The 139,447-nt window shown below is 41.0% G+C and overlaps 2 protein-coding genes and 2 pseudogenes across 23 annotated transcripts; all 4 read right to left on the reverse strand.

Moving 5' to 3' along the window:
• Positions 1-1,889: 1,889 nt before the first annotated feature.
• LOC126085087 (zinc finger protein 235-like) lies at positions 1,890-35,825 on the reverse strand. Of its 11 annotated transcripts, XM_049900058.1 has the most exons (6): positions 29,944-30,038; positions 23,360-23,441; positions 16,731-16,778; positions 15,946-15,997; positions 13,888-14,014; positions 1,890-11,908 (listed from the first exon to the last, which is right to left on the reverse strand). In XM_049900058.1, exons 2-6 carry the CDS (start codon positions 23,395-23,397, stop codon positions 9,573-9,575), a joined length of 2,601 nt encoding a protein of 866 aa, XP_049756015.1. In that variant the 5' UTR covers positions 23,398-23,441; positions 29,944-30,038; the 3' UTR covers positions 1,890-9,572. The 11 variants fall into 11 exon arrangements, with proteins under 11 accessions (XP_049756015.1, XP_049756020.1, XP_049756026.1 ...); XM_049900064.1 differs by lacking the exon at positions 16,731-16,778 and having other exon boundaries at positions 1,891-11,908; XM_049900061.1 differs by lacking the exon at positions 23,360-23,441 and having other exon boundaries at positions 1,891-11,908; positions 16,731-16,842; positions 29,944-29,984.
• A 2,061-nt stretch (positions 35,826-37,886) lies between these two features.
• Positions 37,887-82,530, reverse strand: ZNF233 (zinc finger protein 233). 12 transcript variants are annotated; one of them, XM_049900072.1, is made up of 7 exons: positions 82,447-82,520; positions 77,909-77,973; positions 68,684-68,777; positions 68,061-68,147; positions 47,851-47,977; positions 47,237-47,332; positions 37,887-44,074 (listed from the first exon to the last, which is right to left on the reverse strand). In XM_049900072.1, exons 3-7 carry the CDS (start codon positions 68,762-68,764, stop codon positions 42,156-42,158), a joined length of 2,310 nt encoding a protein of 769 aa, XP_049756029.1. In that variant the 5' UTR covers positions 68,765-68,777; positions 77,909-77,973; positions 82,447-82,520; the 3' UTR covers positions 37,887-42,155. The 12 variants fall into 12 exon arrangements, with proteins under 12 accessions (XP_049756029.1, XP_049756028.1, XP_049756031.1 ...); XM_049900071.1 differs by lacking the exon at positions 77,909-77,973 and having other exon boundaries at positions 82,447-82,530; XM_049900074.1 differs by lacking the exons at positions 77,909-77,973; positions 82,447-82,520 and adding an exon at positions 71,415-71,435.
• Positions 69,853-100,176, reverse strand: LOC126086274 (zinc finger protein 227-like; annotated as a pseudogene).
• Positions 100,177-104,611: 4,435 nt separating this feature from the next.
• On the reverse strand, positions 104,612-105,277 carry LOC126085114 (monocyte to macrophage differentiation factor-like; annotated as a pseudogene).
• Between the last annotated feature and the right edge of the window lie 34,170 nt (positions 105,278-139,447).

Consider the following 139,447-nt stretch of genomic DNA (forward strand, 5'->3'; position numbering starts at 1 on the left):
CCTCAGCCAGGGCAAACTTGCTCCTTTTATAGGGAGTGACATACGTGTGCACGAACAGTGAGGGGGGGGGATCTTCAGTCTTGTGATACATGCACAGTCTGCATAATTGTAGTGAATGAGTTTTTGCGCATGGCTCTAAAAATATTGCGCACAGCCCTAAAAAAATGGTGATGGCTGGCTACTGCCACCCTAGGAAGGTCAAATGACAGGTAGATTCAGAGTCAGTACTCCTGTGCCTCTGCCTCCTGTCAGAAGAGAAGAAACCTGGGGATTGGACCAATCATGGTGAAGTGCTATAAAAGTTGTAACAAAAATGTAGCTAGATAGACTTTTTTGAAAAAACAACTATTATAGGATGGTTAATAACCTTTAACAACCCTTTCATGACTGTCTGCTTCATTCCAACAACAGCTGCCTCAAGAGTCCCTGTCCGCCTGGGTCCCTGCGTAGACTCCACAAGACGTATGCACAAAGCTATTAGCTGTATAACTGGCAGTGAACAGGGTAAATTATGAAATTCCCAATGGCAGAGGGGGCTGTCATTCATTATTTCTAAGAATATATATGGAAAAAATATTATGAGAGATAAAATTTCCTAACCCTAAGTTGCTCATAGCTTAGCATGGGAGAACAAACAACAGAGATTATCTTAGGCTAGGTTCTCTAGAGAAGCAAAACTAGTAAAGAGTATAAATATATATAGGGAGAGATTTACATCAAGGAAACAGCTCATGAAGTTGTAGAGGCTGGAACATCCCAAGTCTGTTGATCAAGATAGAGGCTTCTCCTGACTCACATAGCCGCAGGGGCTGGTGAACCCAAGATCAGCAGGTCAGAGAGCAGAGCTCTTGCTCACAGGCTGTGAAGATTGACGAATCCCAAGTTCGACAGGCAAAACCACAAGACGTCTCCTGATTCACACAGCTGCAGGGGCTGATGAACCCAAGATCGGAAGGTCAGGAAGCAGGGCTACCACTCACAGGCTGTGAAGATCCATGAATCCTAAAATCAGCAGATAAGCTAATAGCTCAAGTCCCAAGAACTGAGGTCAGATGAACAGGAGGCAGCCGCAGGATCCAGAATAGGCAAAAGCCGGAACATCCGCTTATATTCAGATGCACTCCACATGCCCAAGGAAATTACCTTTCAACTGATTGGCTACTCACAGCAGATCCCATCATGGGGCTGATCACATATAAACACTGAGAATCACGGCCCAGCCAAGTTGACACACAATCTTAACTGTCACAGAGTAATGACACGTGGAGTTTTATTTCTCAATTTTAGCATTATAAGAGATACAATGAGATAAAGTAATTGTTTTAAGGGTCCTTAAAAAAAAATTTTTTTTTTTTTTAACTATAAGAGATTTTCATTCACTAAGTGATTTTTTTCACATAGCTTATGTTGAGGCTTTTTTTTTTACTTCAGACACATCATCTGGAGGTACCAATCACTGCAGAAGAACATCTGCTTGGTAGAGGGTCATCGAAAAAAGGAGACCCTCAATAAGATGGATTGACACAGTGGCTGCAACACTGGGTTCATTAATAGCAGCAATAGTGAGGACGGCACAGGACCGGGCAATGTTTCATTCTGTTATACGTAGGTTGATATGAGTTGAAGCTGATTCAACAGCAACAACTGCTTTGGTAAATTGGCAGTGTTCATGGCAAAAAAAAATTAATAAAGAAAAAAGTCACCCAAAATGCTTCCTGCCAGAGAAAACCACTGTTAGCCTATCAGTGAATATCCCTTCACACACCATATGCCTATATTTACGTATCTATGCATAGATTTATATTTGATCACACAATTCTAAACCTACTTTTATTATAAATACTATGTGCATTCTTCTATCATTATAGATTTGTATTAATATTTAAAGGGCTTCATGTTAACACTGCATGTACATATCAATATTTATTCAAAAAATCTTCCACTAATGGACATCTGTTATTTAGCTTTTTGCAGGTGAGGGAGGTAGGTGGGAAACATAAAAACAATCTTTTGTAATAATCTTCTATGGATAACAACTTACACTAAAGTGTATTGGTACTGAATAAAAAATAGTGTAAAAATGGCAATCTTGTCCAAATTCATTAATAAATTTGATGAAATGCTAATAAAAGTCCCAACGAGGTTTCTGTTTGTTTTTCCTTTCTCAGGGTAGAAAACTTGACAAACTTAATGTCCTTCATACTTGCAACAGCCTCTCTAAAAAGTTTAGTTGCAGAATTGGTAAATAATCAGAAAAAAAGGCCTGGATGAAAATACAAATAAATCAATTATTGTCAATTAAAAGTTAGAAAATACTTCTTGTGATTTGTAACTATTCCTTACACTTCCAAAGAATTACAGTAAGACCTTGCCTTCACGCTGTTTAAGAGGGATCAAAAAAATTTAATCTCACATAGCCGCAGGGGCTGGTGAACCCCAGATCAGCAGGTCAATCTCTCCTGTCACAAAAAGCACAAAATTAAAAGATAGCTAAATTTTTTTCAAAATTACTTTATTGAAAAACAAAAATCCCAATACCAATACTGAAATGTTGAGCTGCTTAGTGTCTTGAAGATGTCATGCTGGTTCATGCCTCCGTGCTTTTGAATATACTGGTCTCTGTGGAGTGAATGCCCAACAGTCTACCCAACCTGTCTGCATGTCCACCTGCCTCACCTGTCTAGGTAGCACCTGCGTTACATTTTATCTAGTTTATATCCTCCTAAAGCATCCCAATTACCCTTACCCTTAGCCCAGTGCTTCTCAATAAAAGACAGCTATATTTTTGCTATAGGGAGTCCCTGCGTGGTGCAGTTAATACAGTCGGCTGGTAACTGAAAGGTTGTTGGTGTGAGTCCACCCAGAGGTGCCTCAGAAGAAAGGGCTGGTGATCTACATTCAAAAAATCAGCCATTGTAAACCCTATGGAGCACAGTTCTACTCTGACACACACGGAATTGCTATGAGCTGGAATCAACTTGACAGCAACTGGTTGGTTTGTTTTTGCTATACACAAAATGATAGTACACTGTACAGATAGTCCCAAACGATATGAAAACTTCAGCCTACCTGTTTGAGAATGGGATGCGTAAAGGATAGGATTCAAACCCAGTAGTGCTGTCATCTTAGTATTGTTGTCGTCTGTAGTATTGTGGGGATTTATTCCACTCAATGTTTTAATTAATGATATTAAATCAAATAAATTTTACTAAGGCTACTTGTTTTCTTTATGAGAACATTTCAGTGAGTTTTATTAGGGAGAACTGTCTAGAATTTTCAAATATATTTCTGTGAACTGGTAGTCATACCTTGCCTAACTTCAGGGGGAGAGATGAGAATCAAGATCAGCCCAAAGCTGATTCCTATGAGGTGGAGGTCAGACATACCTCCACTCTCCAACCTTTTTACCTATTCCGACACAGCTGTTCCTCCCACAACACTCTCTACTTCTCTTCTGGGTTTGATAATCCATTGGAATGGCCACACAGAACTCACAGACCGTACACACAGTTAAGTGATTTATTAAGGAAGTAACAGGTACAACTTGGGATAGGATCAACAAGCTACAACTTGGGATTAGGATCAGGAAGCATGTAGGCAAAGTCTGGAAGGCTTCCCCGAAGTGGAGAGCACATTCCTCCCTTCTTCAATGCAGGACAGGTGTCTCCGCTCCTCTCAGCCATACAAGCAAGCAGGCCCTTCTCTCTACCATGTATGCTCCCTCTTGGCTATCTCAGGACAGGCCTCCTCTCAGCCCTCTTAGGATAGGCCTCCTCTCAACCCAAGGACAGGCTTCTCCTCAGCCCCTTCAGGACAGGACTCCTCTTGGCCTCTTAGAAAAGGCTTCCTCTCAGTCCCCTCAGGACAGGCCTCTCTGCCTTCAGCCTCCCTGCCATCACCACTGGCTCTGCCATGGAGCCCCTTCTGGACCTATCACCACTGGCTCTGCGGCAGGGCCCCTTTCGGGCTTCTCACTGTCTTCAGTGTTACAGCCCTTGACTTGTGTTACAGCTCTTTTAGGTGTCTTGCCTCCTCTCTCTCTGCTGCTTCTCTCTTCCTTCTGCTTCTGTCTGCCTCCTGCCTCAAAAAACTCTGTGGGGTTGGCTGCATATACACACAAACTCCTTGTCAATTTCAAGGCATGGTCCTCCCACCAGGGCCGCAAATTGACCAATCTCCTCTCTGTAGGCTACGGACACTTCATTTGCATAGTAGGCTATAATAATTTCATTTGCATAGTCTATTGACCAATCCCTGCAAGGTGCATACCAACCAGAGCAGGCTGCAGCCCAAGGCCAGATAAAAAGTATCAGACTATAAGTTTTTTACAGTTTATCCAGGAAATGTCAATCAACCTGGACAAAAGCAACAAACCCTGTAGGGTAGAAAATGAGGGCAAAGGTAACTCCTCAGGGCTTAGGGGGAAAATATCTCAAGCTGTTCTTCCAAAGAACCAAGGCAAAAGGCCACTTTAAGGAGCTCATTTCACCACAGTCCACCCTCTAGCTTTTTCTCCATGGGTTCTTTGACATACATTTTACCAGTCCAAAGCAGTTATTAACAATTAGTACATCCATAAGGCAAAAACTCTCAGGGTGAGGTCATTTAGGTACCAACCACTCAGGTCTGCTGCAGGTGTCCATCTGATTTGGTCAGGGTCTCCGAAAGTCATCTTGGCTGCTCCCCTTCTAGCCGCTGATAAAATTTAACCGAGAATATCATTCCCTTGCTCTGAGCCTCTTGCGTTATCAGCACACTAAAACCTTTACAGGACGTTAGGTTTCACCACTGCACTCCAGTCTAGCAGTGCCTCCCCCTTAGTCCACTCTTTCAGTTACAACTTCTACAATTACAATTTTTACAATCACAATTAACTCTGTTAACAATCAACACTCACAACTGAATCATATAATCAGATAAGTGTCTTCCCCCACTCTCTCTTCCCCAGACCCATCAGGAAAAGAGGAATCTATTCAGTTGGGGATCCTCCCTCATCCCCCTCGTTTTGAGTATAAGCACACTCATGAAAGCGTGTAAGCCAGCCACTTCACACCTTTATCTCCCCCCATTTTAGACAGCCAATGTTTAAATTGCCCACCCCAATTAAATCAGTACTCTGAGGAGACAAGCATGTTCTTGGTCTGAAGAACCTTCTGGTCCGGTTGGAACTCTGACCATCAACGACCATAAGCCAAGTCCAGTCCAGGGCAAGCCATTAAACTGCAGTGAGCTACACCAACTCATGGTGTCAAACATCTCTCTCTCTCTTCCCCCATTACCTGGGGCCAGGTCATCTCGCATCCATTCAGTAGGGATCAGCTCATAGCTATCCAAGCTAGGTCAATGGGTACCAGCCATAGGCCTGGGAGTCCACACAATTTCCTACTTCAGACCAGCCGGTCCCTTTTCTCTCTCTCTCATCCCTAGCCAGCTGAGTTAGGTCAGCAGGTGTAAAGGAACATGTCCTAACTCAGCCCATGTCTTCAATGCTGCACTTTCCCCACTTCCACTCATCTTGTGGACCCAGGTAGTCACCTCAAGTGGGCATACCAAGCTATCTACTTGCCGGCTTCCATTTACTTCCAGTCCTGGAAGGGGGTTCTTCTGATGGGCACTGACATGTTCTATTAACACACCCTTCAGACTCCACAGGGCTGTGCCCCACACAAATATTATTTTACTATTCATTCACCAAGCAGCTCTTTGGTCAATCAAGCCATCAATCATCGCAGTACTCTCAATCAAAGTCTCTCAAATGCAAATCTCCTGATCTCACAGGCTTTTGGCATAAGCCCGATTTACTATTTCCCCTTTTGGCATATCCAATCAAGTATTGCCTGAAGGGCGGAGTTACACGCTCTCTGTTTTGTTTTGTTTTTTCACAATACCCAATATTCATTTCCATTCAGGTCTGTTTTATTTACAACCCCAGGTAAACTCGGGTCTGTTATATTTACAATACCAGGTAAAGAAAACATTCCTTCAGTCAGACAAATATAGTACATTCAGGTAAACACATAACCTTTTTAAAAATTCCAGTTTCCTCTTTTTTCCACCCTCTATTTTACCCATTTGCAAGCATTCAGGCTTAGGTCTCTGCATGCACTGAACCAGAAGACCCTGGCCCCCTATCAGTCATCTTGCTTAACCTGCTGGGCTTTCACCCAAACCCACTCCAGATAAAGCTTTCCTATTCACTGCTACAGCATAACATCTCTTATTTTTAGTCTTCACAGGTAGCAGCAACCAAAAAAAAAAACACTCAAGAATCAAGTTTCTCATCCCATGCCCATTCATCCCTTCTTCTCCAAAGCTCCATGTTTCCATGAGTCAAGAGCCATTGCAATGAATCCCACTTCTGACACCAATTGTGAAACTGTGGGAACAGTAATAGTAGCAACAGAATTTGTCTAATATCAAGGAAAATAATGACCAGGATCAGCCCAAAGCTGATACCTATGAGGTGGAGGTCAGACATACCCCCACTCTCCAACCTTTTTACCTATTCCAACACTGCCATTCCTCCCACATTACTTCTCTTCTGGGTTCAATAATCCATTGCAATGGCCACACAGAACTCACAGACCATACACACAGTTAAGTGATTTATTAAGGAAGTAATAGGTTACACCTCAGGATAGGATTAACAGGCTACAACTTGGGATTAGGATCAGAAAGCATGCAGGCAAAGTCTGGAAGGCTCCCCTGAAGTGAACATTCTTCCCTTCTTCAGTATAGGACAGGTCTCCCAGCTCCTCTCAGCCATGCAAACAAGCAGGCCCTTCTCTCTTCCGTGCATGCCCTCTCTCTGCCATGCACACCCCATCTCAGCCACCTCAGAACAGGCCTTCTCTCAGCACCCTGAGGACAGGCCTCCTCTCAGCCCTCTCAGGACAGGCACCCTCAGCCTCCTCAGGACAGGCCTCCTTTCAATCCCCTCAGGAAAAACCTCCTCTTGGTCCCCTGAGGACAGGTTCCTATTGGTCCCGAGGACAGGTTCCTCTCAGAGTAAGGATAGGCCTCTCTGCTTTCAGCCTCCCTGCCATCACCACCAACTCTGCTGCAGGGCCCCTTCCAGACCTGTCACCACTGGCTCTGCTGCTGGGCTCCTTCTGGGCATGTCACCCCCAGCTCTGCCACACAGCCCCTTCCAGGCCTCTCGCTGTTACCGCCCTTGACCTGTGTCACAGCTCTTGTAGTAGGTTCCCTGCTTCCTCTCTGCTTCTCTCTTCTCTCTCCTATCTTCCTTCTGCTTCTGCCTGCCTCCTGTCTCAAAAACCTCTGTGGGGTTGGCTGCATATATACACAGACTTGTCAATTTCAAGGCATGTCCCTCCCACCAGGGCCATGAACTGACCGATCTCCTCTCTGTAGGCCACAAATAATTCATTTGCATAGTAGGCTATAGTAACTTCGTTTGCATAGTCTATTGACCAACCTCGGCAAGGTGCACACCAATTACAGGGTAGGCTGCAGCCCAGGGCCAGACAAAAAGTATCAAACTACAAGTTGTTTATAGCTTATCCAGGGAATATCAATCAACCTGGACAAAAATAACAAACCCTTTGGGGTAGAAAACTAGGGCAAAGGTAACTCCTCAGGGCTTCAGGGAAATACCTCTTAAGCTGTTTTTCCAAAGAACCAAGGCAAAAGTCCACACAAACGAATTCACTTCACCACAATGTCCCATTTATGTGTGGCATAAAAGGATTAAGTGCTTGACTAACTGAAAGATTGGTGGTTCGAACTCACCTAGAGGTGTAGGCTTCCAAAAAATCACAGCCTTGGAAACCCTACGTGGCAGTTCTACCCTGCGCATATGAGAGTGCCATAAGTCGTAATCAACTCAACCACAGCTAACAACAACAGACACTGAAGAAAGTCTGGTCCTCATAGAGCTTACACTCTCACTGACGCTGATTTATTTCATGTCCATCTTCTTACTGTTGTTAAAATCCTGACCATTTTGTTATCACTTTTAAGTCCTCTCTGCTGTGTTTTTATTAAAGTCCTCACCATACCACTCTTAGAGAGTTCTCAGCCATGTAATTTCCTCGTGACTGTGATATACTGAGCTTTGGCTGAGATACTGACCACGTTAACAAAACAAGTTTTCTGTCCTCTTCGGACTCTGATTATCATTGAAGAATACAACACATCATTTTAGAACACATCATTTTAAAGAGTGTCTCTTCTTGGTGGATAACCTAACCCTAATAAAGATTCTGAGTTATTTTTTTAAAATGCCCTTACCACACACTCCTTATATTTGTACAGGTTCTCTCCATTGTGGACTCTCTGATAAGCTTGAAGATGGGAAAATATATAGGGTTTCTCTCCTAAATGAACACTGATGTGAGAAGATATGAGTTCCAACTAAATACCTCCCCATAGTTCTCACATTTGTAAGGTTTCTCTCCTGTGTGAACTCTCTGATAGGTATGGAGACTTGATTTATTATTAAAACTCTTAAAACCCTTATCATATTGATATGATAGGAGGGTTCTCCATATGAACTTGTTAACAGCTGTGAACTGTGAGTCTTCCACTAAAACTTTTTCCCCATCCTCACATTTTTAGGGTTTTTCTCCAGTATGGACTCTGTGACGAACTTCAAGATGCACACTCTGACTAAAGCCCTTCTCACACATCACACTTATAGGGTTGCTCTTCTATGGGGACTCCTTCATGTGTGTGGAGGTTAAGAGCTCTGACTAAAGTCCCTGTTATAAGTTTCATAATGATGATGGAGTCTCTGATGAAACTGAAGACATAAACTCTGACTACAACTGTTGTCACATGGATCACGTTTCTATGGTTTCTCCTGCGTGGACTCTGATGAACGTAAAGAGATAAACTACAACTGCAAGCATCATCGCACTTGTATGGTTTCTCACCAGTATAGACTCTCAGATGGGCTTGAAGATATGAGCTCCAACTGAAGCCCTTCTACACTTCTCACATTTGTAGGCTTTCCTGTGTGATCTCTCTGATGGGTACAGAGACTTGATCTATTATTAAAGCCCTTACCACATTTATCGCATCGATAGGGGCTTTTGTCCCTTATGGACTTGTTGACGATGGTGAAGTGTGGATCTTCTGCTGAAGTCTTTTCCACAATTCTCACATTTACATTTATACATATTTATATTGAATATATTTTGAGTTTTTTATAACATGGACAGCCAGAAGAATGAACAAATCTGTCTTGGAAGAGCCAGAATGCTCCTTAGAAGCAAGGATGGCAAGACTTCGTCTCACATGCTTTGGACATGTTATCAGGAGGGACCAGTCTCTGGAGAAGGACATCATGCTTGGTAGAAGGTTAAAAAAAAAAAAAAAACGTGAACTCTGACTGAAACTCTTATCACATGCATCACGTTTGTATGGTTTCTTTTTAGCATGGACTGTCTGATGAAGATATGAGCTTCGACTGAAGCCCCTATCACACGTAACATATTTGTATGGTTTCTCTCCTGTGTGGACTCTCTGGTGGACATGAAGAGATGAACTACGACTGAACACTTTGCTACATGCATCGCACTTGTATGGTTTCTCACTAGTATGGACTCTCAGATGAGCTTGAAGATGCGGTATTTGTAGGGTTTCTCTACCATGTGAACTCTCTGATGTGTGTGAAGATAGGGGCGCTGACTGAAGCCCTTACCACATGCCACACATTTAAACAGTTTCTCTCCAGTATGGACTTGCTGATGAATTCGAAGATATGAACTCCGGCTAAAGCCCTTAGCACAAATATTACATTTGAATGGTTTCTCTCCAGTATGGATTCTCCGATGGGCTTGAAGATGTGAAGTCTGACTGAAGCCCTTGCCACATTCCTTACATTTATAGGGTTTTTCTCCTGTGTGAATCCTCCTATGAACGTAAAGATGTGAGCTCCAATTAAAGGTCTTCCCACATTCCTCACACTTAAAAGGTTTCTCGACTGTGTGAACTCTCTGATGGATACGGAGTCTTGACTTACTACTGAAACCCTTAAGACAATTATCACATTGATAGGGGGTCTCTCCTGAGTGGATTTGTTGATGACTACGAAGTGCTGATCTCCCACTGAAGGCTTTTCCACAATCCTCACATTTAAATGGTTTCTCTTCTGTGTGGACTCTTAGATGAGCCTGAAGATGTGAGATCCAACTGAAGCGTTTCCCACACTTTTCACATTCAAAGGATTTCTTGCCAGTATGGACTCTACAATAAACACTATGATCTGAGCTATTACCAAAGCTCTTCCCATACCTCTCACAACTACAAGACATGTTCTCTGTGTGAATTAGCTGATGAGCATGAAGAGAAGAACTCTGACAAAAGCCTTTACCACAAACATGACATTTGTAGGGTTTCTCTACCATGTGAACTCTTTGATGTGTGTGAAGATAGGAGCGCTGCCTGAAGCCCTTACCACATGCCACACATTTAAATGGTTTCTCTCCAGTATGGATTCGTTGATGAACCCGAAGATATGAACTGCGACTGAAGCCCTTAGCACAAATATTACATTTGTATGGTTTCTCTCCAGTATGCATTCTCTGATGGGCTTGAAGATGTGAATTCTGACTGAAGCCCTTACCACATTCTTCACATTTATAGGGTTTTTCTCCTGTGTGGATCCTCTTATGAACGTGAAGATGTGAGCTCCAATTAAAGGTCTTCCCACATTCCTCACACTTATAAGGTCTCTCAACTGTGTCAACACTCTGATGGATATAGAGACTTGACTCACTATTAAAACTCTTAAGACACTTATCACATTGATGGGGGCTCTCTCCTGAGTGGATTTGTTGATGACTGCAAAGTGCTGATCTCTCACTGAAGCCTTTTCCATAATCCTCACATTTAAATGATCTCTCGTCTGTATGGACTCTTAGATGAGCTTGGTAATGTGAGCTCTGCCTGAAGTCTTTCCCACACTCCTTGCATTTATAGGGTTTCTCTCCACTGTGGATTCGACAATGGATGTTAAGATCTGAGCTATGACTGAAACTCTTCCCACAACTATCACACCTAAAAGGCTTTTCTTCTGTATGAATTAGCTGATGAGTGTGAAGAGAGGAGCTCTGATCAAAGCCCTTGCCATATTCACGACACGTGTAGGGTTTGTCCCCGGTGTGGACTCTCTGATATGAGTGAAGATACAAACTCTGACTGAGGCCCTTATCACACGCATCACACTTATAGTGTTTCTCTCCTGTATGAACACTCTGATGAATGTGAACAACTGAGCTATAACTGAAACCCTTTCCACACTCACTACATGTATGAGGCTTCTCCCCTATGTGTGATTTCTGATGGAGTTCAAGATTGGAGGCATCACAGAAGACTCTGCCACACTGATTGCACATGCAGGTTTTCTCTCCTTTGTCACCTGTATTATGCTGATGAAGTGATGATTTCTTTGTGAAGTCTTTTCTGCTGTGGCTAGAAGCTTTGTCTCTCTGGTATACTCCATGATTCTCATAGTGGCATGAGATCCAACTGGAGCTATCAACACACTGATCATATTCACATAGGTTTTTTTCCATAGGAATTTGCTCACATCTACTCTGATGATCCTGTGACTCACTCAGATATGTTCTCCTCCCCAAATCTTCGGCTCTCCAAGTTGGAAACTTCTGATTTTTAACATTGCAACTACTCCCTTGAAGATTCATTAGATAGCTCTCCTCTCCAGAAAACTCAATAGATACTCCTGCCCAGATCTGACAGGGGAGGTCATTTTGTTTTAGTAACCAAGGACTCTTCCCTTGAAGATTTATAGTAGAATCTTGACTCCTAGTTAATTCTTCTACAACCTGTTCCCAGATATGACTGCTGGAAAGCTCTTCATATAAATGGTACCTTAATCTTTGAAGAGTCTCGATCTCATTCTTATTTTGATGCTTGTCCTCTGTAAGGATAAAGAGAATTCAGAGGTGAGAATAAATGAATGTTTTGTGTGAAATTTCAAGATTTCACACTGTGGCCACAGCAGATGCCTCAATGGACCAGGGGGAAAGCTCACCCTGACTTTACCATCTTGTATACTGTTCTTCATTTTACTTGCCTACAGAAACAAAGAGATGGTCATTAGGCTCCTATTTACTAAGTGTTAGGACTCACTTAGAGCCCTGTTGTCATAGTGGTTAAGAGCTCGGCTGCTAACCGAAAAGTGGGCAGTTTGAATCTACCAGCTGCTCTCTGGAAACCCTACGGGGGCAGTTCTACTCTGTTCTATAGGGTTGCTATGAGTTAAAATTGACTCGACGGCAATGGGTTTGTTTTTCTGGCTTTTTTTTTTTTTTTTTTTGGAAGACCCACTTACGCCCACACCAAGTCTAACGTGTGAGATCCAAGTAAAAAATTAGGCAGATGCAGAGCAATGAAGATATCCTAGAAATATTTTACAGAAGAGTAAATTTACCTTCCTACTTCTAAGTATAGTCAATAAAAAGCGACCTTCTCTTTTGGCCAGCAGGTATAGAGATAAGTGGAAATGCCCTTGTCGTGCTTGTCTCTACACCTCAAAATCAAGACTGCATGGCACAATCTGTACACTGCATACATCATCCCTGCTCAAAATGTCCAGGCAAAAGTTTACAGATAGATTGTCAAGGGATGTCAAGAGCCCTTAAGGAGACAATTGGAAGGAAGTATATTTTTGGAACACTACCTATCAGTTTGTTGTACTATGGTAGCTTACATGTTGCTATGATATTATGTTACTGGTAGTTCAAATACCATTTGGGTCACCCAGGGTGGACAACTTCCAGCAGAGCTTCCAGACTAAGACAGACTAGGAATAAAGGCCTAGAAATCTACTTCTGAAAATTAGCCAATGAAAACCTTACAGATTACAACAGAAGACTTCTGGCTCACTTGCTCTGGACACATCACCAGGAGGGATCAAACACTGGATGAGTACATTATGTTTGTAAAGAAGAGGACCAATGAGGGTGAGGGAGACCCTCAGTGAGGACTGGCACAGTGGCCACAACAATGGAATCAAACATGCCAGTGATCATGATGATGGCACAGGACTGGGCAACATTTTGTTCTGTTGTACACAAGGTCACTATGATTTGGAGTTAACTCAATGGCAACTATCCATCAATTCTAAAATTAAATTCTTCTAAGTGTACAACTCAGCTATTTAAGGCTACAGAAAAGTCACTGGGTGAGAATGATCTTCAATTTGGTCAGAACTACAAAGTTAAAGCTGTTCAGATAACTATACTACAGGAAAACCTTACTGAAAATGTTGTTCCAATCACATAATCTTCAATCCTTTCACAGGAGTGTATTTTGAACTTTCAAACTATTTTTTAATATCAATGTGTCATAAGAAATGCATTTTATGTCATGAACCAGTATACATGTACATGTACATAAACTCAACTGTATTCACCATGAGTCGGATCGACTCAACGGCAACTAACAACAACAGTAACTGTCAAAGTGTATTTCTCCCGTCCCTTCCACTCGCGCTCATACAACTGAGTGTAATTGGCTTGTTCTTGCTTTAATGTGTGTACTCTTTGATAAAGAGCTCTGATATCTTCTATTCCATTCTATTTTATTCTTTTAAAAATAAATTCTGGTATGATTCATTGAATTGATTCACAATCCACTGATAAATCACAACACAGCTGAAAAAAGGAAAGTCAAGACACGAAAGTGACGCTGCCCATTTACAGTTCATTGACAACGACAAACTTCTGTCCTGGCAGAAAGACCAGAAGGGTCTTCTCTCTGTGGTCCTCAGGGACTAGGATATTCAGATCCTCAAGCTCAGGGAACCCTTTCGGGGGCCCCAAAGCCCTAAGCAATTGGGGATATTAAAAGACCCTAGAGCACTGATGCCAAGTCACAGAGTGCACCTGTCCTCACCCACTGACAATAGGTTCCTGAAGTTCTCCAGCATCACGTCTCGGTACAGTGTCCTCTGGGCAGAGTCCAGCAGCCCCAACTCCTCCTCAGTGAAGACCACAGCCACATCCTTAAACGTCACTGCTTCCTACAACATCAAACACACAACCTCAATCTTACAACAAAAGCCCACTGGAAGAGGGACAGCACTGAGAAGGCAGAGAGGATGGGTGGGAAGCTGTTCTGAGGGACTCAAGTAGGTTTTTAATAGAGTCCATGGGTGGTACACATGGTTTCCACCTGACAACTAACCTAACAGTTGGTAGTTTGAACCCACCCAGTGGCACCATGCAGGAAAGGCCTGGTGATCTGCCTCCATAAAGATCACAGCCAAGAAAACCCTATGGAGCACAATTCTACTCTGACACACATGGGGTCACCATGAGTTGGAATCAACTTGATGGCAACAGGTGTGTTTTATTTTTCCCCCTCCTCTTTGCCTTCCACATTGCCAATGCTATATATTGATTTACTGCAGTCACCCTGAAGTGCTGTACCTGAAAAAAAAAAAAAAAATCCCACACCTTTAACTCGATGCTCCTTGTGACTATTCTTATTGGTAAGTCCCAAGAATTTAATTCCTAAGTCAGAGGGTATACACATTTCACAATGTGATTGGTAACTTTGAACTCTCTGCCTAGCCCCATTTTTTTGTAACATTTGCCACACTCACCGGCCTTCAGGTAGCCTTCCTAGGTGGGTAATCAGTCTTCTGTGCTCTGGGGACACGTCACATCCATCTACTACAGCACTCACAGTACTAAAGTGAAGTGCACAGCTCTAGCGCCAGACTGTCTTGGTGCATACCCCAAGGCCCTGCCACTTGCTAGATGTGAGACCCTGGATAAATTACTCAATCTCTTAATCTCTGCTGTTTCCTCATCTGTAAAACTGGGATAATAATGGCAAAAACATCATGAGGTTGTTCTAAGTTTTACGTTAATGGATCCACGTAAAGCTTTTAGGACAATGCCTAGCGTCTCGTTAAGTTCTCAATAAATGTTAGCTATCATCATCATCATCGCCTACTTCACTCATGTAAAGGCTACAAAGTATTTCATGGAATTTATGATCTATAATATATTAAATCAAGGAACCCTGGTGGTGCAGTGGTTAAGTGCTCAGCTGCTAATGAAAAGGTTAGAGGTTGGAACCCACCAGCCCCTCCTCGGGAGATAGACCTGGCGATCTGCTAAGACTACAGCCTTGGAAACCCCATGGGGCAGTTCTACTCTGTCACATGGGGTCACTATGAGTCAGAATCTATTCGATGGCAGTAAATTTTGGGGTGTAATATATTTAACCAATCCAATTAATGGACATTTATTTTTAGATGTTGTCTTCAGCCGAAGAGTCAGATTACTTTCTTAAGAGAAATTCCAATGAACTGAAATTGCTATGTCAAAGAATATGCACTTTTAAAACTCTGTTAATAGGACAGATCATCCTCCCAGAATACCTTCCTTCAAGAAGGTAAAAGAATCACTGAATAACCTTACCTTGGCCAACACTAGACATTATTAGTTTTTAAATCTGATAGTTGAGTGCTTAAGCAATTGCCCCAAGCAGGGGCGCTTGATTTTTATACAGCCAGAATGTTCCTTAGAAGCGAGGATGGCGAGACTTCATCTCAGGTGCTCTGGAGAAGGACATCATGATTGGTAAAGTAGAGGGTCAGCAGAAAAGAGGAAGACCCGCAACAAGATGGATTGACACAGTGGCTGTAACAATGGGCTCAAGCATAACAACGATTGTGAGGATGGTGCAGGATCAGTCAGTGTTTCGTTCTGTTATGCATAGGGTCGCTATAACTCAGAACCAACTGGATGGCACCTAACAATAACAACAACAACTATGTGGTAAATAAATGGTGAGAATGTAAAACTAGGAAAAAAAACAAAACAGCAAGCCCCTACCACGCAACAGGCAGTCAAATGCCTGTTCTTCTCCTTTACAGAAGGAAGAGAGGAGGCATTCATCATCAAGCAGACATGTAAGAGACAAGCAAGCCCAACTCACCTGGAACTTGGTCATTCTCTCCTCTTCTTGGTAGAGTCCTGGGAAGGCAGAACTGGGGAAAAAGAAGTCATGAGACAAAGGCCTGGCTACCTGTACCATATGGCATCTTCAAGTGATTATAAACGTATTCCTTCCTCCAGGAAGATACTGTTACACAAAACCTGTTAGGCAGAGTGTGGTTTGGATTCTAGCTACCATTAGGCCCCCTTGGTCAAGTGCCTTTGTGTAGTGAATAAGCCTCACAGCTATACTCAGCAACTCTAACACAAGTGCTCCTTGTAGCTCAAAGCATAGGTATTTATTTCCAAGAGATGGTAGGGAATGAGAGGTAGCACAAGGTACTTATTAAAAGAGTGAGCTCCAAGGCAAAACTGCCAGGGTTCAAAGCCTGGCACTTCTACTTTCTAGCTGAGTAGTTCTTGGGCAAATTATCACCCTCCCGGTGCAGCAATTCTGTTTTTGGCAAAACAGGGATAAAAATAGCACCTACTTCATAGAACTGTTGAGAGAAATAAACGAGTAGATGGAAATCTTAGAACCATACCATGGTTCCCCATTTCCTTACAACCAAAGATCAAAACCAAAAAACCAAACCCAGTGCTGTCGAGTCAATTCCGACTCATAGTGACCCTATAGGACAGAGGAGAACTGCCCCATAGAGTTTCCAAGAACCACCTGGTGGATTCGAACTGCCGACCCTTTGGTTAGCAGCCGTAGCACTTAACCACTACGCCACCAGGGTTTCCAACCAAAGATAAGCAGATATTATTCTTCATTTCACTTACTTTGGACACGTTATCAGGAGGGACCAGGTCCCGGAGAAGAACATCATCCTTGGTAAAGCAGAAGGTCAGCGAAAGAGAGGAAGACCCTCAATGAGATGGACTGACACAGTGGCTGCAATAATGGGCTCAAACAGCAATGATTATAAGAATGGCGCCGGACTGGGCAGTATTTCATTCTGTTATACACGGGGTTGCTATGAGCTGGAACCAACTTGAGGGGACCTAGCAACAACATTCTGCATTATAAGATTGTCCTCGAACACGTGATTTCTAACAAATATATCTCCCAATGCACCTGAACTTCAGGCTGCTGTTCTGTCCTGTGAGTCACCTTTAAGCTCTAAAGAGGTTCATTCTATTTGTCTTGCTCAAAGATTTCTCGCCTCAGCAACAGTATAATGTCATGGGCAGCCCTTCCCTTCCCATCTGCCTTCCTTTTCTGCTCCAAGCGGAGAGATGTCAACAGCTGGGGACACAGGGCAGTGAGGGGATGCCATACACAGGTGTTGGCATGGACCCTGTGTCCAACAAAACAGCATGGCGAGGGGGGCAGGTGGCAGAAGTGGTTTGCTAACAGGCTGGAAGATGGGTAATATTTACCTAGTAAATTAATTTATTGAGCAAGTAAATAATATATTGAGGATAGTAGAACCCAGGTTTCGGTCTGAAGAGAGACTTGTAAATATGGAAAGGGGAAAGGCTTTCAAATATCTTCTGCCACTAAAAGGAACTAGATTCACTAGAGAAATGGCTGGTACAAGATGAGCCTAAAATATCTGGTTATGCCAAAAGTAAGGAAGTGCTTAAAGAATGACAACAACAAACCAGAAGAACTAGATGGTGCCCAGCTACCACTATCGAACCACTGGGCCACAACAGATGGATTCTGATAGAAAGGGAGAAAAATGTGGAAAAGAACTTCAGATTCTTAAAAATCCAGCTTCACTGGGCGTACTGAGGCTAAAGGAATTCCCGAGACTATTGCCCTGAGGTGCTCTTCTTTGAATTGAAACTACTTTGAATCAAAACGATCCCCTGAAGTCACCTTTAGGAGTTTAGCTCAAAAAGTAAAGATTATCACCCTTGAGTATTGCATTCTTTTAAAAAATTGTCTATATAAGACCAGACGGACAACTGCTATTTTAAAGGACAGACGAGAAAGCAGGGAGCAGGGAGTTTAAGAGTGAAACAACTACAACAGAAATAAGGATGTTGACACAATGTGAAGAATCCAATCAATGTCACTGATTAGTATGTCTAGAAATGGTTGAATGGGAGTGGGTTTTGCTGTATACATTTTTACCAAAAATAAAATATTAAAAAAAAAAGAATGATAGATACATGCCAAAAGGACACAGCTTGAAGCTCTCACTGACCAAGTTTAAGATAGTTTGAGCCTCATAAGAAATTATGAAAATATTGGATTACCTCCCACTTGTTGTGGGTTGAATTGTGTCACCAAAAACGTATGTTCAAGTCCTCACCCAGGCAGCTGTGAACATGACCTTCCTTGGAAATAGGGTCTCGTGGCTGTAATAAATTTAAGGTGAGGGATACTGGATTAGGGTAGCCCCTAAATCCAATAACTGGTGTCCTTATAAGGAGAGAGATATTTGGGGACAGACACAAACAGAATGAAGACGGCCATGTACAGAGGCAGCACTTGGAGTGATGCAGTTGGCAAGGCAAGGTATGCCAAGGATTGCTGACAACCATCAGAAGCTAGGAAGAAGCAAGGAAGGATTCTTCCCTAGAGCCTTCAGAGAAAGTATGGCTCTGTTGACCCCTTGATTTCAGACTTCTGGCCTCCGGAATTGTGAGAGAATAAATTTCTGTTGTTTTAAGCCACACAGGTTGTGGTACTTTGTCATGGCGGCCACAGGAAACCAAGGAACCATTGAATAAAAGAGGAATCCATGTATCCACACTGACATAAATAAACAGGTAAGTAAATATGTAAGAAGAGAAGTGTCTTCCTTACAGCAGCATGCCAACTAATAAATGGAGAAGGAATGATGGAAGTAACTTATCACCATTTGGTAACCATCCAAAAGGTCCCTGGGTGGCACAAATGGTTTGCTCTCAGCTACTAACGCAAAGGTTGGCAGTTTGAGCCTGCCCAGTGAAACCACGAAAGGAAGGGCTGGCAATCTGCTTCCATAAAAATCATAGCCAAGAATACCCCATGCAGCTCAGTTCTGTTCTGTACCACAGGGGGTTGCCGTGAGTTGGAGCTGATCCCACAGCAACAGGATTGGTGTTCGTCTGTTTGTGTGGTAACCATCATAATGGTAGCTGACAGAGGCAAGAGTGGTCAGCAGACAACTAGCTGGAGGTTTGATGCGGGACAGGCAATTAACATAATACTGGACTATCTTCAACAAAATCCCAGTCAAATGCAAGTCATTAGTGTGCCCTGGATTTTAGAAAACAGTCATTTACAAAATGGTGACTTTCCAGTGGAGAAACCTGGCAGAAACCTGTTTGACAAGGTGATCAGGGTTAACAACACAGGAGCAAGTGGGTGGCCACGTGGTGCCTCCTGGTGTGAGACAATGAGAAAAGCACAGCTTACTTTCTAGGTTACTCCTCCCAAGCCGGCCTGGCCAGAGTCTGGTCATGAGGAAATGCTGGTCAGACCCACACTGAGAGTCAACTTTCAGAATGGATGGCCTGTACTCTTTAAGGTTGTCAAGGACATGAGAGATGGGGAGAGGCCTGTCCCAGATTGAAAGAGACTGACGAGACCTGACAACTGTTCAGCAACACATATTCCTGAACAGGATTCTGTTCTGGAAAGGAGACCTCTTGGAATAGCAGGTGAAACGTGAATGGGGTCTGTAGATTGGATGGTAGTGTTGGAACAATGCTGATTTCCTGACTAGAGGTGTGTGTGTGTGAGTGAGAGAGAGAGAGAGAAAGATGGTGGTTACCTAACACTGTACTTATTTGGGAGAGGTGTTCACTGGAGTATACAGGAGTTATAGAGGATTATGTCAGGAAAGGTTATAAATACACATGCAGAGAGAAAGAGAAAAGAAAAAATATGATCAATTGGGGAATTTGGGGATGAAAGAGTTCTCTGACCTGTGCTTGCAACTTTTCAGTAGGTTTGAAACTACTTCGGAATAAAAGGTTACTGAACATTTTGACATGTTGTTGTTGTTAGGTGCCCTTGAGTTGTTTTTGACTCATAGCAACCCCACAGGACAGGGCATGGGCAGTTCTTGGCTGTCAGCTTTATAGAAGCATATCACCAGGCCTTTCTCCTGCAGAACCACTGGGTGGGTTCGAACCATCGACCTTTTGGTTAGCAGCTAAGCACTTAACCATTTGTGCCACCAGGTCGCCTTAAAATTTGTGGCATAGACATCTCTTTTCTAAAAGGTATGAAAGCATGTGCATTTTCTTTGGGAAGATGGAAGAAATTCAATGGAACAGTCCTTTCTCACACCTGCATGGAGGTGGTGAAAACTAAATATAAATCTATGATTGCAACAAATTGACATTCTGCTTCTCATTTACTTTAATTTAGTTTAGTATGAATAATAATAATTACTAAATACCAGAAAAACAGATCTATCTTGGAGGAAGTACAGCCAGAGTGCTTAGAAGTAAGGATAGTGAGACATGTTATCAGGAGCGACCAGTCTCTGGAGAAGGACATCATGCTTGCTAAAGTACAGGGTCAGCGAAAAAGAGGAAGACCCTCAATGAGACAGACTGACACAGTGGCTGCAACAATGGGCTGAAACAGCAATGACTGTGGGGATGGTGCAGGACCGGTCTGCGTTTTGTTCTGTTGGACATAGAGTCGCTATAAGTCGGAAGCAACTCGATGGCACCTAACAACAACAGCACAGGGTCGCTGAGTCGGAATGGACTCGACACCAACAGGTTTTATAAGCTGGAATCTACTTGACAGCATACAACACTAACAACAAGGTTATCCTTAGAGGGGAATGGAACTCACAAAAGAGCTAAGGATGCGCTGAAGATTAGGCTAAACCTCAGGGTTTATTTTGTTTTTAATGCCATCTGTGCTGTTGCAGCAGCTTCCCTGAGTCACTGGCACGTGGGTCCCTGCTGGATGATCCAAAACACAAATGCCTACAGCTACCAAGGACAGGAAGAATCAAATTGGCTGCACTGTGAGCTCTAAATGAGCTGAGTTATGAAATTTTAATTTTGGAAAAAATATAAGTTGCACACAGCTTAGTATATTAGAAAATCAGCAATTATACATCAGTAAGAGCTGGGCAAAGGGGTCCTCAGTGAGCACAAAAGTGGGTCCTAAACCCAGACTAAGGAGCCCTGGTGGTGCACTGGTTAAGCGCTTGGCTGCTAACCAAAAGGTCGGTAGTTCGAACCCACCAGTCACTCCACAGGAGAAATGATCTGGCAATCTGTTCCCGTAAAGATGACAGCATGGGAAACTCTGTGAGGCAGTTCTACTCTGTCACTTGGGGCTGCTATAAATTAGAATTGACTGGATGGCACACGGAAACCCTGGTGGCGCAGTGGTTAAGAGCTATGGCTGCTAACCAAAAGGTCCGCGGTTCAAATCCACCAGGCGCCCCTTGGAAACTCTACGGGGCAGTTCTACTCTGTCCTGTAGGGTCATTATGAGTTGGAATCAACTCGACGGCAGTGGGTTTGGTTTGGTTTGGGTTTCGATGGCACACAACAACAAACCCAGACTGGGTGAGAAGTGGGGAGAAGCCTAGGGGAGGGACTCCCAGAGAAAAGGGCCTGTTGTGGGCCCCAGGAGTCCCTGGGTGGTAGTGGTCTTACTGTGTGCCATCAAGTTGATCCCAACTCATAGTGACCCTATAGGACAGAGTAGAACTGCCTCATAGGGTTTCCTAGACTATAATCTTTATGGAAGCAGATCACCAGGTCTTTCTCCTGCAGAGCAGCTACTGGGTTCAAATCACCAACCTTTTGGTTTGCAGCTGATGCTCAACCATTGCACCACCAGGGCTCCTTCCTGGGTAGTACAAACGGCTAACGAGCTCAGCTGCTAACCAAAAGGTCGCCTCAGGAGACAGGCCTGGAGATCGACTTGCGAAAAATCAGCCACTGAAAACCCTATGGAGTGCAGTTCTACTCTGACACCCATGGAGTCGCCGTGAGTCAGAGTTCACTGAATGGCAACTGGTTTTCGGTTGCTTGTAGGTCCTTGAGGATGACTGAACAGTGTCAGCCAGTCAAAGATGGGGGAACTGCTTGAAGATGAAGGGGCCATATGGAAAGCGTGAGAAAGAAATATATTCTGCCAACAGTAAATGAGCTTGGAGGAGGACCCCAAAGTCCAGATGAGAGCTGCAGCTCTGGCTGATACCTTCATTTTAGCTCGATTCATCTGAGATTCTCAGCAAAGAACCCACCCAAACTGTGTCGGGCTTCTAACCTACGAAATGGTGAGATGATAAACGGGTGTCGTTTTAAGCCGCTAAATTAGTGGTAATTTGTTACGGCAGCAACAGAACACTAATACACTCTCCAACCCTCAAAAGCAGGATCAGAACCAAAGAAGGAGCACAAAGATCAAGCCAAAGCACCTCGTTTTACTCACAAAAAAATCCAGGCCTTAAAAAGAAAAAGTCTTGATAAGCGCTCTATATGTATCAGCTCATTTAATCTTTACAACAACGTGAGAGGTTGGGCAATTCTCATCCCCATTTTCCAGTTGAGAATATGGAGGCGCTGAGAGTAAGTGACCTGCTGGTTACCCCCTTAGCGGAATAGCCAGGAGTTTATCCTAGAGCCCATGATCTTAACTCCCAGGCCTGTCCCTTGCAACCTGACAGCACATTCGCATCACTCGGGAGCTTTTAAGACTTACCAACGCCAAGGCCCAGCCTACCAAAAGCCTAGGCTGATTAAATTGATCTGTGGCAACTGTAAGCCAACATCTCTATTTTTTAAAAGCCTCTCTTAAAAACTGATTGCAGTGCAGCTGAGGCTGAGAATCACTGTTGTTGTTTGCGGCCACCATTCATGGCAACCCCAAGCCCAACTTAACAGAATGCTGCCTGGTCCTGCACCATCCCTATGATCAGCTGAGGATCAGACCATTGTAATCAAGAGAGTTTCAACTGGTTGATTTTTGGAAGTACATTGCCAGGCCTTTTTCCCTAGTTCATCTTAGTCTGGAAGCTCTGCTGCAAGCTGTTCAGCATCATTGCAACACACAAGCTTCTACTGACAGACGGGTGGTGGCTGTGCACGAGGTACACTGGCTGGGAATCAAAGCCGATCCCCCACATGGAAGGTGCCCCCACTGAACCCCCACTGCCCTGGAGAACCACTGGACTAGGTGATAAAATAAGGCCACTTGCAACCTGAGTGTCTGCAGTTAACCACTCAGCTATTCAGCCTCTCAAGGAGAAATTCCCACAGACGCCCAGCAAGCCAGGAGCCAGGTTGGGCCTCCTGAGTCCCAGCTCCCTGCTTCTCTCCATTATAAGATGCCCCTGCCTCTACGAGGACTGAGCACCAGAATGGTCAGAGCAACAAGGCAGGCTTCAGTTTAGACCTGCCAGAGCAACTCTTTTAAAGGTCCCTGGATGGCACAAATGGTTTACGCTCAGCTACTAATTGAAGGGTTGCCAGTTCAAACTCACCCAGCGGTGCCACAGAAGAAAGGCCTGGCAATCTTCATCCATAAAGATTACAGCCAAGAAAACCCGACGGGGCAGTTCTACTCTGTAACATATGAGGTCATCATGAGTTGGAACAGACTCCACCACAACAGGTTTGTTTTTTCTTTTGTTTTGATCAACTTTCTAAGGCAACTGGGGCCATTCTAATCACCCTCCCAGACTTGGTCAATTCAAAAGATGAATACACTAGTGCTAATTCAATGTTTAAACAATAATCATCAAACATAATATTTACTTTTGTTCAAATGCATGACAGAATTGAAGTTTCAAGGAAAGCGGAAAGAAGGAAACAACTTATGAGATCCACACATATTCCCCACAATACAGGCTGTGTTTCTCCCACACTGCACGCCCACTCTCTTCCGTGAGGAACTTACACACAGCTCACATGTACTGAACGCTTAGTACCCACTGGGCACTCTTCCAAGCTCTTCTAATAAACACTTTTAATCCTCATAACAACCTTACGCAGTGCGAACTAATATCACCCCCATTTTACAAGCTAGGAAAAGGCACAGAGTTAAGTAACCTGCTGTATTAGTTTGCCCTTGCTGCTGTAACAAGTTAGCACAAACTTGGTAGCTTAAAACAACAAAGGTATTCTATTACAGGTCTGGAGGTCAGCAGTCTGACACGGTCTCACTGGGATAAAGCAAGGAGTAGGCAGGGCTGCATCCGTTCTGGAGACTCTAGGGGAGAATGTTTTCATGCCTTTTTCAGCTTCTAGAAAGTTGCTCTCCTTACTTGACCCTCCTCCATTTTCAAAGCCAGAAACGGCTAGTCAAGTCTTTCTCACAATGCATTACTCTGACACTCACTCTCCTGCCTCCCTCTCTCACTTATAAACTAGTTGCTGTCAAGTTAATAGGAGTCCCTGGGTGGTGCAAAAGGTTAAGCACTCAACTACTAGCTGAAAGATTGCCAGTTTAACCCATCCAAGGTACATCAGAAGATAGGCCTGGTGATCTGCTTCCAAAAGGTCACGGCCTTGAAAACCCTATGGAACAGCTCTGCTCTGCACATAGGGGGTCTCCAAGAGTCAGAATCGACACGAAGACAACTAACAAGTCGAGTGGATTCTGACTCGTGGTGGCCCCACGTGTCAGAGTAGAACTTTGCTCCACAAGGTTTTCAAGGACTGATTTTTGGGAAGCAGATCACCAGGCCTTTCTTCCAAGGTACCTCTGGGGGAACTTGAACCTCCAACCTTTCAGTTAGCAGCCAAGTGTGTTAACTGTTTGCACCACCCAGAGACACCATCACTTACTAGGACCCTTGTGATTACACTGGACCCACCTGGATAATCCAGGATAACCGATCTTAAAGTCAGCTGACCAAAACCTTAATTCCATCTGTAAGCACAGTTCCCTTTTGCCATGCAATATCTTCAGGGGCCATTACTCTGTCTGCTATACCTGCCTGCTATACCTGCCTGCTACACCTGCCCAAGATTATAAAGCCAGTCAATGTCAGAACCAAAAAAACCAAACCCACTGCCACTGAGTCTATTCCGACCCATAGTGACTCTACAGGACAGAGTAGAACTGCCCCACAGTGTTTCCAAGGCTGTAACCTCTATGGAAGCAGGCTGTCACATCTTCCTCCCTTGGAGTGGCTGGTGGCTTCAAACCACCAACCTTTGGGTTAGCGGATGGGTGCTTTAACTACTGCGCAACCAGGGCTCCTCTGTCAATGTCAGGGGCAGGTATAAAACGTGGGCTGTCTGGATCCAGAGCCTGGCTCTTAGTTACTACACTATCTTGTGGTATACACAACAATAATAGAAGATTTATCTTCCACAAATCTGAGTCGGAGTTGACTCGACAGCAACAGGTTTTTTTTTTTTTTTTTGCACAGACATGTATCTAGGATGGAAATAGATACATGTTCCCTCCTGCTTAACACACATCCATGGCTCCCCAGTGCCTTTGGGATAAAGTCTTAATTCTTGGGCAAGCAACACACAAGAACTTTCCAGGTCCTATACCTATTTTTCTCTCTCCACAGTAAATGTCCAGCCACAGTGAATCACTCTTTGTCTGTACTGTTCCTCCCTGGTCATGTCCTTCACAATTCCCCACTTACCCTTCATTTTCAACTAGAATACTTCCTCCTCCAAGATGCCTGCTCGTGGGTTTTTGTCGCACTAGCCTAATGAAAGCTGAGTCTTGTGCCCAAGAGCACAGGTGTGGAATCAGTTGCCAAGGTTTAAATCCTGACACTGCCGTTTAATAGCTGTGTGACTTTATATAGATAAATGAACTTCTCTGTGCCTGTTTCATCATCTGTAAAATCAGGCTAATATTAGAAGTGTTATGAAGAATAAATGACTTAATACATGTCAAACAATGGAAACTGTACTCAGCTCATGATATCATACATGCTGGTGGTTTCTACATCTCCCTGAAAGTAATAGAAATAAATACCCGGTGACACACTGGTTAAGAGTTCAGCTGCTATCCAAAAGGTCAGCAGTTCGAATCCACCAGCCACTCATTGGAAACACTATGGGACAGCTCTACTCAACAATAACAGGTTTGGTTTTTTGTTTTGTTTTTTTTTTAATCTACAGTGAAATCCGTGAGAGCCGGAACTCGTTGGCAGCTTGAACTCACCAGCTGCTTCTCAGGAGAAAGATGTGGCATTCTGCTTCCGTAAAGATTACAGCCTGGAAACCATATGGGGCAGTTCTACCCTATCCTACACGGTCACTGAGTCGGAATCTACTGGATGGCAATAAGACGACTCCCTAGAGCCATTTCCCCCAGAGGTTTCCAGACCTCATTTTTCCCTCTTCCTCCTGCAGTACCAGTATCACGCTCCTTTTTCCCTTTGTAATTCACCCACTCTGAGTATATATAAGTGTGAACAAAGGCCCCTGGGAACCCAATATTATAACCTAGGTAACTGTCAACGCTTCCCAGTGGCTTCACCGTAGGATCCAGCGCCTTCCTCTGTACCCAAGTTTCTCCTCTAGTCCTCTACTGCCTCTTTTTTCTGAATCCGAACCAAGCCTTCCCAAGGGCGTCTGGGGGCTGCTTTACTGGCCATGATGCTGGCCTTTGCCTTTGGTGCTGCCCCGACTATTGGTCAGGAGGCACACTACCAGCAGTCTATTGAGTGCCACGTTTTTTGTGTTTTTGAACCTTTTGTTCATGATTTTGCTGTTTAAAACGGCCCCAAGCACAATGCTGAAGTGCTGTCTGGTGTTCCTAAGTGCAACGGGGCTGTGAGGTACCTTATGGAGATATGCTTCATGCAGGCAATAATTCATAGTGCTGTTGGCTGTATGTTCAACGTTTGGTAAGCAAACATGTATTAAACAAGATGACTCTAAACAGACAAGGTTATGTACTGATCGGCTGACAGATATGTTGTGCAGCCAGAGGTTTGCAGGAACCCAACCCTGTATTTCCCCCTGGAAATGGGCCCCCAGAACCCAGTGCCGAGAAACAGGCCCAGGATTCGCTAATCCAGTGTTTGCAGCAACATTATAGAAAATACCGGTACCTGTTGCCTGCAAGTCGATTCTGACTCATGGCAACCCTATGTGTGTCAGAGTAAAACTGTGCTGCATTGGGTTTTCAATGGCTGATTTTTTGGAAGTAGATCACCAGGCTTTTCTTCCAAGGCACCTCTGGGTTACCAGCCGAGTGCGTTACCTGTTTGCACCACCCAGGGACTCCTTCAGAACACAACTACCGCAAATAATAAGAATCAACTGTTTATATATGTAAACCTGGGAGTCTACTGTAAAACTAATGCATGCACATACACACAATACATAGTTGCTTTGTTGTGTGCTGTCAAGTTGATTCCAACTCATAGTGACCCTATATGACAGAGCAGAATGGCCCCATAGGGTTTCTTAGGCTGTAATCTTTACAGGGGAGCTCTAGTGGCACAGTGGTTAAGAGCTCAGCTGCTAACCAAAAAGGTTGGTAGTTCAAATCCACCAGCCACTCCTTGGAAACCCTATGCGGCAGTTCTGTTCTGTCCCATAAGCTTACTACGAGTCAGAACCAACTCAACGGCAACAAGTTTGGTTTTTGGTTTTAATCTTACAGGAGCAGATCGCCAGGTCTTTTCTCCCGTGACTTCCAACCTCAGAGTGCTGGTGGGTTCCAAGCGGCCGAGTGCTTAACTAACCATTGTGCCACCAAGGCCTCTTATTTGTTGAATAAGGAGAATAAATGTGTTGGAGGATGACTAATAGTAATTGTTATTACCTTGAGTGCCAGGCACCATTCTAAGGGCTTTTTTTGTGTGTCAATTTGATTAACCTTTGCAGCACACAGCTCTGATTTACAAACAAGGACACTGAGGCCCAGGAAGGTGTTAGTTGTTTAAGATGAAACGACTGGTAAGAGGCCAAACTGGAATATGAACTTATGTAGTTTGGCTTCATAGCCTCCATTCTTAATTGCTGAGGCATACTTGTCTAGTAATCATGTGGAAGAAGGGTGCCAAATGGGATCATTTGGGAAGGTAGATTGGGACCTTGAAAACAAGAATGTTGAGATTTGTACTTAATTCTATAAGATTTGTTTTTTAATATATACAGGCAGTCCCTGGCTTACGACGAGGTTCCGCTCCATCATAGGTCAGTTCCGACGTAAACTGAATACCTCTTTTTTTTTTTTTACGTTTTCATTATTATTGCCTTTTATTATCAGAGTCTTTATAAATCTGATCTTTGTCTTTAGGGGTTGAAAACATGACATATAAACTTATAGAGAAAGATACCATCAGCAAATTATGCACTGTAACACTGTATGTGGTACATATTACTAAAAATAAGAGGTACCAAAAAAAAAAAGAAGACTTTCAGTATGGTTCAACGTAACTCCAATACGTCGTAAGTCGGGGACTACCTATCTGTATATATCTCACATATATATTTATCTTTTGTTTTTAAAAGATGCACCTGTTAATATATACAGCAAAACCTGTAAGAGCAGAACTTGACAGGGCTGCCTTATTTTGGGGGGGTCTTGAAAGCTTTCCACCCTAGACAGTGTATAGGCACTACCTTTCTATCACTCTCTGTTTAATAGAAAATATTTGAGTTTTCCTTCTTTGACAGGTTTCCACCTTACACAGGTTCCAGCTTTTGCAGGTTTTACTGTGTATCTTTTTAAAAAACAAATTTTACAAAATATAAGTACAAATCTTAGCATTCTTGTTTTCCCGGGCCTAATTTACCTTCCCAAATGATCCCCAACGCCCCCCTTCCTCCACATAATCACTAGACGAGCCATCAAGTCGATTCTGACCCATAGTGATTCTAAAGGACAGAGCAGAACTGTCCCATAGGGTTTTCAAGGCATGGCTGATGAATTCAAACTGCTGACCTTTTGGCTAGTAGCCAAGCTCTTAATCATAGGACACAGTAAAACTGCACCATAAGGTTTCCAAGGAGTGGCTGGTGGATTCCAATTGCTGACCTTTTGGTAGCAGCCAAGCTCTTAACCACTGCACCACCAGGGCTCCACTAGGCAAGTATGCCTCAGCAATTACGAACAGAGGCAATGAAACCAAACTGTATAGTTTCATATTCCAATTTGGCCTCTTGCCAGTTGTTTCATCTTAAACAACTAACACGTCACTGGGCCTCAGTTTCCTTGTAAAATATGGCTGTGTGCTCCAAAGATTAATCAAACTGACACAAAGAGGTTTTAGAATGGTGCCTGACACTCAAGATAATAACAAGTACTATTACTCATCCCCCAACACATTCATTCTCCTATTTATCCAACAAATATTTGAACATATTCCTAGCAGAAGAATTTGCTAAGGAATGAAGCAGTGACACACTGCAGAAAGGGAACGCTCAATCTTCTCCCATGGAATCTCGTGAGCGAAGGGATCCCTGCTTTCTTTTCCTTTTGAGAAGTCAAGGTTAGGGAGGAAAGGAGGCTGGGAAATATCACGCAAAGTCTGATCCCGAATAACCTACAGTAAAAATCTCCAGACAGCAGCAGCTGAGGGAGACACACTTCTTGCTTTTTTAAAAAAAGAGGCATTAGGAGACCAGGCACAGCCCCGCTTCCTGCAGGGATCAGAGAAAGGCCATGAACACTGCAGCCAAGCTCGACCCCATCCCGAGCTCACAGCAGTTTGCAGAACTGCACGTTTCTTTGGGAATTAAAAGACCATTAATAACAATAGGCAACCTTTTACCATGTGCCAGGGTCTGTTCTAGGCCTTTTCCCTTTATTATCTAATTCTCACATAACCTCTATTAGGTAGGGACTTCACGGAAACGAGAAGCGGTAAAGTAACTCGCCCAGTTATCCTACGAGGAAGTGGCAGGGCTGCCTCGTAGGCGGGGGAGGGGGTTTAGGGGAGCGGAGAGCCCAGGAGACCCTCAAACCCGGGCCCACCTCCCAGCCAGAAAGCCAGGAACCGCCCCAAGCGCAAGGAAGCTTAGCCGAAGGGAACCCAGGCCGCTGCCCCGGTGCCTGAACACCACCCTCCACCGCTGGCCCCAAGCCCCGGGCGAGATGGCTTGGAAGGGACGTGGGGGAGCAGAGTCGCCTCACCTGCAGGTAGGATTGATGGCTTCGGCCTCGCCCTTCAATCCGAAATGCTGAAGACTGCACTATACCCTTAGACTACAATTCCCAGAATCCCTTCCGGAAATAACGAAACAGCTCCGCCCAACTGGACCGGAAGTACTTGTGACCACACTACTGGTGGACTACATTTACCAGAAACCTCTGATGACTGTGCAAGCGCTCCCCACAAAGGCTTCATTATCAGAGGGTATCATGATTTTATCATGAGCGATTTTCTTGTGAATAAACTTGAAGGGTTAGAGAAAATGAATAAATTATTTGAAAATACAACCAACACTGACAGAAGAGAAACAAACTTTAAGTGTTTCTAGAACTATTTTTACATTGAATTTAAAACGCCACCTCAATCTCAAAACTTAAGATAGCTTCACCAGAGAATTCTATAAAACATTTAAAGAAAAAATAATGCCAATCTTAATAACTTTTTCCTGAAATAAGAAAAATATTCACTATATTCCAACTTGTCTTAATAAGCAAACCCAGACACTCCAGCATACCTTAAATCTGGCAAAAACTAGTGAAAAAAGAAAACGACAGGCCACTCTAACTCATGAACATAGATGCAAGAAACCTCAAAAGATAACGTTAACTTACCTATTCCTGCAATATATAAAAAGGACAATACCCCATATCTGAGTTTATTCCTGTCATGCAAAAGTGTATTAATATTAGAAAATAAATCAGTGCTCCTTTAACAGAATAAAATAAAATAAATCCTCCTTGAAGAAAATAAAAGAGAAAAATGATCATCTAAATAGATGCAGAAAGGGCATTTGACATCTAGTCATGGTAAAAACAAAAATACTTAGAAAACTCAGAAGAGATTTACAAAAAACCTTCAGTAAACATATTTAACAGTGAAATGATGAATGCTTTCCCTCTGAGATTGGGAACCAAAACCATTCACCATTAAGGAACATGATTAATAAATTAAAACATTAGTATTAAACACTCCTGAGCAGAAAAGATCTTTAAGAGCCCTTACCGTGCTTTTGATTCAGACAAAATGAAAATACTCAGAGGTGATCAGAAAATATGAAAATCAATGAGATATTTGACGATGTTAAACAATCAACATTAAAGCTCCTTAGGTGTGATAAAGGTATTGTAGTTATGTTATTGGAATTAGCTGACAAGGATTTTAAATCGGCAATCATAAAAATGCTACAATGAACATTTATAAACACTCTTGAAACAAATGAAAAAGTAAAAAATCTCAGCAAACAAGAATAAACAGAACTTAAAATAACTGGAATTTAAAAACTCACTGGATGGACTCAATAATAGACTGGAGACAAAAGAACAATCAGTGGACTTAAGGACAGAAAAATAGAAATTATTCAACATGAACAACACAGAAGAATAGACTGGAGAGGGAGAGAGAGAAATGAACAGATCCTCAGGGGCTTGTTAAACAATAAAATAGATCTAACATTCTTGTCATCAGAGTTCCTGAAGGAGAGGAAGGTTAGTGTGGGCTGAAAAAAAAAATGTTTTTAAATGACAAAAATTTCCCAAATTTGGTAAAAGGCATAAACCTACATGTTTAAGAAGCTGAGAAAACCCCAAACAGGATAAACCCAAAGAAATCCACACCAAGACACATCATAACTAAACCTCTGAAAACTAAAGAAGACAAAGAAAAAAGTCTTAAAATGAGCTAATGAGAATGAACACATTACTTATAGAGGACCAATGATTAGAATGACAGCAGATTTCTCATGAGAAATGAGAGAGGAGGCCAGAAGAAATTAGTATGACATTTTCTGGTGCTGAAAGAAAATAACTGCTAAACCAGGATTCTATGCCCAGTGAAAATATCCTTCAGGAATCAAGGGCAAATCAAGACATTCTCAGATGAAGGAAAACCATGAGAATTTGTTGCCAGCATGTCTACTTTTAAAAAATGGCTAAAAGAAGTTCTCTAAACAGAAAGGAAATGGTAACAGGAGGATGCTTGGGCCTTCAGGAAGTAAAAAAGAACACTGAAGTGAATAAAAATGGGATAAATATAATAGACTATCTTCCATATGAGTTTTTAAAGATTTGATGATTGAAGCAAAATTATAGCATCATCTGATGTGGTGTACAATGTATGTAGAAGAAATACTTAAGACAATGACATTAAAACACTGGGGACAATAAACCCACTGCCGTCGAGTCGATTCCGACTCATAGCGACCCTATAGGACAGAGTAGAACTGCCCCCACAGAGTTTCGAAGGAGCACCTGGAGGATTCGAACTGTCGACCTCTTGGTTAGCAGCCATAGCACTTAACCACTACGCCACAAGGGTTCCCACTGGGGACAATAAAAAACCCAACCCACTGCAGTCGAGTCGTTAAGTGGACCTAAATGGAGATAAGTTTTATACACTTCACTGAAAGCAGTAAAATGCTGATACTAGTAGACTGTAGAACAAAGAATACTGCATGGTTTAAAATCAGGAAAGGAGTGTGTTAGGGTAGTATCCTTTCACCATACTTATTCAATCTGTATGCTAAGCAAATAATCCAAGAAGCTGGACTATATGAAGAAGAACATGGCATCAGCGTTGGAGAAAAACTCATTAACAACCTGCCACATGTAGATGATACAACTTCGTTTGCTGAAAGTGAAGAGGACTTAAAACACTGAAGATAAGATCAAAGACTACAAAGGACATACTTAAGTGGAAAAACATACCTTGCTCATGGATAGGAAGACTTAACATAGTAAAAATGTCTATTCTACCAAAAGCCATCTATACATACAATGCACTTCCGATCCAAATTCCAATGTCATTTTTTACGGTGATAGAGAAACAAATCACCAACTTCACATGGAAGGGAAAGAAGCCTTGGATAAGCAAAGCATTACTGAAAAAGAAGAAGAAAGTGGGAGGCCTCACTCTACCTGATTTCAGAACCTATTATACAGCCACAGTAGTCAAAACAGCCTGGTACTGGTACAACAACAGACACATAGAACAGTGGAACAGAATTGAGAACCCAGATATAAATCCATCCACATATGAGCAGCTGATATTTGACAAAGGCCCAGTGTCAGTTAATTGGGGAAAAGATAGTCTTTTTAACAAATGGTGCTGGCATAACCGGATATCCATTTGCAAAAAAATGAAACAGGACCCATACCTCACACCAAGCACAAAAACTAACTCCAAGTGGATCAAAGACCTAAACATAAAGACTAAAACGATAAAGATCATGGAAGAAAAAATAGGGACAACCTTAGGAGCCCTAATACAAGGCATAAACAGAATACAAAACATTACCAAAAATGACGAAGAGAAACCAGATAACTGGGAGCTCCTAAAAATCAAACACCTATGCTCATCTAAAGACTTCACCAAAAGAGTAAAAAGACCACCTACAGACTGGGAAAGAATTTTCAGCTATGACATCTCTGACCAGCGCCTGATCTCTAAAATCTATATGATTCTGTCAAAACTCAACCACAAAAAGACAAAAAACCCAATCAAGAAGTGGGCAAAGGATATGAACACGCACTTCACTAAAGAAGATATTTCAGGCAGCTAACAGATAACATGAGAAAATGCTCTCGATCATTAGCCATTAGAGAAATGCAAATTAAAACTACGATGAGATTCCATCTCACTCCAACAAGGCTGGCATTAATCCAAAAAACACAAAATAATAAATGTTGGAGAGGCTGCGGAGAGATTGGAACTCTTATACACTGCTGGTGGGAATGTAAAATGGTAAACCACTTTGGAAATCTATCTGGCGTTATCTTAAACAGTTAGAAATAGAACTACCATACAACCCAGAAATCCCACTCCTCGGAATATACCCTAGAGAAATAAGAGCCTTCACACAAACAGATATATGCACACCCATGTTTATTGCAGCTCTGTTTACAATAGCAAAACCCTGGAAGCAACCAAGGTGTCCATCAATGGATGAATGGGTAAATAAATTGTGGTATATTCACACAATGGAATTCTACACATCGATAAAGAACAGTGACGAATCTGTGAAACATTTCATAACATGGAGGAACCTGGAAGGCATTATGCTGAGCGAAATTAGTCAGAGGCAAAAGGACAAATATTGTATAAGACCACTATTATAAGATCTTGAGAAATAGTATAAACTGAGAAGAACACATACTTTTGTGGTTACGAGGGGGAGAGGGAGGGAGGGAGGGAGGGCGGGAGAGGGTTTTTTTACTGATTAATTAGCAGCAAAAAAAAAATTTTTTTTTTTTTTTAAGAACTGCTTTAGGTGAAGGGAAGGACAATACTCAATACATGGAAGGTCAGCTCAACTGGACTGGACGAAAAGCAAAGAAGTTTCCGGGATAAACTGAATGCTTCAAAGGTCAGCGGAGCAAGGGCGGGGGTTTGGGGACCATGGTTTAAGGGGACTTCTAAGTCAATTGGCAAAATAATTCTATTATGAAATCATTCTGCATCCCACTTTGAAATGTGGCGTCTGGGGTCTTAAATGCTAACAAGCGGCCATCTAAGATGCAGCAATTGGTCTCAACCCACCTGGATCAAAGGAGAATGAAGAACACCAAGGTCACATGACAACTAAGAGCCCAAGAGACAGAAAGGGCCACATGAACCAGAGACCTACATCATCATGAGACCAGAATAACTAGTTGGTGCCCGGCCACAATCGATGACTGCCCTGACAGGGAGCACAACAGAGAACCCCTGAGGGAGCAGGAGATCAGTGGGATGCAGACCCCAAATTCTCACAAAAAGACCATACTTAATGGTCTGACTGAGACTAGAGGAATCCCGGCGGTCATGGTCCCCAAACCTTCTGCTGGCACAGGACAGGAACCATTCCCAAAGACAACTCATCAGACATGAAAGGGACTGGACAGTGGGTAGGAGAGAGATGCTGATGAAGAGTGAGCTATTTATATCAGGTGGACACTTGAGACTGTGTTGGCATCTCCTGTCTGGAGGGGGAATGGGAGGACAGAGAGAGTTGGAAGCTGGCAAAATTGTCACGAAAGGAGAGACTGGAAGGGCTGACTCATTAGGGGGAGAGCAAGTGGGAGTATGGAGTAAGGTGTATATAAACATATGTGACACTCTGACTTGATTTGTAAACGTTCACTTGAAGCTCAAAAAAGTTATTAAAAAAAAAGATCAAAGACTACAGATTTCAGTATGGATTATACCTCAGCATAACCAAACCCAAACCAAACCCATTGCTGTCGAGTCGATTCCAACTCATAGTGACCCTACAGGACAGAGTAGAACTGCCCTACAGAGTTTCCAAGGAGCGCCTGGTGTTTTCGAACTGCCAACCTTTTGGTTAGCAGCCGTAGCACTTCATCACTACGCCACCAGGGTTTCCCCTCAACATAAAGAAAGCAAAAATCTTCACAACTGGACCAAAAACCAACATCATGATAAATGGAGAAAAGAGTGAAGTTGTCAAAGATTTGATTTAACTTGAATCCACAATCAACGGCCATGGAAGCAGCAGTCAAGAAATCAGATGACATATCGCCTTGGTCAAATATGCTGCAAAAGACTTCTTTGAAGTGTTAAAAAGCAAAGATGCCACACTGAGGACTAAGGTGTGCCTGACCCAAGCCATGGTATTTTCAATCACCTCATGAGAAAGCTGGACAATGAATAAGGAAGACCAGAGAAGAATCGATGCCTTTGAATTATGGTGTTGGCAAAGAATATTGAATATCCCATGGACTGCCAGAAGAATGAACAAATCTGTCTTGGAAGAAGTACAGCCAGAGTGCTCATTAGAAGCCAGGATGACGAGACTTCTTCTCATGTACTTTGGACACGTTATCAGGAGGGACCAGTCCCTGGAGAAGGACATCATGCTTGGTAGAGGGTCCACAAAAAAGAGCAAGACCCTCAACAAGATGGACCGACACAGTGGCTGCAAAAACGGGCTCAAGCATAGCAATGATGGTGAGGATGGTGCAGGACAGGAAAATCTATGAACACTTGGAAATTAAACAACACACTTCTAAATAATTATGGGTCAAAGAGAATGTTTCCTGGAAAATTTTTTTAAAAAATACTTAGAACTGAATGAAAATGAAAATACAACATATCAAAATTTGTGGGCTACCACTAAAGCAGTACTGAGAGGAAAATTTATAGCACCAAATGCTTATATTAGTAAAAATAAAAGGTCTCAAATCTATCATCTAAGCTCCCATCTCAATGCTGGATGCACAAGTGTGCTTTAATTGCACCCTGTCTCCCTAACTGATGACTACTAATAGATATAAAGTATGTGCCTTAGTGGGAGATGATTGCTCTCTGAAGAAACCCAGAACTCTGTTATCTTAGTAGGGTAAAGGGGGAAGGGATATTCCTGGCACCAGTAAATCAATACATTATGTCCATTGCCTGCAAGTGGCCTTCCAATTTTATTACCCCTCCTTTACCTTTTATTGCCCCTTCCCCTATCTGTTCTCCATACATAGGCATGGCTGTCCAATTAGTATTTAATCCTGAGAGGAATTTAGATGTTCTCCTCCCAAGACACGAAGTGGGGCTGCTTGGGTGTGATCTAACACCTTGGGATGGGAGCCTAGGCTAATGATGATGTATGCTGTTCAACTCATCTCTGTCCTGTTTATTCTGTGAGTAATATATGCCTGCTGACCTTGCCATTAGAACACTGCCTGGTCTGTGCTTTGCTCCAAAGGGTCTTTACTAAGAACTTGTGAATATAGTGACACTGCACTCAAGAAACGAGAAAAAGAAGAGCAACACAAACTCAAAGCAAGGGGAACAGAAATAATACAAACAAGGGGAAAAAAAAACACTTAATTGAAAAGAGAAAAACAAGAGAGAAGATCAACAAAAAAGCTGGCTCTTTTAAAAAAATCAATAAAATTGATAAGCCTCTGGCAAGACTGACAAAGGTAAGACTACAGGTTTCCAGCATGGGGAACGCAACAGAGGATAAAACTACAGATCCTGCGACCAGTAAAAGCGTAATAAAGGAATGCTACAAACAACTCTACACATGTGAACTCAACAACTTAGATGAAATGGACTGTCATGGATTGAATTAGGTCCCCCCAAAAATGTGTGCATCATTTTGGCTGAGCCATCTCAGTATTGTATGGTTGTCCTCCATTTCGTGGTTGTAATTTTATGTTAATGAGAACTACAGTGGGATTGTAACACCCTTACCCAGGTCACATCCCCAGTCCAATATAAAGGGAGTTTCCCTGGGGTGTGGCCTGCACCACGTTTTCTCTCTCAAGAGCTAAAAAGGAAAGGGAAGCAAGCAGAGAGTTGGGGACCTCATACCACCAAGAAAGCGGTGCCGGGAACAGAGCGTGTCCTTTGGACCCAGGGGGAGAAGCTCCTAGTCCAGGAGAAGATTGATGAGAAGGGCAACAGAGAGAGATAGACTTCCCCTGGGGCTGACGCCTTGAGTTTGGACTTTTAGCCTACTTAACTGTGAAGAAATAAACTTTTCTTTGTTAAAGCCATCCATTTGCAGTATTTCTGTTACAGTAGCACTCGATGACTAAGACATGGACCAATTCCTCAAAAAACACAAACTGCCAAAACTCATTCAGTATGAAACAATCTGAATAGTCCTATAACTATTAAAGGAATTTAGTCCGTAATTTAAAACCTTAAAAAAAAAAAAAAAAAACTTATTCTCTCTGAACACTCATTTTGGCACTACTATCTCTCTGGTTATACAGGGAAAATCATTAACGCAAATTTGCAGGAAATCATTTTCTACTGAAAAAATCCAGGAGACTTATGAGAACGGTCTAAATTAATGTCTGATGATATACTGAGAGATAAAGTAAAAGTAGTTTTATGTAAATTAATTCATGATATTCATATGATTTGAAATGAGCCTCTTTAATTATCAGATAACTCAACAGAATATGATGTAAGAAGCCTCATCCTATAGTTTAACCAGGAACAATTTGAGATAGTATCCATTCCTTTTAATCTCTATCAAGAAAAATATGCTCCTTAGTGAAATTTATACTTTGGAAACCAAAATTATTATGGGCTTTTTATGGTTGTTTTCTTTTCAAAAGATCAGTTGTTAGTTCCCTTGAATAATAGGCATGATCAAATATTTGATGTACCAATATAGTTATGCTATAAAAATGAAATAAAATGAATTTATATATTTAAAAAAAAAAACTAGATTTCATTGGCAAATTCCATCAAATATTCAAAGAAAAATTAAGCACCAATTCTACACAATGTCTTCCAGAAAACAGAAGCAGCCAGTATTACCCTTGTAATAAAACTAAGCATAGATAATACAAAGGCAACTACAGACCATATAAACTGTACAGTGAAATTTGAAGCAATCACAGAAATTTGAATATTTTTGTTAGGTATGATAATGGCTTTCGGTTTTGTAAAAAATAATCCGTATTTAAGAGATACCTATTAAAGTAAGTAGGTGTGAAAAGAAATACAGTATTAGGGATTTGTTTAAGACTATTTCAGGAAAGATAAAAGGGATAGATTCAGCAAATGTGGTAAAATCTTGATGATGTTGAATCTGTGTGATGAGTACATGGGGTCCATCATTATCTTCTGCTTTTGAGTGTTTTTGAAATTTCTCATAATCAAACATTGTTTAAAATCATTGGTCCATTTGTTCAAATCCTGCTGCTGTGTGAACTAGGGCAATAGTCTTAACTTTCTATAGCCTGTTTGTTCATGTTGCAATAGATACCATTTACCTCACTGAGGCTTAAATACAATAAGAATAGTGACCTGGCTGTACTTCAACTGATGTTGAGCTTTTTTTCATTAGAGAGGTGTCCACTCTCTGAGAATGGACAAGTTATTTAGAAAGTTCCACTTCCCTAAAACTTGCCTTGTTTAAACTGTCCTCCTCTCGGAGCAGGGCAAGGTACTAAGAAAGCAAGTTAGAGGGAAGGAAAGAATCAGTAGTACCAGTCCTACCTAGACTAGTGTGGGTGAAACCTGGAAGCAAGTCTAACACTTAACCAGCTATGATGATGGGTTATTTTTCTCACCTAAACCATTTACTCACATACCTTTTTCCCTGAAGATCTTTTCCTCTTTTCTCACCCTCAACAGATTGCCCCCCAGCCAAGACCTTATGCAATTCTCACCTCTTTCCTCACACTTCTGAGTCAAAACTTTCAGGTTCTTTTCCTTTTCTAAGTGTCGCAAGTGCAGTAACACCAAAAACCAAACCCACTGCTGTCGAGTCGATTCTGACTCAGAGTGACCCTATAGGACAGAGTAGAACTGCCCCAGTTTCCAAGGTGCACCTGGTGGATTCGAACTGCCAACCTTTTGGTTGGCAGCCATAGCACTTAAACACTTCGCCACCAGGGTTTCCGCAGTAACACCACATAGGCCCTAATTATCAAGGACAGAAGGTCCCAGAATCTCTGATTTGAAATCTCAGGGAGGATTCTTGACAACAGGGGTACGTTATGTTGGTTCCATTCAAAAACAAGACTTATTCATGTCTGTCTAGGACCTGTCACTCAAAGAGGAAGTATGAATTAGCTGAGAGCTTAACTCTTGACTCCCAAAACTCTCTCTCCAACAAGGATCCTACCCTCTGGAGCTTTGTATCTATATTTACTGCACAGACATTACATATAAGACACGGTGTCCACCCTAGAGGAACTCACAGGCTACTAAACTCTGCAGGTTAGAGAATATACAGTTCTGGCTACATCTAATCTGCTTTTAAGCCTACCTATTAAATTCTTAATTTCAGTTTTATTTTTTTGTTGTTGTTTTGATCCAGGGCTATATGATTCTTAATAGATTTTGTTCTCTGGTGAAATTGTCCATATTTCCAAGAACATGTTATTTTTAAGTCCATGTCTAGTATTCTAGTATCTAAATCATGTGGGGGTCAGTTTCTATTGCTTTTCTCTTGGTTTTTGGTCATTAGGCCCTTTTTCCTAGAAACACTGAATAATTTTGTTTTTAACGACAGACATTGCTTGTAAAAAATTGTGGAGGCTCTGAATGGTGTCCTTATCCATTGAGGATTTATTTTCTTGTGACAGGAAAGTAAATTCCCAGCAGGTCATTTCTGTCCAAAGTCGGATATCCATTATTCATCTCAAGTGCCTCCTAGAAAGGTAGCTGCCCAGTAACACTGACCAGAGTTAAAAGTGATTATCCTTTGATTCAGCGTGAATTCTAAAAATTTCACTCAAGGAAGTAACAGTACAAGTGCATGAGGATGGATGTTACTGTCCTAAATTTTTCAACGAACAGTTGTTTAGAAGACACAGACTGAACAGTCGTCAGCAGGAAATTGGTTAATTAATATATAATCTGTATATACTGGAATACTGTGCAATTAAAATGCTGTAGATCTATATTGATAGAAAATGTTTCTTTACATATTGAGTGAGAAAATCAAGTTACAGAATAGTATGCATATTACCATCCTAGTTTTGTAAAAGTGAGTAAAATCTGTATCCATATACACAGAGAGATACCTAAAAAGTTCAACAGTCACAGTGCACGTGTCAGTGGTGTTTCCACCAACTTTCACTCTTAGAAGTGTTTTTTTCTGTATTATGTACATTTTTAGGGGAAAAAAATCTTTTTACTTTGGAAAAAAAGTACAAAGATTCTCCAGTAGGTTGATGCATGGTTACAATGGCAAATCATAACCCACAGCTAACACGTGTGTGTGTGTGTGTATGTGGCAGTCACAAAAGAACTGAACTAGAGCCCTGTTTCAACCAGGCCTGCCCTGTTATTTTTAATTAAGTGTATCAATAAATCCCTTTTGTTTCAGCTAGTTTGAGTTTTCTATTAATTACAACAGAAAGCATCATAGCTGACATAAAAACCATGAAGACTAGTAGCCCACTCTAGTATCTGGCAATGGTACAGCAGAATATTAAAGGCCCTAAATTTCTGATGGTAATGTGAAACTTGAAATATCACAGAATTTAAGTATTTAGTGTCCTGGAGAGTTGTTGTCATGTGCTGTCGAGTTGATTCCAACTGATAGTGACCCTGTAGGACAGAGCAGAACTGCCCATATAGAGTTTCCTAGGCTGTAATCTATATGGGAGCAGACTGCCTGGTCTTTTCTCCCACAGAGCTGCTGGTGGGTTCAAACTGCCAACCTTTCAGTTAGCAGCTGAGCACTTAACCGTTGCACCACCTGGGCTCCTTCTTTCACTATTAGGTCCAGAAGAAAAAAAACTGTGGAACACTGATCCCACCCACATTAAATATACACCTGGTTGAGTAAGCCCTTCAACCAAGCATACTTAAAAACCACTAAAGTGTCTGAGAAGTACAGGGTGGTGTTCAAAATTCTCTGTGCCCTTAAAAGCTTAGTTGAACATCCAAAGGGCCTCAGTTGGTGGTATGTTATCAAATGTTCCCTTATCTTTTACACACCCTTTTCTTGGGAAGCTTTATGGAATTAAAAAAGTTTTGTTTTGTTTTTTAATTCAGTCTGTTCTTATCACAAAAGACCCAAGAAAAGAAAGAAAGTGAGACTTATATACTACTGATGGTACACTGTTCAGAGAAACCCTTACACGGTAAGATAAAAACTTAAGTCCATTACTACTTGAGAAGAGAAGCTGAGCAGAGGACAAGCATCAACTGCAAAAAAGTCTTATACTCAAATTGCAGATTTTGTGTATTTTTATTAAATGATACTGTCCTTGAATTAATTTTTAAGGCCTTGTACAAGAAACCTTTTCCTAGTACAGTTTATTTTGAATATTTGGGGTTGAATTCACTAAAAACTTCTCAAATATCTGTCCTGTTTATAATAGGTTTACCCTCTCTGTAGAGGTCAACAGTGACATGGCACCTAAAATTTGTCAGGCACTGGGTTGAGGTCATGGTGATACAGCAGTAAACAAAGTTCCTGCTTTCATGGAGCTTACGTTCTAGGGGAAATGGATTTTGTCATGTACAATACTGCTAAAGTTCTGACCTTATTTGTCATTTTTAAGGCCTTGCTTTCATGTAAGCTCTGTTGAATGTGAAGGTTCTGACTGAAACCCTTACTGTAACATTTGTAGAGTTTCTCTGCTGTGTGTTCTCTTTGGAACTGTGACATTCTGAGCTCTGCCTGAAACACTGGCAATATTCATACAATAAGTTTTCTCCAATGGAACTTGAATGACTGTGAAAAACTCAGCTTATTCTTGAATTCCAAAAACACGTTTTATAAGTATCCTCTGCTGTGTGGATTTTCTGATGAGAATGAGAAGTCTATGTTCTGAAGAACACTTTTATCACACTCATCACATGTATTGGATTTATCGCCATTATGAACTCTCTGATGAACCTGAAGACATGAACTCTGACTAAAGCCCTTACCACATACAAAACATTTGTATGGTTTCTCTCCAGTGTGAACTCTTCGATGGGCTTGAAGATGTGAGGCCTGACTGAAACTCTTACCACACGTGCTACATTTATAGGGTTTCTCGCCTGTGTGGATCCTCTGATGAACATGAAGATACGAGTTCCAAATGAAGCCTTTCCCACATTCTTCACACTTATAGGGTTTCTCTCCTGTATGGACTCTCTGATGGGCCTGAAGATGTGAACTCCAACTAAAACCCTTACCACATGCCTCACATTTGTAGGGTTTCTCTCCAGTGTGGACTCTCTGATGGTCCTGAAGATGTGAACTCTGACTAAAGCCCTTACCACATGTCTCACATTTGTATGGCTTCTCTCCTGTGTGAACTCTCTGATGGGCCTGAAGATGTGAAATCTGACTGAAGTCCTTACCACAGGTTTCACATTTGTATGGTTTCTCTCCTGTGTGAACTCTCTGATGGGCTTGAAGATGGGAATTACGGTTGAAGTTCTTATCACACGTATCACATTTGTATGGTTTCTCTCCAGTGTGGATTCTCTGATGGGCTTGAAGATTTGAGGCCTTACTGAAGCTCTTCTGACACACCTCACATTTATGTGGTTTTTCTTCAGTGCTGACTCTCTGATGAAGGCCAGAATTCTGATTAAGTACCTTATCACACACTTCCCATTTGTATGTTTTGTCTCTAGTACAGGCTCTCTGATGGGCTTGAAGTTGTGATGTCTGACTGAAACCTTTATCATAAACATCACATTTATAAGATTTCTCTCCAGTGTTATCTACACAGTGAATGTTAAGATCAAAGGTATGACTGAAGCCCTTCTCACATCTGTCACACTTATATGGCTTCTCTCCTGTGTGAAAAATGTCATAATTAGGAAGAAAGGAGGTCTGATTAAAGCTCTTAGCACATACTCGACATCTGTAGGGTTTCTCTCCTGTGATGGCTCTCTGATGAGTTTGCATATGTGAGTTCTGACTGAAGTCCTCACCACACTCATCATTCCTACAGCACTTCTCTCCTATGTGAACACTCTGATGAATGGAACCCTTACCTGTTACTGCTGAGTCGATCTGATGAATGGAAAGCAATGAGCTATAACTGATAGCCTTTCCACATTCACTATTACATGTACGAGGCTTTTCTCTTAACTGTAATTGCTGATGAAGTTCAAGATTAGAGGCAACGCTGAAGCCTTTTCCATTCTCATCAGAGGAATGCTCTCCTGAGTGGATTATACTATGCTGGGATGGTTTCTTCATGAAGTCTTTTCCACAGTTATTGTGGCTAAAAGCTTTCTCTCTTTTGTGTACTTCATGGTCATCACAGTGATGACAGCTCTTTTTCATAACACACTGATCACATTTACACAATTTATTTTTTACGTCAACTTGCTGACACCTATTCTGGTAATTCTGTGTCTCTCTCAGATACAGCTTCCTCCAGAAATCCCAGTTAGTCCTAAATGGAAACTCTTGATTTTTGATACTAATGGAACTCTCCTCTTGAAGCTTCATCACATAGTTCCCATCTTCAGAAACCTGAATGGATTCTCCTGCCCACATCTGACAGGGGGAATCATTTTGAATTAGCAACTTGGACCTCTTGCCTTGAAGATTTGTTACAGAGTCTTGATTTCTAGTTAATTTACTTGCAAATTGCTCCCACACTTGCCAGCAGATAAGGACTTCATGTAAAAGGTATCTTAACCCTGCCTTTTGAAGAGCCTCTATCTCATTTTGACTCCTGTGTCCTGGAAAGATAAAGAGAATTGAGAGATGAACACAAGGACAAGTGAATGTGTGTTCACAGATAAGAAGACTGCACATGTAGATTATATTGGGAATCCTTCCTCAACCAGTGGAAAGTTCAGCTTGACTTTATCACTGTTTTTTCATGTCTATGGAAACAGAAAAGTGGTCATTAGGTCAGATTCATTTAGAACTAGACTAAGTCTTATGTAAAAAGTCACAGTTAGAAATATGGACGCTATAATGCAACAAAATGCTGTCCTAGAGAGATTTTTACAGAGGAGAAATTTTACCTCCTAAAGTATAAAAAAAAAAAAAAGTATAGTCACTTAAAAACCACCTCTTCTTTTGTGAAGCAGGTGTATACATAGGATCTACCTAATCCCAGCTATTTGTAAGTCTCAAAATCAAGGCTGCATTGCACATCTGTAAATCGCAAGCCAGCGTGAGTCAATCCTTCAGTGTTTACAGATGGATTATCCAGCAACGCTAAAAGTTATCAAGGAGGAAAAAAGGGAACATCTTAAGAAAAAGTGAAAAAAATGTATCTGTAAAGGGAAATATCTCCTCTGTCCTGATAATGAACCCATGAGATAGTGCCTTTATTTCCTTAAATTTAGCTATTAAACAAATATGTTAAACAATCTATACTTGAGAAAATTTCCCCTCCATTTCAATGAAGTCCTAGTACACAATATTCAATTAGTGAATCTTATCGCCTGAAAAGAAATTAGGAAACTCATTCCCGTAACTGACATATCCTATAGGAGTAAAGCACTGATAATTTTTGTTGCACAGTTTGGCTGAATGTTCTAGTAAACCTGCAACAGCTAATATTATTTTCTAGGTTCCACAGACCTGTATCTGTACATACCAAAAGGTGCTATGGTAGCTAGGATGCAAGGTGACTCCCAATGATCCCTGCCTCCTACTAGTCATACACTTTTAAAGTTCCGTCCCATATTGTACAGTGAAGTTTGTGAAAGCTGGAATTCAATGGGGCTGCCTTGTTTTTTCTGGGCCTCACAAGTTTTCTGCCTTTGATACGGGGCAGTCCTTACCATTTTTCTATCACTCTCTATTAGTAGAAAATATTTGTGTTCTCCTCCTCTGATAGTTTTCTGCCTTGCACAGATTCTAGGTTTCACAGGTTTTACTGTATTAGGATTGGGCTGTGAAACCAATATGGCAGAAGATGGTACAACACTTTCAAGGCCAGGTCATAAAAGACATTTGTGGCTTCTGACTCTGTTCTCTTGGATCAACTGCTCTGGGGGAAACAGGTTGCCATGTCTTAAAGACACTCAGGAAGTCCTAGGGAGAGGCCCACTTGACAAATCTGTGGCCTCCTGGTATCAGCCAGCAAGGAGCTGAGGCCTCCTGCCAACAATCACATAAATGAGCCCCTCTTGGAAGTAGATCCTCCAGCCCCAGTCAAGCCTTCAGATGACTGCAGATCAGTGGAATCCTTGACTGCAACCTTATGAGGTCCTCAGCCAGAATCACCCTGCTCAGTCACACCTGAATTCGTGACCCTCAGAATCTTCGAGATATATGTTTGTTGTTTTAAGCTGCTAAGTTTAAGAGTAACTTGTTATCCAATAAATAACTAATACAGGTGCCATAAAAATTATAATTAGCTTAGACATTTGTCAGAAGACTAACAATGTTCTGAAATAACCCTTTAATCACACTGGTTTATTCTATACCTGTGAGCTGTCTCCAGGAGGAGCGAAGACAGTGAGGTCCACTTAGCACCATTCTCTGTTTTTGTTTTTAAGGATCCTTAAAGGAGAAGAAACCCTTTAATTTGTGCTTCTGTGCACTAAAAATAGACCTCAAGGACATACTTTATAGATGGAACGGGGCAGCTAGATGGATAAATAAACTGCAAAATCCTGGGACATTCTGACGTTTGGCAAAAGAACTTTTAATAAAGGAAGTGGGGATCAAAAATGCAGTAAGATTTGTTCAGCCTTCTGAGCGATGTGAGTTATATGGGCGCATCCGCTTGTCAAAACTCATCAAGCTGCACACTTACGATCTGTAACTTTTACCTCAAAAAAAAAAAACTGTAAAACAAATGAAGAGCCATTTTACACTCTGAAAACTCCTGAAGCTGTATGTTTAGAATTTGTGCAGTTTTCTGTATAAAAGTTAAATTTCAATTTAAAAAAAAAAAAATTTTTTTTATTTCAATAGTCTACCCAAAATTTGAAAATAAAGATTTGTTCAAAGAGGCAATGCGGCTGGGAAGCTACTATTAAGAAAAAAATGAGCAATGGCAGTAACTGGGATCATAACTCCCAAGGTGGGTTTGTAAACAAAAATGAGTCAGTCAAGTGAACCTGGCGTCCGACATTCCTGACCTCATTAAACCTTAATGCAGGAAAAAGAAATGATAAAATGGCCAAAAAGATTTTATCCCCCTGTTACTCACAACACGCAGGGCCTAATCTATCAGGTTAGCAGATACATATTCCTGGGTTTTGTTGTTGTTGTTTGATTTGGTTTAGTTTTGTTGGTGCTCATATCCAGTAGGAATGACTGCAATTAGTATGTTTCAGGCTGGGTATATCTAAGGAGCTCTAGTGGCACACTGGTAAAGCACTCAGCTGCTAACCAAAAGCTTGGTGGTTCAAGCCTACTCGGCAGCTCCGCAGGAGAAAGAGCTGGTAATCTGCTCCTGTAAAGATTACTGCCAAGATGAGCCTATGGGTGGTTCTACTCTGCCACATGGGGTCATTAGGAGTTGAAAATCGATTCCACGGCACCTAACAACAACAACATACACATTTAAAGATAAATGAGGGAAGGAGGAAGTGAAGACAAGGGGGACATTAAGGAAGGAAGGGAAGGAATGCCGGAGAAAGGTGAAGGCAGTGCTAAGAGGGTGTTACTGAGTACATGGATAAGGCAGTTCTCACTAATGGTAAAGCAGATACACAGCTCAGGAAAAGCTCTGAGGGGAGCCTTTTCACAACTATTCAAACAAGACCCCCTACACATCCATTCATTCATTCATCCAGTCAACAAATATTTAACAAACAGGTAGTAGGTGCCAGCACAACGGTTAAGAGTGCAGCTGCGAACTGAAAGGTCAACGGTTCAAACCCACTAGCAGTGCTTCAGGGCTGTCAAATGCAAGTACTCAAGGTACTCACCCGAACATCCATCTCCTTGGGTTTCTGTCTCCATCATCCAAAGCCTCTCTTCTTGCCCCAGCTGTAGTATCGTATCTGGTTTAAAGGGTTGACACCCTGTGAAAAAGAAATGGCAAAGGTTTAAGGTGAATACATTAAAGGCAAAAAATTTAATTCCAATACTACAATCTTCATGCATTCTAAGTTGTATTTTTCAAAATTTTGATCATGCCCGACTATGATCCAGTATACAAACACATAAATGTAAATCAATGAATTCATCAAATGGCCTGATTCTAAATAGTATTTACCTTTATACATCTCTTTTCCTGTTTTCACTCACGATTTTCATTGCACTGTCTGCATTTCCTAACAAAGAGCTTTGATATTTCCATCCTATTTCATTAAACCCAATAATGACGCAACTCACCAACTAACTTTAAAACCCACCAATATGCTGCAGCTAGAATGTGGAAATAACACACAAGGTATAGACAAGGTGTCCCACAAGAATTAGAAAAGTCAACTCCACAAGGTCAGGGAACCATTTCAAGAGCCCCAAAGCCTTGAACACCTGAGGATACAAGGATACCCCAGGGGACTGAAATCCAGTGTCAGGGGGCACCTGTTCTCACCCACAGAGACCAGGTTCCTGAAGTTCTCCACCATCACATCTCGGTAGAGCTTCCTTTGAGCAGAGTCCAGCAACCCCAGCTCTTCCTCGGTGAAGACCACAGCCACGTCCCTGAATGTCACTGTCTCCTACAATAGCAAACACACAACCTCAATCTTATAACCAATGCCCACTTGGAGAGGGGCAGCACTGAGAAGGTGGAGAGGACGGGTGGGAAGCTATTCTGTATTCTGAGGGGCTTGAGTCAGTTTTAGGTAGGTTCCTCCTCTTCTCCATTTCACACTGACAATTCCAGGAACTAATTTTCTACAGTCACATCAAAAATATGTACAATTAAGAAACAACCCCTGTATATTTAACTTGGCACTACTTGTGAATATTCCTATAGCAGGGTCACCTGTGGCAGACAGGTATCAGCTGAGCTTCCAAACTAAGACAGACTAGTAAGAAAGGCTTGGTGATCCACTTTGAAAATCACCCAATGAAAACCCTACGGATCACAATAAATACTGTTTGATGTTGTTCTTGGGTGTTGTCAAGTTGGTTCCGACTCATAGCGACCCCACGAACAACAGAACACTGTCTGGGCCCGCATCGTCTTCATAATCATTGCTATGTTTGACCCCATTGTTGCAACCACTCTATCAATCCATTTCATCGAGGGTCTTCCTTTTTATTTTGGTGACCCCTCTACTTTACCAAGCATGTTGTCCTTCTCCAGGGACTGATTGCTCCTGATAACATGTCCAAAATGCGTGAGATGAAGTCTCGCCATTCTCGCTTCTAAGGAGCATTCTGGCTATACTGCTTCCAAGACAGATTTGTTCATTCTTCTGGCAGTCCATGCTATGTTCAGTATTCTCTGCCAACACCATAATTCAAAGACATCGATTCTTCTCTGATCTTCCTTATTCATTGTCCCGCTTTCACATGAACACAAGGCAACTGAACATATCATGGATTGGGTCAGGCACACCTTGGTCCTCAAGGTGACATCTTTGCTTTTTAACACTTTAAAGAAGTCTTTTGCAGCGGATTTGCCCAATGCTATATGGCGTTTGATTTCCTCACTGTTGCTTCCATGGGCATTACTTGCGGATCCAAGTGAAATGAAATCCTTGACAACTTCAAGATTTTCTCTGTTCATCGTGATGTTGCTTATGGATCCAGCTGCGAGGATTTCTGTTTTCATTATGTTGAGGTCTAATCCATACTGAAGGCTGTAGTCTTTGATCTTCATCAGTCTAACATAGTGATGGAAGATACACAGTGGCCACAACAATGGACTCAAGAATACCGGCCATGGCGAAGGTGGCTCAGGACTGGGCAATGTTTTATTCTGCTGTACACAGGTTCACCATGTAAAAAAAAAATTAGTGCCAATTCAATGGCAAAAACAACAAGCCAGCACAGGAGCTTTATACTAACAACCAAAAGCTACGAGCAATCCAAACGTCCTTCAAAAGGAGAATGCTGTTTATCTCTCATAAGAATTAACAAACTATGATATATTCATAAAATGGAATACAATTCAGCAATAAAAAGAATGCATACGACATAGATGAATCTCAGAAAGAAGTTAGATAAAACTACCACCGCCTCCATCAGACTGAGTCCAGTACAACTAGATGGTGCCCAACTACCACCACTGACTGCTCTGACGGGGATCACAATAAAGGGTCCCAGGCAGAGCTAAAGAAAAATGTAGAACAAAATTCTAACTCACAAAAATAGACGAGGCTTACTGGTCTGACAGAGGCTGGAAAAACCCTGAGATTATGGCCCCCAGACACCCTTTTAGCTCAGTAATGAAGTCACTCCTGAGATTCACCTTTCAGCCAAAGATTAGACAGGCCCATAAAACAAAACGAGACTAAAGAGGCACACCAGCCCAGGGGCAAGGACTAGAAGGCAGGAGGGGACAGGAAAGCTGGTAACAGGGAACCCAAGGTCGAGAAGGGAGAGTGTAGACATGTCGTGGGGTTGGTAACCAATGTCACAAAATAATATGTGTACTATTTAATGAGAAGCTAGTTTGTTCTATAAACCTTCATCTAAAGTACAATAAAAAAAAGTTAGACACAAAAGAATACATACTGTATGATTTCATTAATTGTATTAAATTTGAAAACAAGCAAATCTAATATATGATGGCAGAAATCAGAACAGTGGTTGCCTCTGGGAGTATGAGGAACTGACTCCAAAGGCATATGAGGGAACTTTTTGAGGTGATATAAATGTTCTATGTCTTGTTTTGGGGGGTGGTCTAATACAATTACACAACTGTTAAAATGGGGGATATATCTATCATTGAACTGGACGCTTAAGATCTGTGCATTTTTTCTAAGTAAATTATATTTCATTTAAAAAAAAAAAGTTTCCATCAAGTCAACTCCAACTCATGGAGACCCCGTGTGTGTTAGAGTAGAACTATGTTCGATAGGGCTTTCAATGGCTGATTTTTCAGAAGTCGATTGTTAGGCCTTTCTTCCAGGGTACCTCTGGGTAGACTTCAATTACCAACCTTCCAGTCAGCAGATGAGTGCTTAACTGTTCATGCCACCCCAAGACTCCTCATTTTTAAAAAGCCCCCTACAGACATCTAGGTCAATTGGCATAATAAAATCTATTTAAGAAAACATTCTGCATCCCATTTTGGAGAGTGGTGTCTGGGCTCTTAAATGCTAGCAAGCAGCATCTAAGATGCATCAATTGGTCACAACCTACCTGGAGCAAAGAAGAATGAAGAACACCAAAGACACAAGGTGATTATGAGCCCAAGAGACAGAAAGGGCCACATAAATCAGAAAACTACATCAGCCTGAGACCAGAAGAACTAGATGGTGCCCTGCTACAACTGATGACTGCTCTGACAGGGAACACAACAGAGAACCCCTGAGGGAGCAGGAGAGCAGTGGGATGCAGACCCCAAATTCTCATAAAAAGACCAGACTTCATGGTCTGACTGCGACTAGAAGGACCCCAGTGGTCATGGTCCCCAGACCTTCTGTTAGCCCAAGACAGGAACCAGTCCCAAAGCCAACTCTTCAGACAGGGATTAGACTGGACAATGGGATAAAAAATGATACTGGTAAAGAGTGAGCTTCTTGGCTCAAGTAGACACATGAGACTATGTGGGCAGCTCCTGTCTGGAGGGGAAATGAGAGGGCAGAGGGGGTCAGAAGCTGACTGAATGGACATAGAAATACAGGGTGGAGAGAAGGAATGTGCTGTCTCTTTAGAGGAAGAGCAACTAGGAGTATATAGCAAAGTGTATATAAATTTTTTGTATGAGAGACTAACTTGATTTGTAAACTTTCACTTAAAGCACAATAAAGATTTAAAAACAAAGTCCCCTACAAAAGTGTTATGAATCAATGACAAAATTTATTGGGAGGCACAGCAGTGTACGTGCTTGTTTATAGTTTCTGAAAATCTAAAAACAAAAAAATGTGAATCTTTCAAGATAAGTACATAAAAGAATGCTGTCATAAAAAAAGTTGAAAACTGTACATACGCTCTGACTATAATTATGTAAGATAAATAACATATATGTGCATAAATATATATGTACATAATATAAAAAATACGTAAGGGCATATGAAATAGTATGGGGAAAATAACTGATTTGCCAACAACATAGCAATGTGGGTTTGTTTTTTAATTTTTTTATATCTATGAATTTTTACACTATTATTTGTGACATAAAAAAGTTAAACCAAACCGCTGGCATTGAGTCGATTTTAACACATAGTAACCATAAAGATGGTAACAAAATAAGACAAACCAAAACTCCAAACAAAATAAAAGCTAAAAACAAAAAATAGAACCAAAAAAAAAAAAGAGCAAGTAATTGGCACATACTGTCCTTTTTCCTTCTCAAGGAAGAGAAATAACATGTGTCTAATCTTTGGAATCGACTCGACGGCAGTGTTTTTTTTTTTTTTTTTTAATCTTTGAGAGGGAGACCCTGGGTGGTGCAACAGTTAATGCACTTGGCTGTTAACCAAAAGACTGGCAGTTCGAGTCTACCCAGAAGTGCCTTGGCAGAAAGCCCTGTGATCTACTTCTGAAAAATCAGCCACTGAAAACCCTACTCTGACACACACAGGGCCGCCACGAGTTGGAATCGACTTCACGGCAATGACTTTCTGGCTTAATCTTTGAGGAAAGAGGTGTCATTTTAAGACATAAAAATCAAAATTCAACTCACCTGAAACTTGGTCATTTTCTCCTGCTCCTTCCAGGGATGGGTAGAGTCTTGGGAAAGTAGAACTGGGAAAGGAGAAAGAAGCCATCAGACATGGCCCAAGCCCACATGGCTACACTGGGTGAATTAGGAAAAGGTGACTCCACCTTCAGCACACACCACTGGCCCCTCAGCCAGGGGCCTCTGTGCAGTGAACAACCTGCCCAACTCAAAACAGCAAGGCTTTTATGGATTGAGTTGTGTCCCCTAAAAATGTGTTGTAAATCCTAACCCCATACTTATTATAATCCCACTGGGCATGGGTTTTCTTTGTTATGTAAATGAAATGGTATTAGCGTAGAGTGTGTCTTAAATCAACCTCTCTGAGATATAAAAAGATTAAACGGGCAAATGAACAAGCAGAGATGGGGGAAGATAGATGCCATGCCATATGAAGATCACCAAAGAGCCGAGGAATAGAAACTGAAGAGACACGAACCTTCCCCCAGAGCTGAAAGAGAAATCCTTCCCCTAGAGATGGTACCCTACATTTGGACTTCTAGCATCCTAAACTGTGAGCAAATAAATTTGTTTGTTAAAGCCACTCATTTGTGGTATTTCTGCTATAGCAACACTAGATAACTAAGACAAAGGCTAATGTAAGAGCCCTTGAGTTACCATTCTCATCCTGGGAAATCAAAGACAGTACAGTATACCAGTTACAACAGTGGACTGTGGGGCCCAAAAGGTACTGATAACTAACTAACCCTGGTTAAGTTAATTCACCTCTCTGTGCGTCAAGTATGTCACCTGCAAAATGAGAACAACAGAGCCTACCTCACAGGGTGGTTGTGAGGGTCAAAAGTGTGAGCAGATGGAAATGCTTGTAACTGATTTCCCTGTAGCTGCAGAAAAGCTGGTGGTATTACACAACAGAGGAGTCAGTATAATCATCCCAGGGTCTTTGTCAAGCAATGTTAAATAATGGTCATAATACAGATTATTCATCTTTGTTCATATGTATGTTAAAGCTGAAATTTCAAGTTGGGGTAAAAAGAGGGGAATACCTTAAAACATCTGTTTATCTCCTACATCCCTGGTTTCCTTCTTCGTTGCATATTATAGTGAAATGAGTTCCTTTATGTGGCCTTTTGCCTTGGTTCCTTGGCAGATTGCGGGATTTTCCCCCTAAATGCTGAGGAGTTGTTACCTTTACCTAGTTCTTTGGAGAAACTACTTGGGGAATTTCCCAGGTTGTTTTCTTTCAAGGGTTGTTACTTTTGTCCAGGGAAGAAGCTGGTCTCTGCCAGCTGAAACTGTTACTTTTATACAAGAACTGAATTGACTGACATCTCACAGGTTTGTGACTCCCCCAAAATGATTGGCTGTGCCAAAACCGTGCAAGGGATTGGTCAATTTACTATTCAAATAGTGGCTTGAAAATCCTCCCAGTAGGACTGAGTGACCTGTGGTTCACCAAAGGGATTGGTCAGTCTGTGGCTCTGCTGGGCGGGCCATGCCTTAAAACTGACAAGGAGCTTGCTTATTTAAGCAGCCAACCCCACAGAGGTTTTGGGAGAGGAAAGGAGAAGTGAGGCAAGGAAATAACCTTGAGACCACGAAGAGCCTGGAGCAGAGCAGTCTGGACCTGAGGTTCCTCCGAGGGGAACCTCCTAAAAAGGGCTGTAATATGGGTCAACGGCTGTAACACTGAAGACAGAAAGTGGACCACAACAGGACCTGGCACCAGAGAGCAAGCAGCAAGAGGCCTGGAAGGGGCTCGGCGGCAGAGCTGGCAGGGATGACACAAAGCTGTTGCTAGGAGAGCAGCTAAGAGAACTAAGCAAGCTGTGACACTGGCTATGAGCTGGAACAGTCAGCAGTAGAGAGGCTGATGACAGGGAGGCTGAAGGCAGGGAAGCTGTGCATGCCCAAGAGGGGGCATGCACAGCTGAGAGGAGTCCTGCTAGCACAGCCAAGAGCAGCTGGGAAAGCTGTCCTGTACTGAAGAAGGGAAGAATGTGCTCTCCACCTCAAGGGAGCCTTCTAAACCTCGCCTATCCTGACCCCAAGTTGTTTCTATTACTCCCAAGTTGATCCTGATCCCTGTTATTTCTCTAATAAACCACATAACTGTGAGTATGGTCTGTGAGTTTTGTGCAACCACTGCAACAAATTATTGAAGCCAGCAGAGAAGTAGAGAATGCACTGGGGGTAGGAGGGTGTCATGGATTGAATTATGTCCCCCCAAAAATGTATCAACTTGGTTAGGCCATGATTCCCAGTATTGTGTGGTTGTCCTCCATTTTGTGATTGTAATTTTATGTTGAGAGGATTAGGGTGGGATTGTAACACCACCCTTACTCAGGTCACCTCCCTGATCCAGTGTAAAAGGAGTTTCCCTGGAGTGTGGCCTCTACTACCTTTTCTCTCTCAAGAGATGAAGGGAAGCAAGCAGAGAGCTGGGGACCTCATACCACCAAGAAAGCAGCACCAGGAGCAGAGCGCATCCTTTGGACCCAGGGGTCCCTGCGCCTGAGAAGCTCCTCGACCAGGGGAAGATTGAGGACAAGGACCTTCCTTTAGAGCTGACAGAGAGAGAGAGAAAGCCTTCACTGGAGCAGACACCCTGAATTTGGACTTGTAACCTACCAGACTATGAGAAAATAAATTTCTCTCTGTTAAAGCCATCCACTTGCGGCATTTGTTACAGCAGCACTGGATGACTAAGACAGGGTGATGGTAGTGGAGTGGAAGACAGGTGGTGTCAGAAATAGTGAAGAAGTTGCACAGTAAAGGTATGTTTGACCTCCACCTCATAGGAACCAGCTTTGTGCCGATCCTGATTCTTATTCCTCAGAAATTTCAATGAGTCATTACGCTACAACATACACACACTTCGTACTCTGTTATATTTAGCTACTTAATGAACACTTAGTGCGTGTCAGATACTACTCTCCACACTTCAGATACATTCTCTTTTTTAATCCTCACAACTACCATATGAGGTAAGTAGTGAAATGATCTGTATACTACTAGTTAGGAAACTGAGGCACAGAGAGGTTAAGTCTTCTGCCAAAGGTTACCCAGAGTCAAGTTTCAAACCTGACCGACCGGATCCAGAGCCTCAATCTTTTTAAAAAACATTTTAGTTTGAGCTAATTTTAGACTAACAGAAAAGGTACAAAAATAGTACAGAGTTCTTGTCTACCCCTCACCCAGCTTCACCTGTTATTTTTCATAGGTAACGATAGTACAGTGTCCAAAACCAAATTAACACAGGCATAAAGTTAACTAAATTTCAGACACTATGTGATTTTTGTTAGCTTTTCTACTAATGTCCTTTTTCTGTTCCAGTTTTCTAACTGAATTTAGTCTCCTTAATCTTCCAATCTGTAACAGTTTCTATACTTGTCTTTCACGACCTTGACACTTGTGAAGAGTTGTCATTAGGTGCCGTCAAGTCGGTTCCGACTCTTATCAACTCTATATACAACAGAACAAAACACCATCCAGTCCTGCCCCATCTTTACAATCGTTATGCTTGAGCCCATTGTTGCAGCCACTGTGTCAATCCGTCTTGTCAAGGATCTTCCTCTTTTTCACTGACCCTCTACTTTACCAAGTATGATGTACTTCTCCAGGAACTGGTCCCTCCTGGTAACATGTCCTAAGTATGTGAGACAAAGTCTCGCCATTCTCGCTTCTAAGGAGCATTCTGGTTATACTTCTTCCAAGACAGATTTCTTCATTCTTCTGGCAGTCCATGGTGTATTTGATACTCTTTGCCAATACCATAATTCACAAGCATCAATTCTCCGGTCTTCCTTATTCATCATCCAGCTTTTGCATTCATATGAGGCGAATGAATGTACCATGGCTTGGGCCAGCTGCACCTTAATCCTCAAAGTGATATCTTTGCTTTTTAACACTTTAAAGAGGTCTTTCGCAGCAGATCTGCCCAGAGCAATGTATCGTGTGATTTTTTGACTGCTGCTCCCATGGGTGTGGATTGTGGACCCAAGTAAAATGAAATCCTTGACAACTTCAATCTTTTCTCCCTTTATCATGTTTATCATGTGAAGAGTACTGATTGGTTATTTTGTAGAATCAGTTGTTTTGTAGAACTGATCTCTCACTTTGGGTCTGTCTGATGCTTCTCATGGGTGAATGAGGTTATGTATTTTTTGCAAGAAACCACCAGAAGTGATGCTGTGTCCTTCTCAATGCATCATGTCACCGGGTTCATGACGTCAATGTGTCTTATTACTGCTGATGTTAACCTTGATCATTTGGTTAAGGCGGTGTCTGCTTAGTTAGCGTATGTGTGGCTGTAAAGTTAGCATCTTTCCCTTTGGAATTAACAAATATTTTAGGTAGAAACTTTAAGACTCTGCCAACGTCTTCAATAATTATTATGGTGGTATTCTGCCTAATAGTGATTTTCTATTTCTCTATTTCCTTTTACATTTATTAACTGGAAGTTCACTGAAGGAGAATTTTTTTAGGGAAGATGTATCCCTTCTTTCCCCGTGTATTTATTTATCTATATATACACACACATACTCATGAATATTTACCTTATCTTATAGAATAAAATTCAGTACTATCATCACTTATTTTGTTGCTTAAATCGATCCACCTTTGAACATTAAGAACTCCATCAGGTTGGCTCCTGTGTCCTTTTGACAAACCCCATACTTTCTTGGGCATTCCTTACCTTCTGGCATAAAATTTCCTAGGGAAAGCTGAAGTCTTAACTACTACATATGATGCTTCATGTATAATCAACTTGAACAGAGTATTTATCCCCAACCAATTACTGTTCCTTCCTGATATCGGTGAGAGAAATCCAAGATGGAAGTCCAATTACGTTCCCTTCCATTTGAAAACACCTCCATGGCTTCTCCAGTGCTTTTAGGATAAACTCCAAGCTCTGTGGCATCCCACACAGACAGAACTTTCCATGTCCAGCTGCTCTTCTCTCTAGTTCCTCCTTGCACTCTAAATCTCCAGCCTTACTCAATTACTAAAACCAGTGACTATCAAGTGGATTCTAACTCTTGGTGACCCTAGAACTGTGCTCCATAAGGTTTTTGATGGCTGATATTTTGGAAGTAGATTGCCAGGCCTTTCTTCCAAGGTACCTGAGTGGATAACCTTTTGGTTAGCAGCCAAGCGTGTTAACCATATGCATCACCCAAGGACTCTGACTCATAATAAACTCCCAATAATTGTTAGATGTTGTTATTATCATATCATTATTACGACCCAGTGATAAATGCAAAAGTGATGCATTGGTCCTGGTTCATACCCAAGTAAATTTGTTTTAGGACATGAAAGCATTATTGGTAATAGTATATCAGCTTTTGAACACTGAAAAAGTTGTGGCTTCTGTATCCAGTCAAAAGTGAGAGAGAAAGGACAAGAAATATCTATATGGATCATTTTTATCATTTAGTCACCTGAATTCCATTTTCAGGAGTTCAGAAAACAATCAGAACCACAGGACCCTGTATCCAGCTGCCAGGAGAACACCCGCACCAGCCACAAACAACTGAATAACTTCTCTCTGTAAACCCTATAAAAGTGCTGGGTGCAGGGGAAAGCCCCTGCAGCATAAGAATCTACAGTCTAGGAGGAGAGACCAACTGGAAACCAAGAGCAAGTTAAATTCCAAATCAGCAAACAGAACTCATCATCTTCTCTTCTTTAACTCCAACTCTTCCTAGTCCCTAGCTTTCTCATGTAACTACCATTTCTTATCATGTGAAGCTTTGGAATTGTTGTAAAAGTCCTCTCTCTCTTGGCCTCTACATATTTATGAGCATATTATAAGTTCTCTTAAATCAATGTCTGGAATTTGCATTAAAATACTCACGCAAAAAAAAAAAAAACAGGAAGATTAAATAACAAGGTTTGCAAAATGTTAATAACATTTGAAGACAGAGAAGGGTTGATGGCTACGTGAGAACGCATTATGTTATTCAATGCGTTTTAAACTTTCATAATCATAAGTTATCAAATACAAAAGTACTGTAAATATGATACAACTTTGGAAAAGCATTAAAATATATACATATACACACACACAAAGAAACAACCAAACATAAATACGTTAACACGTTTATAGTTGTTATCTCTACATCCTGGAATTATGGACACTTTTTATTTTTCTTCTTCATATATTTCTCAAATGCTCTATGATGAGCACACGTTATTTCTATAATCAGGATATAAACATAATATCATATAAACTAAAAAATTAATTAAATGAACATAGCCTTCAGGTCCTCTAAGTAAAGTCCTAAATTACCTTCTATCTTAGACTGGGTTCCCTAGAGGAGCAAAACCTATGAAGTATTTATACAGATTTATCTCTAGGAAATGGTTCATGTGATTGTGAAGTCCCAAATTCGTGGGTCAAGCATTGGGCTGGAAGCTTCACCTGACTCATGTGGTTGCAGAGGCTGACGAATCCCAAATCAGCAGGTGAGACGACAGGCTGCTGGCTCAAGTCCCAAGAATTGCAGGTCAAATTATGATGAGCCAGATGCAATATCCAGAGCAAGAGAGAACTTTGCAAGAGCATCCATATATACTGAATGGGAGCCACACCCTCAAGCAAATTCCCATTGTATCGGTTAAAGCAATGACTTGAGTAAGGCTGTGGCTCAAGATACACCCTAGGATAATCCTGCCTTATTAACATATAAAGGTTTAAGATTTACAACACATAAAATGGGAGATAATTACACAGCCAAAAAATGGAGGACAATTACATCAGATCACAAAAATGGAGAACAATTACACAATACTGGGAATCATGGCCTAGCCAAGTTGACACATAACATTAACCAGCACACCTTCCTAGTTTATTACAAATAAGCCTCCTCCTTTCAACCACAGGAATTACCATCTTTTAGTGCTGAAGGAGTGTATGGCATAAACATCAAGAGGCCAGGCTGTCTGGGTTCAAATCCCAGTTCCAATTCTTCCGTGTTGTTTGACTTTGGGCAAGAAACTTAAATTCTTTACAAAGCAGTGTTCTCATCTGTAAAACAAAAATAATAAAAATACCTACGGGGTGTGTTATGAGGATTAAACTAAGTAACCATAGAAAGCCCTTAGAAGAGTACCTGGCACTCTACATATTAATCAGTTAATTTTTTTTTTTTTATCATTCATCAACACATGTCCCATCCAATCTCGTTTATTCTAAATATTCTAACACTTTCCCAGCAGAAAAAATTGCCAATACGTAAAGTAAATCTGTTCTCCATCTAAGAACGTATTAAGTCCTTATTAGGACGTTACCAGGAGCCAGGGTGCACGCCCTCCTCTCTTGCAGCCCTCTTTGTGAAGTCAGGGCTGAGAAAGGAAAGCGGACTAGAAATAATCACAGTTCTGTCACTAGTTCAAGATAAATTACAATGGACGCGGCCAAACATCACCTGAGAGTGAGACCCACTCATCCTTTAAAAAAGCGGTGGGAACAGTCACTAGAAATCCAGGCACAGTCCCGCTTCCTGCAAGGATCAGAGAAGGGGCTGCACCGCAGCTCGGATCCCCTTGCGGGCTCACAGCTTTCAGGGAACTTAGCGTTTCTTGGGGAAGAAACAGTAGTTTGGGAACAGCTGGCCACCTTTCAGCATGCATTTTAAGCATTTTTACATCTAGTCACGTAATTCTCACAACATCACTGCGCTAGATAAAACTATTATTTAACCTATTTCACGAAGAAAAAAATTAAACAACTATTCCAAGATTACATCGCCAGGAGGCGGCAGGGAGTACAGATGAGGAACGTGAGGGATAGACACTGAGCGATCTGGAACCCTGGGAGCAGGACGCGACCCGTCTCCAACCCCGGGGGCGCGCGAACCGCCCAAACGTCCAGGGCACGTAAACCGTCGCCCCGCCCCCAGCCGCTGACCGCAGCTTCTCTCCCCCGAAGGCGAAGGCCGGCATCTGCGGGCCCCAAGCCCAGGCTCTAAAAGCTCCGAGGAGCCACGGGGGCGCAGCGTTGACTCACCTCCCAGAGCAGATTGAGGACCAAGGCCTCGCCCTCCGCCTGCAGAAACGCCTCAGTCCACACTCAACTCACGGACTACACTTCCCAGAATCCCCGGGCAGGATACCGGCAATAGACCCGCCCACCCAGGGCGGACGTGCCTCTGACTACCTGTTGGTTCTGGACTACACTTCCCAGAATCCTCGGCCAGGTAGCACTTGTACTAGGTTGCCGCTTTAACATTAAAAAATAGTAATAAAACCAAAGCCATTGTTATCAAGCGGATTCCGACTCACGGCGACCCTATAGGATAAAGTAGAGCTGCGCCATGGGTTTCCAAGGCTGTGATCTTGAGGGAAGCAAACTGGCACATCTTTCTCCCGTGTAGCAGTTGGTGGGTTCAACTGCCAACCTTTTGGTTAGCAGCTGAGCGCTTAATCACTGCGCCACCAGGGCTCCTTTTTAAACATCCAGCAAAAAAAAAAAAAAAAAAAAAAGCCCGTTTCCGTCAAGACGACTGAGACTCATAGCAATCTCTGCCTTTTGGAGCCCTGGTGGCACCGTGGTTAAGTGCTTGGCTGCTAACCAAAAGATGGGCAGTTAGAATCCAACAGCCGCTCTTTGGAAACCCTATGGAGCAGTTTACTCTGGCCTATAGGGTCGCTGTGATGATTTTAAACGTAAGCCAGTTCAATTCACAGCCACTTCTCAGGGGCTATAAGCACTTCAGCTTTTTTCTTTTCATTCTTTCTTCCCTCATTTTTGCTGTTTTTGAATTACAGTAGTAATATGTGTGACTGTAAATGACTGTACAGGAAAGAAAAGCGAAGCTTGAAATCAGAAAATAAAATCACATAATAGCAGGGAAACAATGTATAAAAAAATGGAAACCCTTAAAGGGACTGGGACTTTCACTGGACACCGAACTTTAAGGAACAGAGAGCCTGATACTTGATTTGATTCTGATTCTATTGATTTCTTTACTCGACCTGTGTCTGCATCCTTCCAGACCTCTAATAATGTTTGTTCCCGGGCACGATATTTTCATTAAAAGATCCGAAAGACTCACAAGAAGGAAAGTAACCTCTGATGAGGTCACAAACAAAAGTGTTACCGGACCTCCAGGTCTCACTCAGCCCGACATGAGGCACGAGTGGGGCAAAAGCAAAAGAACTTTGTTTGGCCAAGCACAGGAGCACACCAGGACATGAGTTGCCAAGATGACTCTCTAATCGGCAAGCACAGGAGTTTACATACAGGGAGGAAACAGAATAGGGGTGGGCTCTTCTTCTGGGTGTGTTCAGGGACATGGCCCATCAGGATTGGTGGACAGCTCCTGTAATGATGCCAATGTCAACAAGTGGGCTTAGTCGCTCTGGGGCCCTGACAGAGGGGAAATGGCAGCTGCCTGCCTCAAAAGGCTCCCACTTTTGTTAGTTTTTATTGTTTCTTTTGAAATGTGGTATTTTCTGGCAAATGAAAGGTGCTGCACTGTCAGGAAAGTGAAGGAAAAACTAATTCTTGGGGGCTGGGAAGCCTAGATTGTATCTCGAAAATATTTCTTCCTTGGATTCAACTTCAAACTCTCATTATCTACACATCCACCCTGCTCTCGACATTATAAACATGACAGACTGTCTTATTTTTCTACAAACCTGTTGAAGTCAATGAGCCAGGATTATTTAGAAAATGGGGGTGGAGGTGGTAGATCCTGTCCAGATAACTGTAACAAATGCAACTCTTAACAGCACACACTGCCTACTTTTCTACTGGTAAGCAACAACAACAAAAAAAACGGTGTTTGTGACTAGTATACAAAAGTAGAAAGAACAGAAAAATGAATGCCCTTATCACATTCCCCAAATGCAAGTTAGCAATATACTTCCACATTTGATTCATCTGTGACTTTCTTCACTGGTGTAGTACTTGTAAATCACCTCTTTTGCATCATGTCATTTCTCTCTAAATATGTCCACATGTATCTCTAAAAAGCCATGTATTTCTTAGCCCAAAATATCAATTACACCAAACAAAATTAAAAATAATTTTTAGTATAATAGTCTCTATGTACATTTCCAATGATTATCTCAAAAGTATCTTTTATAGTATTAATGTCCAAATCAACAACAGAACAGGTGCATTCATTACCTTGATTGTTACGTTTCTTGAGCATCTTTTAGTCTAGAACAGTTCATGTAATTGACCTGTTGAATAAACTAGGTCAGTTGTCATATAAGATCTTCCACGTACTAATATACACATTGCTGTCAAGTCGATTCCGACTCATAGCAACCCTAAAGGACAGAGTAGAACTGCCCCATAGGGTTTCCAAGGAGCGCCTGGTGGATTCGAGCTGCCGGCTTTTTGGTTGGCAGCCGTAGCTCTTAACCACTATGCCACCGGGTTTCTGTTCCATATACTGGATTTGTCTAATTGCTTCCTTGTGGTGGTGTTTAACTTTTTGGTATTGTTGGAAGACGCAATCTGCCATGAGCCCTGCTGATCCCTGCATAAAAATGCAAGGGCCTAACCATTCTAATTTCTCATGCTTTGTGTTTGTCGCATGCACCCTTGAAAGATGAGGTAACATCCCCAAGACAAAGAGCAAGCTTACTCTGCTTCCTACAAAAACTGAAATCTCCCAAGCTCAATGCTTCTCTTCTGTAAGATAGCCCGCTACATGTGCAGGCATACACGTCCTCTATTTCCTTACTGGTCTTCTGTCCAGTTGTTCTATCCATTATTATTGAAACTGGAGGTTAAAGTCTCAAACGATCATTGTACAACTGTCTAATTTGCCCTTCAATTCTGTCCATTTTTCCTTCATATATTTTGGGGTTTCGTTGTTAGGTGTGAACTGTTGTAACTGTTACATCTTCTCAATGTATGATCCTTTCATCAACATATAAGGGTCTTCTTTGTCTCTTATAAGAGTTTTAGACTTTAAGTTTATATTGTCTAACATTAGTATAACCACCTCAGCTTTTCTGGTCACTATTTATATGAAATATCTTTTCCCATCCTTTCACTTTTCAACATATTAGTGTCTTTGGATTTAAAGTAAGTCTCTTGAACAGCAGTTGAATCATGCTTTAAAATTCTGCCAATCTCTGCCTTTTAATTGGGGAGCTTAATCCATTTAAATTTAAATTAATTACTGATAAGGAAGGAGGACTTCTTTCCTTTTGCTGTTTGCTTTCTGTTATGTATCTTTTGTTCCTCAATTCCTCCATTAATGTCTCTTTTGTATTTGATTTTTTGTAGTGTACTGTTTTGATCCCCTTCTCAATTCCTTTGTTATTTTTAAAGTAATTTAAAAATATGGTGAGGATTACAGTTAACCTGCTAAAAGTCGGAATTAATACCAACCTAGTTGAACATACACAAAACTCTGCTCCTATTTTGCTCTGCGTTTCCTGCTTCACGATGTCGCCACTTCATACCCTGTGTGCTCATTGACACAGGTTTATAATTGATGTTTTAAGTATTTATCTTTTAAATCACATAGGAAAAAAATATAGGATTTACAAGCCAGAACACCTTGCTTTTGTTTTTACCTGTGTAGTTACCATTACCAGCTTCTTTCTTTATGGCTTCAGGTTACTGGCTAGTGTCTTTTCATTTCAGCCTGAGGGATTACCTTAAATATTTCTCGTAGGACAAATCTAGCGACATGCTCCCTTAGCACTTGCTTATCTGAGATTGTCTTCTCTTTCATTTTTGAAAAAGAGTTTTGCCAGACATAGAATTCTTCGTTAGCAGTTACTTCCCTTCAATACTTTAAATGTTATCCCATTGCCTCTGGACTCCACGCTGAGAAACTGTCAATTTTGTTGCGAATCCCCTGCACATGACAAGTTGCTGCTCTCTTGCTGCTTTAATATTCTCTCCTTGTCTTTGACTTTTGACAGTTTGATTGTAATGTTTCTCAGTATAGATATCTTTGCATTTATGTTTACTGGGGTTTACTGAGTGTCTCGGATATGCAGATTAACATCTTTTAACAAATTTTGAAGTTTTCAGCCATTACTTCTTCAACTCTTCTGCTGCTTTCTCTCCTCACCTTCTGAGGGTCACTTTTATGCAAATGTTGGTATTCTTGATGGTGTCCCACAGATCTCTTACTCTGTTCATTTTTCTTTCTGCTACTCAGACTGGATAATTCTAATTGACCTATCTTTTAGTTCGGTAATTCTTTTTACTGCTACTGAGATCCTCTAGTGAATTTTTCATTCCAGTTACTGTATTTTTCAGTTGCAGGATTTGTTTGATTCCTTTTTATAATTTCTATCTCTTTAATGATATTCCCAATTTGTTTAGACATCACTCTTCCTTTAACTCTTTGTCCTTGTTTTCCTTTAGCTCTTCAATGTTATTAGACAGTTAAAGTCTGTCTAGTAAGTCCAACGTCTGTATTTGTCAGGGGTGGTTCATTTCTCCTGTGAAAGGGCCATACTTTTTGGTTTCCTTGCATGCTCTGTAATTTTTTGGTTGAAAACTGGATAATTTGAATATTATAATGTGGTAATTCTAGAAATCAGAGTCTTCCCCCGGTCAGGGATTGTTTTGACTGCTTGCTGTGGGTTACAATTGTTTGTTTAGTGACTTTCCTAAACCTTTTTTTAAGAGACTCTATTCTTTGTCTTGTGTGGTCTCTGAAGTCTCTGTTCTTTAGCATATGATCAGCTAGGATGTTAATACAGATTTCTTTTAATGCCTGGAGTCCAAGGGGGGAGAAAAGAGAGAGGGAAGAAAAGAAAAGGAGAGGAAAGGAAAAATAATACTCTTGCTGTCTTTGTAGATTGCCTCTGTATTGGGGCACCCCAACTCTTAGCTAGGCAATTAACAACTCTGCCTTGGCCTTCATTTTCTGCTTGAGCTGAGCCTAACATCAGCCAGAGATGAAAGCCTGGGATCTTCGGAGGCCTGTTTTGACCATGTATCCTTCTCTGCCCGGAGAAAATGCATAGCTTTTTCAATTCCCCAGGATATGTGGGGAGCTTCTCAATTCCCACTTTTCCACAGAATCTCTCTCCCTAGTTTTTCCTCCCAGACTTTCATTTTATCTATTGTTACACTTGGTTGCTAACCAAAAGGCTAGAGGCTGGGGTCCACCCAGAGGCTCCTTGGAAGAAAGGCCTGGTGATCTATGTACGAAAACATCAGCCATTGAAAACCGTATGGAGCAAAGTTCTACTCTGACACACATGGGGCTGCCATAAGTCAGAACGACTGAACAGCAATTGGTTTTTATTATTTGTCTCAATTGTAATCTCTTGGCCCAGACAGCAGCAACAGATTGTTCAATAGCATTTCAATGATTTTGAGGAACGCTACTCAATTAGCCACTTTTCTACCCTGAGAGTGTTCCAAGTTAGGTAAACCCGACAGTGCAAAACAAACATGCCTTTGAGAAGGTCTGCTCAGCTCCCTCTGGAGTCAGGCACCAGGATCTCATACTGGGAATGCAGACTGCCCTCTTCAAGACTATTTCCAAGCTGGGAAGAAGGAACAGGCAAGGGTAAGTAAAAATGTCACAGGGATGGACTAGGAAGAAAGGCCTGGCAATCTACATCTGAAAATCAGCCAGTGAAAAACCTATGAATCACAACGCTTTGGGATGGTGCAGGATTAGGCAGTTGTGCATGGGGTCACCATGGGCCAGGGGCCAACATGATGGCAGTTAACAACAACAAATTGAGATAATACGTACCTGTGTTATCATGTATTATATATGTATTGCTGAAGCAGGAGCTTCTGAGAAATTGGAATAAACTTATACTAGGGGATGACAAACTTCTCATAAAAGGGCCAGACAGCGTTTTAGACTTTTTGGGCCATAGAGGTCTCTGTTGTGTATTCCTCTTTGCTTTTTACTTCCAACTCTTTAAAAACATTAAATCTTCGTTTTCCAGCTATACAAAAACAGCACAAAGGTTAGATTTGGCTGGCAGGTCATAGTTTGATGATCCCTGGCTTAGAAATTTATAATGATGTCTACATTGAAAATAAGCTGGACTATATGAAGAATACGGCATCAGGATTGGAGGAAAACTCATTAACAACCTGCATTATACTGATGACACAACCTTGCTTGCTGAAAAAGAAGAGGACTTGAAACACTTGAAGATCAAAGACTGCAACCTTCAGTATGGGTTACACCTCAACATAAAGAAAACAAAAATTCTCACAACTGAACCAATAAGCAATATCATGATAAATGGAGATAAGACTGAAGTTGTCAAGGATTTCACCCTACTCCAATCCACAATCACCACCCATGAAAGCAGCAGTCAAGAAATCAAAAGACATATTGCCCTGGGCAACTCTGCTTCAAAAGACCTCTTTAAGATGTTAAAAAGCAAAAATGTCACCTTGAGGACTAAGGTGCACCTGACCGAAGCCATGATGTTTTCAATCGCCTCATACGCATGCAAAAGCTGGACAATGAATAAGGAAGACAGAAGAATTAACGACTTTGAATTATGGTTTTGGCAAAGAACACTGAATATACCAGGGACTGCCAGATGAACAAACCTATCTTGGAAGAAGTACTGCCAGAATGCTCCTTAGAAGCAAGGATGGCGAGACTGTCTCAAGTACTGTGCACATGTTATCAGGAGGGACTAGTCTCTGAAGAAGGACATCATGCTTGGTCAAGTAGAGAGTCAGCAAAAAAATGAAGGCTGTCTATGAGATGGACTGACACAGTGGCTGCAACAATGGGCTAAAACATAGCAATGACTGGGAGCATGGCACAGGACCGGGCAGTGTTTCTTTCTTTTGTACCCAGGGTTGCTATGAGTCAGAGCCAACTGGACAGCTCCTAACTACAATAACATGTTGAAAATAAGGAGTCCTGGTAGTGCACTGGTTAAGTACTCGGCTGCTAACCAAAAGGTCAGTGGTTTGAACCCACCAGCCACTCCACAGGAGAAAGATGTGGCAATCTGCTTCCATAAAGATTCAGCCTTGGAAACCTCATGGAGCAATTCTACTTTGTCTTACAGAGTTGCTATCAGTACGAATCAACTCAATGGCAATGGGGTTATGCTGAAAATAATAACAGCTAACACTGTGCAACAATTTTCATATGCCAGGCATACAGTTTTAGACTTCATAAAAGAACTAAGAGATGTTATTATCCACATTGAGCATACAAGGAAACTGAGGCACTGAAGTTAGGCATCTTGCCTATACACTGTTTCCTCATTTATCAACTATCTCGTCTGACGCTTTCCATTTACAATAGTAAAAAATCTACTACATGACTATTTCGTAAATTACTGACAGACGTCTGGCAGTAATGAAAGCTGAGGTGCAAGATAAGCGTTAATACTGGCTTTGATGGTTAAGGTTGTGTGTCAACTTGGCTACGCCACGATTCTCAGTGCTTTGGCAGTTATATAATGATGTAACCTGGCCGTTATGTAATGATGTAGTCATCCTCCATTTTGTAATCTGATGTGGTCATCCTCTGATTTCACATAATGACCTGGTCTTTGGAACCTAACCACATCAGTAAGTGAGGAGACGGTATAGTCAGTCAGCTAGCAGATGGGTGAACTAAACAAGGAAGTCTGATTCCAGAATCTGCTTTTAACCATTGCAATATAGTGCTTGGAAACTAATATTCTGGTTTGGCCCCTTTAACACTAGTTTACCCTAAAATATCTTAGTTCTCTCAAGCAGCAATGGAGAGATGAGGTCCTTGGTCTGAGAACTTGGCCAGTCTCCCTCGGAAATGTGTTAAGAGAAGGACGAGCAGTAAATAGTAGATGAAGCAAAGCATTAGCTGTGCCCACAAGCCAGGAGCGCTCTCCCAAGTATACAAGAAACATACCTTAACATTAGCTGGACTACACATGCATTACACGTTTTTTGTCAACCATACAACGCCCCCTTGCTATTTTCATAAGCAAGCTATGCTGTGCATTATACGTGGGGACACATTATTTGCAAAAAATATGGTTTACCTGCAAGGACTCATAATCTGCAGGATTCTTACCTGAATATGCCCCTCTTTGGATTTTTCTACCAGGCACTTCTTTATGCTCCAATTGGGATACTTTATTTGCTTTGAAAGGTCCATGTCCTGAGAATGGGAAAAGATACAATGTTCAGAGACTATGTCATTCCAAAATCACCTTGTACTCTCCCTGCTCCAGCATTAGTTGTCCAATACTCCATCCTCTCCTCCCTTTAGCAACAGAACTCTCCAAGTTCTAGCTGGGTACATGTCCATATTATCCAGCAAATACACAGATGACATCGGGAGTCAAATTCCTGACAAGATGAGCCTGGAACGTCTTACTGTGCCAGAGAGTAAGGACGTACTCAAGTTTGTGAAAATAAATGATGGGCAAACAGGACTGAAGGGACAGCTCTTCCAGAGTACAACAACCATCTAACAAATATTGAGGGAGTGACTGAGGTAGAAAATCCTCCTTTTACAACCATCAGAGTAATAACCAATTTAAGCTAGACTTAGCATTAAATGCTAGAGCTAGTGGGTCCAAGTTTGTTGAGAAAACAAGCTACTTACAGAGCCAGAAAATATCTCCCCACAAATTATTGTCTACAAAGGAAAAAACAGTAACTTCATTGTGGAAAAACTCAGCACAAACCCACCTTAGCCAAGTGATGCGAGTTAACCCCACCTACAACGGGACAGACACATCGTTTCCTTACGTCATTCACCACAGACACCATTTATGGAGTACTCCTGCCAAAAAAAAGGTGTAGTTTAAATCCCATCATAAGTAAACCTCAGACAAATCCAAATAAAGAGACATTCTACAAAATAACTTCAAAAATATCAAGGTGATTAAAAACAAGGAACGAGGTAGTGATCCAGATTAAAGAAGCCTAAATACAATGTGTAATTCTTCATTGGCTCTGGACTAAGAAAAAAAAAAAACTGTAAAAAATATATTACTGGGAAAAGTGATAAGATTTGAATAAAGTCTATAGTGTTATGTACAGATATTAAATTTTCTAGAATTTTTTTGCTTACACTGTAGCTGTGTAAGTGAATATCCTTGTTCTCAGAACATGCACACTTAGGTATAAGGGGCAAGATGTCTGTAACATACTCTCAACAGGTTAAAAATACTTATGTGTGTTTATAAACCCACATTCATATACATGGAGAGAGTGGTAAAGTAAATGTGCTAATACAGTGAATCTAGGTAATGGGTATATGGAAGATTTTACATAATGTTTACAATTTTTCTGAAAGCTTTCCATTATTTCAAATAAAGACATTTAAAGAAATGTAAATATATATATATACATACAGCAAAATCTCATGCTTCAGTGATAATAAGAAATAAATACCAATTTCTAGGGTATTCTATACCTTTATTTTTGAGGAGAATCACACAAAACCCCCACATTTTGTGTTTAGCCAGGTTAACATGTTCTGCACATCTTGTAATATCCTTAACTACAAGTTTAGCTTCTCCCATTTGATGTCTGCAGTGTCCTGCTGGGCCAATAAATCATAAAATCCCTTGGCAGTCCAACTGATGGTTTCTGTGCTTGCTCTTATAAACAATGATTCAGTGAACACCCTTTTATGTACGTCTACGGCAGATATAAATTTACTTTTGAAGATCAAAGATTCATCTCTGGGGATCCATTGCTTAACTGTAACCCTGACCCTGTATACCATATGAGATAAAACAATCATATTTTGAGTCCTAAACTATAGGAAATTTTTAGTCAGAAATTTTATTCACTTTTCATAGTTTTACAGCTTTAGCAAAAGTAATGGTCACTTTAAGTAAGAATAAAAATGTAAGCTAAAAAAAAAGGAAAAATAATCTAAAACCCTGCCTTCCCCCAAAAAACTAGTTAGCATATTGGCAATGACCCCTTCACAATCTTTACACATATATTCAATAACAGAGAATAGTTTATATTAATTGGGTCCTACCAAGAAGGCTACAACCTAGTTTTCTCCTAAATATGAGTTCTATTCCTGTTATTATGGTTCTGTCATCATTTTAATGAATTTGTTATAAAGACTCTGAGTCTGAAGAAATCCCCTTTCACCTCAATACTTTTATAGGGCTTATCACCAGCATGGGCTGCTCTCCAAAAACTGGCAGATGTGAATTCCGACCAAAGCCAGCACGCACTTCACATTTTTAAAGATTCGTGCCATCGTGGACTTTCTGATGGTGTATAAGACGTAACAGTGACTGAAGTCCTTACTACCTGCATCACATTTGTATGGTTTTTCTCCAGTGTGAACTCTGACTGAAGCCCTTACCACATTCCTCACATCTAAATAGTTTCTCTCTAGTATGAACACTCAGATGGACTCGGAGGTTTGAGGGGAGACTAAAAGCCTTACCACACTCCTCACAATTATGGGGCTTCTCTCCTGTGTGGACCCTCTGATGATGGCGAAGATTAAGCTCCTACCCAACCCTTTTCCACACTCCTCACATTTATATGGTTCTTCTCCAGTGTGGCCTCTCTGATGGTATATGAACTGTTAACTGTATCTAAAGCCCTTTCCACAGATGTCGCACTTACATGGCTTCTCTCCAGTGTGTACTCTCTGATAGACTGGAGACCTGAGGACTGCAGCTTTTACCACATACACCACATTTCTAAGGTTTCTCTCCAGTATGAACTCTCTGACGTACCCGAAAATCTATGGCCTGACTGAAGCTCTTATCACACTCCTCACATTTATTGGGTTTCTCTCCTGAGTGGACTCTGCTGAGTGTGAAGATTTGATCTCCAACTAAAGCCTTTTCTGCACTCCTCACATTTATATGGTTTTTCTCCAGTGTGAATTACTTGATGCAGTTTAAGATTTGAACTATAACTGAAGTCCTTACCACATACATCATACTTGTATGGTTTCTCTCCGGTGTGGACTCTCTGATGTGTTTGGAGTTTTGAGGACTGACTGAAGCCGTTACCACATCTATCACAGTTGAATCGTTTCTCCCCAGTGTGGACATTCTGATGAGCTTGAAGGTTTGATGCCTGACTGAAGCCCTTACCACACTCCTTACATTTATAGGGTTTGTCTCCCATGTGAACTCTGTAATGAATGTGAAGATCTATGTTACGGGTAAAGCCTTTCCCACATGCCTCACATCTGTATGGCTTCTCTCCAGTGTGGACTCTCCGATGGTGAATTAACAGTGAATTGTGGCTGAAGCCCTTACCACAGACATCACATTTACACGGTTTCTCCCCAGTGCGGACCCTCTGATGTATGTGAAAATGGGCAGCCTGTGCGAAGCCCTTACCACACTCTTCACATTTATAGGGTTTCTCACTCCTGTGGACCCTCTGGTGAACATGAAGATTAACACTCCAACCAAGCCCTTACCACATTCTTCACATTTGTATGGTTTTTCTTCAGTGTGGACCCTCTGATGGCACTGGAAATTCGAACTCTGACTAAAACATTTGCCACACTCCTCACGTTTATAAGGTTTCTCTCCAGTGTGAGTTCTGTAATGAATGATAAGACCTGTGCTGCTACTGAATCCCTTGCCGCAACTGTCACATCTATAGGCTTTCTCTCCTGTGTGATTAAACTGCTGAGCATGAAGACAGCGCGGATGGAAGCGATCACCAGATTTGTGACATCTGCTGAGCTTTTCTCCTGGGTGAATTCTCTGATGAGTTTGCAGATATGAGCTCGGACTGAAACACTTCTTTCCTGTGTGAACACTTGGACGAATGGGAAGAACCAAGCTGTAACTGAAGCCTATTCCACACTGGCTACACATATGAGGCTTTCTTCCTAAAGGTAACTGCTGACTGCAGTCATCACTAAAGAGTTGACCACATTTGTAGGGTTGCAATTCTGCGCCAGTTTTAATATACTCCTTAAATGGTGATTTCTTCATAAAGTCTTCATGTTTTCACAGGCTACTTTTCATGTTAAATTCTTTACTTCTATTCTGATTCTGTGACTCACTCAGATATGTCTTCCTCCAAGAATCCTGGGTTCTCAAACTTGGAAATTCTTGATTTTCAGTACAACTGGAGCTATCTCCTTTATGCTTCATTACATAGTTCTCGTTTTCAGCAACGTGAATGGAATCACCTTGTAGTAGCTGGGAACTCTTCCCCTGAAGATTTATCGTGGAGTCTTGATGCTTGGTTAATTCACTTGTAACTTGTTCCCAGATATGCCAGCACAATAGCTCTTCACGGAAATGGTATTTTAATGCAACTTTTCAAGAAGTCTCCATCTCATTTTGATTCTTGCTGCCTATAAAAATGAGCAATATTCAGAGAGGAAGACAAGCAAATGCTTTGTTCAGAAATACCAGGATTTCGGTTAGCCCACAGGATAAGCCTTTAAGAAACCCAGGGGAAGGTTCATCTTGTCTTTATCATCATTTATCCTGTTCTTGTGTTTTTCATTCAGATGAAGCGTAGAGGGAGGCCAACAGGCTCCTATCCACCGAGTGTAAATGAGACCCATTTAGAACCACAAATGAAACAGCCTAACGTGAGGGCTACAAGTCTGAAATCACATGGCTACAGGGCAACATTCCAACCTACAATCACATAAATTAAACGCCTACTCACTTTGTCCTCAGTAGGCTTATGACAAGTGAAATTCTACCAAATTAGGTTAGAAAAGCTCAGCCTGAAGACATAAAATAGTATTTTAGGTCCTAGGGGAAATGATCTTCCAAGGGTAAATTTGCCAGCGGGGCTGGAATAATAGCACACATTGTTCTAAAACCTGGTAGTAATTCAGGTCTCTGTATTGTCCAGATTAAAAAAGCAGGGAAAGGGAAAGCTATTTTGGTACACAGAGGCTCTCTCATACCCTGGTTGTCTCTCTACTTCACCAAACAGATCTTCTCTAGCAACTGACCCCTCCTCATGACGTGTCCAAAGCAAGCGAGTGCGACAATATTCTCTTGTGATTCACAAGGTTTTCACTGCTTAATTTTCTAAAGTAGATTTTCAGGCCTTTCTTCCTTACCTGTCTTAGTCTGAAAGCTCTGCTGAAATGTGTACCCCTGGGCGACCCAACTGGTATTTGAAATATCGGTGGCACAGCTTCCAGCACCACAGCGACATGCAAGCCACCACAGTACAGCCAGGCAACAAACAGGTGGTTGTTTCTGACCAGAAGACTAGAGAGATGGATAACATTCTGCTTTGTGACTTTGATGACTCTCATCCTAAAACTTCCTTCTCGAGCACAGGAAAGGGAATTGGGCTGCGAGCTTTGAAAGATGTGGACAGACTACCGCAAAAAAAAAAAACAAACATCTTTCAAGGGATTGAACAGCTTGGAAGGCAGAAATTTCCTCTTTTAGGAAAAGGAGATTTTTCTTCTCTTGGGGACCTCCAACAAAACAGTAAGTTTTGGAAGCTTCATTTTAAATATTTTTTCCCTAAGTGAAAATATGCAAATATATATTACTGCTGGGAGGCTGAAACAAACACACTCAATGTGAGTTTGTGTGTATAACTTGTCTGTTACAGCCTTCTCTCTCAATCTTTCTCTCTACATATTTTTTTTTTTAAACAATTGCCAGGCTAATGCCTCAATAAACTAGGTTTGTTCTCTTTGAGACTGTCAATTCACCTGGGAATTTATCCCATAGATACAAAGCACCAGCACAGAGGACATAGATGTACAAGGGTTTGGTTTTGTTCCTTAATTGCAGTGCTCTCTATAGCACTAAGAAACGAGGAATGAAGTCAATACCTATCAGCAGGGAAACAAGTAAACAGTACATGGTGCATTCCCATGGAATATTATGCAGCTATCAAAAAGGAATAAACTAGCACTAAACTACAGAATTGAAGATCTCTCCTCGAGGTACTGCTGACTGTGAAAAGATAGTCTTATCTCATTTTTTTTTTTAAATAAAAATGAGGAAAACAAAAACCTCTGTAAGTAGAAGTTCACAAATGTACAAACATGGAAGGATAAAGAATAGGTAATAAGGCTAACCTTGGGGTGGGGTATAAAACAATTGACTGCTAAGTGAAAGGTTGGTGGTTCAAAACCACCAGTAGCTCTGCCAGAGAAAAATGTGGCAGCCTGCTTCTGTAGAGATTTACAGACTCGAAAACCCTACAGGGTCGCTATGAGTCAGAATTGATTCGATGGCAGTGGGTCTGGTTTTGGTTTTTGGGGTGGGGTAAGCAGGTCTGTGGGATCTGGAAACAAACAAACAAAGACTCATGGTGACAACATGTTACAGAGTAGAACTGCTCCATAGGGTTTTCTTGACTAATCTTTATGGAAACAGATCACCCGGCCTTTCTTCTGTGGTGCTGCTGGGTGGGTTCAAACTGTCAATCTTTAGGTTAGTAGTCAAATGCAAACTGAGGCACTCAGGGACCTCTAAACAAGAAAAAAAAAAAAAGACCATGTAAAAAAATGTGTAAGACCACATTTATGTATTAATATACATATGTGTATTTATGTAAAAAAAAAATTATAAGAAGGTTTGTAAAAGGCTGTACCCAGGGACAACTAGACTTTTGTGTTCCTACTGATGTGATGCAATGAGAAGTGTCCTGCATCCCATATAAACCTAATCAGGCCTCTAGAGCAAACCATCATAAGCAGAAACACAAAGCAGAGGAAAACATGCTAACTAATACTACAAGAACATAATCAGCCCTTTCCAGAATGTGAGAAATTCCATAGGAAAAATGACTGAGTTCACGCACTAAGCAAAAGAAGAGAAAATTGTTAAGAGATTTAAAAATATATACCAATCAAATTCTATGTGTGGACTTTGTTTGGATCCTATTTGAATAAATTATCTCTAAATACATTTTTGAGACAATTAGTAAGCACAAAACATGGACAGGATATTAGGCGGTAACAAGGGCTAGATACATAAACTGCTGGTGCACTCGTAAGTGAAATAACAAGATCCTGATTTTCTTTAAGGAGCCCTGGCGGCACGGTAGTTAAGCACTCAGCTGTTAACCGAAAGGTCCGTGGTTCGAACCCACCAGCGGCACCAAGTGAGAAAGATGTGGCAGTCTGCTCCCCGTAAAGATTACAGCCTTGGAAAACCTACGGGGTAGTTATACTCTGTCCTACAGGGTCGCTATCAATCGCAGTTGACACAATGGCATTGGGTTCGATTTTCTTTAAAATATTCCAGAAAAAAAAAGGGCGAGGGAAAGTTTCTAAATAAAATGGGAACGTAGACACCATTCCCGAAGCCAACTCTTCAGACATGGATTGGACTGGACAATGGGTTGGAGAGGGACGCTGGTGAGGAGTGAGCTTCTTGGATCAGGTGGACACTTGAGACTATGTTGGCATCTCCTGCCTGGAGGGGAGATGAGAGGGTGGAGGGGGTTAGAAGCTGGTGAAATGGACACGAAATGAGAGAGTGGAGGGAGAGAGCAGGCTGTCTTATCAGGGGGAGAGTAATTGGGAGTGTGTAGCAAGGTGTATATGGGTGTTTGTGTGAGAGACTGACTTGATTTGTAAACTTCCACACAAAGCACAATAAAAATTATTTAAAAAAAAAAATGGGAACATAGAAAGTTGATCACTGCTGAAGTTAAGTGACTGGTACAGTGGGTGATCATCATACTCTACTGTGTTTGAATATTTTTCCTAATAAAAGGTTTTTTCAAAAGTAATATAACCTGGTAAGCAAATAAATTAAACAGCAAAAAACATCCAGATAGGGAAACAAAAATGTTAACTTTTTAAAATGGCAGTTCATTTGTCAACTACAAAAAAAAAAAAACCTTTTAATATGCCCCTCAACTTACTGGTTTCTTACATGGACATGTGTATTTTTTTTAGGTATGTATTAAATTATATCTAAGTTTTTATGTAATGTTTCCAACCCCAAAGACAATGATCGGTTTTGTAAAGATACTGATAATAAAAGGCAGTAATAATGAAAACTAAAAAAAAATGAGATACTAGAATTACATCAGAACCAACTTATAATGGAGTCATCAGAACAGAGCCCTGGTCTTAAGCTGGGGACTACCTATAGCTTGTTTTTCTATGGCTTATAAATATTTTAAATAGTTTCCCTTCTGAGATGGATGATAAATGCTCCATAGAATGCAAAATTATGGATTTGGATAATATGTTTTAATTCACACAAATATTTGCAAGGGCCCTGGAGTCAGGAAATAAGGTTTGAATCCTAGCTCAGGCACTTGCTAGCTATGTGACCTCTTTCGAGTCACTTCACTTTTGCTATGTTTCAGTTTCCTCTCACCTGTAACAGATAATAATAGCAGCAAGGTCACAGGATCCTTGTCAGAATCAAATGCACACACTTAAAGAGCTCCTCATACTGTCTGTGCTATTAACTAAGATTAATACCATTAGGGTGCAAACTGCACGGGGAAACTTACGTGAAGATTCTGCCATTTTCTTTTCCTAACCAAGACTCTCATCTCCACAGGTGTATCAGTGCCTTTGGGCTTCTGGGGAAACCCTGATGGCGTAGTGGTGAAGTGCTGTGGCTGCTAACCAAGAGGTCGGCAGTTCAAATCCGCCAGGCGATCCTTGGAAACTCTATGGGGCAGTTCGACTCTGTCCCATAGGGTCACTATGAGTTGGAATCGATTCGACGGCAGTGGGTTTGGTTTTTTTTTTTTTTTTTTTGGACTTCTGGAAATGTCCAGCTTAAAACTGCTAATCCATGACTGTATACAAATGAGGTGACTGTTTTGGTGTTAAGAAGAGGGGAGGGTGGTTAAGTGGGAAGCTGGCTGTATGGATGAGGCACATTTCACCAATAAGTAGTCAACCTAAAACTGCTACAGGATAGTTGATGAATTTTAATGCTTGGCATATTGGTATTGATAATTTTTGATAGTTTAGTTATGCTGTTGTTAGCTGCCGTCAAGTTGACTTCAGCTCCAGGGGCCTTACATACAACAGAACTAAACGTTGCCTGGTCTGACATCACCCTCAAAAAAGCCAGCATGTTCAAGTCTGTTATTGGCAGCTATTGAGCCAATCCGTCTTACCAAGTGTCTCCCACAACCTCATTGGCCCTCTACTTTCCAAAACATAATGTCCCCCTCTAGCAATTGATCCCTCTTGGTCACTGAGCAAGTGAGTCAAAAAATGTTCTGTTGTGACGCACAAGGTTTTCACTGACTAATCTTCTGAAGTAATTTGCCAGGACTTTCTTCTTAGTCAGGAAGCTTCACTGAAGCCTGTCCACAATGGATGACTCTGCTAGTGTTTGAAATACCAGGGGCATGGCTTCCTGTACCACAACAACACACGAGCCACCACGGTATGACAAAATAGCAGATGGGTGGTGGAGTTTGATTATACATTCTGATAATCATGACTAGCTATGTTTATCTTCTAAGGTTGCTAAGTATAAATCTTTACATATCCAGAGGTGACTAAGAAATTAAAATTGTTAGAATTATACATTCTCCAGAATGCAATGTTCCAAAATCATCAAAAAATCACATTAGTTGGTTTTAAACCTATGAGCCATCTCTAAGAGGAAGAGAGATGTGAATTCCACTTGTCTTATACGTCCATAGGAAACCCTGGTGGTGTACTCGTTAAGTGCTACGACTGCTAAGCAAACGGTCGGCAGTTCGAATCTGCCAGGCGCTCCTTGGAAACTCTACAGGGCAGTTCTACTCTGTCCTATAGGGTCGCTAAGAGTCAGAATTGACTCAACAGCAGTGGGTTTGGTTTTGGTGTATATGTCTGTAAGGTTTCTGTTTTTAAATATTCTTATTAAAACAAGCCCTTAGAAACCTATATACCAATGTTCACTGCAGCGCTTTTCACAATAGCCAATAGGGGCAAACAACTGAAATGTTCATCAATAGATGAACGGATAGACAAAATGTAATACATACCCAGAAAGCAATATTACTCAGCCACAGATATCAAGTCCTGCTGCACACCACCACATGGATGAACCCTGAAAACATCATGCTGAGTGAAATAAGTCATCCGTAAAAGGACAAATACTGTATGATCTCACTTATACGAAATAAACAAATACATGGAAACCAAAGATTATTTGTGGTTAACATGGGTGGAAGAGGGAGAGAAAGGGGAGTTTTTGCTCAGGGGGCACTGAGAGACCCAGTAAAGCAGAGTAAGTCTCTAACATTCCTGAAGACTTCAAGCGTGAAGCAGCGTGCAGACGTAAGAAGGGAGATAAATGAAGAGAGATTATACCCATCAACTACTCACAGAATTCAGGGCCTAATCTATCACGCTAGCAGACGGCCCCTGTTTTTTGGGGGGGGAGGGGGAGGTGAATAAAATATATAAATTTACATCCTCTAGGAACTTCTAGGAGCCCTGGTGGTGCAGTGGTTAAGAGCTTGGCAGCTAATCAAAAGGTTGGTAGTTAGAATCCACCAGCCGTTCCTTGGAAACCTTATGGGGCAGCTCTACTCTGCCCTATATGGTTGCTGTAAGTCAGAATGGACTCAGTGGCAACAGGTTTGGTTTCAGTTTGGTTTAGGAAAATCTAGGGAACCCTGGTGGTACAGTGGGTAAGTACTCGGCTACAATCTGACAGGTTGGGGATTCGAACCTACCAGCCGCTCCTCAGGAGAAAGATGTGTCTGTCAGTCTGCTCCTATAAACATTACAGCCTAGGAAATCCTATGGGGCAGTTCTACTCTATCCTACAGGGTCACTATGAGTCAGAATGGGTTTGGTTTGGTTTTTAGAAACTTCTGATGTTTTTAAATTTAATCAGTGAGGGTAGAGCTGAGGAATATGCAAATTAAGCACAGAGAAGAGAAAAGAAAAATGGGCAAAAAGTAAAACATGAAGAAGTGAAGGGAAAACATGAGAACAGAATGGAGGACAGAAAAAGGAGAGGCAGAAAAGCTGTAAATAGCCAGCTGGATAAGTTGGGATCATAGGTAAGGAAAAGTTGTGAGGAGGGCTTCTTCACTTCTATTCAAAAAAAATATTGTTCTTAGGTGTCATCAAGTCAGTTCTGACTCATAGCGACCCTATGCACAACAGAACAAAACACTGTCCAGTCCTGCGCCATCCTCACAACTGTTGCTATGCTTGAGCCCACTGTTGCAGCCACTGTGTCAATCCATCTCGTTGAAGGTCTTCTTCTTTTTCACTGACCCTCTACTTTACCAAGCATGATGTCCTTTTCCAGGGACTGATCCCTCCTGACAACATGTCCAAAGTATATAAGGCTTCTAAGGAGCATTCTGGTTGTACATCTTCCAAGACAGACTTACTCGTTCTTTTGGTAGTCCATGGTATATTCAATATTCATCAACACAATTCAAAGGTGTCAATTCTTCTTTCACCTTCCTTATTCATCGCCCAGCTTTCACATGCATATGAGGCAACTGAAAACACCATGGCTTGGGTCAGGCCACCTTAGTCCTCAAGGTGACACATTTGCTTTTTAATACTTTAAAGAGGTCTTTTGCAGCTGATTTGCCCAATGCAATGTGTCTTTTGATTTCTTGACTGCTGCTTCCGCGGCTGTTGACTGTGGATCCAAGTAAAATGAAATCTTTGACAACCTCAATCTTTTCACCATTCACCATGAATGTTGCTTATTGATCCAGTTGTGAGGATTTTTGTTTTATGGTTAGGTGTAATCCATACTGAAGGTTGTGATCTTTGGTCTTCATTAGTAAGTACTTCAAGTCCTCTTCACTTTCAGCAAGCAAGGTTGTGTTATCTGCACGACGCAGGTTGTTAATGAGCCTTCCTCCAAACCTGATGCCCCATTTTTCTTCATATAGTCCAGCTTCTCAGATTATCTGCTCAGCATACAGACTGAATAGGTATGGTCAAAGGATAAAACCCTGACATACACATCTTTCCTGACTTTAAACCATGCAGTAACCCCTTGTTCTGTTCCAACAACTGCCTCTTGATCCACATACAGATTCCTCATGAGCACAATTAAGTGTTCTTGAATTCCCGTTCTCTGCAACGTTATCCATAATTTGTTATGATCTACACAGTCAAATGCCTTAGCACAGTCAATAAAATGTAGGTGAACATCTTTCTGGTATTCTCTGCTTTCAGCCAGGATCCATCTGACATCAGCAATGATATTCCTGGTTCCGCATCCTCTTCTGATCTGGCCTGAATTTCTGGCAGTTCCCTGTCAATATACTGCTGCAGCCACTTTTGAATGATCTTCAGCAAAATTTTGCTTGTGTGTGATATTAATGATACCAAACCAAAAACCAAACCCAGTGCCATCGAGTCAATTCCAACTCATAGCGACTCTATAGGACAGAGTAGAACTGCCCCATAGAGTTTCCAAGGAGCGCCCAGTGGATTCAAACTGCCGATCCTTTGGTTAGCAGCTGTAGCACTTAACCACTAAGCCACCAGGGTTTCCGATATTAATGATAAAAAAAAATTACTGTTCTATAATTTCAGCATTCGGTTGGACCACCTTTCTTGGAAATAGGCATAAATATGGATCTCTTCCAGTAGGCTGGCCAGGTGGCTATCTTCCAAAATTCTTGGCATAGATGAGTGAGCACTTCCAGCACAAGTACTTACTGAACATCTACTATGTAGAAGGCCCCTTGTAGGCTTTGAGTACGCAGCCGTAAACAAAACTGGCAAAATCCCTGCTCTCATGGGGGATGAGATGAACAGGGAACTATGCTACTAGGTCAGCGGGTGGTCGGTGCTTAGACACAAAATAAGGTGAGAACTGAACAACAAAAAGACTATTCAATCAAAATATCAGCAAAGGACTTGAACAGATGTTTCACCAAAGAGGATATTCAAATGGCCAATGAGCACATGAAAAGACATTCAACATCATTAGCCATTACTGTTGTTGTTGTGTGAAGTCAAGTCGATTCTAACTCTTAATGACCCTACAGGACAGAGTAGAACTGCCCCCGAAAGGGTTTCCTAGGCAGTAATCTCTAAGGCAGCAGATCACCAGGTCTTTTCTCCCATGGAGCCCCTGGTGGGTTCAAACTGCCTACCTTTTCATTAGCAGCTGAGTGCTTAACCACTGAACCACTAGGGCTCCTATTAGCCATCCAAAAAAAAAAACCAAACCCATTGCTGTCGAGTTGATTCTGACTCATACTAGCCATCAAGGAGATGCAAATCAAAACAGAGTGAGATACCATCTCACCCCCATTAGATTGGCAATGATCAAAAAACAGAAAACAATAGGTGTTGGTGAGGTTGTGGAGAAATAGGATCCCTTATCCATTGCCAGTGGGAATGTAAAATGCCACGGATATTGCAGAAAAGTTTGGCAGTTCCTCAAAAAGCTGAATATAGAACTATCCTAAGTCCCAGCTATTCCACTCTTAAGTATATACGCAAGACACTTGAAAGCAGTGACAGGAACCATTATCTGTATACCAATGTTTATTGCAGCACTATTTACAATAGCCAAAAGGTGGAAACAACCAAAATGGCCATCAACAGATGAACGGATAAACAAAATGTGGAATACTACTCAGACCTAAGGAGAAATGGAGTCCTGATACACACCACAACATGGATGAACCTTGAAAACATCATGCTGAATGAAATAAGTCAATCGAAAAAGGACAAATACTGTACGATCTCACTTATATGAAATAAACAAACATATAGAAACCAAAGATTATTAGTAGTTACCAGGGTTGGGAGGAAGGGGGAAAAGGGGAGTTTCTGCTAAGGGAACAGTAAGGTTATATTAATGGTGGTGGAATGGCTTGGAAAAGGATAGCGAGAATGGTTATACAACTTGGAGACTGTAATCAATGTCACTGAACTGTACATGTAGAAATTGTTGAGTTGCTGCATGTTTTGTTGTGTATAACTTCACAATAAAAAAAAAATTTAAGGCAAGGTAAGGGGATGGAGAATGTAGAGGTATGTTAAAAAGGAAAGACATAGAAGACCTCTCTGATGAGCTGACATTTGAGCAAAGACCTGAATGGGAGGGCCTGGAGAGTGGGGGTTTATACATTAGAGACAGAAGAGCCAGCCAAAGGCCATGAGGAAGAAGAGAACTGGGCACCTCCGAGAAAAACTCCAAGGTGGCCAGTGTGGCTGGAATGGTCTGAAAGGGGAAAAGCATAGGAAATCAAGGAGAGACTTGGGGTGGGGGTCAGATCAGGTCAGGCCTTGCAGTCTGCTGTGAGGACTGTGAGTGAAATGGAAAGTCTTTAGAGGGTCTTAAGCAAAGAGACAGCACGCTCTTACTTGGTCTCTAAAGAACCACGCTGGCTACCACGTGGTGAACAGATTACAGGAATGCAAGGGAGAAAGCACAGAGCCCAGTGTGGAGGCTGTTGTCATGATCTGGGCAAGAGATGACTGTGACTCAGACAAGGGTAGGGATCAAAGAAGTGGTGACGAACAGACTAGCTAGTACCTGAAAGAAGAGCCACACAGTTCTCACCAGAATACTCACTTCTTTGGGTTTCTGTCTCCATCATCCAAAGCTTTTCTTCTGCTTCCAAATGGAATAACATACCTAGTTTGAAGGGATGGTATCCTGCGAAAAAGCAGACACGTATGTATTTAAGGTATATTTTGGTCCAAATGTGATAACCCTCACAATGTCTAAAGCAACATTTCAAGACCTTTTGATCATGAACTATAATAAGAAATAGATCTAGGTTGTGGCCTAGTTCACGTACACATAAAACCAAAACACCAAACTCACTGCTGTCAAGTCAATTCTGACTTACAGAGACCCTACAGGACAGAGTAGAACTGCCCCATAGGGTTTCCAAGGAGTGGCTGATGGATTCAAACTGCTGACCTTTTGGATGGCAGCCAAATGCTTAACCACTGCACCACCAGGGCTCCCACATATACACAGAGAGATAACATGAGTTTTAGCAACTGAGTTTTCACTGCACCCCCATTGTGTCTCACACCACTCACTGCAAACAGTAAGAGGTTCTGCTGCAATGTGAGCAGTTCACACTGGTAAGGACTCTGGTGCTCTCCATCCAGATCTCTTTCATTGGGAAGAAAAAAAAAAACGACGGTGCAACAAACAAAACTGACTTCATGACCCCACCAATGGCTACCCATTTATTAGGTTTCTCAATCTCAGCACTACTGACATTTTGGACTAATTTTTGATGTAGAGAAGCTGTCCTGTGCTTTGTAGCAGGAGGTTCAGCAGCATCCCTGACCACTACCCCCTAGATGTCAGTAGCACCCATCTTCTTGCCCCCGTTGAGACCACCAAAAGTGCCTCCAGACATTATCAAATATCCCCTGCAGAGCAAAATCACCCCTGGCTGAGAACTAGTGATTTAAAAGGACAGACCTTTGCCTGAGCGAGAGACTAGAAAAACTTCTCCCTGTTGTCACTGCGATTATAAAACTTTTGTCTTCAAGGTAAGAGAACCGTTTCAAAAGGCCCAAAGCCTTAAACAACTGACAACAGACACTCACAGGGGCTACGGTTCAGTTACAGATGGCGCATTCCTCACCCAGCGAGACCAGGTTCCTGAAGTTCTCCAGGATCACGTCTCAGTACAGTGCCCTCTGGGCAGAGTCCAGCAGCCCCAGTTCTTCCTCAGTGAAGACCACAGCCACGTGCTTGAATATCATTGCTTCCTACAACATCAAACGCATGCAACCTCAGTCTTGCAACCAACCTCCACTAGAAGAAGAGGAGAACTGAGAAGAATAAAGCTCACAAAAACATTGTTCCAGACTGTGGTGCGGTGAATTGCTTCTGTATGGCTCTTCCAGCCATGATCTTGACTCCCACAAAATGACTGGGTGAAACTATACAAATAAGGTGCTTGTGGCCCACCAAAGGGATTGGTCAGTATTGCTATCCCACTAGGCTTAAAGAAGCCAATTCTGGAGGTTGAAGGGAAACCTCACTACCACCAAGAAGAAGAGCCAGGAGCAGAGCACATCCTTTGGACCCAGGGTCCCTGCACTGAGAACCACCTAGACCCAGGAGACAGACAGTGTTATAACACTGAAAGGCAGCATGAGACAGCAGCAGCACAGGACCAGCAGGCTAGGCTTGCCAACCCACGAGTGAGAGAGCTAAGCACCTCTGGGCAGGAAGCTTCCTGGAGGAGTAAGGTGCCCTGGGGCTAAAGAGCTTTGTAACACTTGCCTGAGCCAGGCCAGGTGCTAATGGCTGAGGGCTGAGGGTCAGGGAATGGCTGAGGGCTGAGGGCCAGGGGCTGAGAGCATGGGCTACGAGCACAAGCCAAGAGCCAAATGTGAGGGCCAAGGGCCAAGAGAGAGCCCTGCCTGTTGGCATGGCCAAGAAGAAGCTGTTGTGATCAAAGAACTGTATCCCAAGTCATTCCTGATCCTGAATTGTAACCTGTTACTTCCCTAATAAGCCCCGTAACTCTGAGTATGGTCTGTGAGTTGTACGTGACCACTGCAATGAATTAACCCAGCAGAGAAGTACAGAGAGTTATGGGAAGGATGGCTGGCGTCAAAATTGGTAAACAGGTTGGACAGTGGAGGTATGTCTGACCCCCATCTCATGGAAATCAGCCTTGGGCGACGGTGGTGATGACTCTCCTCCTCCCTCCTGAGTTAGGCAAGGAGGCCTGATGCCACGCCATTTTTACACAGATTCAGAGGAATCCCAGTCAGTTTTTGCTCCCAAGAGTTGTCTCTCTCTCACTATCTTCCCTCTCCCCCCAAGCCTGGATTCTCTCACTGTGTTTTAACGATTGTCAAAATCAAGTTCACAGGCCTTCCATAATCCTCCTGGACAGGTGTACAGTTCTTCTTCTGCTCTCTCAAGGCGCACGCCACATCCACGTCCGGCAGCATCCACAGCTGGTTAAGGCACAGGCTCTGGAGTCAGGCTGTCCGAGTTCAGATATCAAGGTTTCGCCCTGTGCTAGCTGTAGGCCCTCAGGAACCTTTCTCAACCTCTTACTATCTCAATTTCCTCTTCTCTAAATTATAAGGTAATTGAAAGGATTAGATGAGCGAATATACCCAAAGCACTTAGAATGGCCCCTGGCACACCACAAATGCTCAATAAACGTGAGCAATTAGTACCATCACTGTGATCTGTCATCTCATTTCGTGACGGCGTAGTGCGGTATTCCTTGGAACTGATGGTCTATATTTAGCCAACCCAAATAATGTGCAATTAGCTACAGAATTTTACTTCTTACAATTATTGTTGTAAAGATTCTTTCACAGAGATCTTATCCAAGAAGTAGAAACTGCAGTGTCATAAATACACACTTTTTAAATTTTGAAAATATACTGGCAGATTTCCCTCTCTAAAGATTTTCCTGCTGGTAATAGGGAACCCAGGGTTGAGAAGACAGAGTGTTGACATGTCATGGGGTTGTTAACCAATGTCGTACGACAATGCGTGTACTGTTTGACGAGAAACTAGTTTGTTCTCTAAACCTTCATCTCAAGTTCAATTAAAAAAAAAAAAAGATTTTCCCAATTCACCTTTCATGCAAGAGAGTGTAAATGTTCCTGAATCTCTACACCCTGGCCAAATAGGATGTAATTCCCAGTTTTTAGAAATCTTTGACAATCTAAATAAGTAACAATACAGCTGTTTCATTAACATTCGCACACATTTGATAATTAACGAAGATGATTCTTTTCTCAAATTTGTTTTGTCTTTCTTATGACATTCCTATTCATGTCTTCTGTTCATATTCCAATGGACTTTTTCTTTATCTTACCAATCTTAATGAGAATTAAAGATACTAAAACTTGATGTAGGAGTCCCTGGGTGGCGCAAATGGTTAAGCGCTGAACTACTAACTGAAAGGTCAGTGGTTCAAACCCACCCAGAAGTGCCTTAGAAGTAAGAACTGGTGATCTGCTTCCAAAAGGTCACGGCCTTGAAAACTCTACGGAGCACAGCTCTACTCTACACACATGGGATGTCACGAGTCAGAACCAACTCGATGGCAGCTAACAACAACAAGACTTTATCTGATGTATGTAAGTATATCCCACCAGTTGACTATTTGTCTTAGATCTTTGTGACCTGATGTCTTTTGCTCTAGAGAAATTTAGATGACTTATATCAAAACTATGCTTGAGCATCTGTGGCTGTTGCATGCTGCTGAGTCAATTCCAACTCAAAATGACCCTACAGCACAGAGTAGAACTGCCTCAAAGGGCTTCCCAGGCTGTAATCTTTATGGGATCAGATCACCAGGTCTTTCTCCCATGGAGCCACTGGGCAAGTATGAACCACCAACCTTTAGGTTAGCAGCCGAGTGCTTAACCACTGTGCCACTGGTGCTCCTTGCTTGAGCATCTAGGTTCAAGAAATGACTAAGAGACACAACTAGTAGGGAAAAGACAGGTGCTGAGATAGGAGGACATCTGTGGAGTCCTCTATCCAAAAGGTAATGTCAGGCGCTTCCACAATGTGTATGCAGGTCTCTGAGTGGAAAACTCCTTTGTCCTGTCTTTTTATGAAAATTGAATGCCAGATATTCCCAGCCTAGTAGTCAAATTGAGAGCAAACCCTCAATGCGATGGACTGATACAACAGCCACGACCACAGACTCAAACATACAACGATCCTGAAGATGCACAGGACCAGACAATGTTTCGTTCTGTTATACATAAGGCTGCCATGAGCCGGAAGTGACTCGACAGCAACTGACAATTACAACAAATAGTCAAAAGCTTCGCAGTCTGACGTATCAGCTGCCTGAGAGAATCTGGGCAGTTATACAATATTCAAATACCTGTTTCTTCACGTTTAAAATGCAGATGAATCACCTACCCCCTCTCACTCAGTGCTCTTAAGAATTATGCAATCCCAAACGGAAAGGGCTGGCAAGACATGTATTTAAAGACAAACACGCAAACCTGTTGCCACAGAGTCAATTCTGACTCATGGTAACCCCAAGTGTTAAAGTAGGAATGCTCGGTAGCATTGGCTGTAATCTTTAGAGAAGCAGTTCACCAGCCAGGCCTTTCTTCCATGTCACTGCTAGGTGGGTTTGAACTGGCAACCTTTCGGCTAGCAGCGGAGCACAAACTGTCTGCACTACCCAGGATAATATTACATTTTAAACTATGTACATGTAGCTACTTTGATAAAATAAATGGTCACAAGAAAGACTGAAACACACACACATTTCCAGTGACTTAGTCATTGCCCCAAGAAGAAAATATATAGCTCTTCTTTTATGAAAACATCTAATACTACACCATGTCATACTCTGGATGTTCTGCTTACAAATATCTGAGGGAACTGACATGAAACATACCTCTTCAATTCAGAGTTCTTAAAACTTCAACTACAAATAATACACAGTTCTGCCAGAATTGCTTTTTGAGGGCAAAGGTTATACATGGAAAAAATGTCACTGCAGTGTTCTTTAAAACAGTGAAATTCTTAAATTCTCCAAAAGTCCATTGACTTGAGGATAATTTTTTTTTAAAGGGTACTGTAATGAACCAAAAAGAATGGAAATAATAAGAATGTTCATGCATTGTAAAGAATGTAACCAATGTCACTGAACAATCTGTGCAGAACTTGTTGAATGGGAGCCTAGACTGCTATGTAAACCTTCACTGAAAATACATTAAAATATTTTTAAAAATAATAATAATATGGGTATTGCAAGTCAACAGAATATACTGTAACTATTTAAAATGCAAACGATATAACTAAACAAAGAAAGCACAATTCAAAATTTCAACTATTCTAATATTCAAATATACGCATGTGAAAAAGGAGTACAGGAAATAAAAACAGCTGGTCTATAAGCAGAGTAGTAGTGCAGGCTATTTCTGTCTATTTAAAATTTCTATTATTTTTTTCCAAGACTGGTAATGAAGATAAAATATGGATTTCCACACGTAGAAAAATGAAACAGGATTCATGACTTACACCATATACCAAAACAAATTCAAAATGGATTAAGAACCTCAATATGCAAACTAAAACCATAAAATTCTTAGAAGGACAAGAAGGGGCAATACTTTCAGGCTTAGCTTTCAACAATGGATTATCTAATATAATAACAAAAGCAAAAGACAAAATCAATAAATGGGACCTCATAAAAATTAAAAACTTTTGTTCATCAAAAGACTTTCCCAAAGAAGAACAAAGTGGGAGGCCTCACTCTACCTGATTTTAGAACCTATAACCCCATCACAGTAGTCAAGGCAGCCTGGTACTGGTACAACAGAGACATGGACCAAAGGAACAGAATTGAGAATCTGGACATAAATCCATCCACATAAGAGCGGCTGATATTTGACAAAGGCCCAGTGTCAGTTAATTGGGGAAAAGATAGTCTTTTTAACAAATGGTGCTGGCATAACTGGATATCCATTTGCAAAAAAATGAAACAAGACCCATACCTCACTCCATGCACAAAAACAAACTCAAAATGGATCAAAGACCTAAATATAAAATCTAAAACGATAAAGATCATGGACGAAGAAATAGGGACAACATTTGGAGCCCTAATACATGGCATAAACAGTATACAAAACGTAACTAACAATGCAGAAGAAAAACGAGACAACTGGGAGCTCCTAAAAATCAAACACCTATGCTCATCCAAAGACTTCACCAAAAGAGTAAAAAGATTACCTACGGACTGGGAAAAAGTTTTTAGCTATGTCATTTCTGATCAGCGCCTGATCTCTAAAATCTACATGATACCGCAAAAACTCAACTGCAAAAAGACAAATAACCCAATTAAAAAATTGGCAAAACATATGAACAGACACTTCACTAAAGAAGACATTCAGGTAGCTAACAGATACATGAGGAAACGCTCACGATTATTAGCCATTAAAAAAAAAAAAGTGCAAATCAAAACTACAATGACATTCCATCTCACTCCAACAAGGCTGGCATTAATCCAAAAAACACAAACTAATAAATGTTGGAGAGCTTGTGGAGAGACTGGAACACTTATACACTGCTGGTGGGAATGTAAAATGGTACAACCACTTTGGAAATCGATTCGGTGCTTCCTTAAAAAGCTACAAATAGAACTACCATACGATCCAGCAATCCCATTCCTTGGAATATATCCTAGAGAAATACGAGCCTTTGAATGAACAGATATATACACACCCATGTTCACTGCAGCACTGTTTACAATAGCAAAAAGATGGAAGCAACCAAGGTGCCCATCAACAGATGAATGGATAAATTACGGTATATTCACACAATGGTATACTATGCATCGATAAAGAACAGTGATGAATCTATGAAACATTTCATAACATGGAAGAATCTGGAAGGCGTTATGCTGAGTGAAATTAGCTGCAAAAGGATAAATATCGTATAAGACCACTATTACAAGAACTTGAGAGTATAAACAGAGAAGAAAATATACTTTGATGGTTACAAGACGGGGGAGGGAGGGAGAGAAGGAGAGGGGTATCCACTAATTAGATAGAAGATAACTATTTTTGGTGACGGGAAAGACAACACATAATACAGGTGCGGTCAGCACAATTGGACTAAACCAAAAGCAAAGAAGCTTCCCGGATAAACCGAATGCTTCGGAGGCCAGCGTTGCAGGGGCCGAGGTTCGGGGACCACAGTTTCAGGGGACATCTAAGTCAACTGGCATAATAAAATCTATTAAGAAAACATTCTGCATCCCACTTTGGAGAGCAGTGCCTGGGGTCTTAAACACTAGCAAGCAGCCATCTAAGATGCATCAATTGGTCTCAACCCACCTGGAGCAAAGAAGAATGAAGAACACCAAGGACACAAGGTAATTATGAACCCAAGAGATAGAAAGGGCCACATAAGCCAGAGACTACATCACCCTGAGACCAGAAGAACTAGATGGTGCCCGGCTACAACCAATGACTGCCCTGACAGGGAACACAACAGAAAACCCCTGAGGGAGAAGGAGAGCAGTGGGATGCAGACCCCAAATATTCATAAAAAGACCAGAGTTAATGGTCTGACTGAGACTAGAAGGACCCTGGTGGTCATGGCCTCCAGACCTTCTCTTAGCCCAAGACAGGAACCATTCCCAAAGCCAACTCTTCAGACAGGGATTGGACTGGATAGTGGGATAGAAAAAGATGCTTGTGAAGAATGAGCTTCTTGGATCAAGTAGACACTTGAGACTATGTCCACATCTCTTATCTGGAAGGGAGATGAGAGAGAAGAGGGGCTCAGAAGCTGGCAGAGTGGACACGAAAAGAGAAAATGGAGGGAAGGAGCGGGCTGTCTCATTAGTGGGAGAGCAATTAGGAGTATATAGCAAGGTGCATATAAATTTTTGTATGAGAGACTGACTTGATTTGTAAACTTTCACTTAAAGCACAATAAAAATTAAATTAAAAAAAAACTTTCCCAAAAAAGTGAAAAGACAAGCTAGCAAATGGGAGAATATCTTTGGAAACCATATATTTGACAAGAATCTAATAACCAAAATATACATAAATCTTCAACAACTTAACAACAGAAAGGCAAATAACCCAATCATAAAACTAGCAAAGGACTTGAATAGGCATTTCACCAAAGAAGATATTCAAATGGCCACCAAACACATGAAAAAATGCTCAGCATTATCAGCCAGAGAGATGCAAATCAAAACACAATGAGAGGGGTGGGGTCAAGATGGCGGACTAGGTAGACGCTACCTCGGATCCCTCTTGCAACAAAGACTCGGAAAAACAAGTGAATCGATCACATACATAACAATCTATGAACCCTGAACAACAAACACAGATTTAGAGACGGAGAACAAACAAATACGGGGAAGCAGCGACAGTTTTCGGAGCCTGGAGCCAGCGTCCCAGTCAGGTAACCTTGGCGCCGGGCTTAGGTCTGGGCCCAGGGGAGCTGAACTCAAAATCTTGTGACGGCGCAAACAAGGGGCGCAGCCCTACCCCCCCCTAAACTGACCCAGAGAGGGGGCCCAGCCGGTTGGCGTGGGCGGTGTGGCGACGCAGCTGGTGGGAGAAGTCCCCGGGAGGCAGAGACTGGTTTTGGAGCCGGAAGTGCAACGTCCCAGCTGGGGAACCTTGGCGCCGGGCTTTTGACTGGGCACTGTCACGGCACAAGGACGGGGCGTAGCCCTACTCCCCCGAACTAACCCCGGAAGGGGGGCCCAGCCGGTCTGCGGAGGCAGCACGGCAACGCGGCTGGCGGGACAAGAAGTCCCCGGGAGGCAGCAACTGATTTTGGAGCCGGGAGTGCAGCGTCCCAGCAGGGGAACCTTGACGCTGGGCTTTGGACTGGCAGTGGAGGATCTGACCGCGGCTTCAGTGGGTCAGACCCTTGGGGGCAATCTCCACACAGCCAGCACACATAGGCAACACGCCCCTCAGGAATCTCAGATAAAATAGTCATTCCAAGCCAAGATAAGCAACTTTGGCTATATTCCGGGGTGCTACTCTCCTGTTTCTCTGAACCTTCCCCCACCCTTTCCAGGCGGCTTCATTAACATTGGAATTTCCTGAGCCAGAGGGAGAACGGCTCTGGCTCCGTGGTGGTGTTCCTTTTCCCTTTTTTTTTTTTTTTTGGTCTTTTCCTAACCCATTCTTTCGGCCTGAGAGAAGGAACCACAAAACACCGAGGGACCAAAAATCCATCCTTAATTGGACTAAAAACACAGAAAACAGCTACAGCCAAGCATATATGATCCAAATCTCGGACTTTCATACTTACAGGGAACAACGTGGCAGTTATAATCCAAAGGCAGTTCTGATAGGGATCTGACTGCATTTTTTTTTTAGCGGATTTTCTGGAAAAACAAGTTTCCCAGGTCTGATATCTCTGCTTATTCAACAGAGCCCTAACTGACCCACAACAGGGAACTGAGGGCTGAAGCTTCCCCCAGACCACTTAGCCTCTTGCCTTAGGGGTCTAAGGAGGGTGACACCTACCAATCAGTAGAGGTACTTGCAGTGGGGGCCTAAGGTACAGCTGCAGTGCCCTCCCACCAAGGTGCTACAGGAATGGAGACACACCTACCTCACTGACACTTGGGGGAAGCCTGTCAGCATCCTGCCCCCCCGGAGGGTGAACCCCAGCTGCTAACAGAATCTGGTGCACAGAACTATCACCACTACTTCTCGAGGTGGATAGGTGTTAGGGTGCAGCACACACTTGATGACCCAAAATCAGATTCTACTCAAGAATAGTGAATAGACTCAGGCATACATATCTGGCAACAGCCCAAACCAGCTGGTAATAGGTCATAAGTAAGTCAAGGGCTACAACAAACAAGACAGCACAATCTAGTAGCCCATCCATGTATACTGAAAGAAAACAAAACAAGACTCAGTGAGATATTACAGAATAAACCACTTTTTCTTTTTTGTATAAAAAAAAAAGGCTCAGAGACAGCAGTCGATATCAAACCACATAAAGAAGCAGACCATGACAGCTTCTACAACCCCCCAAACAAAAGAATCAAAATCTTTCCCAAATGAAGATACAATCCTGGAATTATCAGATACAGAATATAAAAAACTAATTTACAGAATGCTTCAAGACATCAGGGATGACCTCAGAAACGAAATAAGGCAAACTGCAGAAAGAGCCAAGGAAGACACCAATAAAACAGTTGAAAAACTCAAAAAGATTATTCAAGAACATGGTGGAAAAATTAATAAGTTGCAAGAATCCATAGAGAGACAGCATGTAGAAATCCAAAACATTAACAATAAAATTACAGAATTAGACAACTCAACAGGAAGTCAGAGGAGCAGACTCGAGCAATTAGAATGCAGAGTCTGAAATCTGGAGGACCAGGGAATTAACACCAACATAGCTGAAAAAAAATCAGATAAAAGAATTTAAAAAAATGAAGAAACCCTAAGAATCATGTAGGACTCTATCAAGAAAGATAACTTGCGTGTGATTCGAGTCCCGGAACAGGGAGGGAGGACAGAAAACACAGAGAAAATAGTTGAAGAACTCCTGACACAAAACTTCCCTGACATCATGAAAGACAAAAGGATATCTATCCAAGATGCTCATCGAACCCCATTTAAGACTGATCCAAAAAGAAAAACACCAAGACATATTATCATCAAACTTGCCAAAACCAAAGATAAAGAGAAAATTTTAAAAGCAGCCAGGGAGAAAAGAAAGGTCTCCTTCAAGGGAGAATCAATAAGAATAAGTTCAGACTACTCAGCAGAAACCATGCAGGCGAGAAGCCAATGGGATGACATATACAGAGCACTGAAGGAGAAAAACTGCCAGCCAAGGATCATATAACCAGCAAAACTCTCTCTGAAATATGAAAGCGAAATTCAGATATTTACAGACAAACACAAGCTTAGAGAATTTGCAAAAACCAAACCAAAGCTACAAGAAATACTAAAGGAAATTGTTTGGTCAGAAAACCAATAATATCAGATACCAGCACAACACAAGGTCACAAAACAGAACATCCTGATATCAACTCAAATAGGGAAATCACAAAAACAAATTAAGATTAATTAAAAAAAAATGCTCATAACAGGGAATCATTGAAGTCAGTATGTAAAAGATCACAATAATCAAAAAGAGGGACTAAATACACGTGGCACAGAACTGCCATATGGAGAGGGATACAAGGCGATATAGGACAATACAAGTTTTTTTACTTAGAAAAATGGGGTAAATATTAAGGTAACCACAAAGAGGTATATACAACAACTCCATAACTCAAGATGAAAGCCAAGAAAAACGTAACGACTCAACAAACATCAAGTCAAACACTATGAAAATGAGGATCTCACAATTTGCTAAGAAAAACGTCTCAGCACAAAAAAGTAAGTGGAAAAATGAAATTGTCAACAACACACATAAAAAGGCATCAAAATGACAACACTAAACACTTATTTATCTATAATTACGCTGAATGTAAATGGACTAAATGCACCAATAAAGAGACAGAGAGTCTCGGACTGGATAAAGAAACACGATCCGTCTATATGCTGCCTATAAGAGACACACCTTAGACTTAGAGACACAAATAAACTAAAACTCAAAGAATGGAAAAAAAATATATCAAGCAAACAATAAGCAAAAAAGAAGAGGAGTAGCAATATTAATTTCTGACAAAATAGACTTTAGGCTTAAATCCACCACAAAGGATAAAGAAGGACACTACATAATGATAAAAGGGACAATTGATCAGGAAGATATAACCATATTAAATATTTATGCACCCAATGACAGGGCTGCAAGATACATAAATCAAATTTTAACAGAACTGAAAAGTGAGAGAGACACCTCCACAATTATAGTAGGAGACTTCAACACACCACTTTCGGAGAAGGACAGGACATCCAGTAAGAAGCTCAATAGAGACACGGAAGACCTAATTACAAAAATCAACCAGCTTGACCTCATTGACTTATACAGAACTCTCCACCCAACTGCTGCAAAGTATACTTTTTTTTCTAGCGAACATGGAACATTCTCTAGAATAGACCACATATTAGGTCATAAAACAAACCTCTGCAGAATCCAAAACATCAAAATATTACAAAGCATCTTCTCAGACCACAAGGCAATAAAACTAGAAATCAATAACAGAAAAACTAGGGAAAAGAAATCAAATACCTGGAAAATGAACAATACCCTCCTCAAAAAAGACTGGGTCATAGAAGACATCAAGGAGGGAATAAGGAAATTCATACAATGCAACGAGAATGAAAATACTTCCTATCAAAACCTCTGGGACACAGCAAAAGCAGTGCTCAGAGGCCAATTTATATCGATAAATGCACGCATACAAAAAGAACAAAGAGCCAAAATCAGAGAACTGTCCCTACAACTTGAACAAATAGAAAGTGAGCAACAAAAGAATCCATCAGGCACCAGAAGAAAACAAATAATAAAAATTAGAGCTGAACTAAATGAATTAGAGAACAGAAAAACAACTGAAAGAATTAACAAAGCCAAAAGCTGGTTCTTTGAAAAAATTAACAAAATTGATAAACCATTGGCTAGACTGACTAAAGAAATACAGGAAAGGAAACAAATAACCCGAATAAGAAACAAGATGGGCCACATCACAACAGACCCAACTGAAATTAAAAGAATCATATTCAGATTATTATGAAAAATTGTACTCTAACAAATTTGCAAACCTAGAAGAAATGGATGAATTCCTGGAAAAACACTACCTACCTAAACTAACACATTCAGAAGTAGAACAACTAAATAGACCCATAACAAAAAAAGAGAGTGAAACGGTAATCAAAAAACTCCCAACAAAAAAAAGCCCTGGCCCGGAGAGCTTCAACGCAGAGTTCTACCAAACTTTCAGAGATGAGTTAACACCACTACTACTAAAGGTATTTCAAAGCATAGAAAATGACGGAATACTACCCAACTCATTCTATGAAGCCACCATCTCCCTGATACCAAAACCAGGTAAAGACATCACAAAAAAAGAAAATTACAGACCTATATCCCTCATGAACATAGATGCAAAAATATTCAACAAAATTCTAGCCAATAGAATTCAACAACATATCAAAAAATAATTCACCACGACCAAGTGGGATTTATACCAGGTATGCAAGGCTGCTTTAATATTAGAAAAACCATTAATGTAATCCACCACATAAATAAAACAAAAGACAAAAACCACATGATCTTATCAATTGATGCAGAAAAGGCATTTGACAAAGTCCAACACCCATTTATGATAAAAACTCTCACCAAAATAGGAATTGAAGGAATATTCCTCAACATAATAAAGGGCATCTATGCAAAGCCAACAACCAACATCACTCCAAATGGAGAGAACCTGAAAGCATTTCCCTTGAGAACGGGAACCAGACAAGGATGCCCTTTATCACCACTCTTATTCAACATTGTGCTAGAAGTCCTAGCCAGAGCAATTAGGCTAGACAAAGAAATAAAGGGCATCCGGATTGGCAAGGAGGAAGTAAAATTATCTCTATTTGCAGATGACATGATCTTATACAGAGAAAACCCTAAGGAATCCTCCAGAAAACTACTGAAACTAATAGAACAGTTTGGCAGAGTCTCAGGTTATAAGATAAACATACAAAAATCACTTGGATTCCTCTACATCAACAAAAAGAACATCGAAGAGGAAATCACCAAATCAATACCATTCACAGTAGCCCCCAAGAAGATAAAATACTTAGGAATAAATCTTACCAAGGATGTAAAAGACCTATACAAAGAAAACTACAAAGCTCTACTACAAGAAATTCAAAAGGACATACTTAAGTGGAAAAACATACCTTGCTCATGGATAGGAAAACTTAACACAGTAAAAATATCTATTCTACCAAAAGCCATCTATACATACAATGCACTTCCGATCCAAATTCCAATGTCATTTTTTAAGGTGATAGAGAAACAAATCACCAACTTCATATGGAAGGGAAAGAAGCCTCGGATAAGCAAAGCATTACTGAAAAAGAAGAAGAAAGTGGGAGGCCTCACTCTACTTGATTTCAGAACCTATTATACAGCCACAGTAGTCAAAACAGCCTGGTATTGGTACAACAACAGACACACAGACCAATGGAACAGAATTGAGAACCCAGATATAAATCCATCCACATATGAGCAGCTGATATTTGACAAAGGCCCAGTGTCAGTTAATTGGGGAAAAGATAGTCTTTTTAACAAATGGTGCTGGCATAACTGGATATCCATTTGCAAAAAAATGAAACAGGACCCATACCTCACACCAAGCACAAAAACTAACTCCAAGTGGATCAAAGACCTAAACATAAAGACTAAAACGATAAAGATCATGGAAGAAAAAATAGGGACAACCTTTGGAGCCCTAATACAAGGCATAAACAGAATACAAAACATTACCAAAAATGACGAAGAGAAACCCGATAACTGGGAGCTCCTAAAAATCAAACACCTATGCTCATCTAAAGACTTCACCAAAAGAGTAAAAAGACCACCTACAGACTGGGAAAGAACTTTCAGCTATGACAACTCCGACTAGTGCCTGATCTCTAAAATCTATATGACTCAACCACAAAAAGACAAACAACCCAATCAAGAAGTGGGCAAAGGATATGAACACACACTTCACTAAAGAAGATATTCAGGCAGCTAACAGATACATGAGAAAATGCTCTCGATCATTAGCCATTAGAGAAATGCAAATTAAAACTACGATGAGATTCCATCTCACTCCAACAAGGCTGGCATTAATCCAAAAAACACAAAATAATAAATGTTGGAGAGGCTGCGGAGAGATTGGAACTCTCATACATTGCTGGTGGGAATGTAAAATGGTACAACCACTTTGGAAATCTATCTGGCGTTATCTTAAACAGTTAGAAATAGAACTACCATACAACCCAGAAATCCCACTCCTCGGAATATACCCTAGAGAAATAAGAGCCTTCACACAAACAGATATATGCACACCCATGTTTATTGCAGCTCTGTTTACAATAGCAAAAAGCTGGAAGCAACCAAGGTGTCCATCAATGGATGAATAGTTAAATAAATTGTGGTACATTCACACAATGGAATACTAAGCATCGATAAAGAACAGTGACGAATCCATGAAACATTTCATAACATGGAGGAACCTGGAAGGCATTATGCTGAGCGAAATTAGTCAGAGGCAAATGGACAAATATTGTATAAGACCACTATTATAAGATCTTGAGAAATAGTATAAACTGAGAAGAACACATCCTTTTGTGGTTACGAGGGGGGGAGGGAGGGTGGGTGGGAGAGGGTTTTTTGCTGATTAATTAGTAGATAAGAACTGCTTTAGGTGAAGGGAAGGACAATACTCAATACATGGAAGGTCAGCTCAACTGGACTGGACCAAAAGTAAAGAAGTTTCCGGGATAAAATGAATGCTTCAAAGGTCAGCGGAGCAAGGGCAGGGGGTTGGGGACCATGGTTTAAGGAGACTTCTAAGTCAATTGGCAAAATAATTCTATTATGAAAACATTCTGCATCCCACTTTGAAATGTGGTGTCTGGGGTCTTAAATGCTAACAAGCGGCCATCTAAGATGCATCAATTGGTCTCAACCCACCTGGAGCAAAGGAGAATGAAGAACACCAAGGTCACATGACAACTAAGAGCCCAAGAGACAGAAAGAGCCACATGAACCAGAGACCTACATCATCCTGAGACCAGAAGAACTAGTTGGTGCCCGGCCACAATCGAAGACTGCCCTGACAGGGAGCGCAACAGACAACCCCTGAGGGAGCAGGAGATCAGTGGGATGCAGACCCCAAATTCTCACAAAAGGACCAGACTTAATGGTCCGACTGAGACTAGAGGAATGCCAGCGGTCATGGTCCCCAAACCTTCTGTTGGCACAGGACAGGAACCATTCCCGAAGACAACTCATCAGACATGAAAGGGACTGGACAGTGGGTAGGTGAGAGATGCTGATGAAGAGTGAGCTAATTATATAAAGTGATCACTTGAGACTGTGTTGGCGTCTCCTGTCTCGAGCGGGGATGGGAGGATAGAGAGAGTTGGAAGCTGGCAAAATTGTCAGGAAAGGAGAGACTGGAAGGGCTGACTCATTTGAGGGGAGAGCAAGTGGGAGTACGGAGTAAGGTGTATATAAACTTATATGTGACAGTCTGACTTGATTTGTAAACATTCACTTGAAGCTCAATAAAAGTTAATAAAAAAATAAAAAATAAACACAATGAGATACCATTTCACTCCCACTAGGATGGCTAAGATAAAAGAAAAACATTGGTAAGGATGTGGGGAAATTGAACCCTTATCCACTGCTGGTGGGAATACAAAATAGTACAGCCATTGTGGAAAAGTGTGGCAGTTCTTCACAAAACTAAAAATAGAACTACCATATATAACTAAAAAAACCAAACCCACTGCCGTCAAGTCGATTCCGACTCATAGCGACCCTACAGGACACAGCAGAACTGCCCCATAGAGTTTCCAAGGAGTGCCTGGTGGATTCGAACTGCCGACATTTTGGTTAGCAGCCGTAGCACTTAACCACTATGCCACCAGGGTTTCCGGGAAGGGGAAAAGGGGGGTTAATGGTGATGGTAAAAATCGCACTGATTAAGGGCAGGGTTGCACAGCTGATTATTTTAATTTCTGCTGATAAGTTGTACACCCATAAAAAGTTGAATCAGCAAAAGTTGTGTGATAGATGTTATTTACAACAAAGACAAAAAAAAAAAAGAGTAGCTACTGAGGCTGCTTATGTACAACCAAACACCATATAGGATTTGGTTTCTTAGTTCGGAGGTTTATGGTCATGGTTTCATAAGACATTCCAGTTAATCGGCCTAGTAACATGTTTAGAGCTTCTGTTCTACCTCCTAGTTTGCCGTGTAGTGGCTAGGGTCTTAAAAGCTTTCAAGTGGACATCCAAGGCACAATAATTGGTCTCTATTCACCTGCCACAAAAAAGGAAGAAGAGTCAAGAATAGGAGGAGGATATGGAATATGTGGCTAACTGCTTCCATTAACAACTGTCTTCTTTGCCATGAGACCAGAAGAACTAGATGGTGCCCAGCTACCATTACTGAACATTTTGATCAAAGATGCCATAAAAGAATCTCGATGAAAAGGGGAAAAATGCAAAACAGAATTTCAGATTCTCACAGACTCTAGACTTCCTAAAGCCACGGTGGGTGGGTGAACCCCTGAAACTACTGCCCTGAGATAATCTTTAAACCTTAAACCAAAAATATCCCGATATCATCTTAAAATCAAAGAATAGTTTAGCTTAACTAGTAAAAAATGTCTGCCTTGAGCATTATGCTGTTTTGAGATGTATCTATACGGGATCAAATTGACAACAGCAACTCAAAAGATTACATGGGAACCTTAGTGGGCACTGACTTTATGTTAATGAGAGAGGAACAACTCAGAAAAGGTGGGTGAGTACGGTTGCGCAACTCGCAGCATATAATCAGTGTCACTGAAATGTACAGGTAGAAACTGCTGAATTGGTCTATGTTTTGCTGGATATATTCTCAACAAAACAAAATTTAGGGAAAAAAAAAGATGATAAAATAAAACAACACACATGCATGTGTGGCACTCAACGTGCACTCAAAATAATGTCGTTTTCCATTAACCTTCCCAAGGAAGAGAAAGCTGTGTCTAATCTTTGAGAAATAAAAATCACACTTTAAGAGACAGAAAGGTACGCCTTACTTACCCAAAACTTGGTCATTTTCTCCTGCTCCTTCCAGGGAAGGTCAGAGTCCTGAGAAGGCATAATTGGCAAGGACAAAGAAGCCATGAGATGTAGGCCAGGGCTGCCCTTGGCCTCTCTCTCTCATTGTCTCCCTTCTCATGCCAAGCTTGGATTCTATCACTGTGTTTCAATGACTGCCAAGTTCACAGGCCCGCAGTAACCCTCCTGGACAGGTACATAGCTCTTCATCTACTCTCTGAGACACATGCCACATCCACATGCTGCACAGCACACAGAAGGAGTGCCCCCACTTACAGGCAGATGCAATCACATTCAGCTCAGTAAGCAGAGCATGGAGTAGATTCCAGCTCCCACTAGGCCTGTCAGCCAGCGGCCACTGGACAGCGAACAATCTGCACAACCAAATGCCGCATCCCTACCTACTATCGGTGTGTCTGATCCTGGGATGGTAGCGCCCAGGCCGTGTAACATGTGGGTGAATTAAAAGTGGGCTCTAAAGTCAATTGCCTGGGTTTAGTGTCTAGAAATGGTATTTACCATCTCTTAACCTCAAAACCAAAAAATCAAACCTGTTGCCATCAAGTTGATTCCAACTCATGGCGACCGCACGGGTTACAGAATACAACTGCTTCAGAGGGTTTTCTTGGCTGCAATTTTTACAAAAGATCACTAGGCTTTTCTCCTGTGGTGTTGCTGGGTGTGTTCGAAGTGCCAACCTTCACAGTAGCAGCTGAAGGCTCTCTGTGCCTAAGTGCTGTCATCTGCACAATAAGGTTAAGGATATGTATCTTACCCACCTCATAGGGTTGTTCCAAAGACTAAATGAGTAGGTGGAAAGCTCTCAAGAACCAGGAGTCCCTTCTTCTTACAGCCACAAAAAAGCAGATACTCTGCATCACAAACTATACTTGATAATGGCTTTTCTAACAACAACAAAAAAAGAACTGAAAAGTATCTGGACTTCAGATATTATTGCTTTCTCCTACGAAATTCCTTTAAAATCTCTGAAAAGCCCATCAAATAATATGAGCATTCTACATTTTTTTTTGCCAACCACCCCCACCCCGCTCAGGTATGTTCATAAACATGCTACTACGCCCACTTTTTTTTAACATGTTGCTGTAAAATAAATTAGCATAGCGCTTATGAAAATGCCTGCGGGGGGGGCACGATGGGCAAATAAACGTAGAACAAATGCATTATTTGCATAAAGACATGGGTAATTCCAAATTGAAATTTCCAAATTTCCTCTTATTTAGTAATGTCCTGCCTAGCTAATAATACTTTAGTGACACTGCTTTCTGTTTTCTAAAAAGTATCATTTCAAGTCAATTTACTTCATGAAGCCAGAAAAGGCTCATTGGTAAATCCCTTTTATCCTAGGTGTATGGTGATAAAGAAAAGCTAATGAAACCTAAAGCTCTGCCCAATTTCTCACTTTAAACAAAAAGGAGTCTCCATCGATTTAAGTTAGTGATACTGAAGAACAACTAAGAGACCCTCAAACCCAGGATGGCTGAGGGTGTCAAACGAGAGGCTCTAGGTAAAGCTCACAGCATAGCCTCTTGCACATTAGGTAACTTCTCAATAAATGATGATGACTTCTGTTCCCATTTAACAGATGAGAATGCAGAGGCTTAAAGAAAAAAAAAAAAACCCAAACCAGCTGCTGTCGAGATGATTCCGACTCACAGCAACCCCACAGGACAGAAGAGAGCTGCCCTCATCGGGTTTCCAAGGAGCAGCTGGTGGATTCAAACTGCCGACCTTTTGGTTAGCAGCCAAACTCTTAACCACTGCACCACCAGGGCTCCAGGGACTTAGTGAAGTTAAACTACCCAGGTTACGCAGCTGGCAGGTGGCAGGGACTAGATCAGAATCTAGCTCTGACACCAGAATTCTTAAGATTGTTACTGTGCTGCTTCTAGCGATAAATACAAGCAGATGGAATGGGAAACCCCGTGGACTCAGAGAAAGGAGAGTTTAAGAGTAAAGGACAGATGCGGAAAGGTGGAGAGGACTCTGTTGCAACTGACCTGCTGAACAGCTATAGTTGTGAAATTGTGGGGTGAGGAGCCGGAAATCTGCATTCGAATACTTGTTCTGCCAATTTCCCAGTCCTCTTTGCCTCCTCTGGCACAACTGGAAGTGCTTTACAATTAACTAGAGATTGCTCTCATGTTGTTGTTAATAAATTCCAACTCATGGCAACCCCATGTGTGTAGAGCAGAACTGCTTCACAGGGTTTTCAAGGCTGTGACCTTTCAGAAACAGATTGCCAGGCCTTATTTCTGTGGCACCTCTGGACAGGTTTGAACCATCAACCTTTCGGCTAGTAGTCCTGCACTTAACCATTTGCACGACCCAAGGACTCCACGTAGGTTTTTATACATTGTAGGTGAATAAATCCACACATACCCACACATAAGCACTTTGAACAGTGCCTGGCAATGTTGTTGTTGTGTGCCGTCGAGTAATTTCCAGCTCATAGGGACCCTTCAGGACAAAGCAGAACTGCTCCATAGGGTTTCCAAGGAGTGGCTGGTGGATTCAAACCACCGACCTTTTGCCTAGCAGCCTAAGCTCAGCTAACGTAATTCTAAAAGACTAATAAAAGTTAGAGAACTCACACTACCCGATTTTAAGACTTACTACAAAGTAACAGCACTGAAGACAGTGTGGTACTAGCAAAGGGAAAGACACAATCATCAGTGAAACGCAACAGAGTTCAGGAATAGATCATACAAATGTGATCAACTGATTTTTTTTTTTAAAGGCAAGGTTGTTTCATTTATTAAAACACCAACAAAACAGCTAATATGCTAACCCACAGCTACATGACTTTCTATCTGTAAAACAATGCTTTTCTATGCGAGGAAAAAAAAAAAAGCATACCGGGAGATGGAGAGAAACGGTAGAAATGTGAATTTATGCATCTAATTCCACACTTTAAAATGAACAACAAACTGACAATGTAAAGCTAAGTGACACTGACTTACGTTGGGCACCAAACAGGCAAACCAACTATTCACTGAAAATCACAATGCTCTTCAGTTCCCAGATGGCCAACCCAGCGATACTACCGTTACAGTGCAGATGGGAATACTCATTCGTTGTTGAAAGACACCCTGAAGAAAATATGGCAAAGATACAGAGAAAAAGTTGGATCTTTTGAAAAAGTTAATGATATCAAAATGCTTTTCCATCACTGGAACACATGTCCAATTGCCTCCATGAACACCAGCCTCCTCTACCATGAGACCAGAACTGGATGGTGTCTGGCTACCATTACTGAATGCTTTGAGCAAGAGTCTATCAAAGAATCCTGATCAAAAGGAGCAAGAATGTGGAACAGAACTTCAAATTCTCATGGAATCCAGACTTTCTGAAGCCATTGAGACTAGATGACACCCCCCCAAACTACTGCGCTGAGCAAATCTTGAACCTTAAACTGAAACTATGCCCTGAAATCATCTTTAAATCAAACAATAATTTAGCTTAATTAGAAAAGAATGCCCACCTTAAACACTGTACTCTTTTAAAGAATTATTTATATGATATCAAATTGACAATGGCAACTCAAAAGGTTAGATAAGAAGCTAAGGGGGCAGTGAATTTATGTTGATGACGGTGAAACAATTCAGAAAAGGATATCAAGAAAGATGGCACAACTTAAAGAATACAGCCAATGTCACTGAACTGCACTGTTAAACTGATGTGTTTTGCTGTGTATATCAACACCAAAAAAAAAAAAAATTCCGTCACTGGTAAATCACATTAGGTCAAGTACATGGCCCAGAGTATCACTGAATTCGTAGTTAGAGGTTGGCAGAAAAGTTTGGAAAATGGCAATTTTTTAAAATTGGCAAATTCTCCATGTTTAATAAAACTATCAGAAGAGGTATAATGTTTATTCATTTGTGAAATGTTGTTTGCTGAAAAAACTCACATATGAAAAACTGCAGAGATGTATTTCAACAAATTTTTTTTTAATTTACAAAAAACTAAAGTTTCTATTTAAAATATGACCATGTTATGCCAAGATGAAACATGGCAAAAAGTTGATGTAAGTTCTACCCATGATTCTGTACATAGCTAATAGGAAAGTGATAAACATTTTTTTTCTTTAAAAGGAATCTTTGTTAACGCACTGACTTTCACAACCTTAGTTATTTAAGAAAATTATGTAAAAAAATCTGTAAAATAAAAATACAAAATTCTGGTTTGCAAACATCAGTTGAACAAGTCTATCCAGAATTCTTCACAATAGTGGAATGGAAGAAATAATTCATTTTCTTATTTGCTTTGAGGGGCGAACATTCCAGAACACAGCTTTTATACTTTCACAGGAATTATATTGAAAAAATATAAAGAAAATCAGTGCAGTTGTCTTTTTTCCTCCCTGTCCTAAGTGCCATAATTAAAATAATGGTGGTTTGGAGACCAAGTACAGATGAATCATAAATTTCACATAAAGTCTACAGACTTCACAAAGCTATTTCCAAATGGTGCAGTAATGTGCCACAGCTGCAGTGGAAACAAACAGGTGCCAGATGGCCTGGGCAAATGGAATGAAGCCATCGCTACCGAAGAACACAACTCCCAAGCAATAAATTAAGCACCCACAGACAAGTTTGTGAAGTCCATCAGTATTATTCTTGACATCACTACCAAGGCTGGAAAAGATTCATTTTGAGATAGAAAAAGAGATCAACCACCTTATGCTTTTCATGGTAGAAAAACACATAAATGATTCCTTCAGCTTATGAAACACATAAACCAATGCATACGAAATGCCAGGGGTCCAAGTTCACGGAGATTTCACCATGAAGCGTAAGAAGCAGCAAAGAAGGAACAGAGAACCGTTCTATCACACATGTGAGAACAACGCTCCACTTAAGTGACTGTTTTATCGTGCGTGACACAATGTGAAATACTGTGGGAATGATGAAGAGGGCACAGAGACTTACTCCACAAATCCCTGTTGTTAGCACTACCCAGCCATCATCAGACAGCCGATGGAGGAAGGCACTGTCTACAGTGGCCAGAACAATGAGGAATTCATGCACGCAACAGCATGCTCATAGCAAGTTGGCTTCTAGTGGCCATTGGCTGGGGCCCAACGGTTCATAAACTGCTGGAACCGATTAGTAAATTGCATGGATCCTCCATTCTTCTTCAGGAGCCAACAGCTCATCTGGTCAGAACTGGTTGCCAGTAGAATGTAGCATGAGAATTCATCTAGATTCCAAAGGCATAAAATCCAGGATCAACACAAAGCTGGTTCCTAAGGTGGAGGTCAAATATCCCTCCACTCTCCAACTTCTTCACCATTTCTGACACCAGTCATACTCCCCACGGCACTCTCTACTTCTCTGCTGGGTTCCATAATTCATTGCAATGACAACACAGAACTCACAGACCATACACGCAGTTACATGGTTTGTTAGGGAAGTAACAGGCTACAACTCAGGACCAGGATCAACTTGGAAGTAACAAGAACAACTCAGAATCAGGACCAGGAAGCACACATGCAAAGTCTGGAAGGCTTCCCCAAAGCAGCGAACACATTTCTCCCTGGTTCAGTACAGAACAGCTCTCTCAGCCTCCTGGCCATGCAAGCAGGCACAAACCTTTCTCTCAGCCGTATCACCCCCTCTCGGCTGTACACGCCTCCTCAGGACAGACCTCCTCTCAGCCCCCAGACCTGGCCCGCTCTAGGCCTTAGGGTACGAGCTCTCAGCACAGCTAGGGCATCTTCCACTGCCAAAGGCAGGCCAGCTCAAGACCCCACACTACTGTCAGCCTCTCCGCTGCTAACTGCCCACCTCATAGCCAGTGCAGCAACCTGCCCAGCTTTCTTGGCTGCTTTCCTAGCAGAAGCTTTCTGCCTTCACTGCTGACTCTGCTACAGGGCCCCTTCTGGGCTCCTCATCATCTTTAGTATCACAGCCCTCAGCTCTTCTAGAAGGTTTCTCATCTCCTCTCTCTCTGGTGCTTCCCTCTTCCTGCTTCTAAAAAATCTCCATGGGGGTTGGCTGCTTATATAAGTAAACTCATCAATTTCAAGGCATGGCCCTCCCAGCAGGACCACAAACTGACCAAACCCCTCAGTCAACTGAAAGTCACTCAATTTGCATAGTAAACCAACCAATTCCTTCAAGGTGTGTAACGTGGACCAATAACAGGGCAGACTGTAGCACAGGGCTAGACAACAAAGTATCAAGCCATCAAGTTGTTTACAGCTTACTCAGGCAATGTCAGTCAACCTGGACAAAAGTAATGAACCCTCTGGGGTAGAAAACAACTAGAGACCCCCTCACCCCCAGCTGTTTCTCCAAAGAACTAGTACAAAGGTAACTCCTCAGATCTTAGGGGGAAAATTCTCCCAAGCTGTTTTTCCAAAGAACCAAGGCAAAAGGCCACATAAAGGAACTCATTTCAGTACAGTTGGGTTCAAGGCACTCATGCTCTTGCTTTGGTCCAAAGGCTACCCATCTACCCAGTGAAACCACAGAGTTAGAATGGGCCAGGCAGGGCCATGACAGGGGCTGGGGTCAAACCTGGCTAGGGCTAGGAACAGGAGAGGTCACTGAAATGGTGTTGGTGTGGCATTCTTCCCACCTTCCAGGCTCCTCTGTCCCTGGGTACCCTGTGAATTGATTTTTTAATAAAGAGCAAAGGCAATTTACTGGAGAAAGAATAATCTTTAAACACAAAGAAGTGGAACAACTGGCTATTCGTGTCCAAAAAAATTAACCTAGGATTTAAACCTCACATCCTACGCAAAAAAAAAAAAAAACCTCCCAAAGAGATCATAAACCCGTTGCCGTCAAGTCAATTTCGACTTATAGAGACCCTATAGGACAGAGCAGAACTGCCCCATACAGTTTCCAAGGATCACCCGGTAGATTCAAACTTCCAACCTTTTGGTTAACAGCCGCAGCTCTTAACCACTACACCGCCAGGGTTTCCATAGATATCAAAATGGGAAACATAGAACTACAAAACTTTTAGAAGAAAAAATACAAGGAAAAAAAATCTTTGAGATCTGGGATTAGGCAAAGAGTTCTTAAATCTGACACAAAAAGCATAATTTATAAAAGAAAAAAATTGACAAATGGGACTTAATCAAAATTAAAATCTTTTGCTGTAGAAAAGACACCATTAAGGGAAAGAAAAGGCAAGCAACAGATTTGGAAAAAAAATTTTTGCAAATTATACATCCGCAAGAATATATAAAGATCTCTCAAAATGCAATGATAATAAAGAACCCAATAACAAAAAGGGGAAGAAGACTTGAACAGACAAATAAGGACACAAAAAGATTAGCCATTAGGAAAACGCAAATTAAAACCATGGTGAAATACCACTACACAGTTATCAGAGCAGCTTAAAAAAAAGACAACACCAAGTTCTAATAAGGATGCGGAGCAACTAGAACTTTCATAAACTGCTGGAAAAAATGTAAATTATAAAGTTACACATACCCTTACCATAGACCAATTAATCCCACTTCTAGAGAAATGAAACTTATGTTCCCACAAAATTCTATACACAAATGCTTATACCAGCTCTGTTACCAAAACTGGAAAAAAATCCAAATTTCCCTAAATATGTGAATATATAGGCAAACTGTGGTGTATCAATACAATAGAATACTGTTGTTAGGTGCTGTCAAGTTGATTTCAACTCATAGCAACCCCATGTGACAGAGCAGAACTCCCCCATAGGGTTTTCTTGGCTGTAATCTTTTTTTTTTTTTTTTTAATCTTTACGGAAATAGATTGCCAGGTTTTTCTCCCACAGAGCCACTGGTGGGTTTGAACCACTGACCTTTTGGTTGGTAGCCAAGTGTTTAACCATTGCACTACCAGGGCTCCTTCATCTACAAGTTTATTCCTTCCTCCACTGCTGTTGAGTCGATTCTGACTCACAGCGACCCTATAGGACAGAGTAGAACTGCCCCACAGAGTTTCCAAGGAGCAGATGACGGATTCAAACTGCCAACCTTTCTGATCAGCATTCGTAGCTCTTAACTCACTACAAGTATAGGGTTAGGATTTATAACACATATTTTGAGAGGACACAATGCAATCCACAGCCAAACTCACATGTGCTAGAACAAGGTGTCAAACACCAGCAATGCAGATCTAGATTAGTGCTATTACACTATACTGCCTCGCGTATAAACTATATGAAAACAGTATTTAGCCCCAATGAATTTTTCTTCCTTTTGCCTAAAACAAATCTAATCATGTTTCTATTCTGCTTAAAACATCTCTGTTGGCTCTCTAATGCCTTTAAAATTAAGTCCAAACTCTTTATCAGGCCACATCTAGTTCCTACTTTCAGCTCTAAATCCACTCTATACTCTGAATCCCTTGTTCTCCCACAAAAGCTTTGACGGCTTTGCACGAGCTGTTTCTTTTCTGTTCCATCTTCCTTCTTTGTTCACCAGCTTTTAACTGTTGATCACCTTTTAGCCTGTGTCAGCTTAAATGTGTTCTGCTCCAGAATGACTTCTAGTAGGGCTTTTTCCTATTATAAACTCCTAAAGTCTCTCTTACCAACCTAATGAAATCAGGAGGCTGTGCCCAAGACCACAAGCTATGGAATCAGACTGCTGAGATTGGCATTTACAGGCTGTGAGTTCCTGAGGAAGTTAACCTCTAAGCCCACTCCCTCACATATAAAATGGGAATAATGGGATTGTTATAAATGATCGATGTAAAACATTGGAAACACTCATAAATGTTATACAATATTAACTTCACATGATAAACACTGTAAGTGTACATTTGGCCTGCCTTATTTGTAAGCAAACCTCGTTGCTATCGAGTCCATTTCAACTCATATTAACCCTACAGGACAGAGTAGAGCTGCCCCATAGGGCTTACAAGGCTGTAATCTTTATGGCAGCAGACTGCCACATCTTTCTCCCACGGGGAGGCTGGTGGGTTCAAACTCCCAACCTTTCAGTTAGCAGCTGAGCACTTAACCACTGCACCACCAGGGCTCTTGTGCGCATGCTTCTCACCCATACACTCCCTCTCTCTACGTATATATATACGACTTTCTACTTTGTTTTTTTCTTTTTTACTTTATTTAAAATGAAATCAGGTTAAATATATGAGACATTTAAGAAAAAAAGGTTTTAACCCCAAAACCTTGTAATTTTCAAGGTCTTCAACAGTTAAGTCCCAAAGAGTCCTTTTGGGGCTCACTCCCCTTTAGCCATATAACTACAACCCACTGCTGTCAAGTCGACTCCGACTCATAGCGACCCTATAGGACATAGAACTGCCCCGTAGATTACTATTTTCTGTAAATGAAGAAGAGTACACATCATAGGGATTAAGATCACAGCCTCTGGAAAGAGGCTGTTGGGTTCAATTCCAACTCCATTTCTTAACAGTTGAATGACTTTGGAAAAGTAACATAGGCTCGCTGTCCATTTTCTTCTCATCCTTAAAATAGAGATACTAACAACCTCTACTTCATCAATGCATATAGTACTTAGAAGAATGCCTTGAAATCAGAGTCTTAAAAAGTTATCAAAGTACTCATTTCCAATTACCCTTTCAACACATTCTTACTATTTATTCAACAAATATTTCAACATTTTCCTAGAAGAATTTACTACATGAAGGAAACTCAACTAACTGAAAAGGAAGATAGTAACAAGAGTATACTTTCAGTAGTACGTCCTGGGGCTATGTTGTGAGAAGCCAGTTAAGTTTGTCCTTCCTCCTTTCTGAATTTAGGGATGGTGAAGAAAAGGATGCAGTGAGATATCACAACTGTGCTTCTCTCCCGGATGAACCTCAGTGGACATCCCCAGGCACGAGCTCGAGGTGACTCCATCCTTGCTGAACAGAGATTATTAAAACTCCTGAAGGGCTCCGACTCCTGAGGGAAACAAGAGCCATGGCATTGCTCCAGTGCCATCACTAGGGTTTGTGGCACCCAGTGGGGTAGCCCGTTGTGTCACTCCCACCAAGGACCTCCTCCGACCAGACTATACAACTTTGCCCTCCCTCAATCCTAGTGCCTATTCCAGCCTCCTAATCAGTGACTAGAAAAACACTGCTAGCAACAAAAACATCAGGGTGCAAACAGCACTGTGCTTGTTGCCACACACAGAGAAAACCACGTGATTTGACGCATCATTATAAGTGGGTAACAATGACAGCTCTGACCAGAAGATATTAGAAGGTTCAAAAAGTAAATTAGCATACAGCTTTAGCCTTACAGAATACAGATACATGTAAGCTGGGCTTATGGGGAAAAAAATATATATTGTTATAGCAACAGGGATATTTTTATAAAATGTAATAAATTTCTGCTGAAACACCGCACAAAAATTTTATAGACGATCATTTTGGTGTCACCCCCTGACAGTATCACCCCGTGTGGCCTGCACCCCCCAAGAGAGGCCACTGCACTGCTCCTAGAACCCTGGCCATATCTCAGTCTTCGCAGTTGCTTCCAGTGAAAACGGCGCTTGTGAGTGAATATCTGTATAAACAGCAAAATTCAACCCATTAGGATGGTCCACCACTGGGCCATGCTAGTGTTTACACACGCAGTCTAACTTAGTTTCTAATCACATCCCTAACTGGTAGTCACTACTTATCGCTAAGTTACAGACGAGGAAACCAGAGCGCTGAGATAACAACTCCTACATAGCACACCGACAGGAGCAGAGCTGCTAGGTTGTTGGGAATGAGGGTAAAGAATCCAAACTTCCATCCTCCGCCGGTTGCCATGGCTTCTCTGTCCTACCACCGACAGTTAAGTCGCGGCTAGTCACACCCGCAGCCTGCAAAGACTCGTAAGGGTGGTGAGTGCTAAGACTTGACTCACCTCCCGACGGAAAAGATGCTACCGGCCTCACTTTCCCGGGACGGAAGTGCCTGACCCCGCTGAGTACATGAACTACACTTCCCAGAAGCCCCCAGGCGCCAAGCCCCGCCCCCTGTGGCCCCATTGCTTCCGGACAAAGTACTGGCATACATTTCCCAGAATCACTTGGAGGGCAAAGAACAGGTACAAGCCTCATAAAACAGAGCAAATAAATTAAAAATTAAATAAATTTAAAAAGCCTCCAAATTCTCGGAGCTTTCGACTACAACCCCCAGAGTCCTCTGGGATTCACGCCATTTTGCCAGCCTAAAGCAATTACCTGCGGCTAGTTGTTGTTGCCTTTGCTGTGGAGTTGTTTTTACCCTACGTGAAAAACTTAGCTTTTTCTGACAAAAGAATGAGAGCAATATGTGCGAAGAGTCACAGTCTTTAAGAAGGATAGGAAGGGACAAACAGACCACGTAACCCTCTACTAAAAATTATACCCCACCACTAGCAGAAAACAAGGGGAAAAATTATACTTTTTTAAGCAGCTTTCTACATCTAAAAGCATCAATCCAATAGGAAGAACATTTTTAGATGCGAAAAGAATAAAAGGAAAAAATGCAATGGAAGCAGAACATCTTGTAGATTTCCACTTCTGTCATGTCCTGATGCCCTCTTCACTCCTAGATCATAAGTTGCAATACTGAAAGATCCTACGGGGAAAATATTAAACGACACAGGAAGCATCCAAAGAAGATGGAAGGAATACAGTTACTATACCAAAAAGAATTGAAAGACTGTTCAACCATTTCTGGAGGTAGCACATGATCAGGAATCAAGGGCACTGAAGGAAGAAGTCCAAGCTGCACTGATGGCATGAACAAAAAACAAGGCTCCAGGAAGTGACGGAGTATCAATTGAGATGTTTCAAAAAACGGAGGCAGCACTTGGAAGTGCTCACTCGTCTACGCTAAGAAATTTGGAGGACAGCTACCTGGCCAATCGACTGGAAGGGATCCATTGCAGTAAGCAGTGTGTAGTAACCGAAATTACAGGCTTGGAATTTGGGGCTCCTGAATAATTGCACATCAACTTTAAAATTTTTTATTGTGGTAATATATATATATATATATATACATATAACATTTGCCATCTCAGCCATTTTATGTGTACAATTCAGTGAAATTAATTTTCACCATATTATGAAACTATCACCACTATCCATTTCCAAATGTTTGTCATCATCCTAAACAGAAACTCAGTCAACCTTAAGCAATAATTCCCCATTTTCCATCCCCTCAGTCCCTGGAAAAGAAGCCCTAGTGGCACAGTGGTTAAAACAATCGGCTGCTTACCGAAGGGTCAGCAGTTAGAAACCACGAGTGGCTCAGAGGGAGGAAGATGTGACAGTCTGCTTCTGTAGAGATTTATAGCCTCGGAAACCCTATGCGGTCACTGTGAGTTCTAACTGACTCGACAGCAGTGGGTTTGGTTTGGTTTTGGGTCAGTTCCTAGAAACCGCAAACAAAATTTTGCGTCTATGCACTTGCCTAAGAGTCCCTAGGTGTCGAAAACAATTCCCTGTTCTTTATGCAAATAATCAAGCATTATACATTTTTTGCCAATCATGCAAATTCCCATCCCTCGTCCTTATTTTTGCAACGCGCTATGCCAGAATTTTTTTTACATCGCCGGCTTCAATTTTTATTTCTGATCACATGGAAACTTCAGGTGTTAATTTTATCTTAGTTGAAATTTAAGGCAAAAGTACCAGTAGATCAAAAGTGATACACAAAATTTAACTTTTGTAATTTCCTGACAAAATATTGTCATTGTTCTCATGAATGGAGCAGTGGCACGCCATATTGAAACCAAAGATGTGTCCATTTTTCTCACTGCTTTCAAGTCTTTTGAGTGGAATGGATCAATTGGTAATTCTATGTTTAACTTTTTGAGGAACCATCAAACTGTTTTCCACAGTAGTTTCAACATTTTACATTCCCACTAACAATGGATGACGTTGCCAACATCTCCACATCCTTGCCAATGCTTGTTATTGTTTTTCTGATAATAGCCATCCTAGTGGGTGTGAAGTGGTATCACAATGTCATTTGATTTGCATTTCCCTTATGAGCCCTGGTGGTGTAGTGGTTAAGAATTTGGCTACTAACCAAAAGGTTAGTAGTTTGAATCCACCAGCTGCTCCTCGGATACCCTATGGGGCAATTCTACTCCGTCCTATAGGGTTGCTATGAGTCAGAATCCACTCAAAAGCAATGGGTTTCATTTTTTTTGTTTGTTTTAATGATTAATGATATTGAGCATCTTTTCATGTGCTTCTTGGCCATCTGAATACCTTCTCTGGTGATATATCTATTCAACTCCTTTACGGTTTTTTAAAATTGGGTTCTTTTGGGGTTTTTTTGCTGCTCAGTTTTAAGAGTTCTTTATATATTCTGGATATTAAACCATTATCATGTGTATGGTTACCAAGTATTTTCTCCAATTCTGTAGGTTGTCTCTACACTTAACCTTTTGATGAACAATAAAAGGTCATGATGATGATAAAAGATCATCGATACATTTTGAGTTTATTTTCATATATGGTGTGAGGTATGGCTCCAACTTTCTTTTGCATGAGGAGATGCGGTTGTCTCAGCACCATCTGTTTAAGAGACTATTCTTTCCCCATTAGAGAGACAACTGACCACAGATGTATGGGTCTATTTCCAGACTTTCAATTCTATTCCATTGGTCTGTATATCTATCCTTATACCAGTACCACACTGTTTTGATTACTGTACTTTTTTATATATAATTTTATTGTCAAGAATAAACACAGCAAAATACACACCAACTCAACAATTTCTACCTGTACAATTTAGTGACATTGATTACATTCAAGTTGTGCAACCATTCTCACCCTCCTTTTCTGAGTTGTTCCTCTCGCGTTAATTAACATAAATTCATTGCCCCCTAAGGTTCCTATCTAATCTTTTGAGTTCCTATTGTCAATTTGATTCCATAGAGTTCTTAAAAGAGCATAATGTTCAAGGCAGACATGATTACTGTAGCTTTACAATACATTTTGAAATTGGGAAGTATGAGTTCTCCAATTTTTTTCTTCTTTTTCAAAATTGCTTTAGCTATTTGGAGCCCCTAGGAATTCCATATAAAAAAAATTTAAGGACTGGCTTTTTCCATTTATACAAAAAAGACTGTTGGAATTTTGATAGGGATTATAATGAATCAATACTTTGTGTAGTACTGACATCTTAACAATGTCAGGTTTTCCAATCCATAAACACAAGATGTCTTTCCATTTATTTAGGTCTTCTTTAATTTCTTTCAACAATGTTTTATAATTTTCAGTCTCTCACTTGCCTGGTTAAATTTATTCCTACTCATTGCCTTCAAGTCATTCCCACTCATTGTATTCCGATGTGTTAGAGCAGAACTGCTCCATGGGGTTTTCTTGGCTGTAATCTTTACGGAAGTAAATTGCTAGGCCTTTCTCCTGTGGTGTAACTGGGCAGGTCTGAACCACCAACCCTGCTATTAGCAGTGAAGCACAAACTGTTTGCACTACCCAGGGACCTATCAGAAATTTAACAGTTGTCAATCCTTTCTCTAACCTTTTGACATGCTTGCAAATCTTGTTAGAAGTTAAGTAAGCCTTTTGCCAGGTTTGTAACACAGTGTTTTTCAAATTTCTGGGATTCATCCCTTCTGAATGTAAACATCTGAGAAAATAACATCTCAAAGTTCCTGTCACTGTGGTAGTTTAAGATTCCTTTTTCTGATAGCAGAGAAGGAAATCTTATTATTCCTTTGGATAAAATAAACAAATGGCTACCTTGATTTCCAAATAAATTTAGGATGAATTTTTAATAACCTTGCAAGAAATCATACTGTCAAGTTGTCTTATAGAACCACAACATACGTTAATCATGAGAAAGTATGTGTGTGCCCTTGCCGATGAATCAATTCCAACTCATAGTGACCCTCATGAACAGAGTAGAACTACCCCATAGGGTTTCCAAGGAGCGGCTGGTGGATTCATATGCCCATCTTTTGGTTAACCGCCAGGCTCTCAACCACTATGCCACCAGGGCTCCAATGTTAATCGAGAGAAAGCATGTGTGTAGTGTTTAAAAATGTTGTTACGTGCCGCCAGTCGGTTTGAACGCATAGCGACCCTATGTACAACAGAACGAAACACTGCACAGTTTAAAAATAGAATGGTATAAAATTTCTGCAACTGCTAAACTATAAATGGCATGGAATTTTTATCTTTGTAATATCTTTCTGTAGGTTATCTACAATATTGTACCCTGGATATGCACATGCAGTAATAAAACTGCTTTCTTTTCTACATTTTGTAGAGCGAACTCTCCACGTTGGGAGGACTTTCTTAAATTTCCTTAACACCGCCTCAATTTCCTTAGCTGTAAAGAAGAAAAAATAGCAGTACCTACTTCATAAAGCTGTTAGGATCATTTAATGAATTAGGGGCATAAAATCAGGTACCACTACTAATGACTCCGCTTTAGAGATGAGGTGAAGGAAGCACAAAGAGATTAAGTTATTAGCACAACATTATACTAAGTATACATACACAGGATCTGTCAGGGTTGGCTGGTAGGAGGGGGCGTCAGGTTAAGGAGCGCCAGGAGACCCTCAAACCAGACGACGCACGAACCGCTCCACACCGGAGCCTCCGCCAAGGAGGAGACAAACTGCCTCCCGAGGGCGGCTGACCTGCGGCTTTGCTTACCCTCCACGAGGACGTGGGCCCGGGCCCTGCTGGCTCCGTGCCTAGGCCGAGGAGGCTCGGAGGGGCCCTGGGACCGAGGACGAACCATCTCTTTGAGGGGGTAGATGGACAGCAAACCCAAAGCGAAAATGTCTCCATTTCCCAGAGTTCCCTAGCACAGCCGTCCAGAACTAGGGAATTCTGGGAAGTGGTCCGGGGGCTCCCTCTAGGCGAGAGACGTTTTTGCTGCAGTACTTTAAGAGCCCCGGTTGCGCAGTGGTTAAGCGCTTCTAACCGAAAGGTTGGCGGTTGGAACCTACCAGCCGCTACCCAGGAGAAAGATATGGCAGTGAGCTTCTCTAAAGATTTACAGCCAAATACTATATGGCAGTTCTACTCTCTAATAGGATCACTACGCGTCCCAACCCACTAGACGGCAACGGTTTTTTGGTTTGGAAGCGGAAGTGCTCCTACTACACCGAACGCCAGAATACACTTCCCAGAATGCCCTAGAGAAATAACGGCCTCACTCCTTGTCCTTGAGCGGAGATACCCGCGAGCACGCTGAAATTCTGGCTATTAGTTGCTCCAGTGCCAGAGTACGGTTTTCGTGTCAATTTTGAGTGTACCTACTGATTATGATTCTGCACATTGAGAGCTGAACAGCACTGCAGACGCGTTCATGGGGCCCAGGGGCAAAGCTTTGAGTCCAGGGTCTGCCGGGGTCCAGGGAGAAGAGGGTCCTGTAAAACCCGTCAAAGACTAAGAACGCTTGTTATTGTTGCATGCCCTCCAGTCGATTTATAGCGACCCTGTAGGTGCTATAGGACAGAGTAGAACTATCCCATAGGGCTTCCAAGGAGCGGCTGGTGGGTTTGAACTGCCAACCTTTTGATTAGCAGCTGCTCTTAACCACTATGACTCCAGGGCTCAACTGTTAAAAGCACAGATTTATGAAGGTTCAAAAGACTTCCAACCAAGGTCCTGCTCAGTCCACAAAGTAAAACTGGATCACTTAAAGGTGGTGGAGTTACAGAGGTATATTTATATGGTTGAATCAGGACCTTAAGGTACAATTCTCTGACTGGAGGTTACAAAATTGGCAAAGACAGAGGCAGGATAATTTGAAGGGGAGGGTTACAGTGGTTGGTTTATTACACATATGTGCGCTATTTCAATTGGTTCATTTTCTAAGTTGCAGAAGCACGTGACTAAAGGGGGGTTACTGGGTAGTCACAAGACAATCACGGGACATAGTTTTCAAAGATTATTCTGTTAAACTTGCATGCTTGAGTAAAACATTTCCTGAGGGTTGCTTTTGCAGGAGATTTTCTGATGAAAGTTTCCATCAAGACCCTTCTCAGGGCTATTCTTTGCATTTCCTTGGCTTAGCCTCCAAGAAAAACATTTCCTTAGCTGCATGATTAAGTTCAAAGGTTAATAGTTGCTGGAGAGTAAGATGGAGTTGGGGCTCAGCCACTTTGATGGACTCAAGCTCCTCAATTTTAGAGCTGTAACACAAACCCCAAAGTGTTGCACCATGTTGTTTTTAGATGCCCTGGAATGGATTTAGATTTTTGAACCCATGTGACAGAGTAAACTGCATCACAGGGTTTTCTAGGATGTAATCTATACAGGAGCATATCGTCAGGTCTTTCTCCCTCAGAGATGCTGGATGGGTTCAAACTGCTAACTTTTCAGTTAGCAGCCATGCTTAACCATTAAACTGTAGGAGTAAAGATAAAAGGGAAATGAGTCATTTTTGGTAGAAACTGAAGCTAAATGCCAAATCATCACAGTGCCCAAAATTGCACTGAGGTGAACCTTTTTAGTTCCTGACCTTGCAGAAACAAATGAAAATCATCTCTGGAGAAGGACACCCCCAGGCATCTGTCAGTTTGTCATACTGTGGGGGCTTGTGTGTTGCTGTGATGCTAGAAGCTATGCCATTGGTATTCAAATACCAGCAGGGTCACCCATGGTGGACAGGTTTCAGCTGAGTTTCCAGACTAAGACAGACAAGGAAGAAGGACCCGGCAGTCTACTTCTGGAAAGAATTACCCAGTGAAAACCTTATGAATAGCAGTGGAACATTGTCTCATATAGTGCCAGAAGATGAGCCACTCAGGTTGGAAAGCACTCAAAAGATGACTGGGAAAGAGCTGCCTCCTCAAAGTAGAGTCGACCTTGATGACATGGATGGAGTCAGCTTTCGGGACCTTCATTTGCTGATGTGGCACGACTCAAAATGAGAAGAAACAGCTGCAAACATCCATTAATAATTGGAACCTGGAATGTACAAGTATGAATCTAGGAAAATTGGAAGTTGTCGAAAATGAAATGGAACACATAAACATTGATATGGCCCCCAGATACCCTATCAGCTCCGTAATGAAGTCACTCCTGAGGTTCACCCTTCAGCCAAAGATTGGACAGGCCCATAAAAAAAAAAGAGAGAGAGAGAGACTTAAGGGGCACAACAGCCCTGGGGCAAGGACTAGAAGGCAGGAGGGGGCAAGCAAGCTGGTAACAGGGAACGTAAGGTTGAGAACGGAGAGTGTTGACATGTCGTGGGGTGGTTAACCAATGTCATAAAACAATGTGTGTACTAACTGTTTAATGAGAAACTAGCTCTGTAAACCTTCATCTAAAGTACAATAAAAAAAAAGAAATAAAAAAATGCATTGCATTAGGCAAATCGGCTGCAAAAGACCTCTTTAAAGTATTGAAAAGAGGACTGAGGTGCACCTGACTCAAGCCATGGTGTTTTCAATCACCTCATATGCATGTGAAAGTTAGACAATGAATAAGGAAGACCAAAAAAGAATTGATGCCTTTGAATTGGGTTGTTGGCAAAGAATATTGAATATACCATGGACTGCCAAAAGAATGAACAAATCTGTCTTGGAAGAAGTACAACCAGAATGCTCCTTAGGAGCAAGGACGGCGAGACTATGTTTCACATACTTTGGACATGTTATCAGGAGGGATCAGTCCCTGGAGAAGGACATCATGCTTGGTAAAGTAGAGGACCATGGAAAAAGAAGAAGACCCTTGACAAGATGGTTTGACACAATGGCTGCAGTAGGCTCAAGCATAGCAACAATTGTGAGGATGGCGCAGGACTGGGCAGTGTTTCTTTCTGTTGTGCATTGGGTCGCTATGAGTCGGAACCGACTCGATGGCACCCAACAACAACAGAGAAAGAGACCATGTATTAATATTGGACAAACACTCTTTGAGGCAAAAAGCATTATGGGATGTGTAGACACTTTAATAATATAAAGCAAACTTTGTAAAGCAAAAATTGACACAACCATGAAGAGAGAGAGACAAACCCAAAATCAAATGGGAGATTTTAACATTTACTTAGAAAGGAATGTAGATCTTTAAATGCATATTCTAAAATAGAACGGATACTAAAAATGAAAACATCTATCTTAGGAAGTTAATAAACAAATAACAAAGCCAAAGTAAGTGAATGGAAGGACATGATCAAAATAAGATTAACGGAATAGGAAACAAAGCTCTGTAAGAGTGACCAATAGAAAAATACAGAAATGACATACTAACAATTTCATAAATTAAAAAGGGAACACCATTAAAGCAATTAGAGAACATTTTTAGGAACATCGTAAGAATACATTAGAAAATATAGGTAAAATGGATATAAATTCCTAAGAAATTCAACTTAATCTACAAAAAATTTATGCAAAAATTACACATAGTAATTCGTGAAGAAATGTTGAAAATTTTACCTGTGAGAAAGGGAATGGGAAGAGAATGTTGGTATCATTTCTAATCAAATTGTTATAGACCTTTATCCAACAACTTGGGTAAGCTTATTTGTCAATTCTAATAACTTATCTGTAAATTCGTTTAGATTTTCTAAAGTGTAGTCATGTCATCTGTAAACAATGACAGTTTTTTCTTCTTTTCCAACCCATATGCCTTTTATTTATTTTTCTTTCCTTTGTGCCTTGGCTAGGATCTCTTGTTATTTTAGCACATTATCACTCTTTTAAGTTGTTTTGTTTTGTTGCCGGAACATTTTAGAATAAATTGCAGAACTTCTTTCCAATACAATAAAGTTCAAATCCTGGATGAAATGCAATAAAATTAATTTTATTGTTTATTCCTTTCATTTCCCTATGAAGCACTCTCACTCCTTTCTCTATCCCATGTAGTGGTATTTTTAGGTGCCGTGCAGTCAGTTCTGACTGATAGCGAGACTTTGTATACAACAGAAAAAAACACTGCCCAGTCCTGCGCCATCCTCTCAATCGTTGCTATGTTTGGGCCCATTGTTGCAGCCACTGTGTCAATCCATCTCATTGAAGAGCTTCCTCATTTTTGCTGACCCTTTACTAAGGATAATGTCCTTCTCTGGGGACTCATCCCTCCTGATGACGTGTCCAAAGTACACGAGATGAACTCTCACCCCATAGGCAATTGTTTTAATTTGTTCAATGTGTTTTTTGTGTGTGTGTCCTTGTGAAAAGTGTGTCATGTGATTTTGTGTACACATATTTTAAATTTATATAAATAGTATTGCATCATAAAACTAAATTTTTTTTTACTTTCTTCACTCATCAGTGTGTTTTTAAGATTCATCCATGTTTCTAGTGTACATCTAGTTTATTTTGTAGAATTCATTGTCTTCGTCCACAACACTTTATTTATCTACTCTTCCACAGCAGGCACCCAGATTACCATTGTCCATAATGATGCAAGGAACATTTCTGTATGTCTCTATATATCCTACAGACAGGTATAGGAATGTATTTAGGACACATATCCAGGAGTGGGGTTGTTTCATAGCATATTCATATACTTATATTTACAAATAATAGCAATATTGCCCTCCAGAATGGTTACACCAGCCCACATTGCCAAAAGAAGTGCATGAAATTTCTTGTATAACCATTTCCACATCATCATTTGGCATGCTCAGTCATCCTAAGTGTTGCCAGTCTATTAAGCATATAGTGGTGTCATGGATAGAATTGTGTCCCTCAAAAATATCTGTCGACTGTCCCCCAAAAATATCTGTCAACTTGGCTAGGCCATGATTCCCAGGATTGTGTGATTGCCCACCATTTTGTCATGTGATGTGATTTTCCTATGTGTTGTAAATTCTATCTCTATGATGTTAATGAGGTAGGATTAGTGGCAGTTATATGAGGCAGGACTCAATCTACACGATTAAGTTTTTCATAAAACCAATCTCTTTTGAGATATAAATAGAGAAGCAAGCAGAGAGACATGGGGACCTCATATCACCAAGAAAGGAAGCAGAGTGCATGCTTTAGACCCAGGGTTCCTACACAGAGAAGCTTCTAGACCAAGCCAAGATTGATGACAAGGACCTTCCCCCAGAGCCAACAGAGAGAGAAAGCCTTCCTCTAGAGCTGGTGCCCTGAAATCAGACTTCTAGCCTCTTAGACTGTAAGAGAATAGACTTCTCTATGTTAAAGCCATCTATTTGTGGTATTTCTGTTATAGCAGCACTAGATAACTAAGACAAGTGGTATCCCATTAATTTCTCTAATTCCTAGTAATTCTGAGCCTTTCTTCAAATGCTCAATAATCTCTTTTGTAAATCATCTAATTTTACCCTTTGCCCCTTTTTCTATTGTTTTTTTTGTCTTGTTCATTTGCATTATATTTCTGATTATTAATACCTTTTGAGTTTGAGACACTACAGCTATCTTCTACTTCACACTTGATTTTTTTAACAGCATTATTGAGTTATAATTCACATACATTCAATTTACTCATTTAAAGTAGACAATTAGATAAATTTTAGTATATTCACATATTGTGCAACCACCACAATTTGAGTGTTTTCATTACCACAAAAGGATACCCCCTACCTATTAATAGTCACTGTCAATTTTCTCCCAAACTCCCTGACCCTAGGCAACCACTAATCTACTTTCTGTAGATTTACCTAATCTAGACATTTCATGTATATGTAATCATATAATATGTGGTCTTTTGTGACTGGAGTCTTACACTCAAGATATCTTCAAGGTTTATCTGTGCTGTCCCATGGATCAGAACTTCACTCCTTTCAATTACTGAATAATATTCCATTGTATGGATAGTCTATGTTTTATTTACTCATTCGGCAGTTAATGGACATTTGGGTTATTTCCACCTTTTGACTCCCATGAACATAAAGCTGCTTTGGACAGTTGTGTACAGGTTTTTGTGTGGACATATGGTTTCATTTCTCTTGGTTATAAATCTTGGGGTGGAATTGCTGGGACATGTAATAACTCTGGCAGATATGAGGAACTGCCAGACTGTTTTCCAAAGCCTCTGCACCATTTTGCATTCCCACCAATAGTGTATGAGGGTTCCAGTTTCTCTCTTAAGTCCATGACATTTGTTGTCTGACTTTCTGATTCCAGCCATTTTAGTGGGACTGAAATGTTATCCCATTTGTGGTTTTTATTTGCATTTCTCTGATGACTAATGATGTTGAACATATTTTCATGTGCTTATTGGCCACTTGTGTATCGTCTTTGGAGAAAAGTCTATTCAGGTTCTTTGTCACATTGTTTAATTAAGTTATTTATCTTTTTATCGTTGAGTTTTAAGAGCCCTGGAGGTACAGTGGTTAAAGCTCTCAGCTGCTAACCAAAAGGTTGGCAGTTGGACCCCACCAGCCACTCTATGGGAGAAAGATGTGGCACTCTTCTTCCATAAAGATTACAGCCTTGGAATCCCTGTGGGGTAGTTCTGGTCTGTCCTACAGAGTGGCTATGATTCGAAATTGACTCAACAGCAACAGGTTAAAAGTTCTTTAGATAACCGATATGTATTTTGCAAATGTTTTCTCCCGTTCTTTGATTTGTGTTTTCACTTTCTTGATGACAAACTTTAATTTTTTGTAAAGTTCAGTTTATCTATTTTTTGGTTCTTCCTTGTGCTTTTGATGTCATACCTAACAAACTATTGCCTACACTGAGGTCATGAATATATCTGCCTATTTTTCTTCCATTTACATTTATTTTTCTTCCATTCTCTTACATTTAGATCTTTGGTTCATTTTGAGTTAATTTTTGCATATCATGTGAGGTAGGGAATCCAACTTCATTTGCATGTGGAGATCCTGTTGTCCCAGCAGCATTTAGAGAGTGAAAAGGTTATCCCCAAAGTAAGAGAATTTATAAACCATACATCTAATAAAAGACATGTAGAATACATAAAAAGATACATAAATCCTTAAATCAATAAGAAAAAAATCAGGCAATCAAATATAAAAATGTAAAAACACTTTAACAGTTCAAAAAAGAAGATATGAAAATACCTTATAATCGTATGAAAAGGTGCTCAACTTCATTAGATATCAAAAAGAAAGTCAAGTTAAACCAGAAGAGATTCTATTACGTTACAACCAGAAAGACTAAAACTTAGAAGAATGAATGACAAACTGATGGCAAATATACAAATATTTCCATTCTGTAGGTAAGCATGTAATCCAATAAAAACCACTTTGGAATATGATTTTTTCAGTAACTACTAAAGTTGAACATATTCATATCCTATAATCCACACTTACATATATAGATCCATATAGAAACAGATCCATATAGCCAACAAAAGATATGTTTTTTGTTCATACCAGTTCATACCAGTACTACTTTTAATAGCCAAGGTCAAGAAACTACACAATGCCCATCAACAATCAAATGGATAGATAAGTTGTAGTATATTTACACATTAAAATAATATACAGCAATGTTGTTGTTAGGTGCCTTCGAGTCAGTTATGACTCATAGCGACCCTATGTACAACGGAACAAAACACTGCCTGGACAACACATGATACTTATTCATTCTCTTTTAGGCATGTGTTTAACCAAGTTGTCTAGTGTAATTGTCTCTTCCTGATGAGACAGTACAATCAGCATTATATCAGCAGTGTATTGGGACAGTGTGAAGTCTTGTGGACTGGAGAGGCAATTAAGGCTCTTACATACTAGATTTTTGTCGCTGTTGTTAGATTCCATCGAGTCAGTTCTGACTCACAACGATGGTATGTACAACAGAATGAAACACTCCCTGGTCCTGACCCATCCTCACTATTGTTGCTATGTTTGAGCCCATTGTCACAGCCACTAATCCATCTGATTGGGTTTTCCTCTTTTTTGCTGACTTTACCAAGCATGATGTCCTTCTCCAGAGACTGGTCCCTCCTGATAATATATCCAAAGTACATGAGACCAAGTCTCGCCATCCTTGCTTCCACAGAGCACACTGGATCTCTTTCAGTTGGTTGGCCAGGTAGCTGTCTTCCAAATTTCACAGCAGAGATGAATGAGCACCTGCATCGCTCCATCTGCTTGTTGAAACATTTCAATTAGTATTCTGTCAATTCCTGGAGCCTTTTTTTTTCACCAATGCCTTCCGTGAAGCTTGGACTTTGTCCTTCCATACCATTGGTTCTTGATCATATGCTACCTCCTGAAATGGTTGAACGTCATCCAGTTCCTGGTAAAGTGGCTGTATTCTTTCCATCTTCTTTTCATACTTTCTGCTTCCTTCAATATTTTGCCCATAGAATCCTTCAAAATTGCAAAACAAGGCTTCAGTTTTTTCTTCAGTTCTTTCAGCTTGAGAAATGCCGTGTGTTCTTCCCTTTTGGTTTTCTATCTCCAGGTCTTTGCACATTTCATTGTAATACTTTACTTTGTCTTCTTGAGTCGTCCTTTGAAATCTTCTGTTTAGCTCTATTTTTTTTTGTTAACTTTTATTGAGCTTCAAGTGAACGTTTACAAATCAAGTCAGACTGTCACATATAAGTTTATATACACCTTACTCCGTACTCCCACTTGCTCTCCCCCTAATGAGTCAGCCCTTCCAGTCTCTCCTTTCGTGACCATTTTGCCAGCTTCCAACTCTCTCTATCCTCCCATCCCCCCTCCAGACAGGAGATGTCAACACAGTCTCAAGTGTCCATCTGATATAATTAGCTCACTCTTGATCAGCATCTCTCTCCTACCCACTGTCCAGTCCCTTTCATGTCTGATGAGTTGTCTTCGGGAATGGTTCCTGTCCTGGGCCAACAGTTTTGGGGACCATGACCACCGGGATTCCTCTAGTCTCAGTCAGATCATTAAGTATGGTCTTTTTGTGAGAATTTGGGGTCTACATCCCACTGATCTGCTGCTCCGTCAGGGGTTCTCTGTTGTGCTCCCTGTCAGGGCAGCCATCAATTGTGGCCGGGCACCAACTAGTTCTTCTGGTCTCAGGATGATGTAGGTCTCTGGTTCATGTGGCCCTTTCTGTCTCTTGGGCTCATAGTTATCGTGTGACCTTGGTGTTCTTCATTCACCTTTGATCCAGGTGGATTGAGACAAATTGATGCATCTTAGATGGCCGCTTGTTAGCATTTAAGACCCCAGACGCCACATGTCAAAGTGGGATGCAGAACGTTTTCATAATAGAATTATTTTGCCAATTGACTTAGAAGTCCCCTTAAACCATGGTCCCCAAACCCCCGCCCTTAGTCCGCTGACCTTCAAAGCATTCAGTTTGTCCCGGAAACTTCTTTGCTTTTGGTCCAGTCCAGTTGAGTTGACCTTCCATGTATTGAGTATTGTCCTTCCCTTCACCTAAAGCAGTTCGTACCTACTAATTAATCAGTAAAAAACCCTCTCCCACCCTCCCTCCCCCGCTCGTAACCACAAAAGTATGTGTTCTTCTCAGTTTATACTATTTCTCAAGATCTTATAATAGTGGTCTTATACAATATTTGTCCTTTTGCCTCTAATTTTGCTCACCATAATGCCTTCCAGGTTCCTCCATGTTATGAAATGTTTCACAGATTCGTCACTGTTCTTTATCGATGCGTAGTATTCCATTGTGTGAATATACCACAATTTATTTAACCATTCATCTGTTGATGGACACCTTGGTTGCTTCCAGCTTTTTGCTATTGTAAACAGAGCTGCAATAAACATGGGTGTGCATATATCTGTTTGTGTGAAGGCTCTTATTTCTCTAGGGTATATTCCGAGGAGTGGGATTTCTGGGTTGTATGGTAGTTCTATTTCTAACTGTTTAAGATAACGCCAGATAGATTTCCAAAGTGGTTGTACCATTTTACATTCCCACCAGCAGTGTATGAGAGTTCCAATCTCTCCGCAGCCTCTCCAACATTTATTATTTTGTGTTTTTTGGGTTAATGCCAGCCTTGTTGGAGTGAGATGGAATCTCATCGTAGTTTTAATTTGCATTTCTCTAATGGCTAATGATGGAGAGCATTTTCTCATGTATCTGTTAGCTGCCTGAATATCTTCTTTAGTGAAGTGTGTGTTCATATCCTTTGCCCACTTCTTGATTGGGTTGTTTGTCTTTTTGTGGTTGAGTTTTGACAGAATCATATAGATTTTAGAGATCAGGCGCTGGTCGGAGATGTCATAGCTGAAAATTCTTTCCCAGTCTGTAGGTGGTCTTTCTACTCTTTTGGTGAAGTCTTTAGATGAGCATAGGTGTTTGATTTTTAGGAGCTCCCAGTTATCTGGTTTCTCTTCGTCATTTTTGGTAATGTTTTGTATTCTGTTTATGCCTTGTATTAGGGCTCCTAAGGTTGTCCCTATTTTTTCTTCCATGATCTTTATCGTTTTAGTCTTTATGTTTAGGTCTTTGATCCACTTGGAGTTAGTTTTTGTGCATGGTGTGAGGTATGGGTCCTGTTTCATTCTTTTGCAAATGGATATCCAGTTATGCCAGCACCATTTGTTAAAAAGACTATCTTTTCCCCAATTAACTGACACTGGGCCTTTGTCAAATATCAGCTGCTCATATGTGGATGGATTTATATCTGGGTTCTCAATTCTGTTCCACTGGTCTATGTGTCTGTTGTTGTACCAGTACCAGGCTGTTTTGACTACTGTGGCTGTATAATAGGTTCTGAAATCAGGTAGAGTGAGGCCTCCCACTTTCTTCTTCTTTTTCAGTAATGCTTTGCTTATCCGGGGCTTCTTTCCCTTCCATATGAAGTTGGTGATTTGTTTCTCTATCACCTTAAAAAATGACATTGGAAGTTGGATGGGAAGTGCATTGTATGTATAGATGGCTTTTGGTAGAATAGACACTTTTACTATGTTAAGTCTTCCTATCCATGAGCAAGGTATGTTTTTCCACTTAAGTATGTCCTTTTGAATTTCTTGTAGTAGAGCTTTGTAGTTTTCTTTGTATAGGTCTTTTACATCCTTGGTAAGATTTATTCCTAAGTATTTTATCTTCTTGGGGGCTACTGTGAATGGTATTGATTTGGTGATTTCCTCTTCGGTGTTCTTTTTGTTGATGTGGAGGAATCCAAGTGATTTTTGTATGTTTATCTTATAACCTGAGACTCTGCCAAACTCTTCTATTAGTTTCAGTAGTTTTCTGGAGGATTCCTGAGGGTTTTCTGTGTACAGGATCATGTCATCTGCAAATAGAGATACTTTTACTTCCTCTTTTCCAATCCAGATGCGCTTTCTTTGTCTAGCCTAATTGCTCTGGCTAGAACCTCTAGCACAATGTTGAAGAAGAGTGGTGATAAAGGGCATCCTTGTCTGGTTCCTGTTCTAAAGGGAAATGCTTTCAGGCTCTCTCCATTTAGAGTGATGTTGGTTGTTGGCTTTGCATAGATGCCCTTTATTATGCTGAGGAATTTTCCTTCAATTCCTATTTTGGTGAGAGTTTTATCGTAAATGGGTGTTGAACTTTGTCAAATGCTTTTTCTGCATCAATTGATAAGATCATGTGGTTTTTGTCTTTTGTTTTATTTATATGGTGGATTACATTAACGGTTTTTCTAATATTAAAGCAGTCTTGCATACCTGGTATAAATCCCACTTGGTCGTGGTGAATTATTTTTTTGATATGTTGTTGAATTCTATTGGCTAGAATTTTGTTGAGGATTCTTGCATCTATGTTCATGAGGGATATAGGTCTGTAATTTTCTTTTTTTGTGATGTCTTTACCTGGTTTTGGTATCAGGGAGATGGTGGCTTCATAGAATGAGTTGGGTAGTATTCCGTCATTTTCTATACTTTGAAATACCTTTAGTAGTAGTGGTGTTAACTCTTCTCTGAAAGTTTCGTAGAACTCTGCAGTATAGCCATTCGGGCCAGGGCTTTTTTTGTTGGGAGTTTTTTGATTACTGTTTCAATCTCTTTTTTTGTTATGGGTCTATTTAGTTGTTCTACTTCTGATTGTGTTAGTTTAGGTAGGTAGTGTTTTTCCAGGAATTCATCCATTTCTTCTAGGTTTGCAAATTTGTTAGAGTACAATTTTTCATAATAATCTGAATATGATTCTTTTAATTTCAGTTGGGCCTGTTGTGATGTGGCCCTTCTCGTTTCTTATTCGGGTTATTGGTTTCTTTTCCTGTATTTCTTTAGTCAGTCTAGCCAAGGGTTTATCAATTTTGTTAATTTTTTCGAAGAACCAGCTTTTGGCTTTGTTAATTCTTTCAATTGTTTTTCTGTTTTCTAATTCATTTAGTTCAGCTCTAATTTTTATTATTTGTTTTCTTCTGGTGCCTGATGGATTCTTTTGTTGCTCACTTTCTATTTGTTCAAGTTGTAGGGACAGTTCTCTGCTTTTGGCTCTTCTTTTTGTATGTGTGCATTTATCAATACAAATTGGCCTCTGAGCACTGCTTTTGCTGTGTCCCAGAGGTTTTGATAGGAAGTATTTTCATTCTCGTTGCATTGTATGAATTTCCTTATTCCCTCCTTAATGTCTTCTATGACCCAGTCTTTTTTGAGGAGGGTATTGTTCAGTTTCCAAGTATTTGATCTCTTTTCCCTAGTTTTTCTGTTATTGATTTCTAGTTTTATTGCCTTGTGGTCTGAGAAGATGCTTTGTAATATTTTGATGTTTTGGATTCTGCAAAGGTTTGTTTTATGACCTAATATGTGGTCTATTCTAGAGAATGTTCCATGTGCGCTAGAAAAAAAAGTATACTTTGCAGCAGTTGGGTGGAGAGTTCTGTATAAGTCAATGAGGTCAAGTTGGTTGATTTTTGTAATTAGGTCTTCCGTGTCTCTATTGAGCTTCTTACTGGATGTCCTGTCCTTCTCTGAAAGTGGTGTGTTGAAGTCTCCTACTATAATTGTGGAGGTGTCTATCTCACTTTTCAGTTCTGTTAAAATTTGATTTATGTATCTTGCAGCCCTGTCGTTGGGTGCATAAATATTTAATATGGTTATATCTTCCTGATCAATTGTCCCTTTTATCATTATGTAGTGTCCTTCTTTATCCTTTGTGGTGGATTTAAGTTTAAAGTCTATTTTGTCAAAAATTAATATTGCTACTCCTCTTCTTTTTTGCTTATTGTTTGCTTGATATGTTTTTTTCCGTCCTTTGAGTTTTAGTTTGTTTGTGTCTCTAAGTCTAAGGTGTGTCTCTTGTAGGCAGCATATAGATGGATCGTGTTTCTTTATCCAGTCTGTGACTCTCTGTCTCTTTATTGGTGCATTTAGTCCATTTACATTCAGTGTAATTATAGATAAGTATGTGTTTAGTGTTGTCATTTTGATGCCTTTTAATGTGTGTTGTTGACAATTTCATTTTTCCACTTACTTTTTTGTGCTGAGACGTTTTTCTTTGTAAATTGTGAGATCCTCATTTTCATAGTATTTGACTTTATGTTTGTTGAGTTGTTACGTTTTTCTTGGTTTTTATTTTAAGGTATGGAGTTGTTATACCTCTTTGTGGTTACCTTAATATTTACCCCTATTTTTCTAAGTAAAAACCTAACGTCCTATATCGCCTTGTATCCCTCTCCATATGGCAATTCTATGCCACCTGTACTTAGTCCCTCTTTTTGATTATTGTGATCTTTTTTTTTTACTTATTGACTTCAATGATTCCCTGTTTTGAGCATTTTTTTAAATTAATCTTAATTTGTTTTTGTGATTTCCCTAATTGAGTTGATATCTGTTTAGCTCTTTAATTCACCATTTCTTCCATTCCATACTCCCCTCCTGGTTCTTATTCTTGGTGGCAGGAGGTCCCCCGGTCTGCTCTTTTATGTCTCAAAAGAGATTGACTCAAGACACAACCTACTCTTGTAGATTGAGTCCTGCCTCATTATATAACTGTCTCTAATCCTGCCTCATTAACATTATAGAGGTAGGATTTACAACACATAGGAAAATCATATCAGATGACAAAATGGTGAACAGTCACACAATACTGGGAATCATAATCTAACCAAGTTGATACACAATTTGCGGCGACACAATTCAATCCATAACAAGTTGTGAGGATTTTTGTTTCCTTAATGTTGAGGTGCAATCTATACTGAAATCTGTAGTCTTTCATGTTCCTCAGTAAGTGCTTCAAGTCCTCTTCATTTTCAGCAAGCAAGAGAGTGTCATCTGCATATTGCAGGTTGTTAGTGAATCTTCCTTCAGTCCTGATGCCATGTTCTTCTTCATATAGTCCAGCTTCTCGGACTTTTTGCTCAGCATACAGTTTGAATAAACATGGTGAAAGGATACAACCCCGATGCACACATTTCCTGATTTTCAACCACTCAGTATCCCCTTGTGCCGGTCAAACAACTGCCTCTTGGTCTATGTATAGGTTCTGAATGAGCACAATTAAGTGTTCTGGAATTTCCATTCTTTACAATGTTATCCATAATTTGTTATGATCCACACAGTCAAATGTCTTTGCACAGTCAATAAAACACAGGCAAACATCTTTCTGGTATTCTCTTCTTTCAGCCAAGACCCATCTGACATCAGGAATGATATCCCTGGTTCCACGTCCTCTTCTGAATCTGGCTTGAATTTCTAACAGTTTCCTGTTGATGTACTGCTCCAACTGCTTCTGAATGATCTTCAGCAAAATTTTACTTGTGTGTGATGTTAATGATATTGTTCTGTAATTTCCTCATTCTTTTGGATTACCTTTTTTGGAGTGGGCATAAATATGGATCTCTTCCAGTCTGCTGGCCAATTAACTGTCTTCCAAATTTCTTGGCATAGTGCTGCATCCATTTGTTGAAATATCTCAGTTGGTATTCTGTCAATTCATGGAGCCTTGTTCTTCATCATGGAGCCTTGTTTTTCACCAATGCCTTCAGTGCACCTTGGACTTCTTCCTTCAATACCATTGGTTCTTGATCATATGCTGCCTCCTGAAATGATTGGGTATGTACCAATTCTTTTTGGTTCATTGACTCTGTGTATTCCTTCCATCTGTATTCTTTCCTATAAACAGACTTGAACAAAAATTCCATTATTTGTCCTATGTAAGCCCCTTCTCTAACTGGTAGATCACAATGCCATTTTGGGGTTGCAGTTGTTAGTCAGTTCTAGTGTCCAATAGTCCCTCCATATTCTAGTTATTTCCACTTTGATGCACAGCCACCATAAAATTGGCTAAAAATCATTTGGGGGAAGTCTAGGACAATTTAAGCTATACAGTTTGGGGAGGGTACTGGATCATTTGTTCCTCAAGGGAGTATGGCTTCCCCCTCATTCTGGGAATGAGAACTGACTCAAGTCATGGCCAGGGGATCACAACTCTCTCATGTTGATTCAAGTCAGATTTATATTCACTAGACCTAGATCTTTTGCACTTACTCAAGTAGTACTTTAGCAGGCTTTGCATCTATTTCATCCCTAGATGAAAGCACAATCAAATAGGTAATGCCAAAGATCTGTTTATCAAACCATTCCTGGTGATCCCTTTGGCTTTAGTACCCATTATGATAAATAGAGTCTGTTGGCACAGTGGTTAAGACCTCAGCTGCTAACCAAAATGTCAGCAGTTTGAATCCACCAGCCACTCCTTGGAAACCCTATGGAGTGGTTCTACTCTGTCCTATAGGATCACTGTGAGTTGGAATTGACTTGATGTTTTTTTTTTGGGGGGGGGTGGTTATGATAAACACACTTACTTTGTCTCTACCAGTGAAGTGCCTCCACCTGGTCCCTGATATCCCAGAATCCCATCATCCACACTGAATTCAGGGAGCCCATTTTGATGTCAGCATTTCCCTCTGTCATTCCTTACCTGCATAGAAAAGCCACTACACAACTCTTTAAGACTACTAGTACTCCCCTCATCAATGACTTTCTCAAAGTCTTGGCAAAAGTAGTATCCTATGAACCCTAACAGGGGAGTGTATGAGTAGGTCTTACATAATAAATCTGCTTTGGCATTCTTATATTTGTCTCTGTATACTTTCTTGTACAGCGGTGGTTCTCAGCTTGTGGCAATTTTGCACTCCAGGGGACTGGCAATGTCTGGAGACATTTTTTATTGTTATGGCTTGGGGAAGGGGCACTACTGGCATCTAGTAGAGGCCACCGGTGCTACAAAACATCATGTAATACACAGGATAATCCTCCACAACAAAGAGCTGTCTAGTCAAAAGTGTCAACTCTGCTGAGATTGAGAAACTCTGTTCAACAGCATACTTGGAAAGATTTGGCATCTTGACTTGATCATAGGTTATCTTTGGGTCCAGATTTCAGTAATTTAATAGAGCTAGATGTTGAGGTCATTCCCAGGTGCTCTATCTAACATACTGAGTCTGGAATCACTGTTCAGTGCATGCATATCAATAAAATCAGCCTAATCCAACATTACATTACTTCCACCTTGATTCAATAGTCTTAAGATCCATAACCACATATATCTCTTAGGTTTCTATTGATATGCATTTGAAATATTTTGGGGTGCTTAGTATCTCTTTATGACCATTATTTGTACCTTACGTGATTCCCCCTCCCCGTCCCATGCTCTGCAAGAGCTTGAGTGTGAATATAGATGTTCTCGTTGTGTGCTGCCGAGTCAATTCTGACACACAGTAACCCTATAGATAGATCTAAGAAAATGAGAAGTGGTGGAGATTAAGTCTTGAGGATCAACAGTCCCCTAAAAGAAAACTATCTCAGGAGAAATCATTACAGTTTCTTGAGGCAAGGGGAAAAGAAGTTCTCAGAGAGGGGAGGAAGGGCTCTTTGTAATGGTCAAGGAGGCTCAGCTAAACTTAGAGGTTAAAGTCCTCAGCTTTATTGGAAACTTCTCATATCTTACTATCCTAATTTATCAGGATTCCACTCCTTAATTGATGCCATATTTTTGACATAAGACTCTACAAGTGAATTCAATGTGTTGTCATTCATTCACTGAATGAATTATATCTGGGGTCCCTGTTTTCAAAAACACAGATATGCTGATAACAAAATCTCCCAAAGTGCTAAAATGTAGCCAAGCTCAAAGCTAAGATAGAGAAATCCTTACAGGCCAGAACTAGAGAACTCAAACCCATGGTGACTAGTGAGAGCAGAAAGCGAATGGCTGACAAAAGTCAAGGACATTGGATAAACAACTCCAGGTTTAATTTTAAGTGCAGATTGGAGTCAAGGTCAGAGAATCCATGCACATGGGGAGTGAGTAGTGAACTCCGCAACACTACAAATGAAGCAGCAGCTCTCATCCATGGGCTGTAACCAAGGAAACAGGTAGTTATCAGTTGCTACTACCAACTTTGAACCATCCTAAAGTCTCAGGCCATCCGAAAGGACAGATTCAAGAGAATCAAAAGGAACCCAATCTGGAATCCTGACTGAACCAGGTCTAAATCTTGTCCTGTTTGTGATCTTTGATGGCTTTGAATTATGGTGTTGGCAAAGAATATTGAATATACTATGACTGCCAGAAGAATGAACAAATCTGTCTTGGAAGAAGTACAGCCAGAATGCTCCTTAGAAGCAAGAATGGTGAGACTTTGTCTCAGATACTTTAGACATGTTAACAGGAGGGATCAGTCCCTGAAGAAGGACATCATGCATGGTAAAGCTGAGGGTTACCAAGAGAGAGGAAGATCCTCAACAAGATGTATTGACACTGTGGCTGCAATGATGAGTTCAAGCATAGAAAGATATTGTGAGCATGGTGCAGGACTGGAAAGGGTTTTTGTTCTATTGTAGAGATGGTTGCTATGAGTTGGAATCAACTCGAAGGCACCAAACATATATATATATATATATGAAAACAACAGGTGATGGCAAAGATGTAGAGAAATTGGAACCCTCATTCATTGCTGCTGGAAATGTAAAATAGTGTAGACATTTTGGAAAACATTTTGACGGTTCCTCAAAAAGTTAAACATAGAATTACCATATGATCCAGCAATTCCATTACTAGGTATATGCACACAAGAATTCAATAGGTACTCAAAGAAATGTACATGAATGTTCATATCAGCACTACTCACAATTGAAAGGCAAAGGCAATGCAAATATCCAATGGATGGATAAACAAAATATACACAAACAATGGAACATTATTCAGCTACAAAATGGAATGAAGGTCTAATACCTGCCACAACAGAAATGGACCTTGAAAACATTATGCTAAGTGAAATATTTATGTGGGCAAGTTATTTGCATATTTTTCTCAAATAACTCATGCACATAAATAACGTACCCACAGATATAACACAGAAATGATGAAATTAAGTAAAACAGTTCTGGCATAGCATGCTTATGCATATATCGCACATATCTCGTGACACTTTCAGAAGTGAATATCGGCCACATTCACCCATCCTCCCATGTTGTTCTCAGGTGCTGTCAAGTCGGTTTCGACTCATAGTGACCCTATGCACAACAGAATGAGACACTGCCCGGTCATGCACCATCCTTACAATCGTCGTTGTGCTTGAGCCCATTGTTGCAGCCACTGTGTCAGTCCATCTTGTTGAGGGTCTTCCTCTCTTCCACTGACCCTGTACTTTACCAAGCATAATGCCCTTCTCCAGTGTCTGATCCCTCCTGACAACATGTCCAAAGTATGTAAGATGCAGTTTCGCCATCCTTGCTTTTAAGGAGCATTCTGGTTGTACTTCTTCCAAGACAGATTTGTTCGTTCTTCTGGCAGTCCATGGTATATTCAATATTCTTCGCCAAAACTGCAATTCAAAGGCCTCAATTCTTCTTCGGTCTTCCTTATTCATTGTCCAGCTTTCACATGCATATGACGTGATTGAAAATACTACGGCTTAGGACAGGCACACCTTAGTCTTCGAGGTTACATCTTTGCTTTTCAACACCTTAAAGAGGCCCTTTGCAGCAGATTTGCCCAACGCAATGCATCTTTTGATATCTTGACTGCTGCTTCCATGGGTGTTGATTGTGGATCCACGTAAAATGAAATCCTTGACAACTTGTCTTTTCTCCGTTTGTCATGACGTTGCTTATTGATCCAGTTCTGAAGATGTTTGTTTTCTTTATGTTGAGGTGCAATCCATACTGAAGGCTGTGGTCTTTTATCTTCATTAGTAAGTACTTTAAGTCCTCTTCACTTTCAGCAAGCAAGATTGAGTGATCTGCATAACTCAGGTTGTTAATAAGTCTTCCTCCAATTTGGATGCCCCATTCTTCTTACTTTAGTCCAGCTTTAGTATACAGGTTGAGGAGGTATGGTGAAAGGATAGAGCCCTGACACACACCTTTCCTGACTTTAAACCACTCAGTATCCCCTTGTTCTGTCCAAACAACTGCTTCTTGATCTATGTACAGAATTAACCAACACTCAACCATTTCAAGAGGGAGCATATGATCAGGAACTGATGGTACTGAAGGAAGAACTCCTAACTAGACTGAAGGCATTGGCAAAAAACAAGGCTCCAGGCATCGATGGAATATCAATTGAGATGTTTCAACAGATGCAGCGCTGGAAGTGCTCACTTGTCTATGCCAAGAAATTTGGCAGACAGCTACCTGGCCAATTGACTGGAAGAGATCCATATTTATGCCTATTCCCAAGAAAGGTGATCCAACTGAATGTAGAAAATATCGAACAATATCATTAATATCACATACAAGAAAAATTTTGCTGAAGATCATTCAAAAGCAGGTGCAGCAGTATATCTACAGGGAACTGCCAGAAATTCAGGCCGGATTCAAAAGAGGACGTGGAACCAGGGGTATCATTGCTGATGTCAGATGGATCCTGGCTGAAATCAGAGAATACCAGAAGGATGTTTACCTGTGTTTTATTTACTATGTAAAGGCATTCGACTGTGTGGATCATAACGAATTACAGATAATGTTGAGAAGAATGGGAATTCCAGAACACTTAATTGCGCTCATGAGGTACCTGTACACAGATCCTCCCATATTACAGGTATATCATTCTATTTTCTTTAGTCTCCTACTTATGTGTATAAAAATAGTCCAAAAGCATTACTTTTGATCATAATTGTATAATAAAGGTATAAGCCATGGCCAAGAAGTCATGGGTCAAGTTTGGTAGTGCCCTGGTAATCATAAAATGAACAATTTTAACTGTATGTTTGCTTCTATTAAGTTCATAATTATAGTGCAGTAACTCAAGTTGAATGGGAAAACCTTATCAGATTAAGTGGAACCATTAGGTTATGTCAGTTCTGCATATTTCATAGTTTAATGTCTTCTTAGTGTCAGCTGAAGTCAGCAACATGTAAAAAAAAATTGGCACAGCATGCTAACAAAAATAACATAAGGGATTTGCATGGCTGGCAAAAAACCGTATACATTATTTGCAAAAGATGAGACATAAAAGGGCAAATATCATATGGCCCTACTTATATTAAAAATCTAGAATAGGCAAATCCATCGAGACAAGACTACTACTGGTCACCATGGGCTGAGAAAGGAAAGGATGGGGAGTATTAAGAAAATGTCTTCCTGGTACGTACAATTTAACGAGCAGGGGATACGAATAAAACAAAGTAATCGGGAGGAAATAAATCACGTACCAATAATTAGTGTATTTGATGAAAATTATCAAATTTCAACAAAAAAATTTTGTCCTTTTTCCTTAGACTAGGGGGAGGAGGGAGAATATGGGATAGACTATTTGACAATAAATAATGTATAGCCTTTACCTATGATGTTTTAAAGAAAGTAACACTATAACCCTTAGAATGCAATCATATCAAAGAAATTAATAATCAACATTTACTTTGAAATGTCTGTCACATTAGTTTTTCCTGACACTTTGAAAGTGTTACAAAGGTCCTCACCTTTTGTTGAAAAAATTCAGTCATGTAAAATGCAGTATCATGTTATATCAAGATTAACAAAATTCATTTTTAGTCCATCTACATTGTCACAAATGATAATTTATACTGTATGCAACTGCTAGAACACTAGACAAAGTCCAAAATAAGGACCAAACATGATTTAGAAAAGCTGGTGAGGACAGGAGCTAATCACAATAAGGCAATGCCAAGTTAATACCACATTTTGCAGTAATGACTGGTTTTCTACATTTCAACTCCTTGTGTCTCTAATTTTATAAATAGTGCTTAAGGTTTCCTCTTCTCAGAACAAATGTATATAAAAATTTGGAGATGACCACAACTTTCAAATATCATACATTTGTTCCAATTTATAACAAATGTTGATCATCTATGCACAGTGGTCAGGCGGTTGGCTGCTAACAGAAAGGTTTTTCGTTTGAACCTACCAGCTACTCCACATGAGAAAGATTTGGCAGTCTGCTTCTGGAAGACTTAGTCTTAGAAACCCTAGCAGTTCTACTGTCATAGAGGGTCACTGTCAGTTGAAATTGACCCAACAGCAACCCGTTTGTATGTGTGTTTTGGGGATGGGGGGCAGTTTACTAAGTGTAGGCAATGTTAAGGTTGTATAGATTCACCAGTGAACAAACTTTCTGCCTTTATGATGCTTACATTCTAGTGGGCATTAGTTTTGACATGTCTGTCATTACACTTCTGTAGAAGGACTGAAAACGCTTGTCCTTTCTAAGTTCTCTCTCCTGAGTAATATCAGATAAAGATCAAGGTTGTGACTGAAGCCCTTATGGCACCACTTACAAAGGTACTCTGCTGTGAGGTCTCCTCACTACTGAGCTATGCTGTGGATTAGCCAGTGAAAACCTTATGAATAGCAGTGGAACATTGTCTGATATAGTGCTGGAAGATGAGCCCCCCAGGTTCGAAGGCACTCAAAAGATGACTGGGAAGAGCTGCCTCCACAAAGTAGAGTTGACCTTAATGACGTGAATGGAGTAAAGATTTTGGAACCTTCATTTGCTGATGTGGCACAACTCAAAATGAGAAGAAACAGCTGCAAACATCCATTAATAATCGGAACCTGGAATGTATGAAGTATGAATCTAGGAAAATTGGAAATCGTCAAAAATGAAATGGAATGCATAAACATCAATATCCTAGGCATTAGTGAGCTGAAACGGACTGGTACTGGTCATTTTGAATCGGACAATCATATAGTCTACTATGCTGGGAATGACAACTTGAAGAGGAATGGTGTTGCATTCATCGTCAAAAAGAACATTTCAAGATCTATCCTGAAGTACAATACTGTCAGTGATAGGATATCAATACACCTACAATGAAGACCAGTTAATACAACTATTACCCAATTTACATACCAAACACTAAGGCCAAAAATGAAGAAATAGAACATTTTTATCAGCTGCTGCAGTCTGATATTGATCCAACATGCAATCAAGGTGCATTGATAATTACTGGTGATTGGAATGCGAAAGCTGGAAACAAAGAAGAATCAGTAGTTGGTAAATATGGCCTTGGTGATAGAAACAATGCCAGAGATCGAATGATAGAATTTTGCAAGACCAACGACTTCTTCATTGCAAACACCTTCTTTCACCAACATAAACAGTGACTATACACATGGGCCTCGCTAGATGGGACACACAAAATCAAATTGACTACATCTGTGGAAAAAGAAAAGCTCAGTATCATCAGTCAGAACAAGGCCAGGGGCCGACTGTGGAACAGACCATCAATTGCTCATATGCAAGTTCAAGCTGAAACTGAAGAAAATCAGAGCAAGTCCGTAAGAGCCAATATATGACCTTGAGTACATCCCACCTGAATTTGGAGACCATCTGAAGAATAGATTTGACGCATTGAACACTCATGACCACAGACTAGACGAGTTGTGGAATGACATCAAGGACATCATCCATGAAGAAAGCAAGAGGTCCTTGAAAAGACAGGAAAGAAAGAAAAGACCAAGGTGGATGTCAGAGGAGACTCTGTAACTTGCTCTCGAACGTTGAGCATCTAAAGCAAAAGGAAGAATTGATGAAGTAAAAGAACTGAACAGAAGATTTCAAAGGGCATCTCGAGAAGACAAAGTAAAGTATTATAATGACATGTGCAAAGAGCTGGAGATGGAAAACCAAAAGGGAAGAACATGCTTGGCGTTTCTCAAGCTGAAAGAACTGAAGGAAAAATTCAAGCCTCAAGTTGCAATAGTGTAGGATTCTATGGGAAAAATATTAAAACGACACAGGAAGCGTGAAAAGAAGATAGAAGGAATACACAGAGTCATTATACCAAAAAGAACTAGTCCATGTTCAACCATTTCAAGAGGTGGCATATGATCAGGAACCGATGGTACTGAAGGAAGAAGTCCAAGCTGTTCTGAAGGCACTGGCAAAAAAACAAGGCTCCAGGAATTGATGGAATATCAATTGAGATGTTTCAACAAACAGATGCAGTGCTGGAGGTGCTCACTTGTCTATGCCAAGAAATATGGAAGACAGATTTCTGGCCAAATGACTGGAAGAGATACATATTTATGCCTATTACCAAGAAAGGTGATCAAATCGAATGTGGAAATTATAGAACAATATCATTAATTGCTGGAGATCATTCAAAAATGGCTGCAGCAGTGTATCC

The sequence above is a fragment of the Elephas maximus genome, chromosome 11 (assembly GCF_024166365.1).
Source record: "Elephas maximus indicus isolate mEleMax1 chromosome 11, mEleMax1 primary haplotype, whole genome shotgun sequence".
Lineage (NCBI taxonomy): Eukaryota > Metazoa > Chordata > Mammalia > Proboscidea > Elephantidae > Elephas > Elephas maximus.

What these genes read in the sequence shown, in the direction of transcription:
- LOC126085087 (XM_049900058.1), bottom strand. Translation starts at nt 23,397, where the DNA reads ATGAAGATTGCCAGGCCTTTCTTCTGTGGCACCGCTGG. An exon ending in AGAGAATGACCAAGTTCCAG is followed by an intron (nt 14,015 to 15,945) that starts GTGAGTTGGGCT and finishes TTGATGTTGTAG; the next exon opens with GAAGCAGTGACGTTTAAGGA. An exon ending in CAGGAACCTATTGTCAGTGG is followed by an intron (nt 11,909 to 13,887) that starts GTGAGGACAGGT and finishes TTATCCTTACAG; the next exon opens with AGGACAAGCATCAAAATAAG.
- ZNF233 (XM_049900071.1), bottom strand. Translation starts at nt 68,764, where the DNA reads ATGGTGTCTGTGGTGAATGACGTAAGGAAACGATGTGTCTGTCCCGTT. An exon ending in ACTCGCATCACTTGGCTAAG is followed by an intron (nt 68,148 to 68,683) that starts GTGGGTTTGTGC and finishes TCCCATTCTCAG; the next exon opens with GACATGGACCTTTCAAAGCA. An exon ending in CCAAGGAGATGGATGTTCGG is followed by an intron (nt 44,075 to 47,236) that starts GTGAGTACCTTG and finishes TTATCTTTCCAG; the next exon opens with GACACAGGAGTCAAAATGAG.